This window comes from Triturus cristatus, chromosome 7 (assembly GCF_964204655.1).
Source record: "Triturus cristatus chromosome 7, aTriCri1.1, whole genome shotgun sequence".
Taxonomy (NCBI): Eukaryota; Metazoa; Chordata; class Amphibia; order Caudata; family Salamandridae; genus Triturus; species Triturus cristatus.
The window spans coordinates 286,493,116-286,637,294 of NC_140590.1; the positions used below are offsets into that span (position 1 = coordinate 286,493,116).

At 47.1% G+C, this 144,179-nt stretch overlaps 2 protein-coding genes across 2 annotated transcripts; both read left to right on the forward strand.

Moving 5' to 3' along the window:
- Positions 1 to 1,333: 1,333 nt before the first annotated feature.
- Positions 1,334 to 99,613, forward strand: DHDH (dihydrodiol dehydrogenase). Its single transcript, XM_085616304.1, has 7 exons — positions 1,334 to 1,833; positions 45,182 to 45,293; positions 58,192 to 58,355; positions 58,782 to 59,034; positions 59,314 to 59,438; positions 60,458 to 60,608; positions 99,289 to 99,613. The coding sequence occupies exons 1-7, from the start codon at positions 1,744 to 1,746 to the stop codon at positions 99,393 to 99,395; spliced, it is 1,002 nt and encodes a 333-aa protein (XP_085472430.1). The 5' UTR covers positions 1,334 to 1,743; the 3' UTR covers positions 99,396 to 99,613.
- LOC146809451 (uncharacterized) lies at positions 33,846 to 40,000 on the forward strand. Its single transcript, XM_085614343.1, has 2 exons — positions 33,846 to 34,716; positions 38,202 to 40,000. Exons 1-2 carry the CDS (start codon positions 33,888 to 33,890, stop codon positions 38,816 to 38,818), a joined length of 1,446 nt encoding a protein of 481 aa, XP_085470469.1. The 5' UTR covers positions 33,846 to 33,887; the 3' UTR covers positions 38,819 to 40,000.
- Positions 99,614 to 144,179: the final 44,566 nt, after the last annotated feature.

Sequence of the window (144,179 nt, forward strand, 5' to 3'; positions counted from 1 at the left end):
CTGCCACCATCTCCAGACTGATGTGGCGGACACCATTTCCTCCATGTCATCCAGCTCTTGGTGTGGCGCTGGACTCCCACCTCCAGTGTGCATTGCTGCCTTCTTGTTGTTGGCGTGTTTCTGCTTGTTTGTGCCTTTCGCATTTTTGCTGGGGTTCTGGTTTTCTGCCATTGTCCTCCTCTGCTCTCAGGCTGCATTCATCTTGTCCAAGATGGCCTGCCATGTACAATGTTTTGTTGCCAATGTGTTTAGTGGGGTTGTCTGCTGGCTCGGGTTGCCTCCATTGTGGTTGGCTGTTGTTTTCTGTTTGGTCTGTCTTACTTTTTCAGGCTTTTGTTGTGCTTATTCCCGCCTGCTGTGTGTTTTGCGGTCCTGGCGGTGCTTTTAGGCGGACTATCGCATGCTACCGCTGTGTTGTGAATTCCACTTTAACACAGGGTTTTTCCCGCGATGGGCTGCAATGTGTAAAGTTGCGATAGCACTTTTTGGTGATGTTTAGCACACGTTCTTGTGAATATACCCCTTGGTCTACTGAACTTATGTATTTGACAGGGCCTTTAAAAGCAATAGTAAAGAATAAAGAGCATCTGTTAAATAAACTATTTGCCTAAAATCACACAATCTGGCTAAGCAGGGAAGCCATGATTAATCCGGATTTTCTGGTTTCCTTTTGAACAAAATCAGCCACTACATGTATTTCTATTGGCATCCCCTTTGTACCTCGAATGTTAATGCTTTGTGTCTACCACAAGGTGATGAGGGCAGAGTGAGGATGCAGGCAGAGTCCACTTGAAAGATCAGCCAGTACTGGGCTCGAAATTCCAACGGGACCTCGAGCTGAGCCAGAGCCAAGCTTCAGGCTCGAGCCTGGCTCAGGCGTTCAGTGACTCGCCCACCTCTAGACGTCCCTCACTGATAATTTTTGGTGTACCTTGGAAACGACCAGTCCCAATTGGGAATTTCCAGTAGCAGGAGCACGCCTAAGGCAGGGAGCATACACTACTAGCTATGCCAGCAGGAATCCTTTCTTAGATTTCCCACAGTTACAATATGCCTATTAGCAGGCCCTGCTGCCACACCTACAGTGCTATTGATGCCAGGGAGCCTGGGTGTCAAGTATCACAGTGTGACTCAGGCCCCTCCCAAACTTCCTGCCAGTTCTAAATAGATGCATAGGGGCCGCCCACAGTTGGCACACTGAGGGCAGATTAGCACTCGATTATTAGAGTGCTTCACGAAAACGGCTCAGGTCTGTCACGCCTCTTTTTGTACATGCCAAATTTCACTGAGCTTGGCATGCCACCCCATAAGTACCAGTACTCTCTTTGGACACGGAGAAGTTCTGGTACTCAAGAGCAGAAAATGTAGAAGTGCAGATACTTAGTACCGGTGAGGACAAGCCAATTTAAAGCACTGCCCTTAGGCATCAAAGTGCCTAGAGCCCCATCGTAGAATATCAAGCTGTGCCTGGCGAACATGTGACCTGTAAGACTCCACGTGCTCTGCGCCCCCTGGTGGCAGCCGTGGGCGGAGCTACAGTTCTTGGCCCAGATTGGTGCCTGCCGTCCGTGATGTTTACTAGTGGACCTTTGCCCTCAGAATCCTCCACCAGGGGTGTATAAAAGCAGCCGGCAGGCCAGCGGGGCACAGGGGCCACTACCGCAGCGCAGGCGCTACCTCATCTAACCTTCAAGCCCCTGCTCCTTCCGCGCTCCTCCCTCCTCGCCGCCAGCCCTCCCAGCCATGGCTACCAGGTGGGGCATCTGTTCCGCAGGGAAGATCAGCCATGACTTCTTGGTGGCTCTGGAGACTCTGCCTGCCAAGGACCACCAGGTGCGTGGAGGGTACAAGTGGGCGCTCGGGAGTGGCGTGGCAGGGCACGGGGGAAGTCAGTAGCACAAGCGGTGCACCCAGGAGAGGCGGGGGAGGGAGTGAGGGCCAAAGCATGGGGTGCTAGGAGGGCTGCACAGGCACCCGGGGATGGGTGATATAAGGAGGAGAGATGGCGTTCTGTGCGCCTCTGAAGCGCTTTCTGCCCCTCGGAACCAGAAGGACAGAAAGTTCCTGCTCACTGCTCCAAATGGGAATATGAACATGCCGGTACTCACTCGTTAGAATACTCGTGTGCTCCTGAGAAGTGCCGGTACTCTCTCCTAGTAAATGTATCGCAGCAGTGCTGAGAAGTGCCGGTATTTTCCTATTAAATGTATCGCAGCAGCGCTGAGAATTGTCAGTACTCTCCCTTTCAAATGAAAGAAGTGCAGGCACTCACTGTGAAGAGCACCAGTTTGCTCATGAGAAGTGCCGGTACTCTCCCATTGAATGTGTTGAGGCGGTGCTGGGAAATGCAGGTACTCTCCCTTTCAAATTATAAACACTGTACCCACCCAGTCGAACACGAGCAGTGGCGGAGCGGCACTGGCCTCCCGTGAGGTGTCAGAATAGATTGTCTCCAGGTAAGGGGTGTTGGGGGTCAGAGGGCAGAAAGTAATGTGTGGAGGAAAAACGAGGGGTCTAAAAAGGAGCAGAAGCTGTGTTAGGTGGTCTCTGGAGATGAAAGGAGGGAGGAGAAGTGTGTCAAGAGATTGTGTATCGAGGGTGAAAGGAGAATGGGGCTCACGTTTCTGCACAGAGGACATGCCGGGGGTGTGCACAACGGTAAGTGCTTAGGGGTTCTCCAGAGACAGCGTGTCAGGAGTCTCACAGAGGATGTGTCAGGGCTTCTGCAAATAGGGCGAGGTCAGGGCAGGAGTGCTCGTGATCTAGAGAGCGAGCTTTCAAGGTGGTGGCAAACAAGGTTTGACAGGAGTCTTGGCACAGTGGGCAGGTAAGCGTTTCTGCATAGAGGACATACATGCCAGGTCTCGGCGCACACTGCTTGTGGGGCGTCCTTGTCCAGGGTGGCAGTAAGAGGCCTTGCACAGGGTGCTTAATGGGTTTCTGCAGAGAGGACATAGAAGGCAACCAGCATAGAGGGCAGAGCAGGGATGGCTGCTCCGGCTAGTTCAGGGGTCCCTCCTGAGACAGCTGGTCAGCAGTCTGCACACAGGGCATACCTGAACATTGTGCTTCAATGGTCTCTGTATAGAAGGCAGGTCTGGTGCCTCTGCCCAGGGGTAGGCCCAACATTTCCATTACGTAATTTTGCATTATGCTTGTTACACAAAGTTCCTGAAATTACTTTCCTACACCATATCGCGTAAGTACGAGCCAACCGTGGCAAGAATTTAGCACGAGCGCCCAAGAACAATGCTAACGACTAGAATGCGAGAAGCGGCTGTTTGTGGCCATTGGGTCTTTTTGTGCTAATTATTTTATTGCAAAATGCATCTGATGTAAAGATACATTTTGTGTTAAAATATAGCACCAAATGCCTTTTGTGTAATTACACTTAATTTAAATTCATTTTCTAAAAGTACTCAGAAGGCATGACAGGGCTCTGTGCATTGAGTGTGTCTTGCTCTGAGAGTGTGTCAACATTAGGGTTTGTCTGGTATTCTCAGCACAAGGAAGTGTTATGTCAGTTGTCAAAAACTGCTAGTGGAAGAATCACAAAACAAGCCTGATTCACAACCTGCTCAAACGAGTCTAAACGAGTGTTGGCAGTAGGTGTGCATCAGGCGCACAACACCCATTGGACTCACAGGGCTTCAGCCCCCCCCCCCCCCCCCCCCCCGTCGTGTGTGGCAGCCCGGGATGAGACACCTTCCCGGGCAAAAAAAGCAGCCGCACCCGAGCACTTCACAGGTCTTTAAAAGACCATTTGCATGTTAATGAGGCCTTGCTGTTGTTTCACCCCCTCTAAGAGCCCCTGCAGCTCCACTCTGCCTATTGCTTAAAGTTCAGCCCCCCCGAAATTTTTGCTCAGCCCCCCCCCGAAATTTTTGCTCACCCCCCCCCCCCCCCCCGACCCCCCGGAATGTGGCTCTAGTTGCGCCTCTGGTGTGCATGTATGTATGCTGTTTTGTGTAACGTGAATTTAGCCAACAGGCAGCGGTGCACTAAAGAGGGTGAATGATTGAAGTCAACATCACCAGCCAATGAGCGATTGAGGAGGTAGCTGGGTTCTGGTAGTAAAAGTGGACTGTTACTGCATTGTGATGTAATGTTCTTCAAAGAGGCACGTCTTTTGCTCTTTCATAAATCGGAGCAGGGTTGGTGTGGTCCTGGTGGATGCAGGGATGTTATTACAGATTACGGAGATTATGGGTTCATCGATGGAGTAGGCCTATTGCCTTTTTTCCACTTTCTTGCCTCCTGTCTGATGGTGCCCTGACTGGAGGTGTGCCAACAGCAACCAGAGATGATGGGCTTGTAGACAAATATACAGGGTAGGCGGTTGTAATGACTTTGTAATTGATGGAGCTAATTGTTAATATGGTACAGGCCAGTAAGGAGAGCCAGTTGAGTTCAATCAGTATAGGGGTTAATGTGGTCATATTTCTTTAGACCCTAAATGAGACATGCTATGGCATGTTGGATACCCCTCAAGGGGAGACAGTGTGGAGTCTGGAGAGCCATTCAGCAGGGTGTTTGCAGCATCCAGATGCATCAGTATAACGTCTTGAACCGCAGTGCTGGTCTCTTACTGGGAAGAACGGTTTCACTTTCTTTAGTATTATAGTATTTGTTAGTGCTTGCTACCCCTATGTGGGGCTCTCAAATGCTTATCCATTTGGGTAGCACGCTACACCATGTGGGTGTGTGATTTAACTATGTTGTCTTTGCTTTGAGCCTAGGTAAGAAGTGTTTCCATGGCATGTGTGGTAACTACTGAGGTACAGTTATCATCACTGGCGGCCCTTCCATTAGGGCAGAGGAGCGCCGCCCCCCACCACCACCAGCAAATAAAAAGAGAATAAAACAGGTTTTAAACCTGTTTAATATAGTTGTATTTTAATCCCCTGGACCCGCCCCCAGGACTATGGCGAGTCTTGGGGGCGGGTCCAGGGGATGGCACTGCTGGTGGGGGAGTGGTGGGCACTCCCTTCACTGCGCTTGAGAGTTTGGCCGGCCGACTCAGGCCGGCCAAATCCTCATGCGCAGTGAAGCTCTCTCGCAGCCCCAGCTGCGTTGCTGAAGAGAGAGCAGGCACAAGCTCTCAGTCTGACTGGGAGCACAAGTTGCCAGCGCTCAGGCCAATCCTGAAGCTGCTGTCATGCGAGAGCAGCTTCAGGATTGGCCACAGGGCAGGCTGGGAGCCTGTGCCCAGGGCCAGAAGCAGGAAGAGTGCGATGCGGCGGCGGCGGCGTTAAGGTAAGTTTATAATTGTTTTTATTTTTCATTTTTTGTCCTTGAACCTTCCTCACCTCCCTCCTTCCCACCTCCCTCCTTCGGCACGCCGCATCCCCCACTTTGGCAGGGGACGGGTTGCGCCTGGTTATTATGTAATATATTCCACAAAATGGAGTTTGCCCTGATAATCCAATTGCATCCGGGCAAGAAATACACTCTGGGGATGAACAGCGATGCAGAGGAACAGATACACCAATAGTTATATATAAGGGAAACATTATATTAGTCCCTATCTATGAGCCCTAAATCTCTAAAAATTGTATTTCTTTTATTGTCAAACCAATACCGACTCCAAAAATGGTTGTAAAAAAACATATATTTTATCTATTTTTTACCACAAAACACATTAGAATAAATATATAAAATTACATACATATATATATATCCATAACCAATCTTTCCTGACCGTTATATTTACATACAGATGCAACAGAAACGTGATTCAAAAGACAATCCATAACAGAAAGAGGTAGTCAGATACGCATTCGAGGGGCTACATCAACCCTCCACTTGCTTTAAGGAACGTGTACACAATAATCTTTTAAACATTTAATCAAAACATGACAGACTCCTCTGTGTTGTGGGCTCGACACGTTTCAGCCCATTCATTCGGGCCTTATCAGGACCAGGGAGGCAAGAAATGGTGATGCCTACAAACAATTGTTGTAACAAATCAATACTGGTTGTATATAAACAGTATGCACAAGACTAAAGTAAGCATGACAGCGGCATAACTGGCCTATGTATTATTATTACGTAATGGCAGGCACCACTTAGCTGTGAGATGGATGAGGAAGTATGAGAGATAGACACACATTTGTATGATTGGCGTTATGCTCATACTATTATTAACTCTGCAGGTACCTTAATTGTGTAGGTAGTTTATCTTTTATGTTCTCAATCCAATTTCCTATGCTGGCTGTACCAAAAGGTTGTCCACTGTGTGTCTTATGGCTCTGGAAAAATTAGCAGGTATAGATAAAAGTGAGGGGTATCAGAGCTCTGCCTGGATTAAATATGTTGCAGCACTCATTTATATTACTGCCATTATGAGATGTGAAGTGAAGAGATTTTCCAAGGTGGCACTGTGTTATCCTCAGCCTTTTGTCATTATAAGATGTCAATGCTCAGGTTATGTGACTATTTGGGACCTACAGGTTGAATTATTTTAGAGGCCTCTGGTGACTAGCAATTTGTGGCAGATCTCTTTAGTCTTAGCAGGCCTGTTTGGTTAGTTATTGTGTTGTTTTTAATCAGGCTGGTATAGCCTGTATCTGTGCCACCCAGTTACCAACAAGGTTGCTCAGGTCCTTTCGTATTCCTGTGTTCTTAATGATGTGAATAAAGCTAATGAATTGGATCATGTTATCATATCAAATTTATACTGAGAAGCCTGTCCTAAAGACTAGCGTAATTGTCCTCCATGTTGTGGTTAGAGGTAGGAAGTAGGATAGTCCCTGTGATGTTTGAGAAGGTCTATGGTTAGTGTCTTAAATGTCATTAGAGCAAAAACCAAAGGAAATGATGGACGGAGTGTTTAACATTGCAAGCACTCACCCCCAGTCAACTGATCTGGGTTTAATCCATCACCATTCTTTAGCCCACTCTGCCACCTCAGTTCAGACATGGCCATTTGCAAATCAGTCTGACCCTGTGCTTCATGGGAACAGTCCAGCCCGAACTGCCAAGCCATGTCTTCCCTGGACCGGAAACAAGCTTCCTAGGATCGGTTTCTGGCATTTCAGCCGTCTTCAGCCAGGCTTGCTTGAATCCAGTGGCAAAGTGAGCAAGGGACTCACGTCTGAGCATACCCTGCCAACTTATGGCGAACAAAGCAAAAACCAAAGGAAATGATGGACGGAGTGTTTAACATTGCAAGCACTCACCCCCAGTCAACTGATCTGGGTTTAATCCATCACCGTTCATTAGCCCACTCTGCCACCCCAGTTCAGACATGGCCATATGCAAATCAGTCTGACCCTGTGCTTCATGGGAACAGTCCAGCCCGAACTGCCAAGCCATGTCTTCCCTGGACCGGAAACAAGCTTCCTAGGACCGGTTTCTGGCATTTCAGCCATCTTCAGCCAGGCTTGCTTGAATCCAGTGGCAAAGTGAGCAAGGGACTCACGTCTGAGCATACCCTGCCAACTTATGGCGAACAAAGCAAAAACCAAAGGAAATGATGGACGGAGTGTTTAACATTGCAAGCACTCACCCCCAGTCAACTGATCTGGGTTTAATCCATCACCGTTCTTTAGCCCACTCTGCCACCCCAGTTCAGACATGGCCATATGAAAATCAGTCGGACCCTGTGCTTCATGGGAACAGTCCAGCCCGAACGTGAGTCCCTTGCTCACTTTGCCACTGGATTCAAGCAAGCCTGGCTGAAGACGGCTGAAATGCCAGAAACCGGTCCTAGGAAGCTTGTTTCCGGTCCAGGGAAGGCATGGCTTGGCAGTTCGGGCTGGACTGTTCCCATGAGGCACAGGGTCAGACTGATTTGCATATGGCCATGTCTGAACTGGGGTGGCAGAGTGGGCTAAAGAACGGTGATGGATCAAACCCGGATCTGTTGACTGGGTGTGAGTGTTTGATTGGTTCTGATGCTCCGTCCATCACCACCCCCTTTTGTACCGCTTTAAATGTCATTAGGCAGGTTGTGGGTCTTCCCGTGCAGAGTGGCCGTGGGTACTACTGGTATTAACTGTAGAGGCATATATTATGGTTGGGATGTCATAGTTATTATAGTCCATCTCTATACCAAGGTCATTGAAGGGTACTGTTGGGTGGAGGTCTCCAGTTTGGGTTGGGTACCTGTGTCTGCCCTTTAGGCATGGTGTGCTGGTTGGGACTGTTCGATAGCTCTGGGCCATGCTTATACTGGTAGAACGGGCAACAATCTGGGTTCTATCCCAGGGTCAATGGTTGATGTTATTATCATGAGAACAAACATGTTTTCACCTCTTTTCTGTGCTTTAAAATGCTCTTGAATGTTTTGAATCTTAGCTGGCAATAAGTACCAGTATTTGATGTCTTGTACCAAGAAAGCAGAGCCTCCTATGGATTTTTATTGCAAGGCGGTATGATGAACCTTGGGGCTAGGCAGGAGTGCAGTGTCCTGTTTTGTTTGAGAGAGAGTTGGATCCAGGCCATGTATGTTTTCTTGGCAGTATGCTCTTTAGTATCCATGTTGAATCCAAGTGACTTAGCGTTGGGTGAAAGATGGGATTTCAGTCAGTCCAGATACTTGGTATTGAGCCAGGTTTTGACTGGCTGTTGTCTTTTGTTCTTCACAAACAGCCGTAGTTCAGTCCTTTTGGGTTTGAGCTTCAGCTGGTGCTCTACATACAGGTGTGGATGAGGTGTAGGCAATGTTAAGGTATAGGCCACCTGGAGTGGAAAAAACTTTCAAATAGAGTTGTGTATCTTTAGTATATTGGTGAATTGTGATGCTGTTATTGGTGAGCAGAGAACCAGGGGCTCCATGTAGAAGTTGACAAGGAGCAAGATGGAAAAGTGAGGGACTCCACAGGTGATAGAGATATTTTGGAATTTGAAGTTGTTAATTTTAATGTTATGTTATGTTAAGCAATTTGTATAGCACTCGAAAACCCCGAGGTGGCAAAAGTGGAATTATTATTAAAAACCCAAGTTTTCAGCTTCTTACATAAGTCAGCAGGGAGAGTGAGGCCATGATATTTGATGGAAGAAGATTCCAAATCTTAGTAGCACCAGTAATGAAACTTCTTCCTCCCCAGTTCATCCTCTTGAATCTAGGCACCACTGTTTTCTTGACCCCTGAGGATCGTAGATTTCTGCTGGGTTCGTACCAGACGAAAGTATGTCCCAGAAACTCAGGGCCAGTATCATGCAAAGCCTTGTAGGCTATTCAGAGAGCTTTACATTTGATGCGATTCCTGACTGATAGCCAAGGTAGCCCACTGAAAGCCCCGGGGGACTGATTGAAATTTGGGAATATCCAAGAGCAATCTTACTGCCACCTTTTGCAAGGTTTGAATGAACTGATGTTGGATGGATAAGTAGGACAAAAACCATTGATGGACATTGCCAGTGAATCCCATTGTCATAAGCCACCTATCTGGATCCCAGATGATTGCAATGGGACAGCGAAACTGGTTCCCGAACCTTCCTGAGTATTGCCCTCAGTTGACAGGAGGAAACACTGCTCTGGTAGCGAATCCCAAGGGGAAGGGGGTGGGATTGAGAGAGCGTGTAGAGTCAAAGATGATGTGGCTCGTCTACTCAACAGCAACACTGCAACAGGCATTTACACCAGTCTGATGAATGGTACCGGCAGACATGGTACCCTTAAACAAACAATTAATAAGGCTTTAGTCTAGTATTAACTCGATCTCTTAAGGTATCATCTCACAAAAGCTTTTCAAATCTCAGCCAACCTTTAGTTTTGTTGTTTTATTTTCATTGAGATTGTCTGTAGAGGCTCCTCTATCAAACTTTTCAAAACTGTAGTGAGTATGATCTCAGCATGAAACCCACAGGCAAATTTGGATGGTATTAGCTTCACCCAAGTCCTCTCTGGCTGAGCCCTGCCAACAGTATGTACAAGTTGAACAAAAACACTGGTTACTTTTGTTTGCAGCACGCTGTTGCGACTGAGCTCAGTGTGTAGTAAAATCAAGTCTGTTAATGCATCTCTCCTTTTCTTCTTGTTCTTATTTCCGTCCAGGTATGAGAATAATGCAGGATTTTCTTTGTGGTGAGGTCGAAGCGGGTGGATCAAGGTAGCTGACAAGACAGAGTCCAGGAAGCCGGGAAACAGGTAAGTGACAGACAAGGAGGCAAAGCGAAGGGGAGGAGTGTGGACAGTTTTTAAATAAGACTGATTTAGAAAGTTCATAAAGGTCACATTCTAATTGTTTTAAAAAAGGAAGAGGTGCAGATAATTAACTTGATGAGGCTGCCACCTAGAAGATGCTTTAGAATGTTCACAAAGGTCGTGTTCTGATTGCTTAAAGCAAGGAACAGATGATTAGTTTGCTGAGGCTGTCTTCTAGAAGGTGTATTAAAATGTTCACAAAGGTTGCATTCTAATTGTTTATAGCAAGGAACAGGTGCAGGGGATTAATTTGATGAGGGCTGTCTTCTGGAAGGTTCATGTTGAGGTCATCTATATCGGTTGCTTGATGCTTATTCTGGTGGATTTTCTGGATGTTTTCATGGTGCCTGAAACCTGACCGTGCATATGCATGGTAAAACATTTGTATGCTAATAAGCCTTTTCAAACAAACCGGGAAACACCAGCTGCAGCTAGCTATTACCAGCAGCATGTAATATGGTTAAAAGTCAGGGTATAAGACGTTTGTTCATTCATAAGTGTTGGGAGGAATGATATGAGTGATGCCGGTATATTGTTGGGTGCCCGTGGTCCACGAAGGAGACCCTCATAAGAGGGCGGCCGCCTTAGTGCCACATGAGGGCACACAAGTCAGTCCAGTGTTGGGGGACCCCCTAGGGTTCCACGTGCCGCGTCATTTATGAGGTATTAGTGCCTCTCCCCGCCCACCTGGCGGCCTCTTTTCGCTGTTCACAATTTATCTATCGCGCATTTCACAGCCAGCCATGTGGTTATCGCATCTCACACTAGGGTGCACCTTTTACTGGGTGTGACCAGTGCGATGGCAATTTCTAATGGGCCTGCGTTGCCAGAGCTGGTTTAGAGGCTAGGAGGGAGATGCCTCCACAGGTTGCAGCGAGTGAGCCTGAAGCGAGGTGGCAGGCAGCTCTGCAGATGTCTTGGGAATTTCCTTGTAGGGTTTGGTCATTGCAGGCCAGTGACAGAGAGTCTTACATCGTTTGGGGCCAAAATCTCAGCAAACTAATTTAAATGGAATCTCAACTGCAGTGCCTGCTGGTTGGGCGCAATCTCAGTCTGTGGCGGAGCGGTTCTTGACACGTTTAGCCACTTTCAGATGTCCCAGTTCAGTCAAGGTGGAAGCAGGTTTTGGGATCAGCGTGGTTTACCTTAAAGGGCTGTTTTCGGATCTGATGGTCCTTCCCAACCTCAAGAGCTGCTTATGGCATAAATTCTTTTGCATATTGCCTGTCTTATGTTCGCCAATGTCATCCCCTTAGAGACATTTAAAGTATGTCTATGGTTCAGGGCGACACCCCCTTTAAGAAAAGGCTGGGCATACTGGAATTACATAGGGGCACTCTTTTACTAAGGCCATCCCATCAGATAGTGTGCTGCCCCCTCAGCCTTTCACCCTTCTGAGGCCGATAAATTGAGGACCACCAAGTGGGGTAGCCATAAACACCTGTAAATAAGTGGCAGGATATCCCTTGTGGTGAAGGTGCGCAGGCACACGCCTGTTAAGTTTGGCATAGACCTTGTCAACCCTAGCGGCAAGCTTTCCTGACTATGCTGTCTGGGCAGGAAATAAACACATGGAAAGCCATTGGGTTTGGATCTTGTACAATAGTATAAGTGGATCAACTTTTACTTTCGACAGGCCCGAGCGCAAGCAATTGTAAGGTATGTTAGCCGTGCCCCGGCAGACGCTTGCAATACGCTAGTGAACAGTAATGGACAGTGGTACCATTAACAAGCTCCAGGTACCTCGCCTTACAGGATTACCAGCTGACTGGGGAAAGTGTTATGGATGCGGGGTGAGAGGATATCGCCACTTCTGGGGTATGCTTCTACTCTATTTGATTTATTCATGGTGCATGCCAGGGGGTACGTCAGAAGCACCTGCTAGATCATCGGTAGTGGGTTGTATGTGTCAGGCAATAGTTGGTGCCTACCAGTAAAAGGAAGGACCACAGGGGGCTCCAAAGTAGTCCACACTTCCAGACGGCAGCAATTTTTTGACCTGTCATGTATCTGTCCCCTATTAACCGACATGAGGTAAGGAATTATCAAGGGGGGCAGGCTCAGTAGGAGCAAGGTGGCACTCAGCGGTAGACTCGGCCTGCAGCAGTACGGCCAGTTGGGGCTGGTGTATTGACCCACAGGCAGGCTGCCAAGCGAGCTGGACTAGGTACCTATGTCATGCACTTTTGGTAGAGGTGTCCAGTGGAATCACAGAAATGGGACGGCACCAGGACATTTACTACAAATGTTAGATTTGGATGTAATGTTCCTGTACCACTTATATTGTAACAAGGACAGGCACTCCCTAAGACCTCTTTTTTAGACGCACCAGTAGCTGGGCAGGGGCGTACTTTGGGAGAAGGGACAAAGGAATTTTAGCCTGTGGAGGCCAAGCTAGCAAGCCATTATCACCCCCTCCACTAACTGAAGCCCCTATGGGGAATCAGGGGGTGGTGCTTGCTATTCGGGTAGGGGACAGGAGGCAAGGAGCTTTCCTGGGTTCCCATGGCCTAGTCAAATGATCAATGCACAGGAGGATGGAGGGTGATTATAATGGGCATTGACTATGCCTCACTGTCAGCTCGCTGAACAGAAAGTTTCGTATAAACAAGCAGTAGGGCGTCAGGAGGCATGCCGGTAAACAGGCAGGCCTTTGTTCCTGGGGGAGGGAAATTCATTACGAGGACAAACCTTCCAAGTTCTGGTTTAGGCATCCATGGCTACAGCCTGGGATAGGCTTCACTGTAGTCCCCAGGGATTAACTACAAGGTACTACAGAGAAGGAGCATATCAGCTACCAAGCGGATATGTATCACTAGAGGAGCTGATTCATGTGATAGTGGCATTAATGTAGCTTGTCATGGCAGCCAAGGGCACTACACAGAGGGGGAAGAATAGGTCAAGTCCCTTTTCATTTTATGCTTCCTTTTATTCGCTCTGGTTGGGTGCTTGCATTGTGATTCAAATCTAGCAGCTAGAAACAGAAAAGGCAAAGAAATATCTGTGAACGTGCGAGGGGCACTTAGCGGTGTGGTAAGCTAAGTTTCAGCATAATGCTGGGACACCTTCGGGAAAACTCAGGGTTATAGGCCACACACGATTAGGCACCTTTCAATCAGCGGGGGCGTGAGTTTTTCAGTCCTAAAGGGTGCTGTTATCTCAATAGGGCCGAAATAGCGGGTTGGATCACAAACAGGACAACTAACAGAGCACATTTTGCATTCATAGTTAAGAGGGTGCAGGTACATTGCTCATAGGTTTACTCCATGTCCTCAGATCCAAAGCATTGCATGTTACAGTTTGCTTCAGCTAAACAATATATCTGGGGGATTTTTCTGCTATCTAGGGGACTACTGTCCCATTTCTGGCCCAGGATTTCTGGACGATTGGCACGCCCAGAGGGTATTCTGGTTGCACCAAACTGGAGGATATGTGGTATGGCCAGTGGGCCTAGTCGCCTCCAAGCTGGCCCTTCTCCCTTCTGGAGAGCGTTCCTTTTTAGGTCTTGCCTGACCCAGCACATGCGCTGGTCTGGCGAGACTTATTGAGAGGGCTCCAAAAAGTGCTACCAGGCTAGCCTAGAGCTACAGTGCATGAGCGCGGGCGCGCGCGCCGCGCTTGACCGCAATTACTTTCGGTTTCACGGCCGCTTTGATGTTTGATCGCGATCACTTTCACTTTCGCGGCCGCACGGCCACTTTGCATAGCCAATAGGTCTCGCTTTTGGGACCTTATAAGTATTTAGTTATGCAACTGGTGCATGGCTAAACACGTATAAGGTCCTAAAGGCGAGACCTATTGGCTATGCCAATGCTTGTTGGTTCATGCTGACAGCACACCCCTTACCATGTTCGGGTTGAACAGGTAATGCAGATGGGAATCACAAGGTTCTAAAAGGTACAGCCGTCCGTAGCCACCCAGGGGAGTGGCCGGAAGACCGGTTAAGTGTATGATGTACTGGCGAACTTTGAGTATACCAAAGGCACCCTGTGAGGCTCTAGAGGCTTGATGAGGGGCAGTGTTATTGTGCAATTATGTGCAAACTGGTGTAGTTGTATAAAAGTGTATGCAGTGCTCAATAATAGGTGTTAGCAACCTAGCATTTCTTTCTTTTGCCAGGATCAATGGCCTGGGTGAAGGGCCTTCCGTGCGTCTTGAGTTGTGCGATGAGCGGAATTCAAGAAATGGAGGCATGGGTTTTCCATCACTGAGTTAATTTGGTTGGGGGGACCTGGCATGCACTGAAACAGCTGTGGCACGGACTAGGGGGGGGAGTGTCTCCCCTCCCAACACTTTGGTCATACACCTGGGAGGCAATGATTTGACTTTCCCAGGGTAGGAGGGCACTGCTGCCAGAAATGAAATCCTCCTGGAGTAAGTTAAGCAACCATTGGTGGGCATGTGTGTTATGATGATCAGAGATAACCCCACGGTTAGTGTGGCGAGGGGCCCAGCCAGTGGTTGCCGTGGAAACCTCATGCAGGAGAGTTAATAGTGCCATGCACAGATTCCCTGAACAATAATAATGATAAGACCAGCAAGATCAAGACATCAATCTAGAGTGAAAGAGGCATGGCTGGCTGCATACTAAAGTCCACAGGGAATTTTAAAAGGGATGGGGGGCTCCTGTCCAGAGGGGGCATGGACTGATCCACCTGTCCAGAGTGGGCTTGAACTTGTTCTGCGAGACCTGGGAGAGGCCCTGAAATCAGCAGAATGTAGGTAAGAATGCCTACCTTGGTGAGAACCCTGATTATGATGGTGGCCATGTCCAGAGCTGTGGCGGGGTTACAGGGCGATCCAGAGGCGGAAAACTACTCAGGGGTGCCCTCTTCAGGAGCACAAAGGGTGCAAATGCCAAATATCCCCAGCAAGTCCTCGCGCTGGACCCTGGAGGAGCGACGGCGCCCGTTAGTCCTACGGGCGGTTGTAAGCCTGAGCAATCAGGGGTTGCCTGGAACGCTCCGCCCCTTTGGGGGCATGAGTAAGGGGTTGGACTGGCAGTCCACCGGTGGGAGGGGTTACCCCCTCCCCTAAAATTGTGAAGCACCGATTGGCGACGGCCACGGTGTTATTTGGCTCATTGGGCGGGCAGGCGGCGGAGGGGCTGCCTGTCCTTGGATCGCCCGTAAGCTAACCCACCATGTTGGCATATTTGGTATAAAAATAAACCTGCAGCAATTTTCTCCACAAACAAGGTGTCGTGTGGTTTATTTCCTAATGATATTGCTGTATGTGAGATGGGAAGTGTTGCTGATATTGGCACTATGTGATAGTCAAGAAAGGTGAGCTGTGGCAGGAATCCAGACACCCTTTCAAGACTTCGGTGTGTGGATTAAGATGATATGGTTGGCATAGTTGAAGGTGGCTGAGAGGTTTAGCAATTTCGGGAGGTAGGGATCATCTTTATCTATGGTCAGGTGAAAGTCATTTATAAGGTAGGATTTGTAAGGTAACTGTCTCCATGCCACAGCATGATCTGAAACCAAATTAGTAGTCTCGCAGAAGATGGTTGGCATTGATGCAATCTTGTAGTTGAGCATAGATTATTTTTTTGATGATCTTGCTGATGAAGGGTAGGTGAGCAATGGGCCATAATTGGTGAGAAGGAAGAAGGGTACGAAGTTCCTTGGTGCCTTAAAAGTCTTGGTCAGAGACATAGTTATAGTCACTTGAGGCAGGTTGACCTGTCAGTTGAGTAGTGGGAGGAGAGGAATTCCTCCTTTCGGATCTAGTGCTCTCACACACCCAGCAAGCTAGGTGTCATGCTTCATCATATGGGCCTGCTCCTCGTCGGGTCAGCGCTGCAGTACCTGACGGGCACCCATAACAGGGCTCTTTATCGGATATCTTTTGCTCCTTGCCGTTTGGTGCTGTGGGTGTGAGGGCCCTAGTGTGTTTGGATGTAGTAGTGAGTAGGATGATTAAAACAGGTCAGGGGTCCTATGGAACCAATTTTATTCTAGCAGGGTCCCTGCCTGATTAAAAAAGGGGGGGCGACTATCTGAATATAATGGGTCATGATAAGGGCGCTCTACTCCTGGTGGGTCAACATGTTTCTCGCCTCTTTGTCTGGGGGATCAGTGGTGATTCTTCAGGACCTTAATGTGAAACTTATCTACACCCAGTGGTACGGTGAGAACCAACCTACCACTTAGTGGATCAGCGGGAAATGTGCCCGCGAGTTCAATGGGCAACCTGCAGGGGCGATACAAAATTTCAAAAACAAGATAGGTCTTAAATACAATTGTGAACATATACTTGTATTCTGCTGTCATACTTAGGTGAAGATCACTGGTGACTGCTCTGGTGAGCAGAAGTGCCTGTTTGGTGAGGTCATCAGGGTCTGGTGTGGGGTTCTCTAGCAGTGGCAGAATTTACTCAATCTTTGGAGCTTCCAGGAAGATGCCATGAGTGAGATAGGCATTGGCAATATTTAATAGGGGTGGAAGAACTTCTCCAGATAGAGCTTTCTCAAAGGGCAAAGGTAAGACATCCTCTTCATATGAGGCCGCTTGAGGGAGTTCAGTGTGTCAGTGAGATCTGGGAGGGATAGGGTTTTAAAGGTTGATCTTTTTATGTGTGCAGTCAGCATAATGGATGCTGTAGTCTGTGGAAACAAGAACATTTATGATGTTCAAAGATTTTTTATGATAAAGAGTGTATCAATGTTGTGATAGGTGATGAGGTTGGTAATGTCTGAAGCGTGAAGAACTGCGGAACGTACATTACTGAGCATAGGTTGGATGCATGTTTGTTCATTTGAAGGTGTGTGGTTGATAGTAGGGTATTTAAGAAGTTGCTTCTGTATGTTGTGGGGGTGCTACATAAGTGAGCTTGGCCTTGGTCTGGGTATTATTGTAGTGATGGATAGTGAGGGGTGCTGAGCTAAGCACATGAAATCTTACCTTCTAGGCACTCACTGTGGTGGCATTAGAGTACAGGTCTGTCCCAGGGCCCTTCCTGTTACAGATAGGCTCAAACAGGTAATACCCTATTTGTGCATTTGCCCTTAACTAGAGACACCCAGCCAGTTGGCCTGACATTTCTTAATGCAGCTTTCACGTCAATGCCAGGACATGGTGCCAAAACCAGGGTTTTCACTTTCTCTAGAGCAGTGGTTCTAAATCTGTGAACTAGCGATCCACGAAGCCTGCTCAGAGGGTCAGCGGCTGCTTAGAAAATGACATTTTAACATAATAAATAAAGTGTATATAAATAAAGAAGCTAAATGTATAGTTGAACATTTGAGAATGTTCTATAAATGTGAAGAAATTTGAAATTGGAGGCTAAAAATGAAGTTAGTATCCTTGATTTATGTGGTAGTGCAAGTGCATCAAACAAAATTTTAAATTACAGTTTTGATTTTTGCTATATTTGTTTTGAGTTAAATCAATTATTGCATAATTTGTGTATTTGTTGGATGAATGCTTGTTGCTGTTTTTTTTGTGCACTGCTTTGCAGTTCAAATCATCTAGGTTCCCCGGCTTCCAGCAATAACTCAGTGGGGACCTCCTATTCCAATAATACTTCAGTGGGGTCCCTGGGTTCCAGTAATGATTAACTGGGGGTCCTTAGAAGTAAAAAGGTTAAGAACCACTGGTCTAATGTGCTTCTTTCTAATTGCAAGTTGCTTCTTGGTTCAGAAACATATGAGAGGCCCCACAAACGTTTTGCCCTCTGTCCCAACAAAACTGCTGATGTGCCTCTGAGGGACGCTGTTAGAAGGTGATTTTTGCACCACAGGAACTGACACTGAATGTGTTTTCTGAAATAACAAAACACACTTTTTGAGAAGGAGTCGAGTCTTGAGTGGCACTGTTTATTTAAACAAGTAAATAATTAGTGTCAAAGACACATCATTAATCAAAAACAACACCATACAATCTAGCAAGTAACAAGTGTCAAAGACACATCACTGCTCAAGAGTAAAAACATGCCTTCTGACAAGTTTAAAATCACAAAAATTCAATGAGAGAGTGAGAGAGAAATTGAACATCAAAATACAATGAGGCCTTATCTAATGTTAAATAAATCAAACAGCTAGCTGGGAGCACCTCGATGTGATTACACTATATGAGGTGGTCAACGAGTTGGTCAGTGGACAGTCCTTTTATACAGTTGAAATGAGGAACTGGTGACCACATAATTACAACATTAGCAGGTGTTTGACTGCAGAACATTACAAAAAGCTGGAAACAATTTGAGTCACTTCTCTGAAAATTAAAAAAGCAGAACTTACAGAAGGGTACAAAGTTGATCAAAAAGTTACAGTTTATTTTTTAGCAATGTCGCTGTCATAGTTTCCAAAGCTAGCACAACATCAGGTGAGAATGTAGCAGTTGGCCCCCACCTCTACCCTTAGCCCATCTTGTTCTTCTAGATGACAAATGTTTCCTGTTCAACTTCTCATGATCTCGATGTACAGTAAGATGTGCATGCAGAGGACAGGGGCTCGGTGGTTTGTTCATCAGAAAGACAGTGACCTGAGGTTATTAGCCTTCATAGGAGAGATAAATCTGAGGTTACAGGAGGGCATAAGGCCTACTGCCTCTGAAGACGCTCAAGGCAGTGTGGACAGTTGTAGCACAACCCTGTCTATGGGCTGGCAAGGACATTCAAGACTCTCATGCTTCAGGTGTGGACAGAATGGGCCTGGGGCACTATATGTTAAAACTAGACCCTGCTTCAATGCCCTGAGGAATTAACTGAAGTAAGGAGGAGGCACGATACTTCAGTATGGAAGTGCAGTGATGTCACTTTCTGTAAAGGTAGATGCTAGAAAAATAATTTTTGAAGCCAATTGTTTTGGCTTTTGTGTTTAGATTTTCACAGGTTTTGCCGGTTCTGTGCATGGGAGGACGCACACACAGTTTCACTGTCATGCAACTGCTGTTTGGATTGCACTGCTGCTGCATTTTCTGTACCTATGTTTTTTTAAACTAGCTTAATTAACAACTTTCACTATACAAAAGAAAAAATGATTGGCTTTATCAAGGGGGAACAAATGGCATAAGGGTTTGTGAAGAGAACAGGTTTTAAGTGGGAGGAAAGTGTAGGGCACAAAGGAGAGCCCAAGGTGCAAGGAATGGGGGAGACCAGGGCCAAGGGGACGAGGAACAAAGGTTTCCTGGGGGGTCAATCAATCACTCAAAACATTTGTAAAGCACGCTACTCACCCTCTAGGCGCTAGAGGGGGGTGGAGAAGCAGCTACTGATCGAACAGCCAGGTCTTGAGAAGTTTCCTTAAGGTCAGCAGGTACTGGGTATGTCGCAGGTGGGTGGGGAGGGGGTTCCATGTCTTGGCGGCAAGGTGGGAGAATGATCTGCCGCCGGTGGTCGTTCGGCGCATGCGTGGGACGGTGGCGAGGGCGAGGTCCGCGGAGCGAAGCTGGTGGTTCGGGGTGTAGAAGGTGAGTCGTTCGTTGAGGTATGCCTGTCCGGCAAAGTGGAGTGCTTTGTGAGCGTGCCTCTTGTTGACTGGGAGCCAGTGCAGGTCTCTCAGGTGGGCAGTGATGTGGCTGTGGTGAGGGATTCAGAGTATGAGGCATGCGTAGGCGTTTTGTATGTGTTGAAGTATTTTCTGGAGTTTGGCCGTGGTTACCGCGTAGAGGGTGTTGCCGTAGTCCAGCCTGCTGCTGACGAGGGCTTGGGTGATTGAAGCAGGAGGAGGAGACCTCGTTGACCTGCTGGGTCATAGAGAGCGTTGAGTCCAGGATGAACCCGAGGTTGTGAGCGTGGTTGGTGGGTGCCGGCCACCAGGAGATATCCCATGCGGAGGGGGTGGAGCTGAGGATGAGGACCTCTGTCTTGTCCGAGTTCAGTTTCAGGCGGCTGGTCTTCGTCCAATCTGCGATGGCCTTCATTCCCTCGTGGAGGTTGGATTTGGAGGTGGCCGGGTCCTTGGTGAGGGAGAGTATCAGCTGGGTGTCGTCAGTGTATAGGATGATGTTGAGGTGGTGCGCTCGGACGATGTTGGCGAGAGGTGCCATGTAGATGTTGAAAAGGGTCAGGCTGAGGGATGATCCTTGGGGTACGCCGCAGGTGATGGTGGTGACTTCGGATCGGAACGGGGAGGCGGACTCTCTGGGTTCTACCGGTGAGGAAGGAGGTGATCCGGCTCAGGGTTTTGTCGCGGATCCCTGCGTCGTGGAGGCGTGTGCGCTGGGTGTGGTGGCAGACGGTGTCGAAGGCAGCCGAGAGGTCCAGGAGGATGAGGGCCGCGGTCTTGCCGTTGTCCAGCAGGGCCCTTATGTCATCGGTGGCGGCGATGAGGGTGGTTTCAGTGCTGTGATTGCTTCGGAAGCTGGATTGGGAGGAGTCCAGGATGTTGTTCTCCTCAAGGAAGTGGGTCAGTTGGCTGTTGGCGGTCTTCTCAATGACTTTCGCGGGGAACGGGAGCAGGGAGATGGGTCGAAAGTTCTTGAGGTCCTTTGGGTCCGCCTTGGGTTTCTTGAGTAGGGCGTTGATCTCTGCGTGTTTCCAGCTCTCCGGGAAGGTAGCGTTCTCGAAGGAGCTGTTGATGATCTTCCGGAGTTGGGGTGCGATGATGGAGCTTGCTTTGTTGAAGATGTGGTGGGGGCAGGGGTCTGAAGGTGAGCCGGAGTGGATGGTGTTCATGATTTTGATGGTGTCTTCGTTGTTGACGTTGTTCCAGGAGAGCAGGAGGGTAGTGTGTTTGGTGGGTGTTGAGTCGGGGATGTCGGCGTCTATCGTCGGTGTGTGGGTGTCGAAGCTGTCGTGGATGTCTGCGATCTTGCGGTGGAAGAAGTTGGCCAGGGAGTCACAGAGTTCTTGCGATGGTGGGATGCCATTGGAGCTGGAGCTGGGGGTGTCGAGTTCTTTCACGATGTTGAAGAGCTCTTTGCTGTTGTGTGCGTTATCGATGCGCTCCTTGAAGGAGGTCCTTTTGGAGGATCGGATGAGTTGGTGTTGCTTGCGTCTGGCGTTCTTGAGGGCTGCATGGTTGTCTGGTCGTGGTGCCATTGCTTCTCGAGTCTTCGGCAAGTTTGCCTGGAGGTCTGGAGGTCGGCGTTGAACCAGATGGCTCTTGTGTCGGTGCGCCTGTTTGAGGGTTTCCTGATCGGGGCAAGGGTGTCAGCGCAGTCATCGATCCATTGTCTGAAGTTGTGGGCCGCTGCGTTGGTGTCTGAGGGCTCGGATGGAGGGCCTCGGGTGAGGGTGGTGATGAGCTGGTCTTTGTGGTGACTTTGTTCCAGCTGTGGTGTGGGATTCATTGCGGTTGGTTGTGCGCGGTGTGTTTCTCGAAGGAGAAGTGGATGCAGTGGTGGTCGGTCCAATGGAGTTTGGTGGTGTGGCTGAAGGCGACGTAGTTGCTGGCGGAGAAGATGGGGTCGAGGGTGTGTCCGGCAGAGTGGGTGGGTGTCGAGACGAGCTGCTTGAGTCCGAGGTTGGCATGGTTGACGATCAAGCTTGTGGAGTTGATGTCGTTTGCGTTTTCTAGGTGGAAGTTCAGGTCTCCGAGGAGAATGTAGTCTGTGGAGGCGAGGGCGTGCGTGCTGATGAGGTTGGTGATGGAGTCGCTGAACTGCGGTCAGGGTCCCCGGGGTCTGTAGATGAGGGTTCCTCTGAGGGTGGTGTTGTGATTGACGTGGATCTGGAAGTGTAGGTGTTCGGCCATGCTGATGGAGTCTTCGGTGTTGGTGCTCAGGATGCATGTGGATGGGCTATGAGTGAAAAGCAGTGGAGAGTGCAAAATGAAATGGAGATTGCTGGTTGCAAAAGGAAATGCAACAGCCAGGGTAACGGAAAAACACAGGGTACATGTGGGACTATAGGAGCAAGGTTCGATCATATGGGAAAATAGGGGTGCAAGGTAGGATAGGTAAGTGTAAGACACAATAGGAAAGCTAGTTTCTATTACACTTAAAATCCTTGCGGCCTAGACAACTGCAGTGTATGCTTTCCTAAGATAAGGCACAGGTAGAACGTTGACACAAAGAGGTCCTGCAGATGCAGACTATGAGCCGTGGCTTATGCACAGCATAATATGAGAGGGCAGGGGTAAGGTCCGGTTCACTTCAGGGAGCATATCAGCTTCATATTGTGAAGTCTAGGACAGAGCCTCATAGCCACGTGTGAACAAACGAGAGGCAGAAGGGATTTTGAGGTCAGTGTCAAGTGGGTTCTACTTTGGCAGCCATATGGGTCCAGCAGCGGAATGAGGCGGAAGTTGCAGCTTCAGGAAGAGTGCATCAGGTTTTGGACATAAGTATAAGTAAAAAGAAGCTTAGTAAGCGCTCGAATGCCATACGGCGTCTTGGCGCTGCAGTGTGTGCGGTCAGTGGAAAGAGGGGCAAGTCGCTAATGAATGTTAAACAACTGAAACTTCAGGGCCTTCCTAAAAGAGAAAATATTCTGTTGAAGTCGCATAGCCAGTTAACTTATTCCATAGTTTAATTGCACAGCTGGCAAATGAGCGACCGCCCCATCTTGCCAGTCTGTATCTGGGGGTGCACATGAGGCCAAGACTGGCCGAACTCAGGTCACGAGAGGGAATGTAGGGCCTGAACCTATCCCTCCCGTCTGTTGCACCCCCACCAAATTGTGCACCAGACAGAGCGCCTTAAACTCAATTCTCTGCTGGACCGGAAGCCAGTGTAGTGACCTTCTTCCCTTGGAAGTGGGATGGCCCCTAGCTAGATTTAAAATAACACGAACAGCAGCGTTTTGCAGTGACTGGATCTTACCGACCTGGTGCTTATCAATACCCAGAAACATAGCATTACAATAGTCCAATCTGGACATAAAGAGAGCACCCATTACCGTCTTCTGCAACGCCTGAGGAATGAAAGGAAAGATTTTTCACAGCGTTTTAAGCAGAAGAAAACGGGAAGAGGTTAAACTGTTGACCTGGGCTGACATGTTCAGCTTATCGTCAAAAATCACCCCCAAGTTCCTCACCTTAGTAACCGGTAGAGGACACTGCCCAGCCTCAGGTGGCCACCACAGAATACTCCACAGAGGAGAGCCCCTACCAAATTCCATGACTTCTGTCTTCTCAGTGTTTATCTTTAGGAAGCTCTGGCGCATCCATTCCATAACATCCTTTAGACAGGCATGAAATCTAGCCGCTGCTAACTCTGGTCTGTCAGATACTGATATCACCAGTTGCGAATCATCAGCCTAGGACACAAGAGTAAAGCCATGTTTCCTGAGTACTCTGGCCAATGGCCTGACATACACATTGAAAAGGGTAGGGGAGAGGGCTGAGCCTTGTGGGACGCCACAAGGCAGGGTACAGTTACCTGATTGTAAGCCCGCCCAATTCAGGCTCTGCTTTCTGTCGTCCAGAAACGAGGAAAGGAGGGCCAGGGCCAGGGCCCGCTCAATAATCCCTACCTCTTTTAGTCGCTGTACCAATACCGCATGGTTCACGGTATCGAAAGCAGCAGACAAGTCAAGGAGGACAAGAATTGCCCTCCCTCCTCCATCAACTGCTGCCCGAATTCCCTCAGCTGCCGTAATAAGGGCCGACTCAGTAGAGTGTTTTGGCCGGAAACCATGCTGGGACCGGTCAAGCAGGTCATGTATGTCTAGGTAGTCAGTTAGACTTATACTTATAGCTCTTTTCATTACATTAGCTACCAGTGGTAGGCCCGAAATAGGTCGGTAGTTTTTAAAATCTGCCGGCTCCAATGAGGCTTTCTTTTAAAGAGGCCTGATACTGGCCATCTTCCAGGCAGCCGGATAGGTTCCAGCAGCCAGAACTTGATTGATCAAGGACGTGAGGGTGGAACCGATCCTTTCAGCCCCCAGATTCATGGTTAGCAGGGGACAGGGATCGGTAGCTGAGCCTGATTTAATAGATCTTAAAATATCTATTACCACCTCCTTAGACAGGGGACCAAAGGAAGTGAGACTACACAGCAGGTTCTACTCCTCACACGGTGTCTGCTGCTTACCTAAAGCAGATATTAGATTTGATGAGATGGCCAAGTCGTCATATATTGTCTGCAGCTTGTTTTGAAAGAAGACTGCCAACTGATCACAAAAAGCCTGATCGGGACTGAACAAATTGGCCTGCTGGGGTTTGGCCAAAAAAGACAGATTTAAAAAGTTCTTTGGCAGAGTTGCCGGCGTCCAAAATTTTCCGGGTGAAATAAGCTTTTTTTGTAATCAGAATGGCCTGTTTATAGTTATTCAGGGCACCATTATAGGCTGCCTTGCTGACCCTACTCTCCATTGTCGCTCGAGCCTTTTACACTCTACTTTTAACTTTTTAAGCTCTGGTCCATACCAAGAGGCACCCGGTGGATGTCTATTAAGTGTAGCAACCTGTAGGGGGACAACACGATTAATTGCTCCCAGGATCCTGTCGTTAAACTGAGTTGCTGCCACCTCGTTGTTGCTATCTAATATTGGAGGGGAATGGTCCAGGGCGGCCGTTAGGTCAGCACAGGTTATCTTATTCCATCGCCTAAACGAGATCTTAGTGGGTTTGTGGGGAGCACCCCCTGCCATTGACTTAACCTTAACCTAAAAAAACACTGCTCTATGGTCAGTCCAGGGGAGAGGTTCTGCCCTACAAAAGAAGAGGTCGGGATGGCTAGAAAACAAGCCATCTAAGGTATGGCCTCCAGTATGTGTAGGGTCCGAAACCAGTTGATGCAGGCCGAAAGCTGCCAGACAGTCTAGGAGTCTGGTAGTATCAGTATTGTTATCAAGCTCCAAATGGTAATTGAAATCGCCAATAATAGAATAAAATTCAGCGTCAGTACAGGACTCCAGATGAGACTGGAGAGCCAGTGGAAAGGCAGCTCTAGGGCCTGGCGGCCGATAGACCAGCAGACCTTGAAAAACAATCACATCCTTTAATCTAATACAGAATTGCATTGCTTCCGCATGTAAGTTGGCTACTGTCCTAGCCTGAACCTTCAGTGTTTCCCTGTAAATTATAGCTATACCGCCGCCTCTACTATCTGTTCTATCCTGGCTGAATAACGCATATCCTGAGGGCAGGGCTGTATTCCAGTCAGGACTAGATGCTGCACCCATCCAGGTCTCGGTAAGAAAGACCATATCAGGGCTATAAGTACTTAAAAACAATTCTAGTTCGTGTTTATGTTTAACCACTGAGCGGGCATTTAGGAGGATGCCCATAAAACTATTCACTGAAATTGCCTCAGGCTCGAGAGCCGATGCTTGTTCCTCCCTAGAACAGTGGGCAGCATGAGACTGAGAGCCATCTCCATTCCCAAAGCCAGCAGAGGGAACTATAGAGGCCTTCATCCCGCCACTTATGCCAACATACCTACACGTGGAAAAGTGGCAGTAAGTACAAATGTGCATTCTTGCCTCACCGTCAAAGAAGAATCGGGTGCATTCTCTGGACTGCTCTGGCCGAAAGCCCAGCAACGCCACCTGCGAATAACATATAAGCCCCATGCTACCAGGGGTCGTGGCCCTTGGCGCGTTCCTGGCGCTGACGGGCGCAGACGGGCTTGCCTTAGGCATGCCTTTGGCGCGCCATCGGCACACCCGCTGTGCGCGCTCGCACCAGCGTGGAATTCAAATCAATTTGCAGCAGCCCGTGAGTTGCCACTGATCACCGCACTCTGCACACAAATCATCAATGTAATACACGCTGCGCGCTCGCGCCAGCGTGGAATTTAAATCAATTTGCAGAGGAGAGCTAGAGCGCTGACCCAAAAGGAGGCGGGCCCGCTCGCACGGACGGGCGCCGCAACTCCAATATAGTTATGAACGGGAGAAAGTGTTGAGCAGCAAACAGTATATAAAAAGGTTAAAAATCACTTAAAATAACTCAATAACACTCTCGCAGCCGTGAGTTGCCACCGATCACCGCACTCTGCACACAAATCATCAATGTAATACACGCTGCGCGCTCGCGCCAGCGTGGAATTTAAATCAATTTGCAGGGGAGAGCTAGAGCGCTGACCCAAAAGGAGGCGGGCCCGCTCGCACGGACGGGCGTCGCAACTCCAATATAGTTATGAACGGGAGAAAGTGTTGAGCAGCAAACAGTATATAACAAGCATTTACAATGCAATGGTCTCGGCAATATTATAGGTAGAGCTATTGGTATTGCTCATTATTTTTTTATCATTATTGTATCCCTAAATAAATGGCATTGTCATTTCTATTGGCATTAGCTTTTTTTTTTGCATATGTAATACCTATTGCATTAGCAGAGAGAGAGTGAGGTAGTGAGAGAGAGAGAGAGAGAGTGAGGTATTGAAATAGAGAGTGAGGTAGTGAGAGAGAGTGAGGTAGTGAGATAGAGAGTGAGGTAGATAGAGAGTGAGGTAGTGAGATAGAGAGAGTGAGGTAGTGAAAGAGTGAGGTAGTGAGGGAGAGGGATGTTGTGAGGTAGTGTTATATAAGCATAGAGTGATGTTGTGACTGGCCTTTCTTGTGATTGGACTCAATCCTATTTCACGTTGGATATTACATTTTACAACTAACCTATTATTCACTATGAATATATGCCAGCTACTAATTGCTCATCTTATCTTTCAGAATGGCTTGAGTGTAGTATGAAGCCCACAGATTTTAATATCAGTTCATGAGTACATCTGGAGCGATGAGGCTCAGCAGACAGGGTGCACTGGCTGCCCGTGCAAGATATGCGTACACCTGGATGCTGTGCTTTGTAGCCATTGCTGCAACCCCAGTACGCATACTTTTGAAATGTATTACGTGTACCTTTTCATACAGTACAGTGCGGTCATATCGCTATTTAATAAAAGTGTTCTAGTGAAATAAGGCAACTGTGGTCATATGTAAAACAGAACGATAGATAACACGGGGTTTTGGAAATACACAAACCTCTCCCATTAGTTGTGCTGCCTCTTTTTCAGTGCATTGAAAAATAAAACCAATACAAAGAGAATAGCTGTGGGAAACAAAAAGCAGCGTGCCAACAGTATAATTTGCCACCCTTCCAAATAATCAGTTCTCACCCCCTCCCACTAACCTTTCCCTGTCAGATTGCGTTGTGACGTCCTTTGTTATTGTAGCTCCACCTCACTCCCATTCGCCCAGCATATCCCACGCCGCACCCAAGCACCGACATGCTTATCTGAGTGTTCTGGTGAGACAGGAGCGCAGCAGCAGGCTGCACTTACTCCTGTCTGGGGGAATGAGACTAACATGCACTTACTCCTCTTCGAGGGGGTGAGGCAGACGTGCAGTTACTCTTTGCTGAGGGGTTCAAATGTACCAGGAGTGTACTTACTCCTATCTGAGGGGGTAAAACGGGCGTACACTTACCCTTACTTAGGCCGACGTGCACTTACTCCTCTCTGAGGGGGTGAGACGGGCGCGCACTTACTCCTCCTCTGAGGGGATGAGACGGGCGTGCACTTGATTTACTCCTGCCTTCCAGATTTAGCAGGGCATGCGCAGGTTAGGGGCGTATTGGATCTTGGGCATCTTCCCCTCATTTGAATGAATGAATGATTAAACACCAGAGGGAAGCTGTGCTGACTGCCGATGTTGTGTCTGCAGGGTGATAGTTTAAAAGCTTTTTTTCCCCAAAGGATAAACTGGTACGTGAAATCCTATCCTGGCGAATCCGGTGCCAATGCTGGGTGCCTGCAAGATCGGCCCGCTATACAAACACACTTCACAAACTGAATGCCACGGACGTGGAGTCATCCACACTGCTGGGGTGGGCACAGTTGGCACGGCGTGGCATCCATCTATTTGTTTATGTGAACATTCCACCGTTATAATGGATTTCCGCAACAGCCAATTGAGTCCAAAGGGTGGGCTCGTCAGCGTCCCTTGATGGTCACCTGTAAAAGGGCAGTCACCCCTGGAGTACAGCCCCAGCCCACTGGCACCCAGAACGGTGTTTCATGTGAAGATGAAACGCACATTCCCGAATTTCTTTCTAGAATGACTATATAACACAGGCTCTGGAAACCTAGCACTAACGTATAATACACAATCTATATTGAACTCCTGCATATTACATTATCCAGAAACTATACAGTGGATCGTGCCTGCGCTTGACACCCTGGGTTGTGCATCCTATATTCCAATAGGATCAAAAGAGCTTCCACCGCATGTGTGATCCGCTGCATGTGTGTGTGGCAAATATTGCAGATCACACACTGCGATACAATGCTCACGGTCTGCAGTACGGCTGTGTAGGAGTCTAGAAGCCACGCGCCTCCTATATATGGAACACTCACAAACTGAAGGACTCATATGCTCTCAATGGTTTCACCGCGCGCCAGTGCCACACCAACTGTCAAAGTTTTTGTTTTTTTTAACTCAAATACACAAATAGCACAATATCTCGTGACAAATCTGGACCATCATAACATCACCACAATACACAACATCTTTGCAAAAAGCCTGCAGGAAGGCTCGGTGAGCTGAGCGCTCCCTGCTGACAAATGCGGTGTTCTGAAGATCAAGAGTTCGAATCCGGGAAGGCAGACTCAGCCTTTCAACTTTAAATGTATTGCAATACAGAATAGTGACATCTTTCATTTACAGTGCTTAGAAATGGCACTAGTGCTGCTTGTAGCGCCCTATAAAGCGTTGGCTAGGGCGTCCGACCTCGAATCTGGGGAACTGGGTTCGAGTCTTGGCAATGACGCAGAACATCCTGTGATTCTGGGCAAATCACTTAATCTCCCAGAGACAAAAATGAATGTGTCCTCATGTAATGCAACTGGTGCTATGTAAAGCGCTCTGAAACCCGATTCGGGTCAAGTTGCGCTATATAAAACTATGTACAAAAAATATATCTGAACGTAACACAATAACAGGTAACACATCCAACCAAAAGGTAGCAGCACAAACAGGCAAGAGATGCAGTGTGTGTGTGGACATGTATACGGGAGATCAGGTTGTGTGATCTTGGGCCTTTAACGATTGTGAGCGCTTAGAATTAGACTAAATGCTTGGTTGCCGTTTGTCCAAAACTGGATATTTACAATTACAATATATAATGGGTACCTTCATGCCCACTGACAGTTTTGTGACTGAGAACCCTGGTGTCAGGCCCTGTGTTTTTGAAACAGTAATGGTCTGTGTTTGAAATGGACAGCATTTGAATAGGTGCGCCAATTTAAAGCACTACTGTGGGTACATCCAATAATGCCCAGGTCTAACAAATGAACACAAAAAGAAAAGAAATGTGAGGGAAGGAGATACAGAGAGTTCTTCTCAATTCACCACCAGCACTGCCGTAGTGACCAAAGCAGAGAAGATGGAGGCGTAAGCCGCGGGCAGCTGCAAAAACATAAAAACACGCTACTATTGCGTGTCGGATCACAAGGTTATTTTTTTTTATACGTGAAAAATGCATTTTCATTTACTTGAAGTGCCAGCTAAGAAGTATGGATTACATGAAATGGAGAGTCATGGTTGATCAATTAAACACACATTTGTCAACGTTACTCATTTAAAAAAGCGCCCCTTTGGAATGAGGTTTGAGGTATTTAATCCTTACGAAAACATTTTACTGTCAGTTTCCAAAAGTAAAGAATAAAATCCTCCCCTTTCAGAACCTTATCTGCAGCCTCGCACAGAGGCCTTTAATTCTAGTTTTTAGCTTGGCACAGCATGCGGCGGGAAGGGTGCTTGAAAGCAAGGACTGGAGGCGCTGGACACGGGCCTGCGCACCCCCTCCCCGTGAGTGCATTCTTCTGGGGTTGACGTGGGGTCTCACAGAGTGTTTTTCTAACGTGCGCCCGAGGGTTTCTTGACACAGTATAACAGATGTTTATTACACCTCAAACGTATTCATTTGATCAGCCTCAGGAGGACAATGGGGTCACACACAGTCCCAGTGTCCGCTGAGCCGATCAACCAGTTCGGCTGGGGAGGCTTCTCCGGATACATGCAAACAATATATATATATATATATTTTCTACTTTATCTCGCTTTGCTCAAGTTGTGGTGAAATAAATGGGGTGCCGAGTAGAAAGCTGCGGCGCTTGGCTATACGACCCATCCTTGGGAGGGCCTTGGGGGTGAAGAGAGCCTTTTGCATTACCTTTCCCTGGAACGGGGGGGGGGGGGGGCATGCCTCGGCCTGGTGGGCACACACCTCCCCCATCTGTCATCCTGCCTCCCAGGGCCTCAGCAGCCAGGCCTCTTCACGGGACTTCAAGCTAATCCTGCGGCTCCTGCTTGTGACAGGTCATTGTTAAACACCCCTTCCCATTTCCACCCACTCCCCATTTACATGAAGGTGTGACTGCAAGGAAGCCCTCCCCCTCTCAACGCTGCCAGCAGCAGCTCTTGCGAGCCATGTATGCTGTTTTCTGAGGTTTGGAAGAGTTGCCAACTTGACACCATGCCTTGAGACATCGGCTTTCATGTCATAAATCAGTGCATTCTGGGACTTGTAGTATTCCGTTACTTCACTAAAAGCAGCTGGTCAAAGTGATCTGTTAACAGTGATTTGTGAAATGAGAGTACACGACTGACTTTGGTTGCACATCCTGCGTGGGCCTTTGCTAAGTTTCTGGGGCTTGCAAGTGTGTTATGCGGGTACTCAAACACACATGGAAAGTACGGATCGCTTGTGACCTTCCGTGTCTAGTGTGTGTAATGGCGGGGGTGTCCCTGGCGCTCATAAGAGCTCACTTTATCAGATCGCAGACTCGACAGGTGAACACCGCTGAGAAGGGCACAGGCTAGGGCGAACCACACAAACACGAGACCTGGACCCAAATCTCTACTTCCCCATCATACTGACCAAACTGTGTGCTCTTGGGCACCTCATCCCCGTTTCTCGTGTCAATTATCTGCCAAAGTCAGCAGCTCTTAGAAACAGAACAGAACACACACACACACCGAGCAAAGAAGTGTCACATTTCCATTTATTAAGTGAAGGGGCAATAACTCCCGCCCTCACATCCTTGCATCTAGCGAGTGAGGAAACTCAGCGACGCGTTTATTCACTCTAGAGACTGGGTGTCGCTGATTTCAATTCTGGCAAAGCAAACTCCGGGTTTCAGTCTCCTGGGACCGCTTTCATTTAGTTGCGATTTTCCTGTGAACGCGCCTGCGGATTAAACGAACTGCAGATTACTCCCCCAAAAAGCTTTTAATAGCTCTAAAATTATTGTTTTACGTCATTTGGTAATGCCGGTGTTATAAACTTAAAGAAGACACGGAAAACAGCACTAAATACATAGTATGACAGACAACTACCTCTGCCCTCCCCCCGCGCATCCCAAGCGGTAAACATAGCATTTCAAGCGACTTTTACACTCCATTCCGCTCCCTATATCGATTGCTTCCAGTCTACGGTTTTACGTAGCATTCGCTGCTGTGGTTTCTGTTCATGCAGACCAATGTTCATATCGCACTGACGGAGGCTGCTACCCCAACTCGCTCTTTAGTGTCCCTGGTTCCTTTCAGTAATGTCCACTCCTTCCTTGTCTTCCCCCTAAGCCATTAGCAGCCAATTGATGTTTACTAAGGGGCTTAGTGTGCCGCGGCGCGGACGGCACTGGAAGATAGCGGGGCTGAGGGTGGAGCGCAGCCACCGGGATCCTCGGGAGGAGACGGCTGTTGGTCTGTGATGCGCACAGGGCAGCCGAGCATGGAGCAGGCTGCACCTGGGAGCTGTGCACAGGATTCCCGAGCCCGGCGCCGCCGCAATGCACTCGGAGCTTCGCGTGATTGCTCAAAAATGGCGGATGGAAGCTTCGAAACTTTTTCGGATCCGGGGGCGTGTTCCTGCTGTTCTAAAAGGGCGTGGCTAAAAAGTGGAAAGAACACCACGGAAAACGCCCCGAATCTGAAAAAGACGGAGCCTATTTGGAGGGACGGCTCTCTCGTCCAATGGCTGGCCTCCGTTTAGGAAGCCAGCCAATGGAGGAGAGGCAAAAAGAGAGGCGGGCTAAATAGCCACTCTAGAAAACATTAAATCTTCCGACTTCCGGTTCTGCCTCCGGCAGACCGGTAGTCCTCGACCTAAAAAGGTTAAAAATCACTCAATAACACTCTTGCAGCCCGTGAGTTGCCACCGATCACCGCACTCTGCACACAAATCATCAACGTAATACACGCTGCGCGCTCGCGCCAGCGTGGAATTTAAATCAATTTGCAGAGGAGAGCTAGAGCGCTGACCCAAAAGGAGGCGGGCCCGCTCGCACGGACGGGCGCCGCAACTCCAATATAGTTATGAACGGGAGAAAGTGTTGAGCAGCAAACAGTATATAAAAAGGTTAAAAATCACTTAAAATAACTCAATAACACTCTCGCAGCCGTGAGTTGCCACCGATCACCGCACTCTGCACACAAGGGGGGCTTGGGGGGGGAAGGCGACCGCAGGGAGTCCCCACCCCCGGGCAGTTTGGGAGGGGGCGTGTGGAGGGAGGGGTTTGCGGGCCCTGCGCGGTTTTTGAACTTGGGCTTGCTAGTAGGGAAAAGATAGCCCAAATGCAGCCCAATTAGAGCCCAAAAGTAGCGGAATGTTTACCAGGTATAAATACCTTGGGAGCCCGCCCCCGGCCACCATTTTAGGTTTGGTGACCTGGTGGCCGGGAGCGAGGATAGTGTCGTGTTTTTTGTTTGATTGCTAGAGGATTGTCAGTTAGGGTGTATTGTCTGCCGTTATTGCCAGTTGTCAATTTTGATGGCGTCGCAAGATTACCGGGTTCTTGAGGCCCTCCGGTTGCTGTCCGAAGCAGGCCGCATGGATTTGGTCGTGGGTGAGGTGGCGGGGCCGTCGCGCCCTACGCGTCAGGCCTCGGCCGGAGTGGCGGCTGCGGTGGCGGCGTGCTCGTCTCCGAAGCGAGTGAAGCAATTGACGGTGAGTGAGCGGGGCCGCCCGCGTCTGCGGAAGGCGGCCCCCGCTCGTGTCGCTTCGCCATGTGGGCTGGGTGCGGTGGGGGGTGTGTCGGCGGGTGGGGCGGGCCTATCTGTGGTGCCGGCGAGCGTTTCTCTCTCCCCCGTGGTGGGAGCTAAGCGCGGGGGTGGGCGAGGGCTGAAACGACGCGCGTCGTCTGCGCCGAAGGGCGAGGTGTTGAGCGCGAGGGAGGGGGGACGCGCGCGGAGTGCTGAGGGGGCGGAGGTTTTGTTCCCTGTCCCGTTTGAGGAGCGTGGGGGTGTACCTGAGGCGGAGTTAGCGGGGGGGGAAGGGGGACAGGGCTGGGAGGTTGGTAGAAGGACGAGGTGCTATGAGGCAGGGGTGAGGTTGTCAAGGGAGCCAGCGTCGGGAGGGCTGGGGTTGGTGCAGTCGCATGAGTTGTGCGGGTCGGGGAGGGTGCAACAGGCGAGTGGGGTGGCAGGGCCTGAGAGCCCCTTGTTGTTTTCTCCGGCTTCTTCGGCGGGGGGCGCGGGTTTCTCGGTGGGGGCGAGCTCGCTGGGGGAGGGGGAATGGGCACAGGTGGAGGGGTGGTGTTCGGCGCAGGACTTGAGGTGGCAGGGGGAGCAAGGGATTTTGGAGCGGGGGAGTTTAGAGCAGCTGGAGGTCCAGGGAGGGGCGGGCTGGCAGGCCGTGGGTGAGGAGTTTGTTGGGGGGGCTGGGGGCGGGGAATGTGGGGAAGAAGGTTGGTTTGTTGGGGTCGGGGAGACAATTGGGGGGGGTGTGGCGAGCGAGGGCCTGGATATTTTTCCCTCCTGGGCAGAAGGCGTACGGGGTCTGGGTGGGGAGGGAGCGGGGGGGTGGTCAAGTGCCCGGGGGTCGGTCGCGGGAGGTGGCAGCGGGTCGAGGGCGGTGTATGGGGCGAGCGGTCGTGCCCGTTCTAGGCCGGTTAGGTCGCTGTCTATGGGGAGAGGTGATGGCGAGGTTGCGGCGTCGGCGCTGGGGCACGCGGGACTGGAATGGAGTGAGGATGAAGAGGAGAGGGTGGCGCCGCAGAGTGTGGGAGTGGGGCGAGTGAGTGCGTCGGTTAGGGGGGTGTCGAGTGCGGGTTTTTTGGGTGGTTTTGGATCACGGGCAGCTAGTGTTTTTATTGCTCCTGGCACACCAGTCCAAACTTTTTCTTTCCAGGATAGGTCAAGTAGCAGAGCAGCAGACTCGGTAGGGCGAGGTACGGCCCATTATCGCCGAGGAGAAGGGAGGATGAGGCCTTGCGCGGCACATTCCATACCGGCGGGGGATCCCGTCGCGGCCAGCTCACGAAGGTCCGGCGCGGCCTCGCTGGCCCCAGCGTCACGCCGGTCAAGGTGGTCGGAATTTTCTGAGAGGATGGACGGTTGTGTTAGGCGGTGTGGAGGGGAGGACCGGCGTGTACAGTCGGCTCCCCCGCAGGATGGTTTTAAGGCCGTGGAGGCCGGCAGTGCTCATTCAGGGTCCGGTAAGGCCCGTGTAGTGGATTTTGCTCCTGAGGAGTTGTTGGTGGATGAGCCCATACTCCTGGATTATGAGGAGGACAGCCCCGAGGAAGGGGAGATTCGGGGCTCCGAGGGGGGGGGAATTTCTCATGTTTCTCATAGTCTGTTGCAGGTTCCGGGTGTGGCACCCATCGCACAGTCTTTGGTGGTGAAACCTACAGGAGAGCACGGCCCGTCAGCGAGGGCGCATCCTCCCAGAGATTCTTCGGCGAGGGGTATGAGGCGGTCGGAGTCGGTCCGCACACCCTCGTTAGAGCCAGGTGAGAGCGCAAAACCACAGGCCAAACCTATTATGGTGTCTGTGGGGTCTGGGGAGGACGGGGGTGGGGGTCTGTCCGAGGGGAGATTATATAGAGGCAAGTATGTGAAGGACACGGGGGTTGGTACGGGGACGGAGGGAGCATTGTCGGGGGCCAAGGTGGAGAGTGGGTCTAAGGCGGAGGCAGGCGATGGTAAGGAAAAGCCGCAGAGCAAGGAACTAAAGATTAAGAAGCTCCCCTATATGGGGGTGACTAAGCCCCTGGGTGCGCATTTAATGCTGGCGACCAAAGAGCGTATTTGGAAGGGTGAATATGTTGAGATTCTGAAACTGTTACACAGGGAGGTGAGGTCTAAGGAGGGTTCTAAAGAGGAAGAGTACGAGTTGGCCAAGCGCCCTAAGGTGCCGCTGACGATCGAGAACTGGACGGCGGCCTTCTTAATTTATGCTAGTGTTTACTGCGAAAAGTTTCCTGAGCGCTGCGTTGCCATATTTAAGTATATGGACGTTATTCGGAAGGCTCAACTCACTGGTACGGGTTATGCTTGGGCCCAGTATGACGAGGAATTTCGAGCACGTATGGCTTGGGATGATGAAGCGAAATGGGGCGAGTTGGATAATGACCTGTGGCAACATACTATGGGGGCCGCGCCAGGGGGTAAGACGATTTTTACGGCTAGTGGACTGCCGTTAGTGTACCGGCCCTTTCAGGGAAAGCCCACCCGGGGTGGGGTGGGAGGCTCAGCCGCATCACAGTCTGGGGTCGGGGCTTGTTGGGATTTCAACAAGGGCCTGTGCACGCGAGAGTATTGTAAATACAAACACGAGTGTTCTAAGTGCGGCAAGCGGCACTCCCTCGTCAACTGCTGGGGAGTTAGGCCATCAGGAGGGCAGCAGGCAGGTGCAGGGTTGCCGGGCAGCGCGCAGCAGTCACAGGGTGGGCGAGGGGGTAGGGGCACACAAGGTCCTGGGCCAAAGGGCTCCTACACCAATTAAATTGGCTCGACTACAGGCTGCCCTGGATGGCTATGGGGATTTGGTGGCAAAGCGAACTCTTTTGGATGGTTTCAGGTGGGGTTTTCATTTGGGGTACCACGGGCCCCGGCAGAGAAGGTGGGCGGATAATTTGAAATCCGCAGCACAGCACAAGCTGGTGGTGAGAGAAAAATTGCGTAAGGAAGTGCATGAAGGGAGGATGGCAGGCCCGTTTGGAGAATGGCCAGTTCCTAATTTGATCATTTCCCCTATTGGTGTGGTGCCCAAGAAGGAGGAGGGGCAGTTTCGGCTGATTCAGCATTTGTCATGGCCTGAAGGGTCGTCAGTCAATGATTTTATCGACGAAGACGCTGCTTCGGTGTCATACTCCTCAGTTGACGTCGCTATGTCACTGGTGGTGGCCGCGGGCGCAGCTGCAGGGATGGCAAAGTGCGATATTAAGTCGGCTTTCCGGCTGCTCCCGGTTCATCCGGATGACTGGCCTTTGTTGGGCATACAATTTGAGGGTGAATGGTATGTGGATAAGGCGCTACCCATGGGTTGCTCGGTGTCATGTGCTCTTTTCGAGCTCTTCAGCACTTTTTTGCAGTGGTTTTTCACGCACCGCACTGGTCACAGCTGGGTCACACATTATCTGGATGATTTCTTTTTTGTGGGCTCTCCGGGCTCTTCGGAGTGCCGGCGTGCGCTGGAGTCGTTTCAGGAGCTTATGGAGGAGTTGGGGGTGCCTTTAGCTCCGGAGAAAACAATGGGGCCGGATACTGTCATTTCCTGGGCATTGAACTTGACTCAGTTGCCATGCAGGCTCGGCTGCCCGCGGATAAGAAATCTAAAATGTTGGTTTTGCTGGACGAGATGTTGGCTCGACCGAAGGTGACGGTGAAGGAAATACAGGTGTTGCTAGGCCATCTGAATTTTGCTTGTAGGGTGGTTCGGACGGGGCGGACTTTCTGTCGGCGCCTGGGCCGGGCCTTAGCAGGCCGGCATTTGCCTCATCATCATGTGCGCCTGTCGGCTGGGGTGAAGGAGGATTTGCGGATGTGGTCCTTTTTCTTGCACTCATTTAACGGGGTGCCTTTGGCCAGGGACGAGGATGTACAGTGGGATGTGCAGCTGTTTTCAGATGCAGCAGGCAGTGAAGGTTTTGGCATCTACTGGCAGGGGCATTGGTGTGCAGAGCAGTGGCCTCAGGAGTGGAAGAATGGTGGGCGGAGCATTGCCTTTTTGGAACTCTTCCCACTTTTGGTGGCGTTGACCATTTGGGGCAAAGAGCTGGAACACAAGAGGGTGCTTTTCCGTGTGGACAACATGGCGGTGGTGCAAATAGTCAATAGACAATCGGCCAGGGATGAGCAGATTCTGAAATTACTGAGGGTGTTTGTGTTGGGCTGTTTGCGCTATGACATTTCATTCAGGGCTTTGCACGTGCCGGGCGTGGACAATGACATCGCGGATGCTTTGTCTCGTTCACAGTGGGAGAGATTCCATGGGCTGGCCAAAGAGGCGGACAGGACACCGACCCCGATGCCGGAGCACCTCTGGTCGGTCGGCAACGCAGGGTGTTTCAACTGGTGGTAGGTTCTTTGTCAGTTTCCACGCGTACGGCGTACACATTGGCATGGAAGGAATTTTTGGCGTCAGGTGCTAGTAGGAGGGTAGAGCCGGGGCGCAGTTCGGAGGATGTGGTTCATTTTATCCTTGACCTCATTGAGAAGGGTCTGTCGCGGGTCACTATAGCAGGGAAGTTGGCTGGGGTTGCTTTCATGGGGAAGCTTTTTTGGGGTTATGCCCCGTCTGCTGGGGAAATAGGTCGCAGGATGCTTGAAGGGTGGGCGAGAGAACGGGGCGGTACTGGGGTGTCCCGTTTGCCGATTTCTTGGCAGACGCTGGCTCGTTTGCTGGCTGTGTTGCCTGCAGTTTGCATTGACGATTTTGAAGTTGCATTGTTTTCTACCCTTATGGTTTTCATGTTTTTCGGAGCTTTCAGGGTTTCGGAGCTCCTGGGGACCAAGTTGAAGCGGGGTCTTTGTTGGCAGGATGTTTTCATATCGGACACTGGCGTACATGTTTGGTTGGCCAGTTCCAAAACGGATCAGAAGGGGGTTGGAAAAGGGGTCTGGTTGGAGGCAGGATCTCCCAGTTGCACGTGTCCGCTGCGCTGGGCCAGGCAGTGGAGGTCGCTCTCGGGGGGGGACGGGGGCCATTTAGTTTTTCAACACATAGACGGGGCGCGCGTCTCTGACTATCAGCTGCGCATGGTACTGCGTAAGGGGTTGCAGCGGTTGGGGTTGGATGGCGCTCAGTTTGGGACACATTCTTTCAGGATTGGGGCAGCGACTGAGGCGCATAACCGGGGTTGGTCGCAGGGCGATATAATGCGCTTGGGGCGTTGGTCCTCTTCCTGCTTTCACAAATATGTACGAGAGGATCCTCCTTCGGCGCCTGCGTCTACTGCTTTGGTGTGAGTCTCATATTTGTTTTTCATTTCAGGTTCGGTGGCAGGGCCACACACGAGGGAGTTGACGGTGTGGATTGTGGGGCATTCCTTCGTCAAGTGGGCGCACGTTCAGGCGTGCAAAAGTTATTTTGGGGAAAGTTTGGGTTTCAATGGCAGCCTTTTTCGAGTGGTATGGAAGGGTAAGGGGGGGATGCTTTGGAGGGAGCTGATCCCCTGTCTGAATAAAGCCATGGTGCAGGGTCAATGCCCGGATATTCTCTTAATTCACTTGGGGGAGAATGATCTTTGTAGTGTGAAAGGGGTGGTATTGTTGCGAGCCATGAAAAGAGACCTGGCGTTGTTGAAAGAGCAGTGGTCGGGTTGTCATGTTCTCTGGACGGAATTGGTCCCGCGGAGGGTATGGAGGGGGGCTTTGAAGCCCAGGGCGGTTGATAGGTCTCGGAGGAAAGTGAATTTGGAGATTTCCCGGTTCTGTCGAGATTTGGGCTTTGGGAGAGTCACCCATAAGGATATCCGCTTTGAGGCAGTAGAGTTTTTTCGGGGGGATGGGGTCCATCTGTCGAGGTTGGGCATGGATCTTTATTTGTTGGAGCTCAGGGAGGTCTTGTCTCGGTGCTTGAGGGGGCAGAATCAGGCTCGGGGTGTTTAAAGCCTTTTTTGTTGGGGGGCAGAAAGGAGGAGGGTAGTTGCACCGCCCCCCTCTTTCTGGGTGGCGGGGGTTATGGTGAATTCTGGTCAGTTTTACCGGAAGTTGGTGGAGTTATTGGGGTTGAGTTGGGGTTATCGACAGGAAAAGGTTAGTTTGGTAAATTTAGTTCGGTTACACAGTTTGGGGGCCGATAGCTGAAAAGGGGCAGGCAGGGGAGTTTTGGTTAACAGAAGGTTTGGATTTAGAGATTGTTGGGGGGTTATACAGGAGTGTAATGCTTTATAATGTTTTATAATGTTTTTATATTGTTGTAATGTTGTAATGTACGGGCGGGGGCGGGCTCGAAGGTATTTAGGGGAGGGGGCGGGGGGCGGGGCTAGGCATGTTATATTTAGTGAGGCCTAGTTTTGGAAGGCGTTTCGGCCAAGGATTTTAATTTGTAATGTGCACCTGTTTCCAATAAAGCGGCCTTTTACACACAATAACCTTGTCAGTGGCCTGCTTCCCCCCTCCACCCCTCCCTCCCAAGGGGGGCTTGGGGGGGGAAGGCGACCGCAGGGAGTCCCCACCCCCGGGCAGTTTGGGAGGGGGCGTGTGGAGGGAGGGGTTTGCGGGCCCTGCGCGGTTTTTGAACTTGGGCTTGCTAGTAGGGAAAAGATAGCCCAAATGCAGCCCAATTAGAGCCCAAAAGTAGCGGAATGTTTACCAGGTATAAATACCTTGGGAGCCCGCCCCCGGCCACCATTTTAGGTTTGGTGACCTGGTGGCCGGGAGCGAGGATAGTGTCGTGTTTTTTGTTCCCTCCCTCCCCCCCTTCAAAAAACACGTTTTGGGGTTTTTTCTCCACTTTTTTCGTTTCGGGGTTTTGGGTTTTTTAGGTACGTTTTTCCTGTTTTTCCCCCTTTTTTGCGAAATTTTTCAGGCGTTTTGTGGGAACAGATGTGCAAGGGTTTCTGCTATGTTTGTACTTTGTCGCTTGGAGCAGGTGCTGTGCGGGGGTTATGGTGAATTCTGGTCAGTTTTACCGGAAGTTGGTGGAGTTATTGGGGTTGAGTTGGGGTTATCGACAGGAAAAGGTTAGTTTGGTAAATTTAGTTCGGTTACACAGTTTGGGGGCCGATAGCTGAAAAGGGGCAGGCAGGGGAGTTTTGGTTAACAGAAGGTTTGGATTTAGAGATTGTTGGGGGGTTATACAGGAGTGTAATGCTTTATAATGTTTTATAATGTTTTTATATTGTTGTAATGTTGTAATGTACGGGCGGGGGCGGGCTCGAAGGTATTTAGGGGAGGGGGCGGGGGGCGGGGCTAGGCATGTTATATTTAGTGAGGCCTAGTTTTGGAAGGCGTTTCGGCCAAGGATTTTAATTTGTAATGTGCACCTGTTTCCAATAAAGCGGCCTTTTACACACAATAACCTTGTCAGTGGCCTGCTTCCCCCCTCCACCCCTCCCTCCCAAATCATCAATGTAATACACGCTGCGCGCTCGCGCCAGCGTGGAATTTAAATCAATTTGCAGAGGAGAGCTAGAGCGCTGACCCAAAAGGAGGCGGGCCCGCTCGCACGGACGGGCGTCGCAACTCCAATATAGTTATGAACGGGAGAAAGTGTTGAGCAGCAAACAGTATATAAAAAGGTTAAAAATCACTCAATAACACTCTCGCAGCCGTGAGTTGCCACCGATCACCGCACTCTGCACACAAATCATCAATGTAACACATGGGTCTCAGGAGAGACTCCTGCATCCACCTATGAACTGCGGCTGGGGGCGCATGATAGTGTTAGGTCGGTGTCAGGTTTAGGAAATGGGGCACAGCAGAGTCCTCTGCTGCCACATGTGTGCTGGAATAAGGCTCCACAGTGATGAGTACAAGTCAATATCAGCTGTCACATGTCACACACCCTGGGTCAGTCTCAGCACATGGGGCCCAGCAGAAGCCTGATGCTTTTCAAGCAGTAGCACAATGAATGTTAGTTCAGTGAGAGGAAGGCACCAGGATTGCCAGGCGTGGGCCTGAGGCGTCTGCAGTAGCCTGTAAACCGCCATTGATGTACGTCTTATTTCTGCCTCTGAGCCCCCTTATATTCAATGCTTGCCTCTGTGTTCTTCGCAAATTATGCCGTCACATATTTTTAATATTGCATACTTTCTCCTTATTTCATTTGTAGAAATTTGCGCCATAACAATGTTTGATAAGTTGATAGTGTGTTTCTAGTTCAAGTGTTATATCCATGAAGTTAAATATTTTGAGAAAAGCACAGCAGTTTTAGGGGTACATGCAAGTGAATTGACAAGTTTTTATTCACACAATATATCATAGCTCAGAACCTTATTTTTTTCAAAATGGTAAAAATATTATATAAAACTTGTTTGAAACCTTCTCAAGAAGGGAGGAGCTTCAGAATTTCGCAAGGGGCATTTCTGACAAACAGTCTGCCATGGTCTAACTCCTTCCCTTGCTGTCTGCTTCTCTTGGGAACACCAGCAACACAGAGACAAAAGCTGTGTTTGCCTACAGGCAGGCAAGGGACTGGAAAAAACCTGAATATGATGAGCAGGTATGTGTCCCTGCCATTTAGAAGCCTCCTATTTTAGCAGGATTTTGATGCCCATTCTGGCAGTCACTGGCAGGCTCCGATAGTTTACCAACATGCATTATCTTAAGGTAAGTTGTGGGAGATGTGTCGGTAACTGCCTGTCTGTTTCTCTCTCTCAAGCTGGTAAGTTGGTACAAACCCGAGCTTGCCTGAGAGCTAAAGACTATCTACTGGGCAGAGGTTACGAGGTAACTTATAAAACGTATTACCAGGAGATGGCACAGTGATATTGTTAGAAGGTGTCCTGCTGCGTGAGGCTTAGGGCAGAACAGGTGAAAGGCCATAATGTGTACTCCCTCAGCATCTGTGTATTGCAGCAAGCTCTCAAAGCACCTTGTTGGAACATTAGGGCAAGCTGTGATGCTGGGTCGGGGAAGGCGGTCACATTGGGTTGTGGGGTTCGTATTACAATGCATTGTGTGGCAGGCACACTCTGGGGTATGACAGGAAGAGAGAAGTTCAAGAACACTCACAATCTGCCTGTTCTTTAATCTGTGCATGCATTCATTGACCCATCCACACATCTCTGCACTCACTCATCCACCCATTCAATATCCATGCACTAACCCGGTCACACATTTATCTGTACATATACTCACTCATCCTTTTCTTCCATTCTATTACTAATCAACTCACTCACCCATTAATCCATCCCTCCACTCATTCTTCCAGATGTCCATAGTCTCACTCATTGATATCACACACACACTTAAGAACTGTCTATTAAACAAGCCGCAGCTGTTGTCTTTAACAGTACTTCGATAATAACAAAATGCTTCCAGAGACTTACTGCCAGCATAGGCGTCAACCTTCAAATCAGAATTCTAGCCTTGCCTTAACCCTACGACAAATAAAAATCTTTACCCAAAGGCTCCAAATAGAATTTTTTTTAGGGACCCGCACTCAACCTGCACACAAAATATGACATGCCGCAAATGAACTCAGAAATTCCTGCTTTAATTTTGAGCTCAAGGTGGCATGCAGGTGGGAAAAAGAAGACTTTCCTTCCCTTCTGCAGTGCAGCCCCTAATCAGGACCACTAGGGACACCGCCTCCAAAAGTCTCGACACTCCCCACCAACTACAGCAGATGGAGCATAAGATGGGGGTCACCATAATATACCCAGCAGTCGCCTGCCATCCCTTGATCAGTTGCCCACGCACTGACATATTCCATTCCTAGGGTCCTCTAACAACTAAGTGCACACAGTCACAAGTCACAATTCTTTTTCTTGCTCGAATAGAGCAGGGGCTTAAAGACACGTAGCATTTCTTAAGCTGTGGTGTGGCTACACAGAAGTCCTTGCCCTCTGTAAAGATAAAAACGAATGTTTAGCAGCTTGAGCCCGCATCTAGGGGCCCTTCCTACATATGAACTTAGGGCTTCTTGAGCTCCAACTGGGGTCTTTACAGAGTTTGATGCCCAGGAGGAGAATAGGTTGGGCCTGCCTTTGCTCCGATAGTGCCATGGGCAGAGCCAGATGTCGCGCCTCTTTTTTGATTGTGTGTAAAATAAGGCCGTAGGGAGTACATTTGGTGTTCATAATCAAGTCGTTGGATGATGATATCAGAGCAGTGAGTGACCTCTCCACCCCACCCCAGCGCTCCTGAAACACACACAGCTCAGCCGCTTCACACTGATGCCAAGTTGTTGGTGAGGGGCAGGTTGGAAGTTTGTGGGGAAGCGGGTGCAAGGTAGATGGGAAGAGAAGGACAAGGATTAAATTCAGCTGCCAATGGAACATTGAAAAAAAACAACTGACTGAAAGAAGATTACATTGAATCCCTGTCTGCAGGCCCTTAATGGAGCGAGCTTGTGGCTCCCCTCTGAAGGTAAGGTGCCCTGGGCACGCGCCTTGCTCGACCATGCCAAAGACAGGCCCTGAGAATAGGCATCCTCCCAGAAATGAAGTGCTTGGTAAAAAGGATCACCTATGGTAGATGACCAGAGAACAGATTTAGCCTGTGAAGGCGTTTGAGTCTCCTGGACCACGGACTGGTGTCTTAGTCCAGGTCGCCGCTGTAGAGCATTGGAGTCCTTGCGGGGCTTCTGGAACTCTCCCCTGAGTATAGAGGCTATTGGTGGCTGCAGCACAGGCCTAGGGACAATGTTGCAGTTGTGCATGTACGCCTCGTGGAATTGCTAATGGACTTGTGTCTGTGCTTGAAACACTGAAGAGACACAGGAACCCTCTCTGAACTTAAAACTCTATTGTGGGTCAGTGGATCACCTCGGATTGGTGTCTGGCAATTTGGCCCAGAGGTCGTTCCCCAAGAAAACTCAAGACCTTTGCCTGGGCTCTGAGACAATGAGGGGTCTTCTCGAGACACGGGGCATGGAGAGGCACCTAGGCTCGATGACTGGTACCCAGGTCCAGGAACCATGCACCAGACACGCATGTGTCTCTTTAGAGCTCTAGCTACAGTATTCACAGGATTTTTACCCCAGAGAAGCATGGAAGTCCATATGGAACTTGGAAATGTATGACTCTGGTATGGATGGATACCGGCTTCAGTTTGCCATCTGGATCCCAGCAGCATGGGCACCATTCCATGGATCTCATGGAACTTGGTTGTTCCTTGGAATGCTCATCAGTCCAGGAATCACCTGGGCACCCTGTACCCACTCTTGTTGAAGCTCCTTTCCGCTGGGGACATACACTATAGTGTGAGAATGTTTGACCCCAAACCATGGTAATCATCCTTAAGGTGCCTGCTGTCTAAATGGAACTCCCACAGTCATGCCTGGCAGAAAGATCTGGGTCTTGCAGCTGGCGTACATGAGTGGGCTTTCTTGCAAGTGGCTGTGGTGGCAGAGGATTGCCACATCACTAAAAGTACTGAACTGTTTTATAGACCCAGCTGGCAGAAATTACTAATGAGCCCTCATTATACTTGCACATCAAACACACCATCTGGTCTTAACATACATTGCAAAGGAATCTCTGGTCAGTGGCCAAGTAGGGGCCGGCAAATTGTGAGTCTTGCCTTCACATAATTTTTCTTGCAAAAAGTAGGTTTTGCTGGAACTAATGTTTCTGCAAGAAAACCTTTATGTATGATTTTGATTTTGTATTTGTAAAAAATGCAAACGATATTTTATTGTTGTTAAAACGTTGCCATCTTTGGCGAAGATGGGGAAGTTTACTGTACACGCCCCTAATACATACATGAGACAGGGCAGGTGGGTGGCGTCAAGTGCTACATTACCGAGAAGGAACACCTTTGAAAGGGGAGGGGAAGCTTGAACATCTGAGTACATTCCTGCAGAGAAGGTTGCGTCAATGCTATCCTCCTGTATGATTGCTGTAACAACGGTCTGTCACCTACTATATTAAAAGCAGGATTCAGAACTGCCAGCTTCAGATAGGAAGAGGTCTGGTCAACATCAAGGGGGGGCTATCATTTCTTATTATTTGCATTAAATGAATGATCACTGCAGAGAAACTTAAAGAGCAAGGGCTAAATATCCCTTATTTAGTCCTTGGGAACATTCAGGCATGCTGGCGGAGTCAGTGAAGCCTGTACTGCTGCACATTGGTGCTACCGCAGGTTTTGTGGTTTTACTGACACCTGGAGGGCTTAGGTCTCCAGGGAGCTCAATAGGGCACCTTTATTGAGCGAAAAATAAAAACATGCACTAGAGGGGGTCTTTTTAGTTGAATTTCATCATGTGTGCGCGGTAAGTGGGTGATCCTGAACAGCAGTGACCCAGGCCCAGTCAATGTGCACCACACTCACGAATGCCTCCTGTTCTTCTTCTTCCAGGCTGTTGCTGTTGCAGCGAGAGATCTTGGCCGCGCCCAGGAATTTGCCAAAAGCCACAACATTCCCAAAGCCTACGGTTCCTATCAAGAGTTGGCCAAAGACCCGAATATTGGTGAGAACCACAGTGCCCTGGGGGGAAAGAGCAGCATCCAGGAGTGTGAGTGGGCGAGGTGCCTGGAGGAAGAGAGGCCTGGAACAGCAGGCAGAGAACATATGTGAACGGCCCACCGTGAAACAACAGCAGCACTATAGACCTAGCACAATACGGCAATCGCAAACCTGCGGGAGCATAGTGGGGCACAATGTGCTGTAGCCTAGAAAGGGCAGAAGAAGTAAATAGAGCTGGAGGATGGAAGGGCAGCTTCATTCTCAAAGCAAGAGTCCCACCTCCGCACACCTTAACCGGGGGTGGTAACTACCACTCCAGTCGACAAATGTAAACACCTTCGATTTCAATCTCCTAACATTCCCCCTTTGAAACAAGAAGAGACTATGGGGCTCTGGATTCTCTATTCTTGCCCCTTGTATTTGGAATTCTCTTCTCCCAGAGATCAGATTAACTTCCAACTACATGAGATTTCAGACAAGCCTATAATCAAGCTGATGTAAGATCATGTGCTGGCTTCTGTTACTTAGCGCCAAGAAGCCTTCCCGGCGAACCAGCGCTCTACAAAACCCCAATAACATAACATAACATTTGCCACATTACACCCATTAATGTAACACAAGCAGCCCATCTAGATTCACCCACTCAAACACACAAGTACACAACTCAGAGATGCACAAACAATCTGGACTTGACACATACCTCTTAGGACAGTCTAAATAGTTCAGACGTTATAAACCATGACAGACAAGCTCGGAAACCATTAAAGAATGCGCTTCCAGTATGGGCCGGCTGCCAGAGGACATCTCGGATCTGGAAAGCCACTTGTGTTTGAAATCACATGCTGGGCACAATCAGATCACAGAAACAAATGTACTATGGTGTGTCCTTAGTGTTAAAATCTTTCAACCTTGCTACAGTCTTTGGCAATTGAAGTATACCAAAAAATGGAGGACGATTGTCATGCACTTCTTGTCCTGCAGGTCTTTGTCCAGTGATGTGTTTCTTTATCTTTTTCGTGGAATCTCAAATTTTGAAGTTTTAATTTTCTTTAGATCTGTGGAAGTCAACCTTGAATGGGGGCTACTTTCCGCTGTTCTTCCAGATGCTCCATGCTGCAGACCTGCGAGTGTTTTTGCCATGGATTGCAATTGATAAATTGCAAATCACTTTATGTCTGCAATAAATGGAATTGTTTCTGAAATGAATAATTTTCTTCCAGCATTAAATCAAGTCATTTCTTTAAGAAATCGATTTGAGAAAGAACCAAACAGATGTGTTCATTGTTTAGTGTTGTGCGAGTGTTTCATGGAACGCCAGCTAAGGATTTTGGCCAAAAATGTGACTTTTTGGCACACATTTGTTTGCCCACTGTGAGGTTTGCAGTTTTTTTTTGTGTTCAAAATATTTTATTGAAATTTTATAATGAACATCAACAACATAGACATACAAAAATTATCAAATTCATTCCAATAGAAAAGAAATTGGTCATATTCTTATAAACTTAAAAGGAAGGGGGGGAGGGAAACATCTAATAACAAATTATTGAGTAAGCAATAAATAGAGCTACTATGACATATTAATTAGTATAAAAATCGTAAAAAGCAATACAATACATAAAAATACCCTTAAGATGCAAAATAGAGATCAACAGGACTCCAAAAAGAGTGATAGGAAATAGGATTATGATTAACCCCAGACAAAGATAATTGAGCACCTCGTCTTGTAAAGATAACCCAAGACCACCAAGCATGAACTGATAACTTAGAAACATCTTTCCAACAAAAGGTAATAGATTTTAACGCAGCAGAAATCAAAAAATCAAAAAGCTTACATTCCAAAGAACTTAGAGATTGGGATAATGTAACTGATTTGCAAATTAACATTTTATATGATAAGTCTTCATGTATATGCAACAAGTTCTTAATAAAATCCCAAACTTCTGTCCAGAATTTTGCAATTAAAGGGCAATCAAAAAGCATATGTCGTAACGAACCAGGATGCAATTTACAATGCCAACAAGTGTCAGATTGAAGGAGTTTAGCTTGGAATAAACGTTGTGGAGTCCATAAAGAATTAAATAATATATAGGAATTGGTTTGATAAAGTGAAACAGGTAACCAACCAGAAATACTTCTAATCCATATAATTTCCCATGAATCATTAGACAATGTAAGTGAAAGTTCATTATTCCAGAAGGATGCAATCATTGTTATGTTACTTCCTAACGTATTAGATAATTTTTTATATAAAATGGAAACACCATTAGCTTTCAGCGATATAGTTTGGATATACACGGATAGATCAGCTGTAACACTAGTCGGAATAGCTTGTGGAAAGGAATCTAAAATTGAGTTAATTAAATATTCATATTTAATACGATCAGATTGGGTTAAACCAAACCTTGTTTGTAGATCCTCAAACGATATAAAGGTATTGTTGGAATAAATGTCTTTAAGATAAAAAATACCCGCTTTGATCCATGAAGACCAAAATCTAATGTTCCTATTTAGTTTAATGATATTGCTATACCATAATGACATTTCAACAGTGTTATACATGGGGTATAGAAAAATAGAATCTAAATCATTAAAAACCAATTTAGTGGATTTGAGAACGATAGATTTATGAAAAACTGAGGAGGTGTTGGACATAGTTAACAGCGTTGGTAATGGGAACGGCCTCACCATAGATTTTTCAATTAGGAGCCAAGAGGGTGGATTATGTAAAGGGAAATGACTAAACCATATGGCACTTTGTTTTAAAATAAAAGCTTTATGATACAGAAAAAAATCTGGGATACCAAATCCAGCATTACATTTAGACATTTTTAATTTTTTATAACTAATGCGAGGTGATTTGTTATTCCAAAGAAATTTGGAGAGAAGTTTATCAATATCTTTATAAAATTTTAATGGGAACTGAGAGGGAATCATGGAAAGAGTATAAAATATTTTTGGAGCAATATTCATTTTAATAGATTCTAGTCTACCCCACCATGAAAGATGTAGCAAAGCCCATTTAGAAGTTTTATCTTTAATATAATCTAAGACAAACTTACAGTTTAAAGTCATTGTAGATTTTATAGATGAGGAAAATAAAATACCAAGATATTTTAATTTAGTCTTTTGCCAAACAATTTCATTCATAGGTATCATATCAGGAGTACAATAAATGTTTAAAGGGAAAAATTCAGTTTTATTAGTGTTTAATTTATAGCCAGACACCATAGAATATTTTGTTATAATCTCTAATAAAGAAGGAAATGAGGATAAAGGGTCACTAATACATAAAAGTACATCATCAGCATACGCTAAAGTTTTAATAACAATCTCATTAATAATAATTCCTTTAATGTTATCACATTTTCTTATAGATGTAAGAAAAGGTTCAATGCCAATTAAAAATAGTAGCGGGGAAAGGGGACATCCTTGTCTAGTACCTCTAAAAAGGGAAAATTGATTTGAAATTTGGCCATTAATAAATAGACGAGCAGTAGGAGCACAATATAGAGCTGAAATCATACGAATAAAATTATCTCCAAAGTTAAAAGATGATAAAGCATGGAATAAAAATTGCCAATGCAATTTATCAAAGGCTTTTTCAGCATCCAAAGCCATAATTCCTGAAGGAGTAGTTAACGTAAGACCTTGTTCAATAACATGTAATAACGTTCTTGTATTATTTGCAGAGTGTCTATTCTTCATAAAACCAGATTGATCCGAATGTATAATAGAATCTAGTACAGGGGATAATCGTGTGGCTAATATTTTGGCATATAATTTACAGTCTTGATTAATTAAAGAAATAGGGCGATAATTAGATACAAGGGTGGGGTCTTTATCAGGTTTGGGAAGAACGATAATTAAAGCTTCAGTAAAGGATCCTGAAGTAATTCCCGTAGAGCCAAACATTGTGAATAGTTGAAATAATAAGGGTAAAAGAAGGGATTGAAACTCTTTATAAAACTCCGCTGGGATACCATCAGGACCCGGAGATTTATTCTTTTTAAGAGATTTTATAGCGGTCAAAATTTCCTCCTTAGTAATTGGAGAGTCAAGCCCCATTTTATCTGATGGAGAAATTTTAGGTAAACCACATGAGGATAAAAAAGAATCAACTAAGGATTCATTATGAAATTCAGGTTTATCATATAACTTAGAGTAAAAATCCAAAAATTCATTCACAATATCTTTATGAGATAAAGCAATTTTACCATTGGATCCATGAATAGAAGTAATTTGAGTTTTATCCTTTTTGATACGTAAGTAATTCGCTAACAATCTTCCAGATCTGTTTGCATTAAAGCTAAATTTAGATTTGGCCTTAGAAATCTGAACACCAGCTCTATTACTAAGAATTGTATTGAATTCATATCGAAGCTTTTGCAACTTACTTCTATATTGAGGGTCATTAGACGAAATAAAAAGTCGTTCATATTCCGCTATTTGCTTTTCTAGTTTTTTAATATTTGCATTAAAGGTCTTATTTTCGTGAGCCATAATAGAAATAGTTACCCCTCTAATATAAGCTTTAAAAGCATCCCATCTATTAACCAAAGAAGTAGTACCTTCAGGGTTAAATTGAAAAAAATCATGAATGGCAGAGAGGAGCTTTGGTTTATTAAGTTCATTGAGAGCTATACCAGAATTCATTCTCCATCTAGGCTGGTTAGTAAAGGTTGGATTTAAATTTAGAATACAAGAAACCATTGCGTGGTCAGAGACATCAATGTTGCCAATCTTGGGGTTACTAACACAGTTGATCAGCTGTTTCGAAACTAATATATAATCGATCCTAGAATGAGAGTTATGTGGGTTAGAAAAAAAAGTAAAACATTTTTCTGTAGGAAAGTGTAACCGCCAAATATCAACTAACTTAGTGGTTTGAAGAAATAATTTAAAAGCAAAATAAACTCTAGGGGGGTGGAATTTAGTGCGAGATATTCTATCTAATAACGGATCAGATATGACATTAAAGTCACCTGCAACAATTAAAGGTACATTACCAATTTTAACCACCTCCGTTGAAAGAGTAGCCCAAAAAACAGGGTCATCTGCAGTAGGGCCATAAACATTTAATAAAAATAAGATAGAATCATGAACTTTAACCTTAACAATTAAATATCTCCCATCCGTATCTGTAATTTTGCTCAAAACTTGGCAATGAGCTTTTTTCGCACAAAATATAGCTACACCATTTTTCTTGCCAATAGCAGGAGAAGAAACAATATTATCAACCCATTTTTTCTTCATATAGTTTAAAATTTTATCATCTATATGAGTTTCTTGCAAAAAACAAAAATCAGCTTTGCAACTACCTAAATAATCCAAAATTTTTGTACGTTTCACAGGATGGCGTAAACCTTTAACATTCAGTGACACTACTTTAATATTAGCCATGACAAAATAAAAGGAGAAAAGGATTAGAAAGAGGAAGGTCAGAAAAAGACACAAATGTTAAGAAGAAAGTAGCTCCAAAACACACAAAAGGGAATGGAAGAAATAAAACATAGCAAAAAAGACAAACAAAACACATAAATATGAAGATTGGGACGCACACACGCTCTACAAGCATGGCCAGAAACCGCTGGAGCCCAAACTATTAGGAGTTATATAAATCTGTCAAAGAAGATCATACATGAAAGAATCAAGTGATAGGACCCTGAGTGTCCATAGTTTGCTGTACTTGTTGATCCAGAAATTGTCGTAGATCTTCAGGACGCTGAAAGGATTTTGAAAAATTATCTTTCCAAATGCGCATAGTTGAAGGGTCAAAAAGGCCATATTGGTATCCAAGGCTTCTCAATCTTGGGCGAAGATCAGTAAAACCCTTACGTATTGCAACAGTTTCCTTGGCAAAATCTTGATGAATAAAGATTTTATGACCATTGACCAACAATGAAGGAATTTCTCTAGCTGCTTTTCTGATCAGAACCAAATGATGGTGACGGAGAACTTTAAATATCATTTGTCTAGGCTTGCTATGTTGAGGATTGCGACGTGAAGGAATTCTATGAGCCTTATCGATTTCAAATTTTTCTGGAAATTTGACATTTAAAAGACCAGGAAGTAAGTTCTCTAAGTATAGTCGACAGTTAGATCCCTCAACTTCTTCTGGCAAATTAAATATGCGAAGATTGTATTGTCTATTGCGATTTTCCAAGTCTAGAAGTTGTGAGCACAGAGGTGATATTTTCGCCACAAGTGGAGTAAAAGCATCGACTTTAACTTTATTATCTTGTATTTTAATTGAGTTGTCTGAGATTTTCATCGACAAACTCGCCATTTCCTTTCGTACATTTTTTATTTCAGTCGCAATAGTTTCTGTACTAGCACGAAGAGCCTGAATTTCCTCCAAAATTAAAGAAAGCGAGGGTTCAGATGACTCCACCACCTTTGATTTTATTGGGGGCGGTGAACTCTGCTGTTTTCTTTTATTTTTGTTATCCATTTTTGAGAAAAGGTAATATAATTTGATTAAAAATGAGTAGATTATGAGTAAAAAACGAAAAGGAACAAAGCAATCCTTCAAAATACTGGTGCAGCAGCTAAACTGGACTAGGGGTGTGGCTAGGCCCAAGCCAGGCCCTTTCCTGAAGTATGCTCCGCCCCCCTGACAGACTAACCAGGCAGTCCTTCAAAGCAGAGCTCGGAGCAGGAACCAGGGAGCCAGAAACACGACTTCCCACGATGAAAACGAGCTGAAACCCCTTCACAATGCTGGTAAGCCTGTAATTAGCGCAGCGACCTCCTTTAGAGCGAAATTTTGACAGACTTTCGGCGTTTTATGTAAAAAAAACGGGCGAAAACGCGGAGGAGCTCACCGAGTGGCGGCCATCTTGATTCGCGCGCTCGCGCGTCTCCAGGTTTGCAGTTTTATATCCTCTGTGATCTCTCCTCATCTGCTCTTTTGTAGGATATGCAAAGTTTGTCACATCTCTAAAACCCTTGTGTATCATTACGTTTTCCTGGGATATGTGAATGGTCGCACAGTCTCCTCTTCTCAGCATCATGTATGTTTACTTCTCGGAAATGTGACGCTTGTTGTGGTCCCCTTTCAGGGCATTGTGTACATCTGCCTTTCCCTGAGATATTGATCTTTTGCTGCATCCTTTCTTCTGCAATCATGTCTAATTGCACCTCCTTGGTATATGCGACGTGTGCATTGTCTGCTGTCCTCAGCCTCCTTTTTACGTTTGCTCTTTCCTGGGATGTTTGATATCTGCATTGCCTTCTATCCTCCGACATGTTCTATTGTTTACTTTTCTTTGGGCCATCTGATGCTTGTTTTGTATCCTCCTCCAACATTGAGTATGTTGGCCTGTCCATGTTGTTTGTGATATTTCCTGTGTGTCTTCTCATCAGTTGTCCTGGATATTTATTAGGTTTGCTGTTTCTTGGACATGGCATGCTCTTTATGCATGCTATGTTGCGCAACTAAGCTGCCGCCATTTTTGTTCAGGAATGTTCTGCCTGTAAGATATAATACCACCTCCGTGTCTCCTCTTTTCAGGCATTGGCCATTTAGGTGTACTTTCCTTCTTGGCCATTCAGTTCGTTGCCATGGAACACAAGATGGTTTTAGTCCTCTTCTTACACTTTGTATATTGGGTACTAGATCGTTTTCTTACATCCTCTTCAGCTAATGCGTAGTTAGCCCTTCCCAGAGGAATTCATGATACTTGTGCCATCTCCTCTCATTGGCTGCTGCATAACTGCTTTTAGCATGGGTAGGTCCCCTGCTTGATCTTGCAAGTATGCACTCCTGCCCTCTTTTACCCAAGATTGAGTCTGTGGCAGGTTTTTATATGTGTTTGGCCTCAGCGGTCACTATCACCATGGTTGTACGCGGAGAACTGCTTTAGCCATGACGCTGAGACCCAGAGTAAGGCTCTGTGTTCCGGAGGGGCACTTATGTGCCCTCCCTAGTGAGTTTAAACTATCATCATCTCGCCACATTACACAAAACTGTCAGTGGTGGCAGTGTGTTAATTGATAATGGTGGCACAGGCCTTTTTAGGTCCTGCCTGAGCCAGCTTATGCGCTGCTCTGGCGAGACATTAAGAAGTGGAGTTTTCAAAGTCCGACCACAGCTTTGTGTGGCATACAGTGTGCGGTTACGCGCACAGGCACAAGCAGAGGCGCCATCTGGCTTTCCTCTCGATCGGCCAAGTGCGCTCGCCTCTCTTCAATGCCCCTCCCCCACCACAGAGCGCGTCTCACAGCTTGTTTGTAATTGTAACTTTCAGCGCGTTTTCACACGCGCATTCCTTGTTTTCTTTTGTTGTCAATGGGAAGTTTTACAAAGCTACTGATGTTCGCTTTTCACGGACTCTACGGACCTCAGCATACCAATTTTCCTGCACTGATAAAAACCTTTCACACCTTGGGCAAAATTGTTCATCATGTTCAAGGAATGGAGCATTCTGTGGAAGTTTAGCAGGGGGAGATTCGAAACACTCATACCAAAGAATTGCCCATTCCTTACAGCTTTAATTCTAATACCGAGTCCGTTTGGTTCAAAGACGGATAAAAATGGAAAAGCGAAGCATTCAAATTCACTGTTAATTAAATTACTTTAATGCCACCTGCTGGACAAAAGTAAAATTATACAAACTCATTTCAATTCACGGCGCATGTATTCATTGCATCTTATTTATTATTTTAACTTGACAATGATACGTTGGTAAAAAAAAAATAGGAAACCTAAGAATTAAATAACTTGAAAAAAATGACTCCTGTTAATCTACACACTTTCATGCAAATTGGGCACAAGCTGTCATTATCCAAAGCTGACCACTTAAATATGAAAGAGGCAGTTGTTAAGGACCCCAATCTAAACTTTATGTAAAGCGATTTGGCTGTGGGAGGTTGTATCAGGGCCATATAGTCTTCAAAATTATAGTCCAATTCAACAGACCCAAAGTGCATGCCAAATCTCTCTGGTCGTTAAGGCAATACCAAAACCTTTCCTTAACGAAACCGTGTGCTCCCGCCGAAAAAATGTCCATATCGGAGCAATAGTTTGACAGGCCAAGGTCTACAAGTGACTGCCATAGCTCAACCACAGTATTTTACTCGCATTTCGCCTCCCTATCACACCAAGCAGACTCTCCATGTAAGACACCAAGTCTTTACTAGTTCACACCCAAACCCAGTACAGGATTGGCCTCAACCTCACGTGGTCAGCAATAGATTTCATGGACAAATCAAATCTCAAAGGGAGCAGAGGAGTATTGTGGTATTTACATGGTCTTTATACTGGATTCTTCATAACAAGTAATCAAAGCAGAGCAAACACTGTCCTTCTAAAAGCGTTTTCAGCTTTCTCAAAGCTAGATACTTCACAATGCCCCCATATATCTAATCCAAAAATGGCTCCGCTTACTTCTTCAGCTCTATACATCGAGAACAGGTGATAAAGCCTGGTATAATGTTTGCCTAAGGGATTTAGAGACAGGCCATGATCTGTTTTTTAGTAAAACTGTACTTTTCAGCATTTGCTGAGAACACGAGTGAGTCAGATATCGTGACCCCAGGATTGTCAAGCTCCCTCACTGTTTAAGTTACTCCCACCTATCATTTTTTTTACCTTTAGATTTTTTTTGTGGGTTTAATGCCATAAGCTTAATCTTTTGGACATTAACCACTAACTCATAGGTGGAACATAAGGCAAATCTCTCAAGTAGAATCTCAAACCCTTCTCAGTCTTTGATATTAGCAGGGTGTCATCCACCAAAAAGAGGGGGATTACATTTTTTTTTTATCAGCCAGTAAAGAAGCATCATTGGCACAGTTTAAACAAGCATTGGTATAGCCAAAGGGTCTCGCCTTTGGGACCTTATTAAGTGTTTAGTTATCCGGCACAATATCCTTGGTGCAACAACATCAAGTGTTGCATGGCTAAACACTTATAAGGTCCCAAAGGCGAGACCTATTGGCTATGCCAATGCTTGTTATAATCTGTTGCCTGTTGCAGGGCGAGTGGCGCATTGGTTTCGCCAGTGCCCTAGCTTAGGTAACTGGGTCCTTTGCTACATTCCTAATGCTTGGATGGGGCACGTGTTTGTGGTACTGTTGTGCATGGTAGGATGAACCAGGAGTGTGAGGGTTAATTATGCTGGACAAAATGTAGGTTGGAGTAATACTCCATCGTGTGTGAGGGATGTAGATAGCGGTCTCATTAGAAGTTCAGAGGCAGCATTTTGCTGTGTCTAACAATGTTATACATCCCAGTGTTACCCTCATTAGATTAGTGGGAGGTGTGTGTAGTTTGAAGTCAGCGGTCTCCTTAGAAGTGTAAGGTTAGTCTTTTGACAGGGCCTGCCCATTCGTTCTCTTGAAGTTGCTTTTCATCATCATCAAAATAATTTATTTCGGCCTATAAGGCCATAAAAGTAAAGGAACAATAAAATGCAATACATACAGAAGTTGCTTTTCACAAAAGGTTGATGTGTGTGAGGGCTTCCTTCCTTCATTGTGCCCTTGTTTTTCGTTTCTTCCAGTGGAGATTCTAAGCCTTGCCTCCTCATGATCATCATCACCGGAAGACAATGTGTGGCTGATCTGTCAGGGAATGGATATGCAAAGTTGCAGAACCTCCTTGGTTGAGTCCCAGGGCTACACCAATAGAATACCCAAGCTCAATGTGGACGGCTATTGTAAGAGAAGGTCTGAAACTCCAGTGCAGTGTTGCAGAACTTCTCACTGACCAGTCTAGGTGAAACCTTGCAAGGCATTGGAGAATCATCACCTGAAGAACTCTTCTATGATCTGCTTGAAGTGCGGTGAGTCTGCCATGGACAGACATCTGCTTTTCTTGCTGAGAGAGGGGTGATAAAGATATCCCTTCAGGGGGAGTTTGGCCAGAGAAGCAGCCCAGCCATAGCTGCCTGGTGGATATGCGGACTGGATAAGTGGATTGACACTAGGAATTGAAGCAAGTATGGCACCATGAGCGAAGTAGGGGTACCGTGCTGCAAAGAGACTGCGGTGAGATCCCACTGCTTGTTGCATGTCCACAGTCTCCCCCAACAGAGCCTTGAGGTTTCCTCCCCTCTACTCGCTTGCTTGGGAGAGTTTGGTGCACTTTTCGGTTTGGTCTAAGGGGAGCCCCAATTGTACAGACCCACTTGTGATCTGTCCAGGTCCTGGTGTGCCTCCCAAGGAGTGAAACGCCCCAAAAAACCTAAACACAAATCTGCGGTTGTTGCTGTGGACTGAACTGTACCACTGGTACTATCCATTGCACTCCCATGATCTTTCACCCTCTATTGATGTAGCACTGGGAGTTCTATAGTGCAAACTTCAGAGACTTCTGTAGTCCCTGTACCACCTACAGCCTAGTGGCATAGCTAGGGGGGCGGTCCACCGCCGGTGGCACTTTCCATTGTCGTCAGTCGACTTACGCCCCCCCCCAAACCCACCCCCGCTCTTACTTGCACCGGCCGTCACTAGGCAGCAAGCTTAGGGACCGCCCTGGGCATCAAAAGCTCTAGCTACGCCACTGCTACAGCCTCAACATTCTCTAGGGACTTGTGGGATGGTCAAGCTCCTTGTTTGTTTGGACCTGGAACGCCGACTCCAAGAACTGTGACTGCTTGCCATCCTGACTCCAGCTCGTCTGCTCCTGCCAGAAGCTGCCAGAAGAAGGCAGGTTGGACGACTCAGAGCTGTGACCACATTCGTTGGTGGCAGCTCCAAATCTAAAGGACTGCTGCATTTTGCCCTTGTAAATCTGCTCCCGCCAAGCTTGAGCGCCAGGTTGGGGAACTGGTGAACTTGAACTACAATATTTAAGGGGCCAGTACATCCACAGAAGCACAGTGGGCCCGATTCACAGAACTAATCTGAGACAAAATCCTAAACGTACTACTTTTGGTATTCACAGAAGGCATTTAGTAGTAGTAAAGTTAGGATTTTGTCTTAAGTCTGTCTTAAGTCTGTCTTAAGTTTGTCTTAAGTCGATCTTAAGTTTGTCTTAAGTCTGTCTTAAGTTTGTCTTAAGTCAAACTTAAGACAAAATCCTAACTTTACTACTACTAAATGTCTTCTGTGATTACCAAAAGTAGTAAGTGTCGGATTTTGTCTCAGATTAGTTATGTGAATCAGGCCCAGAGAGCCTGACCTCTGGTCACTGAACATTAAGAAAGATACTCAGGAAGCCTCATTGAGCATTTACCCGTTGATATAGCCCATGCTCCTTAGATTAATCCCATACTCTTTAGAATTACCATAGCTGTTGAACTCTTGTATCCCACACGGTCTATTTGTGTAGTATTTCCTAGTGGCAGAATAAAGCACTTTTTCTTGTTGAAGTAAAATCACTAGCTGTAGTATTTGCTATGGGGTGATATTATATGACTTGTTGAGTTCTGAGTTTCTAAACCCACTCTACCTCCTTGAGTAAGCCTGTAACTACTTGCTTCAGTACTCAGAACCTCAAGCGCTAAAGAGGTTAATTTAGTGCTCAGTTATCAGTGTCCTCAGTGGGACGGCCCCGGGACATCATTGGTAAACTGATTTGGTGACCACAGTTGATGCCCTGTAGCCACTGTGTGCTTCTTGACCCCCAAAGCATTTAAGACACCTTGGATATCTGCTGGACATGGAGTCCCTTCTCATGAGTCATTTGGATTGGGTCTCCTTCCTTGATAGTGTCTGCCTGTGTTATATTCTCTCGTTAGTCATTTTATACATCCCCCTTCCCCTGGTATGGGTGATGTCTGTGGTGTACTGTTGTCTTAGTCAATTCACATGTCCAACTCTCCTCTTGCATAGTGGATGCTTACTGTTAACTTACTCCTCAGTCATATTGTATATTTGTTCCTCTTCCAGGCATAGAAGGTGCTTGTGGTATTATCTCTCTTCAGCAATTTTATACGTTTATGGTGTCTCCCCAGACATTGTGTACGTTGGAGCTCTGCACACCGAGCACAGGGCTGTGGTGCTCCTCTTCCTGAAGGCCCAGAAGAATGTCCTCTGCGAGAAGCCCTTGGCCTTGAACTCCAAGGAAGTGAAGGAGCTAACCTCAGCTGCCCGCAAACAGAATGTCTTTTTCATGGAGGTAGGTGCCACCCCTCAGAGCCTGCAAACAAGTGTCCACAGATAGATCCGTTGTTATAGCGTCTCCCCGGTGGGCTATTGTGTCCAGTCCCCGAGGGGCGATTCCTGTCGACAGAACAATCTTCAGACCCGAACAGCTCTCCACAGCCTCAGTGTTCCCCTCCTTCTGGAAGTAGTTTTGGTTATGGAAAGAATCCCCAGACTACATAATGTCTCCACAGTACCAGTGTGCCCCTTTGTGTTAGAATAGCTCCTGTAATAAAGTCAATCACTGATTAGAACCTGTTCTCAGCCACAAGCATCATCTTCTTAATGATGCCAATGTCCTTTCCATGAACTTTTCCTGATAAGAATGTCCTCCCTTCACTCTTCAGTTTTAGGCTTATTTGGCCTTAGCCACATTGACCTCTTCTGCTGTGTCTTGTAGGCCATGTGGAGTCGGTTTTTCCCAGTCTCGGAGCAGATCCGCACCCTGCTATCTCAGAAGGCCCTGGGGGAGGTGAAGGTGGTCCGGGCTGAGTTTGGAGCCAGCATCCACCATGTCTCTCGGCTGGTGGAGAAGGAGCTCGGGGGAGGATCCATCTTGGATATTGGCTGCTACTGCATCCAGTTTGCCATGATGGTCTTTGGAGGCGAGAAGCCAGAGTCAATTACAGCCAAAGGGTTCCTGTACGAGACGGGTAAGCAACTTCTTGGAGAACGTGCAGGAGCAATTATGTAGGATTCATTTCACATGAATTTGGGAACACTGTTGATTGCCTTTTGCTCTAAATCAGACCCAACAGGATTGAACATTGTGAATAAGTGATTTTGAATTGCACGGGCAGAATTTCTAATGCCTGCGGCATGCTAGGGTATTTGAGGGACTATTTACTCATGGGAAGTGGGTTGCTGGAAGTAAAATTAAAACAGCACAACAGAAAAAAGGTTTCTTTGTTATCTTTATGACTCGTTTTCAGGAGTGGAGGAGACGGTAACAATCATCCTGCAGTACTCTGGCAAGCGTCAGGCCATCCTCACCTGCACCATCATGGCTGCCATGCCCAACCAAGCAGCAATCTGTGGCACAAAGGGAATCATACAGGTACTGGGGAGGGAGAGGGACACAGGGTGATCAGGAGGCAAATGCCATGAATTCTGAATGAATGTATGCAGGTCTGACTAAATGTACATCTGAGCGTCTGCAGAATGCAGTGCTGCGTGTGTATGTGTACGAGAGCATGGATGACCGATAAAGCAGCACTGGTCTTGGGCCAGCGACAAATAAAATAGGGGGATCTAGAGATCTGACACATTCAGACTATCTCACTTGAACAGACTTGTAAAAAGGCCTCTGCTGGTTCATAGTGTGTGTGTTTAGAGCTGAGGGTGAACGGGCTATCTGGGATCTCTTTTTGCATTATGCCATTGGCAGCTATTGGCCAGACTACCCAGAATCGTAGATCAATTATGTGTTTTTTACTGGATAAATTGTCTTGGAAAATGTCCGAATGATATCACTGCTGATCTAATGGTAGCTATGAGGCAGCCCCGAATAGGATTAACCCTGCCCCAGCAACATGTTAAAAAAGAGTCTGAATTATGGTGGAAGTGCCCGGGGATAGCTTTAAACTATGGTACGAGTGAGCCCCCAAGACCTGCTTATGCTTGGAGACTTGTTGAATGTTACTGTATAGTGTAGCCCTTTGGGCATGATTGAATGGGTTTACCAGTGCCCAGGTGATGTCCTTAAGTCACGTCCAAATGATGGCACGTTTTTGGCAACAATGGCTTTCAAGCAAGACTGAATGTTTTGGGTACCTTAGGGCCATGTAATGTTCACTCTTTCTCTGCTCTCCTGTCCCTTTTATACAGACTTAAGGCAGGACTGAATGATGGCACAAGGGCCACTGTGCATGGATGAATGGTATGACACCTTCCCCCAAAGACTTCTTGGCTCATGGCGTAGCAGGGTCACACATTCTCTAAGGTGGCCAATGTACCATGACGGCATACGTCTAACTTTAAATAGTGCCCTCTGCCAGAGATGACTTTGAATCATAAAGTCATCTCTTCCCTCACTCATTGCCTCCTTCTTTACAACATCTTTCTCTCTTCCCTTAGATTCCAGGCTTCATGTGGTGTCCAACGTCTCTCATAGTGAATGGAAAGGAGACAAAGTTCCCTCTTCCACCCACCTCCAAGACCATGAACTTTGACCACAGCACGGGGTTGAGCTACGAGGCTGAACATGTGCGGCAGTGCCTGCTGAAAGGTGAGATTCTGGAGCAAGGAGCCTTTTATCATTCCAAAAATAACTATAATTAATTAATTAAGATTTGAGGTAATGTGAGAATATAAACAATATATAAGACTAAAGGCCTAGTGCCATGTGGCATCTGAAATTATAAACAGGAACTCAGCAGTCTTGCCATGCAGATATAGGTGCACGATTAACTCATCCAGCGTGTTGATTATAAACTATATTCAACTATGTCAAATAAACCCTTCAACTCCCCACTATCTGATCCAAGGTGCTAGAGTCTTTGCTGTACTAACCATTCATCATTCCACCCTTGGAGTTTGCTTTCTTTTATTCATCAAGTTGGACAGTGTTGTCCAGGCATGTCCACTTGAGGTCATTATGTGATACCTGGTCTGTCTCAATAGAGCCCTATTCTCTGAATACAGTGCCCTCCCTTCTAAAGAGGACCCCAGGCCTTCTGTGCCATCAGGAAAGAGCTTCTGAAGTGAAACCAGGCCTTTCTGAAGAGCTCCCTATTCTTCCAAAGAGACCTAGACATGTCTGAAGAGATTTCTGTCTAAAACGAGGCCTGACCCTTCTGAAGAGTGAGCTGGCCTTATAAAGTGAACCCTGGCCATTTGAGTAAAGTCCTGACCCCTCTGAAGAGAGCCCTGACTTTTCAAAAGAGGCATAATTGCTATCAACTGACCTTACTTCTTCTGAAATGGTAGATATATTGCTCATAAAAGTGAAAAAACTGCAACCTGTTACAAAATGGAGCAGATTACTGTATTTTGTAACATCCTCTCTTATCAGGTGTCTTGAGGTTTTTCACACTTTTCAAAGGGTGCAGTGACTCTTGAACTGAAGATCAGCACAATGAAGCCATCAAAAGTAGTTTATTCAGGCCACACTCTGTGCCACAACAACAACTATCTATGCTTTGAGTACAAATCTTTCATAAAGCACCTGAACATTCCAAATGAGTTAACATAGGAAAAGACCAAACAAATTAACTATAGTGGAAGAACATACTGCATCTTCTCTGTTCACCCAAAGCAACCAAAGACAATACAAACTCACACACCAAAAACAACACTGTCGTGTAGTTTCTACAAATACATAGGATCTGCGCGTTTAGACGGCGTAAACAAAGGGATTGGTATCCAGACTGATTCCAGGTGTCCCCAAAGGATAGGTCAGCCTTTAGACCAGCTAGCTCACAGTGCCACCATAAGCCCCCTAACGTTACCAAGAAGCGAATAGTTTCTAGCAACTATCGAACATGACAACACTTGATCCTTCAGGATTGTGGGAACAGTACAGTACTTTTCACTCAGTCGTGCTCACTTAGTCTCATGGAAATACACAGAATAATAGATGGGGAGTTTTCAATGAGCATTTATTGAACTAGCAGCATTCTAGTATAAAACGTGTGCTGCGGCAACCATGAGACAGAAACAGATGTATAAGATTACGAGCACCAACAGAGTAAATAAAAAGTGGAATTCTACCATGGTGCTAAAACAGTGAAAATTATGCAGGCAAATAAATACATGACAGTAATCAAGCGTACTCCCAAGATGCAAACCCTACCTAAGTGTATCTAGCATATATGTGGATGTAAAGCTAAGAATCCCCTAGGAAAGAGCCAACTGCATTACCTGATTGGAGAGAACGAAGAACCCCGTCTTGGTCTCAAATTGGACTACCCACAAGGGATGTCAGACCGCTGTGTGTTGTAGCTTCTGCAGGCCAGGACCTCAGCTTCTAGTGTCAGCGTGAAGCTTCTCCTCCACCTATCTAGTGTTGGTATGGTTCTTTTATACCATAAAGATAGCCTCGGAGTTCATCACATAATTGATGTGTTGTAAGTACGATTATGCAAATGAGCCTAGAACAATACCTGCGATTTTGCAAAGTAGTTCTTTCGCCTTAGGATGAAGATGACCATGATATTTCACATAGAATATGTTCATGCTGTTACGTACATCATGCGCAGGGACATTTTAAAGAATCCACATTCATAATAAATGAGGCTAGTTTCCAAGAAACTGTTCGGCATTTATTCAGCACATAACTGGGTAAAAGGTCAGTGCTAGAACCGTTATGCAGAGCAAGGTAGGACAAATGTAGGTATAAGCTCGTGTAGCTACCTAGGCCTAGATTGGGGTACATTGGGGGTACATAACACCCACTCCTCATCCAAAGAATGACAAGGTCAACTAATGCTAAAATTCGCCGGTCTAAAAAGCATAAAAACATTCTTATAAAAACTAGCGTAAAAACATCTAAAACATGGTATATGTAAAAATAATGTAAATAAGTTTAAAAAGCTCTATATGTCCTCCTTTAAATAGTAATTATACTGTTATGCCCACTGAGCACATCAAAAGCCATGGTGCTCAGTGACAGAAGGAGAAAAATAAAACAACACCATTTTTGAGAATACCAATTTGACCTGTTTTGAAAAAAAGCAAATTTTTCCCATCATACAGAGAGCTAAATGTTTATGTACCCTGTATGGGAGCTGCAACATCACTGTCACTTGCATTCGCAGACGACAGTCCCTGTAACACCTCTTGTGTCTGGTCAATGGAGCAAAGCTGATCATCTTCAGTTCCAGCAGCAGCCGATGAGGAATCACTCGAAACTTGTGTGCTGGTTATAGAGCTGGTATCAGTTCCGACAGAAGCTAAAGCATCCCAAGGAGGCTCTAAGAATGCCATCATCAACATGGGCTACGCGCTGAGGACACTGTAGTATGTGGGCCTTTAAGGGATCCAGTAGTACGTCTACGTCCGGTCGTGCAACTGATGGAAGTGTTAGACATATGTCCAACAGGCATTCATATCCGTGGAATAGACAGCGGAGCAGAAGGCAAGATGCAGTCTACCCAGACTGGTCTGAATGATAGGAACCAATGCTCGCTTAGCTCCCGAAGCAGAGGTGTGCCCAGATGGAGTATGATGTGTTCAATAGTTCAGAACCTATGCTTTTAAATAGGTGCACAATACCCTTCGTATCAGACATGTTAAAGATACGAGGAACTATTTCCCCAAAATGCAGCGGGAAGTTTGTAAGGACTAGCGCCTGTATCTCAGATGAAGACCTTGCAACCTGGAGATCAAAAGTCTCTTGGGCTGAGGTTAAGGTCACATCCTTCTGCAAAAGCATGGCTTTCAGTCTGCTCAGTGAATCAAACCATATGAAGGAAACATTCAATGAAGGCCATAGCGTTGCCTCCCTAACTGTGTGGGTCGGTGGAAACAATACCTGCATACAACAAGTAACCCTAGAACTTACTGTGACAAGATATGCGATGCCTAGTACCATCCCACAGCAACCTTGATCACTCAGCATCAAATAGCTTCCGTTTGAAAGCAGCTTGAACACCGGATGAATCACGGCAGCTGGGGAACCCTTCAAGTAACATGATAAGTTGCCAACCAAAGCATTGCAGGTTCCGTGAAGCGAACCATCATTGCAAACTAGACACCCACTTATAGCAGTTTCACAGTCCGAACCACTAAGAAAAACTTCAGTGTCCCCATTCCTGCATCTAAACCTGAACGGTAATTCCAGTACTCATGTATAAATCCCTCTCCAGATGCTTCACACCTGCCTACTTGCTGGTACTGTAGACAGTATTGTAATTGGAATGTCATGACTGGCAGTGTAATATAGCCATGGATTAACCATTCTGTAGAAGGTGACTCAGCCACGGTGAAAGGCAATTGGTCCAATTTTTCAATGTGTAGCATTGTATATTTTGCATCTATTTGTGCCATTGCCATCTGTCTTTCCAATGAATTGTATGCCGAAAACAGAGTCGTGCTGTTGATGTATCGCCAGGGCACGTGGCCAGAACGCAATGATTGAAGCGTCCAGCTTAATAATAGAATGGATCGCAATTGATTGCATGTTCTATTATATCTGTAGCAGAAGACACAATGTTACCAGTGAATAAATTCTAGATGATAGTGTGGTCATGCCATTGTTGACCACTGCCAGAGCCTTTTTTAGGTTAACCCAATCAATCTCACGCAATCTCTCAGCAGGCTCCTGCTGGGAGATTTTCCAAACCTCATTGTAAATAAATGGCTTCTGGGGACCTAACAAAAAAATCCCTAAGATCCATGTCATCTGAAAGTAAGGACAAGTATTCTTTCACCTGGGATGGTGTTGAGGTTTTTAGCCATTCTTGGCATAACCTCCCAACACTGTAAGATGTCATCACCCCGTGTGTTCTGTGTGTACATAACGCTGGTCATGCCTATGGATACTGAACCCTTTGGTGGTACCCCTGAATCGTGACTGACACCTATTAGTGTTAATAGGCCAAACCAACCATCCCTTCCAATTGGCGTCAGATGAATTGTACGAACCATCATGTAGAATGGCATCTAATGTATCCTCACTGAGTTGTGTGTAATGTTGCCATCCCTCAAAGTGTGTAAGTGAGGGAATCCGAGGTAAGTTAAAATACTTAATCTTGGCTAGCCCAAGACAATACGTTTCTTGCACTGTGTCATTCAGGAAGATCATCTGATGTGGTATGAGGCAGGCTCTAAATAAGGCCTTAGTTCCCAGAACTTGCCAATCAGACAGATTTTGTGTTTATAGTGTCCTTCCAAAAGTTGAAGCCCTGTAAAGACAGTTGGAAAATAAAGGAAGCAGAGTATATCTGTTTCGTGTTAGTGAGCATATTTTTCTTTGCAGGTGTTGATGCGAGCTTATAATAATAAGAGGTCAGGTCTGAAGTGTTAAATCCAGACAATTAAGCAAACTTGTGTGCAAATGTGTTTGAACTAGCTTTTGGCGGTGTTGGGAAATGTTCTCATTGATGTTAAGTGAAAACATTATGTGGGATACTTGCTTTGTACAAGAAATGATGACAATAGTGTTGATAACAAAACATGGTGTCAAAATTAGATGTTTCATCATACAATTCATTGTTAAAAAATGCAGCAGATTGTTCTAAATCAGACAGCATAGTATTTACGGATTTCAAAGTCCCAATCATCAGAAAAAGTACTGGAGGTGATGATGTCACTTAAATACATTTTAAATAAGTTTGGTATTTTTTAAAGTTCAGTAGGACCATATACAACATAGCAAACTCTGTCCCATACTATTCTTTTGGGAACTGGAACTGCGGTTTGTGGACCATGTTCATATTTTGTGCTGCAGAGTGTTTTGGGATTTCTGGTTCACTTAGATCCAATGAGAAAGTATCAAAATCAATGAAGTAGCCAGACGCAGTTTGATCTATCTTTGGTAGCTCAGCAGGTTTTTTGGAATTGGCAGATGTCTCTGCTTGAGACATATTCACATAGATGTCGGTGTTAGGCCGAATTGAGATCTGAATGTCATTTTTAGATTGAAGTCATTCAATTTCAACAGGTACAAGCTCCATTTCGTGGTTCATAACTGCTTCACTTCGTGGAGTAGAATCTTCAAATGTAATTAATCTTTCTGTGTGAACTTCCTGTATGGTAGAGAGAGGAAATCTGGTGCTACCCAGGGGCCGACGCGGCCTACTATTCAGTATCGGCCACATAGTGTGGTTTGATCAGATCAGTTGAGACAAATCTCTTTTCTTTCTTGCTGGCAAGGGGCGGTAGAAGTACTGTTCTTGCTCCTTGAAAAGCCAGGAAAGGTACAGGCCCAAATTATTTTTTTGTCCACAATCTTTTTTCTGACCAGGTCCCCAATCTTCGGGACCCATGCAGGTCTTGCCGGAACAACTTTCACGTCTCCAGTGGTGGTGTGTTTTACTGGGACGTTGCTTTTGAATGCCCAGAATTAATTGAGTTCCTGTAAAACAGCCAAACGATCATTGATGTCAAATGGTTTTTCATCCGCCACTGTACTGCCACAGTCGAGGTCAGGTACACACATTCTAATTCCAAACAAGACTTGGTATGATGTACAGCCCCTCCAGAGAACTTCTTAGCATGTTGTTAAGTGCCCTCTAGACCCCACATAGGTGATTGACCCAACTGCCATTCGAGCCTAATACCCTTGCAGTTAAGGATTGCTTCAAGTCCTGTTTTCTTCTCCCCACAATCGAATTTCCCTCGTGATGATATGGAGAGGAGTACTGCAATGCAACACCCAAACCTCCCATTACTTCTTTGTAAGCCCGTCAGCTAAATGCAGGGCCACAATCAGAATGTAATATGCCTGTGCGTATGTCCCTATAAAGACTTGCAAATCCTTTATAACAGTTCGGTCATCAGCTGAGCGCTGAGGGCAAACCCACAGGAATCTAAAGCATGATTCCACTGCCACCGCAGTAGTCAAAATAGACACAAGCGAGCGGTCTGTCTGATATCAGTAATGGTGTTTGTGGTGGACGTGCTACGGTGGAACCGTTCATCTGCTGACAGATGTCACACTTAAGGACATAACCCTTTGTCTGTCTAGTAAGACACGGCCACCAATAACGCTGCTTTAGTAATGAAATAGTTGCAGCGACACCTGCGTGTGCTGAACCCAGACCCTCGTGTGCAGCTAAAATTAATCCTAATCCACAATCCATATTTGGTATTACTCTATCCCCCACTCCTGGAATTTGAGCATATGGAATGTTTTGTGCATCTAACTTGTAGTAGTACTTGAGTCGAAAACCTTTTGGCAAGTCTGAGCTGTTGTTGCGCGTAGCGTTCACAGCTATCATTATCTGTCCGTCTATTCTCGTACTAGAACGAGTGATTGCAGAAATGGCAGCATTTCGCACTGTCACCTTGGCAGCTTCATCAGCCAGTGAATTCCCTTCAACGTGCACGCCAACATGCTGTTGACTCAATTTGTGGATTACATGAGCCTGTGGCAAGCCTTTTTTCAGCTCTGCCACCTGGTCCAAAAGCAATACGTGCTTTATTGTGCAGCCTTTGGAATCTCGAAACCCATTCTGGCCCCAATAGTGAAGATATTAGTTGTATGACTGGACACAATAAAATTAATTGCACACAATAAGTGTGGGGGATTCTTGATCCGTATTATTTAGTGCCAGTATCTGGGCTTTTAGTTCTGCAAGCTGTGCCGTGCTATCTCCTAGAGACTGCGTCTGTGTATTGCTAGGACGGAACTTGCTGCCCTGCATACGTCACTTCACAATCGCACATGCTGCTCTGTATTGCTGTTTAACTTCCTACGACAGGCTGGGCATGTCTGTCAGTGTAAACTATATATTCGTACTGATCTAGAGGCATTATTTAATCCAGGAAAGGATATTCTTGTTCATACTGCAAGAATGCTTGTGTTTTAAATGTAGAATCAAATTTGTAGTCTACATATGTTGCAGTGAAAGAATTAGCCCAAAGTATCCATCGCGGATGCAGTGCTTTTGCGTTTGAAATGCTTGCTTTGGTAACAGCCCCTAAGGTTGATACTGGAGTCACGTCAATTATGCATTTCCCCATAGCTAGTGCTCTTTCTCTCACTACAGCCGTCTGTACTGCGGTCAGTATCTTTTGTGTGGATGCAAAACGCATTTCAGCGTTTGTGTACAAATGAGATTTGTGTGCAATGGGTACAGTATCGTCTTCATTGAAGGTGAGGTGAGTGTACCCAGATTGACCCGCGACTACACGGATCACCAAATTCATAGTGTTTACACATAAGTAAGTGTTTGGAAGCTATCTTATCAACTTGAACGGAGCAAAGAATTTCTGTGTGTTCCTGAGTCCAATGTTGAACTGAAAAATCAGGTCTGATTAGGCCGTAGAAAGGTTTTAGCTTTTGTGCATAATCCAGAATGTATGTTCTGCCAAAATTTAAGAATCCTAAAATGGATTGTAAACCTTTCAGAGTTTTCAGAGTTTGGAGCAGCACACATTTTTCGAAAACATTAGCTGCCAGGCTTTTTCCTTTACTCAATAACTCATATCCTAAAAAAATAGGACAGTGAGGTGGGTAATTTAAGATTTTTTAAAGTTATATTTATAGCCCACAGTGGCGAACCCCAAAATTATGTTGTTCACCCTGTGTAAGTGATCCAATAATTCATCATCCGAGAGATAAATATCTACATAGGACAATGCCTCCTCATCACAATTTTGAAGTAACTCTGTTACTCTTGCTGAGAACAACCCAGGGCTTTTCTTTTTTCTTGTTTAATTCTTTTTGATTGAAAACCAGTTAGAAACAAAATAAAGGCTTTACATACCATATAGTCAGCACATAGTAAGTTGCATACCAGTACGTAGTAAGTCTCAGTTATTTCAAACGATCCTCCCCATTAATTTACGACATCCGGATTTGGCTCTTTTAGGGCCTATCAACAGTATGTACCTTCCTACTCTGCTTCCACTCAACCTCCTGCAGCCCCCGTCAATCCCCTGGTCCTGTCCCCTGTATGCCATACATGCTCCCCAGACCCTTTCCCACTTCACAGGGCAGTCTCTCGCTGTATACACCACATATTCTGCTCGTTGGCACCAGTCCAAGTCTGCTTTCCAGTCAGTGTCTGCCTGCACCGTAGTAGCTCCCCATGCCCGGGCAAAGTTTCTTTTAGCCACTCCGGCTGCTAGCTTTAGCCATATCTCTTTATACCTGGGCCAGTCGTGTTCCCATGTAATCCCTAGGAGCAACCATTTGGCCTCGAGGGGGACCTCCATCTCCACTATCCGTGATATTATTGTTGCTACCCGTGTGTCAGAGTACCGGGCCCTCCACGGAATCAGAATGGATGCTATTTCCCAATGCCCTCCTACCTGTGCACCATGCCAATAGTTTCTAGCAAGGTTCACCAGCAAGGGGGAAAGGGGATTGGGATCAAGTAGAGACAACTCCAGTTTGTAGGTGGCACTCTCTCTAGCCTGGACCCTCGCTTGGGTAATTCTTCTTTACGGATATACTTACCGTTCCCTTGAAGAGGAGAGAACCTAATGCACAGAAAAAGGAGACAACACATACATCAAAACTACTCTCAGTATTCCTAAATTTCTTATCTATTGCTATGTCTAGAACTCCTACCAGTGTCTTTTGGAGTTTTACCTTCTCTTCTGTATATTAATGAACTCTATTATGAAGATAGCAGCACTGTTCAGATTGAGGACAGTTCCACACATAACATTAATACTATTGGAATGCCTGCAAAGAGCGTCAATGTCCTTTCTTTAAATAAGGAAGACGTTCTCCAATCTCTTGATTCAGCGGATATAGCGTCTCAAACAAAGACAAAACATTCAAGAGGAGGCGCGCAAAAAGGAACAGGGGAAGGATAAACAGGGAGGAAAGGAAAAGGAAAGAACGCAAAAGGGAGGCGAGGCGAGTTGCAAATTGAGAGTTTTAGTTCTTTGGGAAATGTTCAAAGGATCTTGCTGACTTCTCAGGATAGATGACCATTTGAGGACTCCTTCCAAAATCACTGGTGTTCCTGACAGAACGTCTTCTACGCAGCTGCGCCACGACCGGTAAGATCCTCCCACCAACTTAGGGACGTTTCTTCTGAGGATACGCTGAACAGAAACTGCTGCTCACTAGAGAGACACTGCTCTCTTTCTTCTGAGGATGCGCTGAATACAAACTGGTGCTCACAAGGGAGATACTACTCTCTTTCTTCTGAGGATGTACTGAATACAAACTGCTGCTCACAAGAGAGATACTGATCTCTAGCCGGGAAACTGGATTGGCTATGGAACTCAAAGGATAGACACTCTCTTTCAAGAAGCAGTTCGGCAGTCCAAAATATGCCCACCCCTCACTCGGTAATAACTGAGGAGGAACGGACAACGAAACACTGTCTAGTCTGGGATTTCAAATTGGAATGCGCAGAGAAGCGTGTGCTCATGTCTCGAATCACAAGTTCTTGCTAGTCCCTCCAAAATCAATGAGCTGCACAGGCTCAGAAAATGCAGAAGCCATCTTGTAATGTCTGGGTCTAATCTAACTCCGCAGATTCTTCCAATGATTTATCACTGGAGGCTTCACTATGACCTTACCACTTCTTTTCTGACCCTCCCTCAACTTGCCCTAAGTAAGGGAAATGACATTAATCTGATTCCTGACACCGTGTCCAGAAGCTCCGTACCAACAGGCAATCCCATAGGCTATGGAAAAAGGATCCTTCGCTCTCACAGCCCCTCCTGCACAGGGGGGACTCTACCTTACCTATTCTATGCAGGAGGGTCTGTACATAATACACCCTATGGAGTACCTTAAACTGGACCAGTGTAAAACACACTTATAGCTAGTTCCCGGGGGGCCTGGAGGGACTCAGCCCAGTCATCATCTTCAAGCGTCCCCAGGTCCCCTTCTCATGCCGTCTTCAGGGGACCTAACAAGTATGGAGAGTTATTCATTATTTTCTTATAAATCATTGACATCCCTTTGGTTGACAAAGCTTCTGTCAGTATTCGGTCTTCTAGTGGTGATGAGTCGGCCAGGTGCTCACCTTCCTGCAGGTAACACCTTAGTGCGTGTCCTAATTGCATATAGCTAAAGTGTTCCGACTCCACTAAGTTGAATTCTCCCTGCAGGTCCGCAAATGTTATGTAAGCCTGATTCCTCCAAACATCTCCTAAGTGTTCTATCCCAATGAGTTTCCATCTACGGAATCCTTTGAAACCTCCGATCTCTGGCAGGTCTGTGCTGCACCAGAGTGGAGTCAGACCAGTGAGTTTCCCTTTTCAGTCCAGAAACTTGGTGGCTTCCCTCCATACTTCAATACCCACCTGTGTGTGTCGCGGCCTGGGGCCACTTCGATCCCCCCATAGAGGAGCTTCTCATATCCTCCCGTATCCATAGATGCTCTCTCTACTCTATATGCTGGGTCAAGATGATCGTTAAATGCCCAGTCATTCACAACCAATAGATGTGAGGCCCAATATTATTTCTGAATATCTGGTACTGCAAGACCTCCATCATACACCCCTTGCTACAATTTGGCAAGTGCTATTCTTGGTGTTTCCCCGTTTCACAATAACCTATGGACTTCCTGATTAATCTCTTTAAACACTGTCAGTTGAATTTTACATTGTGTATTCTGAAATATATATATAGCAGCCTCAGTAGACTCAAAATTTTGTAAAGAGCTGCTCAACGGTAGAGATCCCCAGTGCGTCACATCTCCTCTAAGTCTTCCCAGCTGTGGGTCGACGTTTTTCGTAATGAACTCCCGGTGGTCTTGCGGGATATGGATTCCTAGGTACTTAAGCCCTTCCGGTACCTAAGCTCTTCCGGTCTCACCGGGGCCAGTCTCGAGGCAAACCGGGGAGTCTCACCTGACAGAGGATATATTATTAATTTTGAGCAGTTAATCATATATCCAGAGTGCTCCCCAAAAATGCGGAACACTTGCATAATCCTGACTATTGAGCTCTGAGGGAGTATGCTGTACAACAGGATATCAGCTGCATACAGTGAGATTATTTCTTCCCAGCCCCCTGCACCTATATTCTCCATATCTGGGAATCTTGCCTAATCCATGAGGCCATGGGCTCGAGCGCCAGGGCAAATAGCATGGGGACAATGGGCAGCCTTGCCAGTGTCCCCTTCGGAGTTCAAAACTGCGTGATATTGTCCTGTTGACCCTAACTCTAGACAGTGGGGCCTGGTAAAGCAATCTGACCCATGTCCTGAACTTTAGCCCAAAGCCAAGCTTGTTTAGCACCACAAACAACCCGTGGATATTCTTATACCCTTGGGGCAGTCTACAGAATTGGCATTTAGAGCTGAGCACTGAAAATGCTGTCAAATGTCTGCTTTCAGGTGCTATATTTTGGCAGAAGAATCCATTTGAGATGTCTAATGTTGTTTTGTATTTCTTCCACACAATGTTATTCATTAATGCCGCACTGTGTGCATTTTGTACTGCAAATGTTTTCGTGCATGTGTTCTAATGCCTGTAGTCTAAAACTAGAAGGTATGAATTGTCTGATTTCATTATGGGAAACAAAGGATTATTCATGCAAGAGGTTCAATTCTCAATCATACCCTGGTATTCAAGTTGATCTAAGATCTCCCTGACCTGTTTCTCTGCGTCCTGCTTTATTGAGTACTGCCTCTGTGGAGTAGGAGTAATTTTTTATGGGATTTCATGGTGCGATGAATCAGCATTCCACTCTACATGATTGCGGTAAAGTGCAGGAGCTAGCGCTAATGCCCACTCCTGCGCATATGTATGTTTGAGTGACTGGAACGGGGTCGAAGAAAGCTGGTAATATTACATTTTCCTCCTTTGGGCAATCCATGATGACCTCAGGCGGCCAATCTTTTTCAGCCAAAAGGATATTGTATACATAAGTCAGGTTCTCTCAAAATAGACCTTTCACTTTTCTGGGTATGTCTCCCTCCATTTGGAGGGTAATTTCATACAACTGATGTGGGACACTTTCCCTTGTATCAGGTGTTTCCATGGTGATATGTTCATTCAATGCTGCTATCACCATTCCATCAGGCTCTAGAGAGCTATTGCTACTTCTGCAGCACTGTCTAGCATCGTCAGAGCCCATTCCCCGTTCAGTAGTAGAGTCCTCAGTAGGCTGGAAATTTCGTATTTTAAGGCCAGCTACCTTCTTCTTTTTAAATTGAGGTTTACTTTGGGGTTTATCCTCTTGTTTGATAATGTAGTCTGAAGTGCTCGCTCTTCTGATCTGCATTTTGACCATCCTTCCCTCTGTTAGGTTTTTAATATTGTCACGGTTTCTAAGATTCGATTTTCTGTCAGAGGGCTCCTGTTGAGGAGACCCACCCCGTGATTGTGATGCATTCCGCTTATAATTCTTTGATTGTTTGTTATCCCATTTCTTTCTAGAAGAATCAGGCGCTTGCTTTGAGTGGTCTTTTTCAGGATTACCCATTAATTGTGGTTACACAGGTCTAGCTCCCTAGCTTTCTCTACCCAGCGAAGCATAGGTATCTTCGATTGGTAGTTCTCACTCCTGTTGTGCAGGAGTGCATTCCGATAGGTACTGGCGTATAGCCACCACTGCTGCCTCTCCTTTTATGTTAGCTACTATAATTGTGGATACCTGGGCAAAATTTCCTATCAATTTCATCCCCAAGTCCAGGGCATGTTCTGCCCCATATTTATTCTGTATTTGTTTCAATCATTCTGGTATGACTGCTATTGAGAGGGTTCCATGAGTTCTGGTATAAATGGCAGTGAAAACTGTACCCCAAGTGGTACAATCCTCTATCGGGAGAGCTATTCCCATTGGCAAGCAAACTGTCAGAATTCTGTGTTTTTCTGGTGAGCCCGTGTGGGGAAACTCTGCCTCAAGCGGTGCTATTTTCTGTGCAATCCAGAATGACATCTGCTCATATTTACTGGGCATTCTTCCCATAACCGCGTTCAGCATTTTTGGGGTGATTTTTGTCGCTGTTCCTTGAGGTTGACCAGCTTGAGTGACTCTTGTAGGTTAAATTGTAAGTGTTTGCATTACAAACTGTGTAAGGTTTCTGTGCAGTTTCACTATCTCTTTATAAAGTGTATGTACGTCTGCTGCTGGCAATGTATCAATCTCAGGCCGCGGTGTGAAAGCAGCTAGGACCGGCCAAATGGCTCCCTCTCTGCTGAGCGGACCGAGTCTCACATTTGTTGTGGTGTGGGGGAGGGCGCCTTTAAACCAATCAATGTGTTCTAGGATAGTTAACTGGACTTCTGTGTCCCCAAATGGAAAGTATTCTTCAGGAGTCTCATCTGGAATGTAAGTATGAAACACCTTAGTGTGTGCATCTGTAGGTGGAAATTTGATCTCTGAATAGAATACCTCTGTCCTGAATGCCCTGTGTGCCTCAATAACGAAGGTAACATGTCCACCCATTGCTGGGACGCCATAATCTATTAATTTCATAGTGATTGGATGTCTGTAGTTTTCTGAAATGTTAAGAGCACCTTCCTGCTCAGCTTCCTCCCAACTAGCACCACTTGTACCAGCGTCTCCAGTCTGAGACATTGTGGTAGGATGTATTTAAGAAAAAGAGAAAGTTTTGCACAATGTGGGGAACTATAATCTTTCAAGTTTGAACAAACCTACAGCCAGTACATAGTATATACCTACTCAGCTGCAGAGGATTTTCCCTTCCCACTCCAGACATCTCTGGTTAAATGTGAGTAGGGGTCTCTGAGAAAGCACAACTGAACTATTCAGATTTGACTGTTAAATAAGAACTAAACCAACGTTGGCACCACCATGTCGTGTAGTTCCTACAAATACATAGGATGTGTGTGTGTAGACGTAAAAAAAGGAAAAAGGATTGGTGTCCAGTTTGATTCCAGATGCCCCCAAAGGATATGTCAGCCTTTAGACCAGCTTGCTCACAGTATGACCATAAGCCCCCCTAACCTTACCAAGGAGCGAATAGTTTCTGAAAGCTACTGAACATGACAACCCTTGATCCTTCAGGGATCGTGGAAACAGTGCAGCACTTTTTGCTCAGTTAGTCGTGCTCGCTTAGTCTCAGAGAAATACACAGAATAAACGATGGGGACATTTTCAAAAAGCATTTATTAAACCAACGTCATTCTACTATAATACATGTGTGCTGCGACAACCATGAGACAGAAACAGATGTATAAGATTACGAGCACCAACAGAGTAAATAAAAGATAGAATTTTATCATGGTGCTACAACTGTGAATATATGCTGGCATATAGATACATGACAGTAATCAAGCGAATTCCTAAGATGCAAAGCCTACCTAAGTGTACTTAGCATGTATGTGGATGTAAAGTCGAGATTTCCCCAGGAAAGTGCCAAACCCATTACCTGATGGGAGAGAACGAAGTACCCTGTCTTGGTCTCGAGTTGGACACCCCGCAAGGGATGTCAGACCCCTGCGTGTTGTAGCTTCTGCAGGCCGGGATTTCAGGGTCTAGTGTCAGCGTGAAGCTTCTCCTCCGCCTATCTAGTGTTGGTATGGGTCTTTAATACCATAACGGTCGCCTCTGGTTCCTTACATAATTGATGTGTTGTAAGTACGATTATGCAAATGAGCCTAGAACAGTACCTGCGATTATGCAAAGTAGTTCTTTTGCTCTAGGATGAAGATGATCATGACATTTTACACAGAATTTGTTCATGATGTTGCATACGTTATGTGCAGGGACTTTTCTAAGAATCCTCATTCATAATTTGAGGCTAGTTTCCACAAAACTGATCGACATTTATTCATAACATAACTGGGTAAAAGGTAAGTGCTAAAACCGTCATGCAGAGCAAGGTAGGACAAATGTAGGTAAAAGGTTGTGTAGCTACCTAGGCCTAGATCGGGGTACATTGGGGTATATGACACCACAACATTTCAATCTACCTCAACACACCTCAATGAAAAACACCCATAAATAAGATATGAAGACAAACACCCAAAAATAATAGACCACATCGAGAAAGAACAAATCAGAAACATCTTGCAGGTAATTGAGTAGCATGCTTTATAACGAGCATTAAACTTGCCATTCTGTTTAATCACTGCGATACCCTCCATATTTGTGTTCCTGGATTCAGAATTACTCCCATCTTTGATAACTCTATCACTGTTCCAACATTTTCTATCTTTTGATTGGACAGCATTTCCCTTTAGTTCATCAATCTTTGAACCCTCTCCAAAGCTGAACTATGCCTTCCTTGCTCCCAACACGAAAACTTTTGCCTTGCGTAGGATAAAGATCATGCCACCTTTGACTTGATCCAGAGATCAACTAAAAACACATGTATCTCTCTGGATGTAAACTGTGCACTGCTATCTGAGACTAACTCACACAGAAAACCCTCTTTTGAAAACACCTCAGTAAGAAACGAGATAAAATCTGGATATGCAGTTCTTCCACAGTATCTTTACACATCTGTGACACATAATCCACTAAAACAATGGCAGACCTTTGTGCCATCAGCAACAACTGGAAACAAGCATTGGCATAGCCAATAGGTCTCACTTTTGGGACCTTATAAGTATTTAGTTATGCAGCACAATATCCTTGGTGCAACAACATCAACTGTTGCTTGGGTAAACACTTATAAGGTCCCAAAGGCAAGACCTATTGGCTATGCCAATGCTTGTTTATTTACTGTAGCCGCCACTGAGTATTAAACGACAGAGTGCGATAAGGTCATAGCATATCATCAAAAGTATCATGTAATGCAAAGCTTAAATATATTCAGTTTATCATATTGCATAGAACCTACCTCACACCCGGTAAAATTAACAAAATATTCCCTTATTCATACACTGGCTGTCCTTCACCTTAAGTGGGATTAAAACACATGCTGTAGCATTGGCCCGTCGTAACAAATTATTGGACAGACATTCTTTTTTTTTTTTTTTTTTTTTTTTTTTTTTTGAAACCGTTTATTGCAATCTCAAATATATACAGGTATGGGCCTACAACCTTCCGGCCGGCCGCTAAAGTGACGATAACAAATGACATACATACAATGAGGCACTTAGCTTTACAGAGACACTAAGGCAGGAGGTATCCACAACGCGGGCCATATGGCTCTGAGCCCACAATACGGTTTCATTTTATACAACACAACAACATAAATAAACACACACCCGCAAGGCAACCCACGATCAAAAGTGGCAGCACGTGCTCCTCAAATGGGGGACCCCAAACCATCCACTGAAAACCCCCGAGAGGGGAAGGGAAACAGGTCCGGGACTGGGAGAATACTGTGCTCGGAACTGAGGGAGGGAGTAAACTAGGGGGATGGAACTGGGGAAGCGGGAGGCAGCAACGGCGGCTCGCAGATATCCCCTCGGTAGGCGTTCCAGGGGCCCCATATCTTCACCCATGCCCCAGGCTTACCCCGCGCCACATACACCACCTTTTCTCGGAACATGCACCAATCCATGTGTTCTTTCCAGGCCGACACCGCCGGGGACCTCTGGGATCCCCACAGCTGTGCAACGTCCCGTTTAGCCACCATATAGCCCAGAGTCACCCATCGCGTCTGCGGAACCGAGTAATCGGTCGGTTCCCACACATTCAGCAAACATCTCCTCGCTTCAGGCAATAGCGCGACATGCGTAACCGCTCGCAGGACCTCATGCACACCACGCCAGAATCGCTCCACCCTCGGGCATTCCCACAAAATGTGCAAAAAAGGTCGCTGAAGCACCACACCCACGCTTACACAATCCGTCCTCAGCATAGCCCATACGCAGAAGCCTTGGCCCCGTCATGTACACCCGGTGGAGTATCTTAAGCTGGACGAAGCGAAGGCGAGCCGGGATGGCCACCTCCTTCGGAGAGGCCACCGCGGAAATCCAGTCCTCGTCGTCCAACTCCAGCCCATCGGCAACCCAGGCCTCGCGGAGGCCAGTCAGTAAGCCCGAGCGATCATTTATCAATTTCTTGTAAATGAGGGAGATCGTGCTGTCCGGAACATGGCCGTCTAGCACTCGATCCTCCAGGGGGGAGGACTCCGGGATGGAGGCCACGTCTGGGAAGACGGAGCCCAGCGCGTGACGGACCTGCAGGTACCGAAAGTATTCACTGCCCCGCAGCTGAAACTCCGCCTGCAACGTCTCGAATGTTTTAAATCCTCCCCTCGTCCAGAGATCCCCCACTGTACTGATGCCTATAGTGTCCCACTGCTCAAAGCCCTTCGAGGTCCACAGAGAGCCCAACCTCTCAGATGCATACAGCGGTGACGCCCGGGTCAAACGGTCCTTCCAGCCCATAGCTGCATTAGCCGCGTGCCATACTCGCACCATGACACGCGTGGGTCCCGTCAAGCGGGAATCGGGCACACTAGCGTAGAGCGCTCGATTGTAGTCGCCACCGGGCAGGAGCATCTTGTCCATTTCAAATGCCGGGTTTAGGGCGGGCCCATAGAGGCCCTGATTAATTGCAGCTAACTGGGAGGCCCAGTAATACCGTTTAATATCCGGGAGGGCAATCCCTCCGTCGTACCACGGGAGCGTCAACTTCGCCAAGGCTATACGCGGCCTCCCATCCCAGAACAGGCGGCGCTGTAGACCTTCCACTTCACGGAAGTAGCGCGCTGGGACCAGGTCCATAGTGTTCTGGAGAGCGTACAGGAAGCGCGGCAGTGACATCATCTTGAACAACGCCGCCCGGCCGAGCGGCGAAAGTGGCAAGCGCCGCCAGCGCGCGACGTCCTCCTTCAAGCGCTGGAGGGGGGGAAGCAAATTTCGCTCGTAGCGGGCCACCGGGTCCAGCGTAATGTAGACACCCAAGTATCGAAATCCCTCCGAGGCAATCTGGATCGGACAGCCCCGCGGGAGGACAGGAGCCTCCCCGGAAAGCACATAGACACAGGATTTGGCCCAGTTGATGACAAGGCCTGAATTGCGGCCAAAAGAGCGCAGAACATCGACCAGGACAATCAGTGATTTGCGCGGGGAGGCTAAGTACAAAAGGATGTCGTCTGCATAGAGAGACACGCGGTCCTCATACTCAGGGGTCCAACGGAGACCTCGGATAGAAGGGTGCCACCGCAGCCACTCTGCCAGGGGTTCCAAGGCCAGTGCGAACAGGAGCGGCGACAGGGGGCAACCCTGGTGCGTGCCCCGTCCCAGCACGAATGGGGCCGAGACTCGACCATTCACCACCACCTGCGCAAGTGGGTCCGAGTACAACAATTTGACCCAGCTGATAAAACCCGGCCCGAAGCCAAACTTCGCCAGCATCGCCCAGATGTACGGCCACTCGAGTGTGTCAAACGCCATAGTGGCGTCCAAAGACGCCAGGATGGCCGGCTCCCGCACGAACGGAACACGCGCCAGCACGCCGTGCAGGCGCCGCAGATTAAGAGCCGTATTGCGATGGGGGATAAAGCCGGACTGGTCTTGGTGGACCAGGTCGCCCACCACGCCGACCAGCCGGTTGGCGAGCACCTTGGCGAGGATTTTAGGTTCCGCATTCAAGAGCGAGATAGGCCGATAGGATGTGACCCGATCTCGAGGTCTCCCCTCCTTGTGGATGACCACGATGGTAGCCAGACGCTGGTCCGGCGGGAGGGAGCCCCGCGAGTGGGCCGCAAGGAACATTGCGCGGAGGTGGGGTGCCAGTACATCCGGTCGCAGCTTGTATAACTCAATAGGAATGCCGTTTGGGCCCATGGCCTTACCAGAAGCGACCGAGCGGATGGCGAGGGCGATTTCGTCCGAGGTGGGGGCGGCATCCAGCGACTCCCTGTCCTCCACAGAAAGGGAGGGGAGCGCGATGTCACGCAGCAGGGCATGGGAATCCTCCTCCGAGCAGGGAGAAACCGGGGAATATACCTCGCGGAAATAGTCCGCGAAGCAAGAAACGATGCCTTCCGGCTCAATGACACGCACGCCATCCGTCCTCTCAATCAGCGGGACCACACGACTCGCTCTCTCCTTCTTATCCAGCCACGCAATCAACTTGCCCGCCTTATCACCCACATCATACAATCGCCCCTGTTGCTCTCTGCTGAGGCCCCTGGCCGCCTCCGTGACGAGGGCCCTATAGGCCGCCTGCTTAAGGTGCAAAACGTGGAGCGCAGCGTCAGTCACCCCACTCCCCAAATCACCCTCCAATTCAGTAATTTCGGCCTCCACCCGGGTCACCTCCTCCTGTGCGCGCCTCCGGGCATGGGAAATAAAGGAGAGGGCCTCCCCTCTCAGCACTGTCTTGAAAGCCTCCCACAGGGAGATAGCCGACAGAACTGACCCCACATTCTCCTCGAAATACCGTTGCAAGGATTTAATCAAGTCAGCGCGAATAGTGGGGTCGCGCAGGTACCAAGCGTTGATTGGAGCTACCCTGCCCTCCCCCCTCGGGAAGACATCCAAGTGCAACAGGAGCGGGGAGTGATCTGAAATGCCCCTCGCCAGATGGCGCACCTCCCCCACCCTCCCGGCATAGGCCGCAGGGACAAGGATATGATCAAGCCGCGAAAGGCTACCATGGGCACCCGAATGGAAGGTGTACTGCAGCTGAGTGGGATGCTTTAAACGCCAGCAGTCTACCAATCCCAGTGTGTCCAAAAGGCCCGACAGCCACGCCTGTGCCCGGGGGAGGTCCCTAGGGGGATAACGATCCATAGTCCCAGAAACCACCGCGTTGAAGTCCCCCCCAACCACCAGAAGCCCCCCCGGAAGGTCAAGAAGGAGGCGCCCCAGGTCCGCAAAGGTGGTGGACTGTAACCCCGGTGGGACGTACACTGAGACAAAGACGACTACTTTGCCCTCCATTCTCCCCACCAAAACAGTGTAGCGTCCCCTCTCATCATGGCGCACCTCGTCTATTTCTAGCGGGAGCGAGGTCTTGATCATAATGCCCACCCCTCGTGAGCCTGACGTAAAGCCCGAGTGGGCCACCAAACGATAACCACGTCGATTCATGGCACAAAAGGAGTTACCAATAAGGTGTGTCTCCTGCAGAAAGACCACATCAGGCGAAATCCGTTTCAGATACTGCAGGACCACACCCCGCTTAATCCTATCCCCCAGCCCGTTAACGTTCCAGGACAACAAAGTCAGGTCCCTACCCCCCATCACATACAGAAGCCATCATTTGTCCCCCCGAGAGCAACTCAAAAACACCAGTACAATAAAGGGTTTGCCTTGCGGTAGAAACGAACCACACCCCACCCCAACCCACCCATCCCAACAGAACTCCCCCCACCCTGCACCCCTGCATGAGCCCAAACAGCCCCCCCAAAGTGCAGTGTGCCTGTCGCCCCATAGAAGAAAACTAACTAGTCCCCCAGAGGAGGAGGGAGATCCCCCAAGAGACCCCGCACGACCTCCACAGGAGGGGAACTTACCCTAACAGTCAATGGTGACAATAACACAGCCCGGAGCAAGGCCTACCATTAGTCCCTTAGTCCTGATCCGGCGGGCCCTCCCCACCAACCGCTCCCCCCCCGCCCCCGATCTCCGGGCAAAGTGTCCAGCCAGTCCCCGGCCGCCTCGGGACGATCAAAAAAGTGCGTGCGGCCATCTACCTCCACCCTCAGCTTAGCTGGAAAAAGCATAGAATATTTGAGATTCAGGTCTCGTAGGCGACGTTTGACACCCAGAAAGCTTAGTCTCTGTTTTTGGACCGCCGGGGTAAAGTCAGGATAGAAATTAATATCCATGTTATCAAGTCTGACTGGCCCTTGGAGCCTAGAAGTCTGCAGGATAGCGTCTCTGTCCCTAAAATTGAAGATCCGGGCGATGAGAGGCCTCGGAGGGGCACCGATCTTAGGCCTACCCCCGGGGACCCTATGGGCCCGCTCCACTGCAAAGAATTTGCTCAGCCCCCGAGGCTGTAGGTGGGTGAGGACCAGGTCCTCCACGAACAGATCCGCTGCCTCCGCCTCTCGTCCCTCCGGCACCCCGATAATGCGGACGTTGTTTCTCCGGGCCCGACCCTCGGAATCCTCCAGTCGACGATTCATCAGGGCGCTCGCCTGGCCAAGCCTGCGCACCTCCTGTTGGAGGGCCGCCACGTCAGTTGTGAGGCCCGAGGTAGAGTGGGCCAAAGAATCGACCCGGTCATTTGTTTTAGACAAATCGGCTCTCACGAGGCCCACGTCCACGAGGACCGAGTCGATCTTCTGCGCCAGAGTGTCAAAGCGCTGGTCCACCGAGGCCTTCATCTCGGCGATGGCGCCCATGACGTCCCGGAGGGTCAGGTCCGTGGGCGGAACAGGAGCATCAGTCGGGCCCGTGGGGGACCTACGCAGCACCTCTGGAGATCCCTTCTGGAGGGTGTAGCGGTCCATGTTATTGGATTGTTGGGCCGTGCCACGACGGGTCGACTTCACCTTGGCCCGGTCGCCATCTTGTTTTGTGGCCATGGTCGCAATCCCCAAATCGAGCCAATCTCCTCAGAAAGGGGGCAGACAATCCCGTTCAAAGGCTCCGGGGGGGGGCGACCACCGCTCCTCAGGGCGGATCGCAGCCGGCGGGCCGGCAGGGCAGCCCAACGAGGCCACAGCACCGCACACCGCCCCGCAACCCAACCTCGCCTGGCAGCAAGGAGGGCGCAAAAGCGAAAGTGAAAGTGCGGGGTACGCGAGCCACCCAGCCTTGCCCGCCGCTGTTGTTCACTTTGTGTCCGGATCGCCCCACAACTCTAGTACGGGGGGCCGGCGTGGAGAAGGCCGCAAACCTCAATCGATGCTCCTGCCGGTGTCCGAGGTCCGATTTAAAAACGGAAAACGGGCGTCACCTCTGCACGGGCTCACAAATACAGTCCCCTCATCTGGGACAGGATTCTGTCAGGATTTATGCAGGAGGTCGCGGAGGTCCTCGGGAGCCTCGCACCTACGCGGCCATCTTGGTTGCGCGCTAGGCTCCTCCCCTGGACAGACATTCTTGATGAGCTTACAGAAGTGATGCGTCTGATTGAATGTTGTATGCTCCGTCTATACAGATGAAAAATGGACCACTCCCCCTCAAAACCATGAGGAGCTGAGCTCGCGCTCACGTCCAACAACTCACCCTCTGCATATGTATCAACGCTGGAAATGCTAGGCGCTCTAAAATGACTCAATAACAACTTTAAATATTTGTAGATAATCTAATTGGTTCGTCATTGCTGCAGATGCCGTATTCTCTGCCTGTAGAATAGCGCGCGTACTCAGCAAGCGTAGCCTCGTAGCACATGTGGGCAGTGGGTGAAATACACATACGCGCGCCTAACAATATTATGAAAACACTCTATGTTTATCTATCAATGTACAGCTCACTAAGATATATTGCCATGGAGCCAGCCGGCCATATGTTTTCTCGTAGCTCCACCGCCTGCATGTTAATTTAAACAATCTGCAGGAAGTGTTTGTGGACGAGAATAAACATCTGAAGTACACATCACTCGATCACACTGCAGGGACCGGCACAACGTGTGTGTACAGCGGTCTTTATGCATCAGTTCGCTGGCACAGGAGTGCAACAGTGCACAGGAGTGCAGTGCGCACGCTCCCTGTGTGCAGATACATACAGTAGTGCAGCTGCGATAGCCCCACTCGAGCTCTTTAAGTGTGGCCCGTAATATGCCTCACTGGCACCAGAGCTGTCAGTGTGTGCAGTAACCCCCACTGAGCCGATGTTTGTCACTACATTGCACTGTCAGTCTGACTCTCAGTGCAACTGCTGCATGTCGCTGCACGCATGGACTGACAGCGGTACACACACTGGCTTGACTCAGCGCACTGATGTGCATTACATATTTCTGAGCAATTAGCTCTTCTGCGTTCTGACTGCTATGTGCACTGCTCTGTATCAGTGCTGGCTTCACTGGCAGGGGCATGACTCAGTTGCATGCACTTTGAGAAGGTTTGCTTGCAGTGATATGAACCCCTGGGGCATACATCAGTACAGAAAGCCCTCCTTGGGGTGTTTGATGGAAAAACAAAAGTCCAGTACAAGTTGACACTGAAATGTAATGTGACACTGGAAAGTAATACAGTTTTGCAGTGTAAATCAGTAGTGCAGTGTCAGTAATAACACTGTAACATGGTACATCTGCAGACAAACTAATGCTCGCATTGGTTTGCTAAACAAAAAAACGAGCAAAAAAAAAAAAAAATAACACCCACAAAGCGTTTCCCTTGCGGGAGCGAGCAGGGGCACCATCTGTTTACAAGTTAATTACAAACAGATGTTGCCAAAGCTCGTTCCCGCAAGGGAACCGTCATACGTGCATGTGTTGCCATTGAAAGCAATGCAAAGAGTGCACGTTTTTGGCCGAAACAGCGAATTGATTCCAAAAGGTCCCCTCCTAAGCAGCACATGCGTGCTGCGTAGGCGAGACCTAAAAAGGGCAAAAAGGAATTTTGCAAGGTTTGCCCAAACCTTACATGAAAGTCCTGTTTCAATCATACCCGAACCATACACACACTAACCCCTTATCACTCTGCCTACTAACAAAACCCCTCTCTACATCGATCTCTACATGCTTGTTTACCAGTTATGTTGCAACCGCTTTTGGTTAAGTCATTCCCAAATGACGATTTAGAATAATGATCAATATTTTTCCCTCGTGTTCACATGTAGATAGTGTCAAATAGGGTTCTCACACACCGATAAACATGAAAGGCTTTATTAACAAAAGAAAAATTAATAGTCTGTGAATCACAGTCAATTGGCTCGAATTTTGCCCTGCAGAACTGGATGGAGCAAACTCATAGAGAGAGAACAAAGCACAAATTTATGCGCTGGTACTTATGCGTTTCGGATAAAGTCATATGATTAAAATACATGCAGGTGTCTGGGCTGAAACTTGAGAACAAGTGAAACAACCTTCAGAGAGTAACAATAATATGAAACCTTTTGGCTGGGCATGCTAGTCTTTTTTTTTTTACCTTAGTAATCAAGAAGGAGGAACAGTTCAATGTCAGACACCAGCAGGGTATTTGGGCAAAGTTAATGTGAGCAAGAAAACATGACTGATGCAAGTTGTGGTTATGCTAATACAATATACTCAATATATTCATAATAGTTTACCTTCTTCAATAGACAATTAATTCTCAAACTTATATTGAGGTAACAGACATAAAAGTGAACTTCCGCCAACCCATCATTTATTAATTTAATAGTGCTCTTCAATTCCTGGCCCCTCCTCAGTGCATTCCTTCAAAATTCCCCTATAATTCAACAGTTCCCTGACCCTCTTGCTCCCCAAAACTCCACATCATCCTGTACATCCATATGTTCCTCCAAACTCACCACATGAGGACAAGCAATCTGACTTATTATTCTTGATTCCAGGAGTCAAACGGATGTTCATGCAACATGAAACACAGTCTTGTCAAACGTGCAGTCGCTCAACTTGAATGTACATTCGTTTCTTTCACTATTGGGACCAAATGTTCATGTTCTGTACACAACACAAACCTAGTTCCCCATTCATACGGTTTGAGTTTCCCAATTGCCCAGAAACAGGTTAATAATTATTTTCCAATTACACAGTATTAGCATTGCAGAGCCCTCACAGTGTGTAGTACAATGATGTCATACACTCCTTACCACTCCATTGTTAAGACAATACTAACTGCCCCCAATCCACAACCCCTTGCATCAACAGTAACCTACAGTGTTCTGCTGAGAGCAAATGAACTGAGCAGTGAAGCTTGATACTACTTCATCATCGGCTTGAAATATTCTTTTTAAATTAATCTGTTTAGCGGTTTTGTGATTAAAAGTTAAGTCGCTCACAAATTTAGCAAATATTTCACAGATGCCCATGAATGACCTAAGTTGATCTTTACTCTCAGGTGCCATGCATCTTCGGTGGCTTTCAACAATCCAGTTAATGTTGCAGTGCCCTGCCAGAAACAACTGACCCAAGCACTCAATTTCTTGTACGCCAAAAACATACTTTTTCCAAAGTAACTTTAACAGTCTCTCTCTAAAGCAGTGATACTCAAAGTACGGCCCGAGGGTCACTTGCGGCCCTCTTGACCTTTCCATGCAGCTCCTTGGTGAACAGCAGCACTGGTCTGCTGTTTACTTGACTCAACACTAACGTTCACAATGGAACTAACTAAGGCATCCTGCACCACTTAACTTTAGAAACACCTTTGTTTTTAAAAGACATCTTACAACAAATGTGTCAAAATATGATAAAGTCTCTTCAAAATTCAAAAGCTTGTATTTCATTAACATACAGAACCTTTCCACCTTAGTACACCCGATAATATTACTGCATTGAGAGGTATTTCTTTTTTTATTGCTAGTTTTCAAAGATGAATTCAAAATCATTCATACTTCCAACAACCCTGACAAAAATGGCAATAGTGAACTTAGAGGCAAGTCAGTTTTCATGTGAACCCTCTGGGTGGCCTGGCTTGCTATTATAATTGGACAACATCATAGTTTATTAAATCAAACACAAGAGAAGGAAAAGGGGGAAAAGTGAAAAAAGTGCATTGGGTTACACAATTTGGTCAAGTGGGCAAGCCAGGATTGATCCCAGGTTTTCTGGTTTTGCATTGTGCACTTCAGCCAATACATGTACATGTACATGCTTCAGTTCCCCTATTCCCATCTTACAAATCCCATATCGCCCGACCACCACTCTGCTTGCGTGAGTGTGGTAGTCGATCACACCACAGACCATACTTTGTGGCCTGAGGGAAAATGTTTGTGAGTACCTATGCTCTAAAGAGTCTGAAAACCTCCTTTAATATATGTAGATTTTGTACCTGATCCTCACCAGAAACAAATAGGAAAATTTGAAAGGCCAACTAACCCACCCTGAAAGGCCCAAGATATCACCCATGAATGTTGAAACCTGGTTGCAGCAGAAGCCAGCCAAAATTATAATTGTCCAAAGTGGAAAACTTCATCAGACGTGACAAAAGCAATACAATGTCTTGATTTCTGTGCCAAAGTAACCTGATTATATGCAGAATGCAAATCAAGTTTCAATAATACCCTGCTTCCATTGAGTGTTCAACCATTTTGCCAGTTTTTAGTTGGAGGTTCCCATCCACCTTAACCACTCTGTTAACAATTTTCAAATCAATATACATCCTTACCTCATTACGTGCACACACCCAAAATCAAGGATAACCACAATGAAGATTCAACATTCACACATTTCTTTGAGCAAATCACTCCATTCTCCCTGCACACATTCTAAGACAACACCTGATCTTGTGGTTAATTTGCAAATTTTCACCTTACTTGTATAACATGCTCCAGTTCAACCAGCTCACCCAATTTACCCCCAAACCCAATGAAAGCTCCAGCAAATACTGCTTCTTGCAAGGCTAAAACTTAAAACTGTCAATTTCTCCAAAGTAAATCTTGAAAGCTTTGAGACACTCCTTTCACCTAAAAGGTGGCTCCCTCGGTAGCTGCAAAATGACAGAAAATGGCTAACAGAATAGATGACCAACAGATATGCAATAACAGAAAAACACCACCTGGAACTAGGATAAATAAATGAATCATCCCGCAGTAATCCGTCTGATGTGAAGTGCAAGGAGTAAATGTGTTTGGAAAGCAACCATATTTGCAATTGGTCAAGGTTCTATTCATAGCCGAAATTCCAGCAACACAACTGCAAACAGTAAAGCATTTTGGGCCATATTTATGAGCCCAGTTGCGTTACAATTGCACCATGCAACGTGGTGCATGCGCAATGCAACTCAAAAATGAGATTAATGAATCCACTTTACGTGTCCTTGAGTGGCTTCATAAATCTGGAGTAACGCAAAGCAGCACCAATCGCTGCATTGTGTTACTCTGCCCTGGGAAGGCATTCCATGAGTATTGCGTGCGTGTCCCCATGCAACTCCCATGGTTGTTGACGCATTTACAGCTTTACAAACAGTGGTAGATCTGGGAATATGCCAAAATGAAACACCTTCCCAGTGTAGGCGTGACTAGGAGAAATATCATTATTTTTCCTTGTAACTTCCTCCTTCTATGTATGCTGCATTCTGCAGCATATATAGAGGAATACGCCCCTCAGTATTGTTTTTATGCAGCAGTGCCCCTTCCTGCACAAAAACAATCCTGCATGCAACACAGTCACCCTTGCACCATGGTGCATGGGTGCCCACGTTGGGCGTTAGGCAGTAAATGAGGCATCAGCGTAGGTACAAAAGCAGGAATGCGCTGCATTCTTTTAAATATGGTGCATTCTTGCCCTGACCCTGTCACGCAGCGCAGGAAGGTGACTTGCTGCAATGCATCATAATCCCATAAATATGCCCCTTAGTATGTGCAATTAGTCAATGCCCTAAACGTGGCGCCCAAAACATGCCTCTACAACTCTGGATTCTGGCCACAATTGCAAAAGGATACTTTCCTTTAAATTAGATATTATTAGTTAGCAAAACAGAAAACAATATTCACATCGTCGCCTGGAGATGTAGCCACCCCTGCCCGCTATGTTTTTTATATATTTTTTAATTAAATTTTCACAATTTGGCAATAAAACATAACATAGTGCAAGAAACCATGTGAGGGCAGGTCTACTTGGTAATCATGACTATAAGACATCCATTAGCACGCGGCATCTTATTAAAAAGTGACATAGAGTCAGCGCATATCTTCAGTGTGTGACAGTCTTTACCAGTGTTTTCCAATCACCAGGGCTTCAGGCATGTGCGAATCATCGCTATCATTAACCAGGGAGTCCTTGATGTCACTTTCCCAACAAGTCCAAAATCTGTTACGTTTCTGGGGGCAACTCTTGGCCTCATTTACAGGCACCTGAAGTAGTCAGCACCCCTCCAAGCCACATCTTTACTTCACCAGACGGATGGCGGTGCAGGGGGAGGGAGGGAGGTCTCGTCACTCCAGTTCTGTGCTATATCTTGTTTCCCAACTTCAATCAATCAATCAATCAATCAATCAGGGGCTTATAAAGTGCGCTACTCACCTGTGAGAGTCTCAAGGTGCTGGGAGGGGGGCAGCTCCGGATCAGTCGAAGAGTCAGGTCTTGAGGTCCTTCCTGAACGTGTGCAGGGTGGGGAGCATCTGATGTTCACCGGGAGCTCATTCCAGGTCTTGGCTGCGATGTAGGAGAAAGCTCTCCCGCCTGCTCTGTGTCTGCGGATGGGAGGGACCTCTGCTAGGGCAAGGTTGGCGAAGCGGAGGTTCCTCTTGGGTACGTGGAAGGAGACTCTCTCGTTGAGGTATTTGGGTCCGATGTTGTTGAGGGATTTGTAGGTGTGGATGAAGAGCTTGAAGGTGACCCTCTTCTCAACGGGGAGCCAGACGAGGTCTCGTAGGTGTTGTGTCATGTGCTTGTGACGGTATGTTCCGAGGACGAGTCTGGCTGCGGAGTTCTGGATGGTCTGGAGTCTGTGTAGAAGAGTTCTGTTGATTCCGGCGTATAGGGCGTTGCTGTAGTCCAGTCTGCTGATGATGAGTGCGTGGGTGACGGTCCTTCTGCAGTTGGGGGGGATCCATTTGAAGGTCTTGCAGAGGATGCGCAAGCAGTTGAAACTGGTGGAGGCGACGGCGTTGATCTGGAGGTTCATGGAGAGGGAGGAGTCAAGGATGATGCCGAGTTTTCGTGTGTGGTCTGTAGGGGTGGGCGGATTCCCGAGGGCAGAGGGCCACCAGGTGTTGTCCCAGGCGGAGGTGGAGGGGTCGGTTTCGGAGTTGAGCTTCAAGCAACTGTCTTTCATCCAAGCTGCGACGTCCTTCATTCCTTAGTGGAAGCAGAGTCTGGTGTCTTCGGGTTCTTCGTGAGCGAGAGGATAAGCTGGGTGTCGTCGGCGTAGGATACTATGCTGAGCCCATACTGTCTGACGATGGCAGGGAGGGGGGCCATGTAGATGTTAAAAAGCGTTGGGCTGAGCAACGATCCTTGGGTACTCCGCAGTTGATGTCAGTGGGTTCGGAGCAAACGGAAGGGAGTCTGATCCTATGGGTTCTGCCGGAGAGGAAGGATTGGATCCAGTCGAGGGCGGCTCCTTGTATTCCCGCGTCGTGAAGTCTGTTGGGTCAGCCGTTGGCTTCTTGAGGAGGGGTTTAACCTCCGCCCGCTTCCAGTCGTCTGGGAAGATGCCTGAGGAATATGTGTGCTGGGCAGTGATCCGTAGGGGCCCCTGAGTGGGTTTTCTTCATGGTCGTGGTGATGTGTTCGATGGTTGCGGTAATCCAGGTCATGACGATTGGCTTGTCTGCAGTGGCGGCGGGGGGTGGTGTCCGGTGTCTGCTCGCTGAAGATGTCCTAGAGGGCCTGGATGTTAAGATAAAAGTAGGAGCTGAGCTTGTCACAGAGTTCCTGGGAGGGAGTGACATTCATTGGTTTGCTGGGGGGTTTGGTGAGCTGCTGTATGACGTTGAACAGTTCCTTGGCGTTGGCCTGGACTTTGTCTCTTACAAAGGTCTTTTTGGTGTCTCTTATGAGCTGGTGGTATTCCTCCAGGACGCTCCTGTGGTTGTTCTGTGCTTCCGTAGTTTTCTGGTTTCGCCAGGTTTTCTCTAGGCGTCTGCAGGAGCGCCTGGCTTCTTGGAGTTCTGTGGTGAACCAGGCGGCCTTCAGAGGGTGTTGTTTGGTGGGGTGGCGGAAGGGTGCAAGCTTGTCGGCGCAGCAGGCGATCCAGCGGTGAAGTTCTTTGGCTGTGGAGTTGGTGTCGGTCGTGGCGCTGGGGGGGTCTTGGAGGAGGGTGCTGTTGAGGTGTTCCTCTGTGACCTTGCTCCAGTTCCTTCGTGGCTGGTGCGAGGCGGGCTTGGGTGCGGTGGTGGTGTTGAAGGTGAAGTGGACGCAGTGGTGGTCTGGCCAGTGGGGCTGGGAGGTGTGGCTGAATCAGATGTTGGTTCCTCCTGCGAAGATGGGTTTGAGGGAGTGTCCAGCTCTGTAAGTGGGCATGTTGACCAGCTGTTTCAGTCCGAGGTTGGTGAGGTTATCGAGGAGGGTGGTGGAGTCGGGGTCGTTGCTGTTGTTGAGGTGGAAGTTGAGGTCTCCGAGTAGAATGTAATCTGTGGAGGTGATGGCGTGGGGTGCGGCTAGCTCGGCGATGGTGGTCGTGAGATGAGGGTGTCGCGTAGAGTGGTCCTGGGGCTGGTCTGGATCTGGATCTGGAAGTGGAGGTGTTCTGTGTTGGAATGGGGTCACTTGTGCTGGAGGTGGAGAGTTGGAGGTGGGTCTTGTGTGCGATGGTGAGTCCTCCTCCTGGGTGGTGGCAGCGATCCTTTCTCTGGATCTTGTAGCCATCGGGGATGGCGGTGGCGATGTCGGGGCCGGAGGTGCTGTTGGTCCAAGTTTCCGTGAAGAAGGTGACGTCAGGCAGGAGGGAGTCGATCAGGCCCCAGATCTCGATGGCGTGTTGGTGCAAGGAGCATACGTTGAGGAGGATGCATATCAGGGTTTCGGCGGTGTGTGCATCGGGTGGCCCTTTGGCGGTGGTGGGGGCTTTGTTGATGGTGAAGGATCTACGGCAGGATCTGCACGAGAACTGACCGTGGGTGGTGTTCGGCGAGGATCTTTTGCAGTTGGTACATCTTCCGGGATTAGGTGCGTGGAGAGTGGCAGAGTCGTAGCGGCAGGGCCTGGGGGGGCCAGGGTTCCTGGCACTGGCCATGGTCGGGTCGCGCACAGACGGTCTTGCCTTTGGTCCGCCAGCGGCGCGTGTCAGCTGCGTGACCACGCCGCGGTCTGCATTATGTAGGGGAGGGAAGGGACGCTCAGCTGGGAAGCAGGAAACGGGCGAGGGCAGGGGGGAGGGGCCACAGGTCAGCACGGCGGGAATCAGGGAGAAGGGAACGGTGAGGGGAGGGAGAGGGGTACAGTGAAAGCACAAAGTGAGTGAGGAGCAAAAACTCAGCAATGCACAAGAAGAGAAATAAGGAAGCACAGCAATGGGCACAGGTGAAAAAAGAAAACAGTACAATCAAGGGTCAATTACCAAACAAATACCGCGATGCGGCAGTTGTACAGAGGAGCGGGTAGAGACCACAACAATGCACAAGGAGGGAAAAAAGATGCACAACAATGGGCACAAGTGAAAAAAAGAAAACCGTACAATCAGGGGTCAATTACCAAACAAATACCGCGATGCAGCAGGCAGACAGAGGAGCGGACAGAGAGCAGCCTCGAACACCCAGACTGGGGGCTCAGCGGCGGCGACGGAGCAAGTGGAGCTGCCGGGGAGAGTGCAGGCCTTTGACTGAGGTCAAGTACTTACACGCGCTCCCTGCAGTGGTCTGCTTTATGTAGTGGAGGGGAAGGACGCTCAGCTGGGAGGCAGGAAATGGGCGACGGCAGGGGGGAGGGGCCACGGGTCAGTACGGCGGGAATCAGGGAGAAGGGACGGTGATGGGAGGAGAGGGGTACAATGAAAGCACAAAGTGAGTGAGGAGCAAAAACACAACAATGCACAAGAAGAGAAATAAGGAAGCACAGCAATGGGCACAGGTGAAAAAAGAAAACAGTACAATCGGGGGTCAATTACCAAACAAATACCGCGATGCAGCAGGCGGACAGAGGAACGGGCAGAGAGCACAACAATGTACAAGGAGGGAAAAAAGATGCACAGCAATGGGCACAAGTGAAAAAAAGAAAACAGTACAATAAGGGGTCGATTAGCAAACAAATACCGCGATGCGGCAGGCGAACAGAGGAGCGGGCAGAGAGTAGCTTCGAACACCCAGGCTGGGGGCTCAGCGGTGGCGACGGAGTGAGTGGAGCTGCTGGGGAGAGTGCAGGCCTGTGACTGAGGTCACGGTCTTACACACGCACCCCCGCAGCGGTCTGAATTATGTAGGGGAGGGGAGGGACGCTCAGCTGGGAGGCGGGAAACGGGAAAAGGGCAGGGGGAGGGGCCGCAGGTCAGCGAGGCCTGGTGGTCAGCGAGGCCTGGTGGCATTCGTACAACCAGTATATTTGTATATGTTGAGCAGTTTTTGGAAGAAAACTCTAACGGCCTCTGAAATATAGCAGTGAATATTTGGAAAATTCCCTCCGAGAAGTGCCTCAATCGGGGGCACAAACAAACAGTGTAAATAAAGTCACCCAATCCCGCCCCACATCTCAAATACCCCTGCTGAAAACCCTGCTTGAAGCGCCAAAGTAACGCTGCTGTCAGGAAGATTCTGTGTAAATATTTAAATTAAATTAGACGTGATCTATTTTTGATTGCTGACTCCTTTGGAGCCACGAGGGTAAACGACCATTCCTCATCCTCCAATAAGGCCACACCCGCCTCCCATTGCTGCTGTATTTTACGATCTGTGTCTAGAGAGTTAATGATTTGTGTTTTATATAGACATGATACTTTCCTGGTCAAGGGTGTGGGGACAAGGTTAACTTAGCCTGTAGGGGACTATATGTGGGGATATATCATGATCGCGAGAGTATGTTGTAACTGAAGGTATCTATAAATTGTGTGTTTTATAGACCAAATTCTTCCTTAATTTCAGAGAATTCTTCCATGTGTGTCTCCCTCACCACGTCACCCAATGTCGAGATTCCTAGAGAGTCCCATCCCCAGTAGCGGCCGATTTAAATACCATTTTATTTTCTGCTTCTTGCGCTGCGAGAAAGCTGAAGGCAGGAGTATGCCTGGTTGGGGGCAGGCAGGAGGTTATGCCTGGTTCGGGGCAGGCAGGTGGGCGGGTCGGGAGGAGTGGCTTGTACCACTCTGAGTGCCCTGACTATTTGGTCGGCCCTGGGGACGACCAAAGCAGTCATGCGCACTCTACATTTTCTCTATGTAGGCCCACTCTTGTTTTATTCATATTTTATTTTTGCCATGAATTTGTGACAACGTTTTTAAAAAAAAATGCTTTCTTACCCTGCCGTTGTCCCTCTGGGGTCCCAGGACCAACGCATGGGAGTCAGGGTATTCTTACGATCAGAATATTCCTACCCTGCACCCTTTTTTTTGCTCTCTATTTTTTCCTGTTTGAAGTGTCGGCAGGCAATCAGAGCTCTGCATTTCCCTGCACAAGTTCATTAATATTCGCGAATTAGCCTCGATCATCAGATATACAAATTGGGATTTCCTTAAATTTCTCAACAACTACTGAACGGGTGTACACCAAATAATTGAAGGCGTGATCTGCATAACCAAATCTACCTTTCTGCCAAATTTGGTGTCATTCCGTTCAGTGGTTCAGTCTATAGTCGTGTCTAAAGGTCCAATGGGAATTAACATGAAAAACATCAGCCTCCACTTGATGGTCTGCCTAAAACTTTCCTTGTGCAACAAGAATCACAGCACACGTTTGGGGGGAAAATTTCATGAAGATTCGTCAACTGGTGCCAAAGATATAGGAAGTCAAAAAGTGCTTTTCCTATGGAAACATGGTCCTAACTATAACTACCTACTGGCGTAGGTATTACATATGGTTGTCTATCAGGTTTTCTTTACCCATCAGACATTAACATAGTTTAAAGGCTTTTCTCATGACTATGGATGAAGAGAAGATGCACATAGAAGTTAGGGATTATTGTGCTCCTAGTTCGTTTTCAAATCTTCTATGCTGCACAAAAATATGCTGGTCACTTGTTCTGCAGGCAGGATACCTAAAAAGTTTGTAGGAAGGTGTAAGACATGGACTGTATATGTATGTTCTGTTCCTGCACTGTTGTTAGAGCATCTGCTGTATTCGTTCTTTAAGTTTTTAGAATGTTCATGAGTTGTATGGACGGTTTGCATGCAAAGATTGGGCCCTTGAAGGAGAGGCATTATAGCGGAGGCACTATCATTGTGGCTTGAATAAAAGAGCTTTACTTATTTCAATGAGCAGGTCTTCAGGTCAACAATGGCAATGAGTTGCAGGACACAATGTCTCACTGGGATTCAGATGCCCATACTGGAGGGTTTACATTACAGGCCAGCAGAAGGAGCAGATTTGAGGGTTTAGTACTGTTTAAGAAACATAGCAAGGCAGCCACATGTGTGGAAGTTCATACTGCACTGAATGATTCTTTGAGATCAATGGGAGTGGAGTAGATTCTCCTCAGATGCTATGGGGAGCATAAAAAGCAGTTATACGCGGGCAAGTCATTAGCTTAACATCATATCAAAAGAAGAGATTTTAGAATATACATCAGTTAGAGATTGTCATGACAGCTGAGTCAGAATACCACTGTGCTCCATCGGATGCTGAGCTCCACAGACTTACCCAAGCAAAAACGCAACTCACACAAACAGGTGAAGACACGGTTGTATAAGACATGGATGGCTGCACAGAGAACGCTATACGACCGGCAAGAGGGCTCGCCAACTTGATCATCCACTTTAGAACCGCCTCCTAGAGAGTAATATCTACTGAATGCATTAAGAAAAGGCTCAGAGGTTGCGTTACCGATGACATTAAGAAAAGATGTAGTTTGAAAGCTCCTGATGTGACCTTGGCAGTGACGGCATGTACACATATGACTTCAGGAGAAATAATTTTACTTATTGCATGGCATACCATAATATTTGTCTGTCGCAGAGAACAACAGAATTTGAATTTTTGGGACCTTGGAAACACGTATCTAAATTCCTAAAAGTTACATCAAAATATACTTGTATGTAGAGTCATCCTGGCTTCTGGGTTGGGATTTGGAAAAAACAGAAGAGAAAAATCGTATACTTTATATGGAAACCAGTAAAGATATTAGATGTGTTCAGTGTAAGTAAGGCTCGTTGGAGGGTCACTACTGTAAGGCTTATCATAGAAAAAGCAATTGAAACTCTTATCTTCGCAGTAGACTTACTACAAATTGGGAAAATAGTCTCAGGGTCATTATTTTAATATCAATAGTGTTGTGAAAGACATTAGCACGCATGGCTGCAAGACGGGATCTGACTGACATTCCGTGCCTGGGTACCAGACCTGCATGAGTGAGGCATGAAAGACTGGGGCGGATGGTGAACTTTGAAAGTGGTGAGACATATTACAAATCTATTCCTCTCCCTGAGCGAGCATGATTGACCGGAGGGCAGGTGTCATGCAAATGGGGGGTGGTTAGAAGGGTTGTCTCCCGAGAGATTTTTTTTATTGGGGTAATATCCTGGTGTGTTTCCAGCACAATGCCTTCAATACATTGACCCAAAAGTAATATATTTCTAAATCAGCACGTTTTTTCCTCAATATTTTTATTTGAGAATGCCTGCAAAGGATTTGAAAATATTTTATATGGCTGGGTCCAAACCGAGGTAGCATAGTGTACAAAATAATGATGGATTAGGATGCTTCCTGAGTAATTACCAATGGCTGAGAATAATTCAAGCATTCCATCTATTGCTTTTTTAGGTCTCGGGACCATCCGGTCTGCCGAAGGCAGAACCGGAAGTCGAGAGATTTAATGTTTTGGAGAAGAGGGGCTTGAACCCGCCCCTCTTCTCGCCTCTTCTCCATTGGCTGGCCTCTTGAATGCTGGCCAGCCATTGGAGAAGAGGTTTGTCTCTCCGATCAGGCCCCGTCCTTTTCGGATCGGGGGCGTGTTTTTTGCAGAAAGTCTAATTATCTCCTCCAGCCAACGGCTGGAGGAGATAACAGCAAAACACGCCCCCGAATCCGAAAAGGACGCAGCGTTTCTCCGAGGCATTTCTGCTCTGCCTCGGACTAAGGCGTTGGTGTCTTCCGGTGCCCTCGGCTAACCTTACTTTCAAATTAGATCACACTGTGGGTGGCAGACAATTTCTTTCAAATCTGTGTTCTGTCTCGTCTGTTTTTTAATGCATAAATCTGTCGCATAAGATACATTTTTGTAACTAGGCCCTCAATGTGCATTGAACAGATGTGTCCACATAGCAGGTTCTCTGTTCAGAAAAACCCTGCCTACAACCTACACTGAAATATGCACCCTTCGGTGCCCTAAATGAACGACTGATGTCACCAGGATGCCTCTAGGAGCTCCCAGGGCAGGGAGGATTACACACGCTTATATTTCTGCTTTTCTCATGCCATTCTCCTTCGATGGACCGGAAGTACTGCCGCACGGTTGAAAACACAAGCACGCTCCACCACTTCGCCCTTTCTTTGTTTCATTTTGCATAACAGACTTTCAGTGAAAGATCTTCAACCAAATCACCCAGCAGGGCCCGGTATCTCGTAGTTTCTGAGTAAATATTTATTCAGATCTGATAGCTTTTGGATCGCGTCATTACGACACTGACCGCTCGCTGCCAGGCAGACGCAACCTCGCCGAGGAGCACTTCCTGGTGTGAGGGGAGGCCCGAGAGCCGCGCGCAGCAGAGGATGGCAGGCGTGGCACGCACTTACCAGGCGAATGGCGAGGCGTCTTGAAGCTCAGCACCAGGGGCGCGTCACAGAAATGTTACGTAAGAAAACCAAGGCTCACGCTTTAAACAAAGACATCCTAATTCCTGAATCGCTCTTTTTTAACCAACAAACAAAACTGATTCTTTACTACTCTTGCTGCCTCCCTAATGAAAAAGAACAAACTGACTACCCTTATTTCATATTTCAAACGTGGTGGAAATACATTTTCACTATTTCTGCTATGTAAACAGCAAAACGACGGCCTCGCTTTACCCGTGCTTTGCGCAGATGCAGTTGTTTGCTCCTTTTCAATATTACATGAGCAGCAAAAATGGTGCCAAAGGGATTTGCACTTTTTTTGCACCGGTGCAGAGTTTCTGTATAATGGCTCAATGGGTTTCAGGCTACTGCTCGGGGCATGTTGTGGGTATGGGGTCTGGTGGTGTTGTGGTGTGCCACAAGGCTAGTCTAAAGAAGCATAGGGCCAGATGTATCAAAGGTGTGTGGATGATGGGGGACCAGGGCATCTGTGTGTGGATGATGGGGGACCAGGGCATCTGTGTGTGGCTATTGCAGCAGACTGTTGAAACCTCCTGCTTTTAAAGCCAGACAAGAGATAAACACTGCTTAGTTCGTGTGGTCTCTCTTCAGTGTTTAGTAGCCTGTGCAGGCCCCCATTGCCTACCTGTTGTGATGCTTACATTTTAATATCCTTGGCAGAAAGGGCATGATGCTGAGGGTGTCTGGGACCTTTGGAGCTTTCACTGTATGTATGTGGCTCTGTGTATGTGTGTGTGGCTCTGTGTGTGTGTGTGCCTCTGTGTGTGTGTGTGTGTGGCTCTGTGTGTGTGTGGATGGCTCTGTGTGTGTGTGGGTGGCTCTGTGTGTGTGTGGGTGGCTCTATTTGTGTGTGGGTTGCTCTATGTGAGTGGCTCTGTATGTGTGGGTGGCTGTGTGTGGGTGGCTTTGTGTGGGTGGCTCTGTGTGTGGGTGCAAATGCAATAGGTCTCGCATTGGAGAGGGATTACGCTATTGACATTGTAAATAACAATGCAGTTTCTTATAATGTTTTAAAAAAAAACATAAACAAGAATAATGTCATGAACAATGCCAACAGCTCTAACTTTAACAATGCCGAGACCATTGCATTGTAAATGCTCGTTGTATACTTTAGTGTGTCGCCCAAGTGGGACAGGTATGCCCAGAGGACAGCAGATTAACCTTATGCAGCATGGGGGAGAAGCCTTATTTTTATGCCAGGTGCTGCTGCTGACCCGCCATCCCAATTACTTGCTGCTGGTCATTTTGTCTTGCGCTCTCTGCTCCCCTCAATCATTGTTGCTGTTCGACATGTGTACAGCAAAGTTATTAAGGGCGTGATTGTTGTTGATTTGGTACTCAGAGTAACTGTAACAGCGATCACAAATAGAACAATGTATGAATGCACACTATTCAAATGAAAAACCATTAAACAAATGTAAAAAAACAGTGAAGTCACTTCCTGTGCAGATAGCAATTGATGGGAAAACTTTAGTGTAGATTACTTGCTATCACATTTTGTCATTTCCTGCTGTTGTGAATAAAAGGTATAACAATAAATAACCAAAGATATTTATCCTGAAAGGATGAATGGTTATAGATAACTTACTGTTCTCAGCAAATCACTGAACTACTCTACTGGCTTGGCACATCATCAGTCCCCCTCACTCCTCTACTGATGAATGAAGACAAATGTCAGTGTCTGAAAAACGCATCATTGTATCCACTTTATAACATAAACACTCATCTTCACTTCTTTTTTAATCCGCTAATGAGTGTGGTGGGAGAATAAAGATATCCTAAAAGACATGCTTTATTTTACATTGTATGGCATTCTCATTTTTCTACTTTACTCGACGAGTAATAAGAACTGGTGACAGAAAAAGTTACTTACCTGTGAAAATCGGAGTACACCTCGTAGGATGTCCTAAAATAAATGCTATTAAAGTATGGTCACCAGTAAGCAGATCCAAACCACACACAGTCATGGTCTTTAATGGGATTTTGTCAAGCCGCACCACAAAGGCTGCTGTCAGATTATGAAACACGAGCACTTGTAGACTACAAGTGACATGACCATGTTTGTGATTATAGGTTTAAAAGAAAGCCCTGTGATGAGCTTGGAAGACAGCGAGCTCTTGGCCAGCATCATGACGGAGGTGCGCCGACAGGTCGGGGTTTCTCTTCCTGAAGACAAATAGTGAAGATGCAACAAGGACTATTCCTACACAGCTGCAAACCAGTGATACAATCTTAAAAGAACCTGTCAATGTAAAACAACTCGAGTTAAAAATGTGTGACGAAAATAAAAAACTGTAACCTTACTTTGTTTTTAGGTCTCGCCTAAATCAGCGCTGCGCTTACGACACATTTTGTTAAATTAAAGGGGGCTTTGAGCCCGCCCATTGCTTAACATTCATTGGCTTCATTGTCAGTCTTATTTGCTGACGGCTGTTTGATCACCCTAGGCTTAATTTTTCCTGTTTTATCACCACAGGCTTCATTTTGGCTCTATTTGTGCGTTTCCCCCATCCCTGGAGCATGGAACAAGTACTACTTCCTTTTTTGGTAATATCTTTCTTCTGCTTCTGCGTTCTGTTTTGGCCTTTTATTTTCCTTCAACTTGCACCACTTCATAAGACTGTATGTGCTTTCAGGTTGTCATGCTATTGCATTAACTTGCTCCTTTCCTGTTTTAGTTTCCTTTTACTTTTCATCCTCTCCATTTCTACTTCTTGGTGCCGCACAGCATCAGCAGCCCACACACTGTTAGCATCCCTTTTAACAGTAATTTCAAAATACATGAATGCCTTTGTGCTATCAAATCAAATCAAATACAACTTTATTCGAGCTTGATTACACAATTCATAAAAGTACAAATTCATTTATAATATTACAACACAGAATATGGCCAAATATACAAAGTTACAAATGTGGAATTCAATCAAGCAGGATTTGACAAACTTGTGATTCATAATAGCCCATTTTATAAAACCCAATTCAAAATATTAAAATACTATAAATGGTTAAAGTAATATGAATCTCTTACTAGAAATTAAAACCTGTGTTATAAACATGAACCACTTCTATCTTCATTTCTATTTGTTAGTCTACTACCCCCGGTCTTCCTTCTTCTAATACATGACCATAAAAATAATGCTAGGGAAAAACATACAAACGGATCACTCAGGGTCTTTAAAAAAGTACATGGCCACCCTGGATTGCTTAAATTTGTGGTACCTCACAATAGGATAAATAAATGTTTTCCTTTCTGCTAAATAAAACTTGCAGAATAATATTAAAAGAAGGTCTGACTGAGAGGAATAATTATTACATGGACAAGGTGGCAAGTCTGAAAATGTGTATATTTTTTTTCCGGGTACCCTAACATTAAAGGGATCAAGTTCATTCGAAACCGTAAAAGAATAAATCTGTGCTGGAAATTATTAATAGACGTGAGGTAATAAAAACCTTCCTCCACTCCGGGTGGAACTAAATCATAGGCAATAGAAGGACTTTGAGTACAATTTTTTTCCCTACGGGCACCCTTTGCTCTCTTCAAAAATAGCTCAGTTAGCCTTGTCTTTGTAATCTTTTTACAGTTTTCAGGGTCCTGAAATTATTCACCTAACCCTAATACAGTCAATTGTGTCACCACGTAATTTAACCAGCCAATCTTCTTATAATGTTCCAATTTACAGCAGTCCTTAAAAATACACTGAGTCAGATCTACAGTTGACCTCCGCCAGATCGAAAGCCACAATAAAAGTGGTGCCAGTCTAATACAGTCACTCAGGTATGGTAAACCCAGTTCCAAATGTAAAATATAATTGGAAGAAGATTGGGGTAAAGATACCCAGTTTTAAAAAAAAGGTGTCTTCCAGTTGCTGAAGATATTCAACATTTACCATCCCCCAGACTCCCGCCTCGTAAGTTGTAGCAGCCTTGGTTTTTGCAGAGTAGATCTTTTTGACGGAATCCAGTGGGCTCGCCCCTAGCTTCTTCGCAAAGCTTTTAATGCCTTGGAGACTCCTTTCCATACTCTGGGCTCTTGCTGCCACCAAGTTAGACCAAGAGTGATTTTTATCGAAAAGTACTCCTAGGTATGAAAAGCAATTGACCACCTCAATCTTTTTTGATGCCAAATTAAAAGTGGGGTGTTTTTCCCCTCTAGCTGCCCCTGCTACTATTATAAAAGACTTAGTTTCATTTACGTTTAAATCTAGGGAAGCCATGAATGATGCATAAGCTGTAATTAGAGATTGCAATGCTATTCCCGTTCTGGCCATTAGTACCGCATCATTGGCGTACGCCGATATCAGGAGGGGACTATGAATTTAGGCACGTCCCGTGGTGTAGCAGGGAGGGCGGCCTCTACCCCATTTGTGTTGATAGAGAAAAGAAACAGGGCGAGTACACATCCTTGTCTCACCCCCTTTTCCATCTTGAAGGAGCGCGTGCACTCCCCATTCCTGCCGTATCATACGCAAGTGGAGGCATTGGCATACAGCTGTCGAATAAATCTTATTTTCAGTGGATCAATGCCCATCCCGTCCATCATAGACCACAGCCTCTGATGCAAAATGCAATCAACGGCTGCGGTCAAATCCATAAAGGCCATATAGATTTTCCCAGTTTTTGCCTTAGTGTATTTACCTAAGGATAGAGAGAGGTTTAGGCATTGATCCGCCGTCCCCATGCCCTTCCGGAAACCATATTGGGTCTTCATAAAAATGCAGTTATTTTCTGCCCATTCCTCTAATCTAGCTGACAGGAGCCGGACCATGACGAAGGAGGGAAATTGGGCTGTAATTCATTGGGGACCCCCTATCGCCCTATTACGCTCTGTTTCCAGGATGGAGGTGGTCCCTATAACTGAATGGAATTAAAAACATTAGTTAATAAAGGGACCCACATATCCTACTTCTCCTGGAAAAGATCGATTGGTATGCCATCGGGCTGTGGAGCTTTTACCAAGGCACATTATTCAAGCCCCTTTCTAACCTCTTCTATAGAGAAAATAAACCCACCCTGGGCTACAATCATTGAGCCGGGAGGTGAAGAGATTAAAGTGGGCCTGGAACAAAAAATGTTTTCGAAGTGTCCCACCCAAGCATCTTCATATACATGTGAGTCCAGGATGGGATCATTGGAATCTTTAAAATTGGGGGTATTCACTATTTTCCAAAAATCCCTGCTACTGCCTGAAATGCCTGCAGTTTCAAGGTCATCCCACGCCTTGATGAATACAGGCCCCAGCTAGGCCCGCAGGACACAAGGGTTCGCTCTCCTGTAATGGAATCTACAAGGAAGTTGGCACGGAAACTGCAAAGTACAAAGACAAAGTTTATTAACCCTTAAGGGTGGTCCTACAATCCATACAACACCCTTCAGTATTGCATAGAGTAGCACACAGAACTTGCGAACACAGTCCCCTTTTATACACAACAGAGGGGCTCATAAGTGGGTGGATACAACATGAGACGAAGAACATTACCTTTTATGGACATTTTCGATACAGAATCAATATGTGGGCGGAGTTAACACATCTCTAAGCCCGCGAAAACATGGTCAAGCGAGGATTAACTGATAACAGATGTGGTCAAGCCTGGGCATGCGCCAGACGGACAAAGGAGCTATTTATAGACTGTTACTAGGAAGATTACAAGAGCAACTAACACGAAGATAGGACTCTTCTCGTGCTGAGCACGTGGAGACATGACAATACAAAATGGAGTCCAGACTTTAGTCAACATAACGGAAGGAACTCGGTCCTAAAGGGGAATTCATGTCTTTAGTGAATGCTTAATCACATCGTTGTTTCAATTTTCAACAGACGGCCCTTTCAGCATTTACTGAAGACATCCGGTTTATTAGAATAATCATCGTATATGTCAATTTTCATCATTTCTTCTATTTCTTTAGTTAAATGTTTCTGGTAAGTGACATTGGCAATAGCTTTCTCATCAGGAATACAGAGTGACACACATAGGGAACAGAGTAAAGGACCACATTGGATACAAATGCAACAGGAAAACAGAATTGCTACGATAATACAGAGACCAGTTAAAACCTTCCACCCCCATGTGGTGATCAATGCCCAAAACCATCCAGAAAAGGTCCAAGTGCCATTTTCTGTATGGATTTCAGCTGCAATTTTATGTAACTTGTTGATAGCATTATAGACTGATGGCGTGTGGTCAGGAATAAACACACAACAACTACTTCCGATAATTTTACATGCTCCACCTCGGTCAGCTAACATAACATCTAACACCATACGATTCTGCAATGCAACAATTCTAGTAATTTTTAATTCTTCCGTAAGATTCCCAAGAGCAGCAGCGGTTTGATTTGTCACAGCCTCTACAACTCTTGTTAACCTTCGAACTTTCCTACTATTTAGGGCAGCTCCAACAAAGAAGAACAATCCTAAATTAAAATCAATATACTGCTGCAGGCTAGTATCGGTTTGGTCAACATCATCAATAGATAGAGTACGTTTATACCTATTTACAGTCACATTATTCAACAACTTCAAATCTTTATGATAATATGCAGGTGCCAAGAATACAGGAGGTAATAGGAATGCTACGTAACATACTCCAGACCAACCGGCTGGCAAACGATAATAACCTTTATTTCCACATACGAAGTATGTATTATGGGATGCTAAGAAGGTACTGTTATTCAACCAGTCGATGTTCAAGATAGTGATACAGTCACTAACACCAACAGGAATATAACCCACACTCTGGACACATAGGTCCGCTTGAGCTTGTGCCACTTGAATCACGAATCGGTCTTTCCCCACAGTGTCCCTAGTGTTCGTGAAAATATAGGGAATCGATTCATTGTCTGGTCGATACTCTTCCCATTCCCAAATTGTCCCATTCGCTTGTGGATAACCATCTTTATCTTGATGACATTCCCTATTAAGTCTGAAGAGTAACCGTCCCACTGTAGGTTTCCGAGTATGCGGTCGGCGAGGCAGGTTACCAGTAGGTGTTTCCGGCGGGTGGCTTGAAGAGTACAAGTGTACGAGTGTCCAACCCCCCCTCAGTCGACCATGAGGCACAGTTTTGCCTTTTAAAATATTCTCATTAGACGTACATTACGTATGTATTTTGATTAACGCATGCAAATTTTGCGCAGCGTTTTGTGTGTTTTTTCACTTATTATTGCACCAAATCAGGTCTTCTAGGAGTGGTACTTACACTGGGCTGGTCCCAGTGTAGTCCTGATGAAGAGCTTGGGAAGCTTGAAACTAGTCGACCGTATGCTAGGTACACTTACCCATTATAGTAGTTTTCTCTAGCATATCACCCACTTTTTAACCAATTAGCTAGGAGCATTAATAAAATTTATTTTGGCCCACTAGTTGATTATTTTAACTCACTTTAAACCACTCCACACCACAACACTTGCACAACACATAGTCTTGTTCAGTGCTCCTACGTAAATCCGCAAGTCGCAGCACGCCTCAGCCCGTAGAGGACTGAGAGGACCCCAATGATGAAGCATGTCACCGTGGGGAAACCCTGGTGAGTGAGGGGACTAAAGAAAGGAATTGCCCTTTCTTTCTTTTGCTTGGGTGTTCTTTCGGGAAACAAGTGCTTTCCTCACACCCTTTGGTTAGGTTCTCATAATCTGAAGACTCGGATTATTTATTTAGTCAAAAAGCAAAGTGTACCATGCTCTACAAGAGCCATTATGAGAAAAAGGAAGAGGTATGAACGGAGTTCCTCCTTTCTTCTGGTGCGCTGGCATCATGCCACATATCCAACAGTTCGTAGCATTAGTGGCAACATGGGTATGATGCAACATCTGGATGAAAGTGTTATTCAAATAAGACTGGCGATGCTTCAACTCTTGATACGGAAGGGTATAAAAGTAGTGCTCCTCAGGCACTGGAGTAGTCAAAACAAGCAACTCTCGAGCAGGAGTCACATCCTCAACAAACCATGTGGTTATCCCAACAATAGCTACTGTAAGAATAAAACCTGTTGCACAAAGGATTTTCTTTTTCTCCATTTTAGAATGAAAAATCAATATCTTCCTGAAACTAAAAGGTTGTCAGAACTCTTCCCCTTAGGCAGCGGTTGATTTCTTCACCAGCGGGCCAAGACGGGTGTCGCTACACTAATGCAGGGCTGATCCCCCCCCTTGCCACATTGGCTCTCCGTTTCACTAACCTAAGGGCCGTTCTGACAACTTGTCCTGATACTGAAGAATTCACTTCCTTGGTCTGAGATGATATCGTCTTCCTCCAGGAATCACGTGGTCCGGAAAGAGCTCCTCAGTGTCGTTCGGTTCCACAGCACGGCCTTTCTCTGCAGTCAGAATTTCTCGATGGTCGGTCAATACAGCAGGCTCCACCAATCCAGGCGGCACTTTGCGACAGTGCAGGGAATGGATCCAGTTCTTTCGGTTGGAAACCCGCACAGCCGTCCTCGTTGCAAGTAAGACTTGCTCAGGACCAACCCATCTCGGCTCCAAGCTGTTCGTCCTTTCAAAAATCTTCAGCATAACATAGTCTCCAGGTCGGAGACTATGACCTTCGCCTGTGGACCGATCAGGGAGCGCCTCTCGGACCTGTTGATGAATAGAAACCAAGTTATCCGTTAACTGTGCCAGATAATCATTCATCATTACACAAGATACATCATACACAGCCTTAGGCCTTGGTGGACCCCAAATATTCATTGGGCGTCCAAAAACGATCTCATAAGGCGTGAGACCGGTTCGAGAATGTGGTATCTATCTAATTGACAATAATGCCAGCGGTAAAGCATCTGGCCAAGTCAAAGAAGTCGAAGCTTGGATCTTAGCGATCTTGAGCTGCAGCGTACCATTATACTTCTCAACCAGTCCTGCAGACTGAGGGTGAAACACTGCATGAAACTTCTCGGTAATGCCTAGACCCTTCAGGACATACTTTATAACATCCGCTATGAAGTGAGGTCCGTTATCACTCCACAGCAGTCTACAAACGCCATATCGAGGGAAGAACTCCTTCAATAGCATCTTGGCTGTAGTCATTGCAGTATTATCTTTCGTAGGGTATGCCTCAACCCATTTACTGAAGGCACAAACCACTACTAGAACATACTTCAAATTGTTACAGCGTTCAAGCTGGATGTAATCCATCTGCAAAACCTCAAAGGGTGCAGTAGGTGTCACAAATCCTCCTGCTGGAGTTCGAGTACCCTTTCCTGGGTTATACCTCAGACAAATCATACAGGTCTGCACTACCCTCTTTGCCGTGCTAGCAATCTCTGGATGCTCCCAGACTTGAGTAAGCAATTTTACAATTGCGGAAGCTCCAACATGTGCTAGCCCATGTGCCATCTGAACCATAGGTTGTACAAAAGCTGTGGGTAACTTCCATCTATCCATCTGCTTATTTCTCCAACAACCCTCATCATCCAATTCTCCATCATTGGACCATTGCTCCCGTTCTTTGTCAGAAGCGGTCCTCTGTATTTCCAGCACTTCTCTCTTTGCATCGTGCCATCTTTCTACCTGCGACTTCACTACGTACATGGCAGTAGCACTAGGCTGCATTGCAGTCTCCCGTGCCACCCGGTCTGCCAAAGCATTCCCTTCTCCAACTTTATCAACCACTTTCTTATGGGCACTACATTTAATTATAGCAATCTTCTTCGGATATGTCAATGCGGTCAAAAGGTTGTGAACTAACTCTCCATGCATTATCTGTACTCCATGCGACGTTAGAAACCCTCTCTCCTTCCAGAGTAGGCCGAAATCATGCGCTACTCCGAAGGCATAGCGACTATCTGTATAAACATTCACACACAATCCTGTACTGAGCTCACATGCTCGTGTTAATGCTATAAGTTCCGCTGCTTGAGCTGATTTCTGTGGTATGCGTGCTGTCTCCACTATTGTTTGCAGTGTGGTAATTGCATACGCTGCTGAAGTCGTACCATCTGGTAGCTTCAGGCATGATCCGTCCACCCACAATTCTCCATCAACATCTGGAAAGGGCGTATCTTGGAGATCAATACGACCCTTTGTCTGTTCCTCAGTCACAAGAATACAATCATGTGCTTTTCGTGCTTCAGACTGAGTTTCCGGAAACGGCAACAATGTAGCCGGATTTAACGCTACACACCTCTTTAACGTAATATGAGGAGCCAAAAGCGTCAACTCATATCCCGTTAAACGGGCACTGGTCAAATGCTGCGTTTTTGTCTGATTAAGCAGGGCATCAACAGCATGGGGGACTAATACCAACAGTTTGTGAGATAACACAATTCCCTCGCTTTGGCGGATTGACACAGCTGTCGCCGCAACCGAGCAAAAACAACCAGGCAATGCTCGGGCAACAGGATCAAGTACAGCCGAAAAATATGCACAAGGGCGCTGCTTGCCGCCGTGCATCTGCACTAAAACTGATAATGCACATCCATCTTTCTCATGCACATACAGCGAAAAGGGTTTTGTATAATCAGGGGTCCCTAACACTGGTGCTGAACAAAGGGCCTGTCGCAATTGCTGGAAGGCAATGTCACACTCATTTGACCAGGGAAGCGGAATAGGTGTGTCTTTTGTCAAAAGGGCTAATAATGGCTTGGCTATGTGTGAAAACCCTAATATCCATTGCCTACAAAAAGAAACAAGACCCAAAAATGCACTCACGTCCTTCTGTGTGGAAGGCACTGGCGTGTCCAAAATTGCTTGAATACGATCTGGTGTGAGTGCACGCCCCTCCTTAGACAAAAGGTGACCCAAATAAGTCACCTTTGGTCTACAGAATTGCAATTTCTTCCTCGATACTTTGTGATTGTGAAATGCCAAAAAGGAAAGCAAGGATAACGTACTCTTCTCACACAGCTCAGGAGTGTCAGCCGCCAACAAGATGTCATCGACATATTGTATAAGGGCGACATCCTCAGGCAGAACAAAAGAATCCAATTGCCTTTTCAATGCTTGACTGTAAATACTAGGGCTTTCTGTGTAGCCCTGAGGAACTCTACAAAATCGATAAGACCTATTATTCAGAGTGAAACCAAAAAGGTATTGGCTATCAGGATGAATAGGGATCGAAAAGAAGGCATTTTTCAAATCAATAACCGAAAACGTGGTCGCCGTTGGCGGGACCAAAGTGAGCAACGTCGTGATATCAGAAACCACTGGATACTGAGGTATCACGATCTTGTTCACCTCCCTCAAATCAATGATAAACCGATAAACTTTGGCCTCCGTATCTTTCTTCAAGATGGGTAAAATCGGACTGTTACAGACGTTGTAGGGAACTTCCTCCACTACTCCCACCTTAATCAAATCCTGCACAATCTGTATAAGGGCCTCCTCCCCCTCCTGGGAAATACGATACTGAGGGAGGCGTGGTAACACCGCCCCCTCCTGGACACTAATATGGACAGGCGGAATCACCATCTGTCCCACATCGGTATCCGAAATGGCCCACAAAGTACGAGGGAGAGAAGCTAACACAGTATCCTCTGCAACCACACACATCCGTTCTGTCAGAGGGTGATTATCGTTTAATATCACACGTACTCCAGCGGGGGAGCAGCGGATCGTAGCTCTGAAGTGCTTGAGCATATCAAGACCCATAATGTTGTCAGGCGTGTTCGGAGCAAGCAAAAACGGACAGGGTGCAGAAAAGGGATCAACCTGGAATGCAAGGGGTCGAGAAAGAGGGCTTCGAGAGAGTGTACCATCAAACCCTACCGATGTAACCATTAAGCCAGATGGGGGAGCCCTCGGAACCAATTGTTTAGACAGCGCGCTACGAGTCGCTCCTGTATCTACTAGGAACCGATCAGTAGAACCCAAAACCTTCGCTGAGACATAAGGACCCTTCTGATCAACCGGCACTTCAACTGATTCTAACCCCCATCCAACGCATTCCTATGCATGCTGCGAATCATGGTACCCAGAGCGGTCCGTCCCTGACACTTGATACTGGTGCTGTCGATCAAAGACATTAGGTCTATCTCGCTGCTGCACGGTAGGTTCAAAACGAGCACGATCATTAGAATTCCCTCTGAGATTCGGGAAACCCCCTCTACCTCTCGGTGGACCTTGATTATGCCCCTGGCGAGATGCATACAACGCCGGACAATCTCTGGCCCAATGACCCGACTGTTTACAATACGCACATTGATTCCTATTTAAATCTGATCGACCCGAAGGGGGACCATAGAATCCTCCCCTACCTCTATTGACACCCCGACGAGGCGGACCATACACTTGCGCTAACATCACCTTCGTTTTTAAATCTTTCGATTTCTTCTCCTCCTGCCCCTTCGCTTCTTGTTCCTGACACTCATAATACTGAGCTATAGTCAGGAGGGATGTCGGAGACGCGGTGGACCAAGAACTTTCACTCGCTTTTAAACGAGCTGCTATTTCCGGTAATAAATTCGCCACATATTTATCAGCAAAAAGGTGTCGACCCGTATCATCCGTAAGTGACTGACCACTAAAATCATGAAATGTCTCCTCAAAGCGCGTAAAGAAATCTGCAACTGATTCATCAACTTTCTGTTTACACGAGGCTAACATGTTCCAGTCAATCTTTTTAGGGGGAATAATTGTTTTCAACTTGGTCAAAATAGCAGCGGGGAGATCTAAGATAATCTGAGGCGGTTTCTGCGCGGGCTTCCTCTCCCTATCCTCATCCTCAATCTCAGACCACCTAGCCTTAAAAGCGGCTTGATCATCCACCTTCCGTCCAGATCGCCACATATCCGGTGGTAAGATAAGCCCAAAGAACAGATCTATATCTGCTAAGGTCATAGTACAAGAATTCACGGCCCCTTCGACTTCTTCGTAAAAGGCCGCTGGATTCTTGCGGGGGTCAGGCAATGCATTCTTTAATGCCATAACATCAGCCCTATGCCAGGGAGTATAAACCCAATTGTACACAAAATATCCCTTAGCATCGGCAGAAGTAATATCCGCACTAGTTCCCGCTCCTTTAGGAGGAACATACAAAGGTGCCGCCTCTCGCATGGGTTTAGCATGCACTAGTTCGCCCTTATCTGACTGGGAGGAAGACGGCTGCTGGTCGTCCGCCTGCAAGGTCAAGCTCTCCTCCTCCTTGTTCCGGCGCGCTTTGTCCCGCAGTCGAAGCATATCATCCCGTAGCGCAAACAGACGTCGGACCGCATCAGGCACCTGAGAGGGAGAGAAAGTACCATTACGTAGTGCTCTAGAATCCGACACTATCTCCTGTGGCTCAAAAACATCAGAATATTTTCGAAAGGCAGCAACCACTTCATCAGAGAAAACGGCAGCAAAATACAATTTCTCCCTATCCTGCCATCCTTCCAGAACCGGTAATAACTCTGCAGAAGACATCTTATTTGAAACTGCACGATAAGAAAGTTTCCGAAGCTCACCCGAGCACTCAAGAGATAACATGGATCGCGTGTCTATCTTATCTTTACCCGATCCAGAATCCTGAACTGTCGGAGCAGACGCACCCACATAAGGTGGCGGGGAACGATCTAATAGGAAAAAATCATCATCAAGATTAGTAAGGACAGGATAAAGAGGCTGCCGAACAGCATATTGACCCGACACTTGCAGCCTACGCTCTTTCTCTTGTCTCTCCGTCTGTTCTCTTTCCTCCCGACGCTTCGCTTCCTGCGCTCGCACATGATCATTCTTCCGTTGCTCTTTATCAAACAGCGCTTTCTCACGTTTTTCTCGCTCATGCACTTCCTTCACCCATAATCGCACACACTCAAACATATCTTGACGAGCACGCCGTTTACACATACACTGTTCCACATACTCAATCTTACGCATATCAAATGATCCATACAAAGGCCAGCGCAACTCAGGATCCTTTTTGGTGTATTTCCACCATACTGTGCTGTACATTATGGAAGAAAGACCATGCTTCACATACATATCCCTATTAGGAGTCCCCTCTGGGGGGGCTGGAGCAGATTCCTCGAGGTTTAACCGGTTTCCAAAGCAGCAGCACCACTTACGGAGTGCGCTAAAAGCGGGCATGCTAAAAAATAATGCAAAATATGCAGTATTATCAAAAAAAATGGCACTTAAACTTTGCGCCGTTCAAATTTACACAGCTCCGGAGAAATATCTCCACATTACCTGCCTTGCCTATATGTGTTGCAACGCATATATTCTCACAGTAATCAATACAAGATATGACGGGTCATCACAAATCAAACTCAAATAGCCAACCCAGGCTTCAAAAACTCAGAGCAAGTACCGTACAACGGTTCTTACCAATCAAGAGTGTCCAGATTCCAACTGCCAAGCTCCAAAATTCGCCCAAACGGCTGTCACGGCAGAACCGACAGAAGAGGTCTCAGTCGAGGACCGGCGCCACCCAGATGGTCAGTTCGGAAGGGAAGGAAGAAAACCTCGAGATGCCAGGACTAAAATGCCTCTGGCAGTGATCACATCCCCGGCCAAATTCCTCACCTTTGTCACGACCAGTCCTTCGAGCATCCGAGTCACCGATGACCCCCACGTGACGGGCGCCAATTGATGAATACAGGCCCCAGCTAGGCCCGCAGGACACAAGGGTTCGCTCTCCTGTAATGGAATCTACAAGGAAGTTGGCACGGAAACTGCAAAGTACAAAGACAAAGTTTATTAACCCTTAAGGGTGGTCCTACAATCCATACAACACCCTTCAGAATTGCATAGAGTAGCACACAGAACTTGCGAACACAGTCCCCTTTTATACACAACAGAGGGGCTCATAAGTGGGTGGATACAACATGAGACGAAGAACATTACCTTTTATGGACATTTTCGATACAGAATCAATATGTGGGCGGAGTTAACACATCTCTAAGCCCGCGAAAACATGGTCAAGCGAGGATTAACTGATAACAGATGTGGTCAAGCCTGGGCATGCGCCAGACGGACAAAGGAGCTATTTATAGACTGTTACTAGGAAGATTACAAGAGCAACTAACACGAAGATAGGTCTCTTCTCGTGCTGAGCATGTGGAGACATGACAATACAAAATGGAGTCCAGACTTTAGTCAACATAACGGAAGGAACTCGGTCCTAAAGGGGAATTCATGTCTTTAGTGAATGCTTAATCACATCGTTGTTTCAATTTTCAACAGCCTGTTCCCCTAATTCTTTCTCTCTTTTCACTCTTGCTTTCTTATAGTCAATACGCAGTGCTCGTATGTTTATAGAATCTCTAGGGGATATATTTAAAGCATTTACAAGAGTTTTATTTGCTTGCGAGCAAGCAGGATCAAACCAACGAATGGTTGGGATGTTAGACGGTGCCTTTGTGCGAGTGAGTGCTTCTTTTAATTTCATCAGAAGGGCCTTAAACTGGGTTTTCAACAGTGTGGGCTGGGGGTTCTCTTCCAGACATGATATAATTTCCGTTTTGGTGCGGGCTAAAATTTCAGGGACTAGGTTTAGCTTTTGGGCCTGTGACCATTTCAATTGGTATCCATTTTTCCTGGACAGGGAGACGTCCTCCATTTTCTGATGTTGGACTTTTAATTTAGACAGAATACTTAATTGAATATATAGGATGGCGTGATAACTGTAACAGAAAAACTGAGTACCCCTATGTGCCACTGGTCCTTTTAACGAAGCCGGTGCTAGATCAAAATCTATCACAGACTCTTGGTTTCCCCTTCTAAAGGTGCTCCCTTGTCTCTCCTACTTTTATTTCATTCATTATTTCCAAGTCCCACTTACATATTAATCTATTTAGGGATTTGCCATACTCATTGTGTTGAAAATGACGTAAAGGGTTACCATAAGGATCTTCCAAACCACATACCATAGTCCCATTATATATACATAGATGGATATTAAAATCCCCCGCCCATATAATGTTTACACTGACCCTAATTTTAGCCAAATGGAGATACTCTAACTCCATTACTAGTATGTTTAAGACTACCTTAATATTACTCCCAAACTCATTATTATAATAGTGAATGAATAACCAAGTATCCCTGTTTTTATTAGTCATTTGAAAAAGTTGAAGTGGCTGTTGGTAAGGCCAACTGGTCTAAGTTCATAGAGTGTAGTATTTGCAATAATAGTTATTAGCCCCCCCTTTGCGCTCCCGGATGTCGATGGAATTGCTGGGGTATGAAAACTCCGAAACCCGGGGAAGAAGACTGGGTCCGTAACCCAAGTCTCCTGAAAAAATGTAATCTCCAATGATTGCCACAGGGTATGCCAAACAAGATGTCCTAACTTGGAGGCTATTCCTGCTATATTCCAGGATCCCATAGTGTACCCACTTTCCTCTACACTAGTCAGCGAAGGTACAATACTCATATCTCTCTCCTGACTACTTAGATTGGTAATTGCTACAAAACTAGACCTCTCTATAACTGGTGAGTTTGGAGGTTTCGCCTGTGGTTTTAGCACCAGAAGAACCAAAGTATATTCACTCCCTGATGGTACTAGTGGGGGAATTAGTTAATCACACGTCTCCAAATCTGAGAGAGGTGTAAATCTGTTCTGCAACCTTATCCCTAAACTAGCATTGAAGCCTTCATTAACTCTCTGGTCTATATCTGCTGGAATTCTACTATTACCGTAATCCCTATGTGGCTTAATACTTTGATTATAAAAATGATCCAATGATAAGGGGATGATCTGCGAAGTCCTTGGGGAAAATCTGTGAAGGTTATCTAAGAGAGAAGGTCCCATATACGGATCATTAAAATTAATAACCACATAGTCACCAGTAAAAGATTTTCTTGTACCACCCACCCAGTCCACTCTCCTTGCCATTATGATTTTAGTGAACAGTTGATAACTCCTCATTTGTGAACCCTTGAGATTGGCTGTTAGCCAATGACAACATTTGTCCATCCGCTGTCTTGTGGATTCACTCTGATTTTCTCGAAGTGGGGGTACGTTTGCCAAAACCAATACCAGTGGAGCTGCTGCTGGTGGAAGATCAAGAGACTGGTGTAGTTGGTTACCTGGTGCTCCTATATAAATCTCAGAAGATACTCTTACTCGCTTAAGCCATCTTGAATCCTCTTGGGATGATGGTACCTGTCACAATGAATCCCTTTCACTCTTCTCTTGAGTGTTTTGAGTATCCCCATTTATGTTTGGATTAGAGATTTCTGTTCGCGGCAATGAGAGGGGCAAAATATTATCAGCAGGTAGAATTGGCGTTGATTTACTTATGGATGGTACCAAACCTTTATTGAGTTGAATTGGATTGTTCGCTCCAGGAAATTCCTGGATAGAGTCTCTTATAGGAGGGGCTCTAGATAATAATAGGCAATTCTGTGACTCAAGATCCGCCTGTCTACTTTCAATTTCAGACAATTTTGTTAAAATAGGATCCAGTATAGCTGCCAGCCTTTTGGTTACTTCAGTCCAAAAGGACTCCTCTGGGGGAACTTGGGGTAATGAAGGACTATTCAATTCAATTCAAATAGTCTTTATTTCGATAAAATTTCATCATGAAAGACATTTTGCAAACATAAAATTTAAAATACAATATCATTAAAAACAGATAAAAAAGAACGTAAACCATGTGACACTGTAAGAAGGCAGGAAAATCACAGCATCATACCAGGCAACTATTGGGACTTATTACGAATAATCCAGACCCAGGCAAGGAATTTAGCCACAGCAATTACAACGCACTCACTAGTATCGATTCTCAAAGTGTTGAGTGCTACAAAGCCTTGCCGGGTGCCCATATTCTGGCAGAGTGGTTTTAGCCATTTAGCCCGGGGTGCTACATAGGCCGGGCAGGCAAAGAATATGTGGCCAACGGATTCGACACAATCCGAGCACCACCTACAGGTATCTCGAGAGCCACCCTTCCATTTTTTAGTAAATGAGTTGGTGGGTAGGGAGCCTACCCTGAATTGATGGTATAGTTTCCTGTCGCTAGGCCTGGTGATGATATCCCAATACACTTCGGAAACCGGGGTTTGTTTAAATCCATAAAAGTTGCCGGTCAGGGACTCAGGGGAAACAGATAACATGTGTTTTTGAGAAATCATGGACCAATAGAGGGTCTTAAAACTTTGTTTCGGGGGAAAAGAACTATTAGCTGGGTCATTCCAGAGGGTATCTAAGCCCATAGAGGACAATAGGAGACTGACATGTTTACACCAAGGGAGGTCACCCGCCCCCAAAATACAACGAACATCCATAAAGGCTTTGGCAAAGGGAGCCAATTCGGGGACTGTCCATAACCTCTTCCAGTAAGCCAGAGGTTTGAACCTAGCGATGTCATCAAATGAACAACAACCAAGGTCCAGAAGAAGTGGTTTCACTGGCGTTGAGCTGGGGAGTCCAGTTAACTTTCTGAAAAATTTGTTTTGGGCTATAACCAGGGAGGAAAGATCTACATGACCCCATAGTTCGGCACCATATAAAATTGCCGAATTGATTCTGGCTTCAAAAATTTTGATAGGCGGACCTATCATTTTTGCTTGGGATCGTTTTTGCTCCTTGATCAGACAGCCCGATAATTGAGCAAATTTGAGAGAAAGAGCGTCAATTTGAGGTCCCCAGTTCAACTTATTTTCAAACAAAACACCTAGGTAGGTCATAACATTTGTACGTTCCAGAACACCACTATCCATGGTCACCTGGCCCCTCACAGATTTCCCTTTATTAAAAACCATATATTTGGTTTTTGAAACGTTAACTGACAGGTCGCAATCGGAACAAAAGGAAGAAAATAAATTCAAAGCCGACTGCAACCCTGACAGGGTTTGTGAGAGGAGTAGCGTGTCGTCCGCAAACATAAGCAACGGAACCTTAGACCCTCCTAGTGTGGGGGCATCTGTGGATTTGTCGGAGAAGTATTGAACAACTCTATTGATGAATAGTAGGAACAAGGTAGGTGCAAGTACACACCCTTGTCTGACGCCTCTGTTGACATTAAACTTATCAGTGACCTGCCCTTGGTTACCCCAGCGGACTTGGGCGAAGTTATTGTCATGTAACCTAATTATGATGTTTAAGAGGTCAGGAGATAGCCCAAGCTCCGCTAATTCACCCCAAAGTTTGGTCCTATTGACCAAATCAAAAGCAGACCGAAGATCTACGAAAGCTGCATAGATTGTACCACTGCAAAGATAAACCGTTTTCCAGACAATTAGTTGGAATTTAAAAGCCTGGTCAATGGTACTAATGCATGAGCGGAAACCTGCCTGAAGGGGCGAAATAATATCAAACTGCTCAGCCCAGAGCTGAACCCTTACCAAAATCATCCTTGCTATAATCTTTTGAACAGAGTCAATAAGACTAATGGGGCGATAATTGCCCGGGCACGAGCGGTCGCCTTTTTTAAAGATGGGCAGGATTTCGGCGCCCTTCCATGAGTCAGGGATAGGGGCCCCTTTAACTAGTGCATTGGCCAGGAGGGCGATGTAAGGGGCCCAAATTCCAGGGTCGGATTTAAAGAGGTCCGCGGGGACACAGTCGATACCTGGGGCCTTACCGTTAGGAACCCTTAATATTGCCATCTTGACTTCATCAACATCAAACTCAAAGTTAGAAGGTATAAACGGGTCCCGGCAAAATGATTCTGGAGATGTAACGGCCATGTCAACGTCGGAAAACTGGGATTCATAATGGGATACCCAGTTGTCCGGAGAAACATTATTGGTGGGAGCCTGAGAGTTAGAGGTATTACCCCACTTCAAGGTGTGCCAGAACAATGTTAGGTTCCTTGATTTGCTGGCTGCCAGTAGGGCACTCCAGTGGTCATTATCCCAGTCACGCTTCGCCTGGGCTTTGGCCCTGGTGTAGAGTTTTCTCATAGATCTTATGGTGGCCTGATCCTTAGAAGCGATAGCAGCTTTCAAAGCATTATATGAATCTCGGCAGTTTTTATTATACCAAGAGCTTTGCTTGGGAATCTTGGGGGGCATAGCCTTGCAGGGTTTTGAAAAGATGGATTTTAGGTCCAAAAACAGATTGGTATGTATATTAGTGGCATTTGCAAAGTCGCCATTGTCAAGCCTAAGTGACTGTAAGGCTACTGTTGCTGTAAAGACTTTGTCACCAATCTCAGAAAGTATGGCACTGTCAAGGGCAACCCTATCCCATCGCACTCTGCGATGATTATTGGTTAAAAGGGCATTTGCAGTCAGTATCTCGGTTTGAGTGTTTCTAAACTGAGGACTGAGCAGGAGTGTCAGAACCAAGGGGTTGTGGTCGCTCTCAATTCGCTCACATATCATCATATCACCCAGAGTATGCCAGTACTCCACTTTTATAAGAGCATAATCAATTCGACTACTACGACCTCGGCCATCGGAAAAGGTCACTTTGCCAGACGGGTCCGAGGGGGTTCGTCCGTTGGCTGCTCTAAAACCGCGTTCAAGGCATAAACTCGTCCATTGAACAGCAGATTCACTCCAGCGTTTAATAGGAGTGAGGGTGAGAAAAGGTATGTTCCAAATAACATCGATTTCCGAGGTCAGAGAATCACATTCTGGATATAGTGGCTCGAAACAACAGTTGAAGTCACCTGTAATGAGTACGTTGGAACTGGGATCAACTGACTCTAGGAACTCATCCAGTTGGAGGAATGTGTTGGTTCCACGCCCTCCTGGAAGACCCCGGTTGTAAATATTAATTAATAATATTGGGGGTTCATCGTTACTCTGCAAGGAGATAATCAGAAGGTCAGGATTTTCTGTAGACACTTCGGTTAGGCTATACTTCAAGGTTTGCCTAACCCAAAAACAGAGACCACCAGAGGGACGACCCCTGGGGTTACTTATTGCCCCCTTGAAAAAGTTGACGTATCCAGGATAACACACAGGGTCGACAGCCCATGTCTCCTGGAAAGCCAGGATATCGTGGGTAGAGACCCAAGCGGACCAATCCTCGTTGGTTAATTTACTACGGAGACCCGCAATATTCCAGGAAGCCAGGGTAAGAGCGGGGGGGCCAGGGGAGGCCAAGGGAACTGGGGGGCAAGGTAAAGTTAGGCAACTGGAGGACTCCAAAGGAATCAAGGGACATAGTGGAGTTGAAAACACGGGAGGGAGTTCGTCACCATCCAAACCCGTAAACTTAATTCCAGGGTTACAGGAAGCGATTAATGCAGGGGATGGAGGTACTAGGAGCAACCCACCAATATCAGATACCACATCAGAACATGCGCTACTGGTGATAATGGGGGCACATGGCAGGGATAAATCTAAGCTCTCCAGAACTGCGGGTGATGCAGCGGACTTATGGGGGTGTGTGTGTGAACGGTCACATGAGAGACCGGAGGATGAGATCCCCTTGACCGAGCTAAGTCTACCGTGCATGCCCCGGCCACTGGTCCTATAAGGCGCGGGGCTATGGTTGCAAAGAGGTCAATCAACCCCGTTCAAGTCGCTCAGCGGGGCGTATGGGTTAAATAGTGGTAGATGGAAATCCAGGCCCTGTACTCTTCGAGGACCCCTAGAGACCATCTCCCAACCAAGTAACCCGGAGTTAAACTGTTGGAGAGGTGCAGGGGGATAAAAGTAAGATAGATCTGTAACAAAAATTCCCGAGGCACCCGGGATGTTGGGGTGGGAACATAGGTAACGCACCACCCGGGGATCACGGAAATTTACAAGCACACAGTCCCCCTCCACTCCCTTAACCCCACTACCCAGCCAACATACCCTACGAACAAGCAATATTTCTGCACAAGAAGAAACGGGCAGGGGCCTGTTACGATTTAACCAATGAGTAACCTTGTTTTTTAACTCACTGTGAGTCTCGGCCTTACCCTGCATAAGACTGGGAACACCCACCAGAATAGCAGTATAAGGACGGGACTCAGGCGGAAGGTTAATACGAGGGAGTTCAGAAGATGGAGAGGAGCCCTGGACGGGGGAACGGTTAACAATAGGTTGGTTTCTATTGTTATTTGCATTACTATCTGGAATGTGGTGGGAAATGATACAAGGTGGCTGGTGTAGAGTGGTTGTAAGAGGGACAGTGGGAACAGAGGGATCAGGGAGAGCTCCAAACATGGGGGTGATGTCATTAGAAACGACCTCAACCGCAGTGGATACATCAGGAGGAGTAGTGGACCCAGAAGGCACTGAGGGAGCTGAAAGCTTCTCTGTTATTGCCAAATTGGCGTGCATCGTAACCTCTAGTTTTTCAACCACATGGGAAAGACGATTAACCTTCTCATATAGTGGAGTAAAGAAAGCCTTGAACAGCTGCTCTAAGACCTCAATATGGGCGGCAGAAAAAGGGAATGTAGTGGTTGGGGGCACAGGGCGAGAAATGGGCGCGGAACTCTCGTCAGTGGCAAAGTTAACCTGTGGCGCTGGGAGGATGGGATCGAGACAGGGAGCAGAAATGGAGGACATTTTGATACTATTAGCTGTATTGCCCTTGGAATACGCTTCCCTACACGAATTTGTCCGCTGGGTTGACGGTGACAAGACACCCAGTGACGAGATAGCGGGACCAGGCAAATCAGGAGGGGGCTGTAAAGGATTGTCTGAAGTGGTAGAGGGCAAACCGAGGGGAGGAGAACCAGATGTAGAAAGTGGAGTGTTAACCAGTGGGCCTGTTACTAAGCCAATATCCAGGCCAGGCCCAACGCGCTCTATAAGATCCGAAATAGGTTGTGGGGGCCTGGGAATGGGAGAGGAGACTGTCATAAGGCTGCCCAAAGAGGATCTTTTGAAGGACAGCTCAAGAGACAGTCTTTTTTCTGTTAAATCTATTTCTCGTTCAAGAATCCGGGCAGCTCTGGTGATAAAGTTATCTAATGTCCCCGAAACACAACCCCCGGTACTACTCTGTGCTAGTTTCCTACCTGACCTCAGTGACGACATCGCTGTATACGGCAATTTGGAAGTGGGACTTGGGTCTGGGACAGGTAGGCTAGGGTTATACACTGCCTAAGTACAGAGTAATGGCCCGACCCGTCCACTTCCGTCCACGAACGGCCACAAACGGCCCGCTCTTTGCCCGGTCTTCGCCCCGGGCCTCGTCCCGCACGCGTACCGCTAGCGCGCTAGGGCGAAGGCTGAGATAAGCCCGGGGGAGGAGTCAGGGGCGTGAACGGGAAGAGGAACCAGGTGAGCAGAGTTGGAGGAGCGCTATGCTCCGTGGTCCTCGCAGTCCTGTGAGTGAATCAACCAGCGTCCAGCCCCCAGCAAGCAGCGTAGCGTCCAAAGCGTGTGGTTCAGCAGAGTCCCACCGTAGAAGTGCCCCAGCCAAGGTTTTATACACCTGGGGTCAACGAGCGGCTCCCGCGCAGCGGGGGCCGCGAGGCGTGGCGGTTAAGGGAGGAACCAGGCGGGAAGAGGAACCAGGTGAGCAGAGTTGGAGGAGCGCTATGCTCCGTGGTCCTCGCAGTCCCGTGAGTGAATCAACCAGCGTCCAGCCCCCAGCAAGCAGCATAGCGTCCAGAGCGTGTGGTACCCAGTCTTGACGTTTCTAACAACCAACTAACTCACTAGAGGGACTACTGTTATAATGTTCGGTTTTGTCACCCTAGTTTCTGGTTCTTTTAGTTTAGTAACCTAAGTGTTTTTAGATTGTTTTTGCTTCGTGTTTATAGTACCCCCTGTTCTAGTGTGCCTGACCGGTGGTTTAGGAGTAAGCTCCTTTTTGGCGTACTTACGGGGAATTTTTCTATCTCCTTCCTTAGTGTGGCCTGTGAAGGTGAAAAGGAAGGCCTAGACTCCTGTTGGCCTGGTGGAAGATCCGATGATATTAGCAATATTGGAGATGATTGCGTGGCCTGTAAAACTTCGTTGGATCTATCAGGAGTTACCCCCAGAGGGAAAAGATGTGGCTCCATTGAAAGGCGCCTTTCAGTTAGCTCTATTTTGTGTATAAGAGCACTTGCTGCTCTAATCAGAAAAGAGTCCAGGGTCGCAGGTACCCCTCCTATATTCTTATCCCCCAAGGCCCTTCTTTTCGGCATAATTTTGCCAAGATAAAATAGTACCTGACTGTTATGTTGATGTTAGAGGTGGGGCCCAGCCCAGCCTCTTCCAGGCTCCGACAGGCGTGGACGGGCCTGCCCTTGGCCCGGGCTTCACCTGGGCACGTCCCCGTGCACGTACCGTGCCGTGGGCCAGCGTCTTGCCTTTATAACACATCCGCGCGCTAGTCCTGCTGGATGTTGTGGTCCCCCGTGAGTCCCGGAGCAGCCAGGGAACAGTTTGCGCGGCTACAAGGCACCGCGGGCCGGCGTCTTGCCTTTATAGCGCGTCCTCGCACTAGTCCTGCTGGATGTTGTGGTCCCCTGTGAGTCCCATAGCAGTCCGTGTGTCAGGCAAACAGCGGGGAGCCAGGGAACAGTTTGTGCGGCTACAGGGCGCCGCGTGCCAGCGTCTTGCCTTTATAGCGCGTCCGCTGGTTTAGTCAGTCCTAGCCACTTGGAGATTCATAACTGCATGGTGTCACCCGAGGTCACTATCTAAGCTGGATAGACTATATTTACACCTCTGAGCCCATAGCTTCTTAATACACACAGGCGTGTTGGCATATATGTTGCCAGAGGAGAAAGAACTTTGTCTATATACCTATTCCCAGCAGAATATTCTATAAAAGTGGCACTTATTCATATCTAGAAGAGATAATATCATGACCACTAGTAGTAGTCTGGAAGTTTACTAACCAGTCTGGAAGTTTACTAACCAGAAAACAAATGCCATTGCTATATAGGAAGTCTTCAGAGACAACTTTTGCCTCCACCCCCATCCCTCAGTGCAAAGCATTTTTTGGGATAGTTCGCATTCAGACCTCCGCAACTTTTCTGCCACATAAGGTATCTATGCCAAATGTGTGTTCTTTTTTTCTAACATCCTGGGAATTCCAAAGGTACCCAGGGTTTGTGGTTTCCCATGGAGGGGGAGTATGAAAATAGCCAAAATATTGCTCATTCGTTTAGTTTTTTTAGGAAAAATAGGAAAAAAGTGCTCCGGATAAAAGCCCCTGGTTTTATCATAACAATATCATCAAGGAACGGTTTGATGTGCTAAAGTCACCATATTCCCAGCTTTCAGGAACATGCGGAGCTGAATAATTTTTTTTTTTTTAAAACACAGTTTTGGCATTTTTCAATGAGGTAGCCCATTTTTTCCATTTTAGTGCTTTCAACCGACTTCGTTTGTGGTGCAATTCAGTATGAAACCCCTGGGTGTGCTGGAAAAGCAATATATTTCTGTAAATAAGACACAATTCTGAATTCAGCAAGGTGTCTCTAACTCAAGGATCTCCAAAGAAACTAACTGTTGAAAGAAATATTGAAAACAAGTAGGAAAAAAGTCATTTGTGACAATGTTTACATCTGTAACTCTTTGCCACAATGGCCGATTTACAAAAACAATGTACCATTACATTTGCTAGAACCTTTTGGTTGTAGGGATATATAAGGTTTGTGGGCTTTCCGAGAACCTGAGCTACCCAGAGGCAACAACTGACCTGAACCATACATTAGTTTTTGTGTACTGAGTATAGACCAATTAATATGGTGAAATATGTAAAGTGAACAATAGGTATCAAGGTAACCTATGCATTTATGAAATGGGCACAGGGTAAGGAGTTTAAAAGCAGTGGTTATTTGTACATCTATGAATTTGCGGGTACCCGTACGAGCATATAATTTAAAGGGTATTTTTGAAAATGTCTTCATTCTTACACACTGACTTATATTTGGAAGGCACAAATGCAGCGAAATGGAAAATATCCTACTATTATTTGCTCCCACATGTCTTCTGATGAAGATGGTACCTCACTTATGTGGGTAGGGCTAGTGCCTCAGACAGGAAACGGCCCAAAACACAACATGGATACATCACATGTTTCCACTCAAAATGGACCAGTTTTTTGCAAAATGGGCAGCTGTGGATTTCGGTCCCTAGCACAGCCGGCACCTAGGGAAACCTGTCAAACCTGTACATTTTTCAAAACTAGACACCTAGAAGAATCCAGGATGGGGTGGCTTGCATGGCTGGCACTAGGTTGTTTTCCCTGAATCCCTGGAAAATCTCAAACTTTGACTAAATAAACCCATTTTTCTCACATGTCTGTGATGAAAAGTTCTGGAATCTGCGGGGAGCCATAAACTTCAGTCCACCCAGTATTCCCCTAATTCTTCTGATGAAACTAGTACTTCACTTTTGTGTATAGTCCTAGTGTCCGCAACAGGAAACAGCCCAAAACGCAACATGGATACATCACATTTTTCCACTCAAATCAGACCATTTTTTTTTGCAAAGTGGGTAACTGTGGGTTTTGGGATGTAGCTCAGCCGGCAGCTAGGGAAATCTAGAAAACCTGTAATCTTTGAGAACTAGACACCTAGGGGAATCCAGGATGGGGTCACTTGCATGGCTCTGCCAGTGTTGCTTTACCCAGAGTCCCTTGCGAACCTCGTACTTTGAGCAAAAAAACACATTTTCCTCATATTTCTGTGTGGAAAGTTCTGGAATCTGCGGGGAGGCACAAACTTCCTTTCACACAGCATACCTAAGGCTTCTGATAAAAATGGTATCTCACTGGTGTGGGTAGGCCTAGTGCCCGCAACAGGAAAGGACCCAAAATACATTGTGGAGACATCAACATTTCATGTCACAAAAATAAACCGATTTGGCAATGGGGGTAGCTGCTTTTTTTTGGCCGGGGATCGAGTGCCACCCAGGGGAACCTCCCAAACCCAGACATTTCTGAAAACTAGACATCCAGGGGAGTCAAGGGTGGTGTGCCTCGCCTGGATTCCACAAAGTTTTCTTACCCACAATGCTCTGCAAACCTCAATCTTTGCCTAAAATTGCACATTTAAATTTCTATGATGTAAACTTCCAGAATCAGCAGGAATCCACAAAATTCCTACCACCCAGCGGTCTTCCACTTGTTCCAATAAACATGCTACCTCACTTGTGTGGTTGGGTCTAGTGCATGCGACAGGCAAGCATCAAACTAAGGTCAATGGGAGTCACATGGAGCAACTATCATTGACCCTGGTTTGATTTGTGCCTGTCAAGCCCTAGGCCAAGTCACACAAGTGGGCTAGCAGTTTTATCGGGACAAGTGGGGGAACGCTGGGTGGTAGGAAGTTTTTGGATTCCTGCGGATTCAGGATGTTTACATCACAGAAATGCAAAGAAAATGTGCAATTTTAGACAATTTATAGACAAAATTAGAGGTTTGCAGGGCACTGTGGGTAAGAAAATATTTATGTGATCCACACAAGGCATACATCCCTGGATACCCCCGGATGTCTTTTAAAAATATCTGGGTTTGGTAGGTTTAACCAGGTGGCAGCTGGCCTGAGCCTGAAAAGTGCAACTAATCAGCATACAAGTAGGACGATATTGGGACTTATCCCAACTCTACTACCCATATGTATTTAAAAAAAAACATCCAAAATCCTTCTTGTCAAAAAGATGAGGATGCTTTAGTTCCTAGGGAGGCACAAAGACTGTTGCAATCATATTGGAGGTGGAGGCAAAGCCTGATGTGTGGACGTGCCATTCCCACACCTTGTAGCAATAAAAAAAAAGCCTCCCTGGAGTCTAGTGGGCTTTCTGCAACTCTCATTGGAGTTAAAGGCATATTATCTGGCCCCTGAGGAAAAAAGAAAGACTGTTGCAGGTCATTTGAGAAGTGAGGTTAGGCCCTAAGTCTAGGAAGGCTGCCCCCGCCCTTTCTCCTAAAAAATCATCTCTGGCGTCTAGTGGGCTTTCTGCCCCTGGAGGCAGATTGAACGTAACAATCTCCAATATGCCCTCAGGGCAGAAAGACATGTGGGCCTAGGGTTACGGGGACCACTAGCCCATTGCGAGGGGACCTCGCCCACCTACAATTCCACTCCCTGGTGGTCTAATGGGCTTTCTGCCCCCAGAGATAGATTGGAGGTAACAATCTCCAATATGCTCCCGGGAGGCAGAAAGGCATTTGGGCCTGGGGTCAGGGAGGAACACTAGCCCATTGCAAGGGGACCTCTCCCCCCCCAAAAACAATCTACTCCCTGGTGGTCTAATGAGTTTTCAACCCCCTGCCGGGGCACATTGGCAGCAAACACCTCCAATTTGCCCTCGCCTGTGGCAGAAAGACTGCTGGGGGTTAATTGGGAGGGAGAGGGGCTAAGCCCGATGCCTGGGGGTGGGCCGCCCCCACCCATGTATTCCTCTATTAAAAAAAACTGGTGTCTAGTGGGTTTTCTGCCCCCCCCCACCCCAGCTGGGGGCAGATTAGAGGAAAACACCTCCAATCTGCCCCTGACAGGGGCCGAAAGACTGCAGGTTTTTTTTGGGGGGGTGGGGGGCTAGTTTTGATGCCTTGGAGGGCCGCCCCCTCCCATTTAGCAACAAAAAAAACCCCTGGTGTTTAGTGGAGTTTCTGACTCCCTCCCCCGGGAGCAGATTGGACGCAACAAGCTCCTATCTGCCCCCGGGGGAGCAGAAAGACTTTTGGGCATGGGGGGAGGAGGGGAGCACTAGCCCATTACAAGGGGACTGATTTCCCCTAAAAAAATACTTCAATCTGCCCGCGACGGGTGGCAGAGAGACTGCTTTTTTCTTTTTTTGGAGGAGTTGGAGTGCCGGCCCCACCTGTTTAGCAAAACAAAATCATGGTGTATAGTGGGCTTTCTGACTCTCCTCCCCCCCCCCACCCTTGCTGGGCAGATTGGAGGTAACATACTCCAATCTGCCCCGGTGGCAGTGGGTAGAGGACATTAAAACTTTTTGGACCTGGGAAGGGGGGAGCACCAGCCCATTGCAAGGGGGCAGCTACCCCCCACAAAAAATAGTCCCTGGTGATCTAGTGGGTGGATCTCTGCTTGGGGATCACCCTCCTGCTGTGATCACCAAGCAGGGATACACTAGGCAAAAGTATAATTGGAACGGGAGATTCACCCCTTTCCAATGATCCCTCTCCCATCTGAATTGGTGCTCAGGAGGCTTAGGCATCACCCGACCACCGATGCACTGAAAGTGAAATGAGCCGTTCTGCTCATTTCACTTTCGTTTTCTCTGAAATTATGTCAGCGCGCCTTGCGACTGATAGTATTTTTTGGGGGGAAAAAAACAGCCTTGGGTCCTGGGGATGCTCTTCCCCTTTTTCAGAGGTGGAATTCAGTAACAAGAAATCTCTCTGGTGCTTGCACCAGAGAGATTTTGTCCGAGCCGTCCCTCAGAAAATTTCTTGTACCTAGAAGTAAACTCACTGCTTTTTAATTTTAGTGGAGAATTCCATGAGAGTGCGTGTATTTTCAGCCGTCATCTTCATCGTGTGCTTATTTCTGTTGTGTCCTGAGGGGGCGAGCACTTGCCGCGGTGATCACGGTACACAGGGCCTTAGCCTGGAATAATGACGCGGGGACACAGTGGTTGTGGTTATGGTCCGCCGCCGCAGCCGTTCTGGCGTACGTGCGTGCGCGACCCGCTTTTTTTACAACACCCCACGTGACCTGATGCGTACGCCTCAGCGTATCACGTCAGTGTCACGACATCACATTCCTCCCCAACACACAAAAGAATCAAAAATTTTAAACATATCAAGGCACCCCGGACTTAGAATAACTCTCTACCCCAAAGTCTACCCTTTATTAGCATACGCCAATTCACTGTAACCAAATCAAAACAGTCTTACGTGACGTAGTCCTTAAGGCGACGGGAGGGCTCCGGATCCTGCCGCAAATTGTACCTGGACCCTCCTCTGTTCGGCAATTCACCTAGACCGCTACCCGAACGGTCACTGTTGGCACTTCCATCACCGTCTACCGGGCCATCAAGTCCACCTCGAAGTGGCGCCTCTGGCTGTTGGATGGGCCACAGGGGATCAGTGTCACCAGACTGGGCGGCGGCTCCTCCCACTGCATTGTCCATAGACACAGCTTGCTCTGGCGAATTCTCCACACCCCCGGGGCTATCGCAGGGCACCCCCTGATGCGAGCTTCCAGTTCCTTGGGATGGCTGAATTCTTTTGAAATACGAGACGTTCCGAGTTACTCTTTCCCCTCTCCGCCTCGCTGTGACGCAAGTACCCTTGACATCTTGCACGGTCCATGGTTCCTTTTCGAACCTCAGCCGGAACTTGCTTCCGGGTGTTCTGTTGTTGATGAGTACCACGTCACCTGGTATGGTGACGTGGTACTCAGTTAAAGGCATATTATCTGGCCCCTGGGGAAAAAAGAAAGACTGTTGCAGGTCATTTGAGAAGTGAGGTTAGGCCCTAAGTCTAGGAAGGCTGCCCCCGCCCTTTCTCCTAAAAAATCATCTCTGGCGTCTAGTGGGCTTTCTGCCCCTGGAGGCAGATTGAACGTAACAATCTCCAATATGCCCTCGGGGCAGAAAGACATGTGGGCCTAGTGTTACGGGGACCACTAGCCCATTGCGAGGGGACCTCGCCCACCTACAATTCCACTCCCTGGTGGTCTAATGGGCTTTCTGCCCCCAGAGATAGATTGGAGGTAACAATCTCCAATATGCTCCCGGGAGGCAGAAAGGCATTTGGGCCTGGGGTCAGGGAGGAACACTAGCCCATTGCAAGGGGACCTCTCCCCCCCCCAAAAACAATCTACTCCCTGGTGGTCTAATGAGTTTTCAACCCCCTGCCGGGGCACATTGGCAGCAAACACCTCCAATTTGCCCTCGCCTGTGGCAGAAAGACTGCTGGGGGTTAATTGGGAGGGAGAGGGGCTAAGCCCGATGCCTGTGGGTGGGCCGCCCCCACCCATGTATTCCTCTATTAAAAAAAACTGGTGTCTAGTGGGTTTTCTGCCCCCCCCCACCCCAGCTGGGGGCAGATTAGAGGAAAACACCTCCAATCTGCCCCTGACAGGGGCCGAAAGACTGCAGGTTTTTTTTGGGGGGGTGGGGGGCTAGTTTTGATGCCTTGGAGGGCCGCCCCCTCCCATTTAGCAACAAAAAAAACCCCTGGTGTTTAGTGGAGTTTCTGACTCCCTCCCCCGGGAGCAGATTGGACGCAACAAGCTCCTATCTGCCCCCGGGGGAGCAGAAAGACTTTTGGGCATGGGGGGAGGAGGGGAGCACTAGCCCATTACAAGGGGACTGATTTCCCCTAAAAAAATACTTCAATCTGCCCGCGACGGGTGGCAGAGAGACTGCTTTTTTCTTTTTTTGGAGGAGTTGGAGTGCCGGCCCCACCTGTTTAGCAAAACAAAATCATGGTGTATAGTGGGCTTTCTGACTCTCCTCCCCCCCCCACCCTTGCTGGGCAGATTGGAGGTAACATACTCCAATCTGCCCCGGTGGCAGTGGGTAGAGGACATTAAAACTTTTTGGACCTGGGAAGGGGGGAGCACCAGCCCATTGCAAGGGGGCAGCTACCCCCCACAAAAAATAGTCCCTGGTGATCTAGTGGGTGGATCTCTGCTTGGGGATCACCCTCCTGCTGTGATCACCAAGCAGGGATACACTAGGCAAAAGTATAATTGGAACGGGAGATTCACCCCTTTCCAATGATCCCTCTCCCATCTGAATTGGTGCTCAGGAGGCTTAGGCATCACCCGACCACCGATGCACTGAAAGTGAAATGAGCCGTTCAGCTCATTTCACTTTCGTTTTCTCTGAAATTATGTCAGCGCGCCTTGCGACTGATAGTATTTTTGGGGGGGGGAAAAAAACAGCCTTGGGTCCTGGGGATGCTCTTCCCCTTTTTCAGAGGTGGAATTCAGTAACAAGAAATCTCTCTGGTGCTTGCACCAGAGAGATTTTGTCCGAGCCGTCCCTCAGAAAATTTCTTGTACCTAGAAGTAAACTCACTGCTTTTTAATTTTAGTGGAGAATTCCATGAGAGTGCGTGTGTTTTCAGCCGTCATCTTCATCGTGTGCTTATTTCTGTTGTGTCCTGAGGGGGCGAGCACTTGCCGCGGTGATCACGGGACACAGGGCCTTAGCCTGGAATAATGACGCGGGGACACAGTGGTTGTGGTTATGGTCCGCCGCCGCAGCCGTTCTGGCGTACGTGCGTGCGCGACCCGCTTTTTTTACAACACCCCACGTGACCTGATGTGTACGCCTCAGCGTATCGCGTCAGTGTCACGACATCACATTCCTCCCCAACACACAAAAGAATCAAAAATTTTAAACATATCAAGGCACCCCGGACTTAGAATAACTCTCTACCCCAAAGTCTACCCTTTATTAGCATACGCCAATTCACTGTAACCAAATCAAAACAGTCTTACGTGACGTAGTCCTTAAGGCGACGGGAGGGCTCCGGATCCTGCCGCAAATTGTACCTGGACCCTCCTCTGTTCGGCAATTCACCTAGACCGCTACCCGAACGGTCACTGTTGGCACTTCCATCACCGTCTACCGGGCCATCAAGTCCACCTTGAAGTGGCGCCTCTGGCTGTTGGATGGGCCACAGGGGATCAGTGTCACCAGACTGGGCGGCGGCTCCTCCCACTGCATTGTCCATAGACACAGCTTGCTCTGGCGAATTCTCCACACCCCCGGGGCTATCGCAGGGCACCCCCTGATGCGAGCTTCCAGTTCCTTGGGATGGCTGAATTCTTTTGAAATACGAGACGTTCCGAGTTACTCTTTCCCCTCTCCGCCTCGCTGTGACGCAAGTATCCTTGACATCTTGCACGGTCCATGGTTCCTTTTCGAACCTCAGCCGGAACTTGCTTCCGGGTGTTCTGTTGTTGATGAGTACCACGTCACCTGGTATAATGTCCGGCACCACCGCTCTCCGTCGGGTGTCAGCATGCGCATACGCCCCTCTGCGCCGGGTGTCAATGGCACTGTCATCCGGGGCCTCGGGTCGCCATTCCGGATGATGTGGTATAGTGTCCGTGACCACCCTTCCCATCAGCAGGTGGGCGGGAGCAGCTCCTGTGGTGGAGTGTGGCATCTGGCGGTAGCTTAGAAGGAAGATAAAGATGGCTAGCTCTACGGACTGGCTTTTGTCATGAGCAATGCGTATTACCTTGTTGAGGGTTCTCATGAAGCGTTCGGCCTCCCCATGCGCTTGAGGCCATCGGGGCGTGATTCGCCGATGACGGATACCCAAGGTCTGCAGGTACGTGGCGAACTCCTGGCTCTGGAATGGGGACCCATTGTCCATCCGGATCTCTTTTATTAGTCCATGGGTGACCATTATTTTTTCTAGCTTTGGAATCACTTCGCTGGCGCTGAGGGCCGACAGAATCTCTACTTCGGGATACTTCGAGTGATCATCAATGGCGACTAGAGTGTGTCGTCCGTCCGGCAAGCTGCCAAAATCCACGCTTATTTGGGACCATGGTATTCTCGGCCGAGGTTCCATGACAATGGGGGCAGGCCTGGGTGATTCCCCTGTGACCTGGCAGGCGTGACAGGCCCGAACAGTTGTTTCTACCAGGTCATCCATGAGGGGGAACCAGACTTTTGTGCGCAGTCTCGACTTAGTTTTCACCATGCCTTGATGGCCTACATGGGCTAAGTCTACCATCCTCTGAGTTAGCGACGTCGGGATGACCAGTCTGTGCCCCCTCAGCAGGCATCCAGTGTCGTCCTCGGTCAATTCCTCCCTCACGTGGTATAGGCTGTCCATTATCCGTTGCGCCATGGGTGTCAGGCTCTTCCATTCTTCTTTTGCTCTGTTCCAGCTATTGTTCTGGACGGCTTGCTTGGCCCTCTGCAGACACTCATCCTGGCTGGTGGCGTGTAGGAGGCTGGCCATGGACACAGGTATGGGACATGAACGAGCGGTGACACATCGTACATACTCCTCAGTTTCCGCTGCTTCTTCCATTTCTTGTGGGGTGGCCTTCCAAGGGTGGCGAGAAAGGTAATCAGCCGGGTTCCGTGCCCCAGGCTGGTATTCTATTTTGCAGTTGTAGTTTTGCAACTGGAGCATCCACTTCTCAATTCTCGGTGGTGGTTTCGTAGAGGTGCCCGAGAAGAGCGCTACCAGGGGCTTGTGGTCGGTTGTCACCACGAATGGTTTCCCATACACATACAAATGGAAATAGTGACAGCCCCAGTGAATTGCAATTGCCTCTTTCTCTATCTGGGAGTACCTTTGCTCCGTCTCGGTAAGTGACCTGCTGGCGAATGCCACCGGAGCCCATTCATCTTGAGACGTCTTCCGCTGTAGGAGAACAGCACCCAGTCTGACTGGACCAGCATCCACGGCAATCAACGTGAGCTTGGCGGGGTCAAAGAAAGCGAGTGTTGCTTCAGAGAGTGCCTCCTTGATTTTTTCGAACGCCCGAGCTTGCTCGCTGCCCCACGTCCACGGGGTGGACTCTTTTGTCAGTTCTCTCAGGGGGGCTGTTAGCGTGGCCAAGTCTTTGATGAATCTACCGCAGTAGTTGACCATCCCTACAAAGCTTCGAACTTCGGTGATGTTCGTAGGGGCAGCCGCTTCTTTAATGTCCTTAACTTTATCAGGATCGGGGTTTACTCCCTCCGCCGAGAAAGTGTACCCAAAGAACTGTACTTTGTTGCACAGGAACTCACACTTTTCTCGATGCAGCGTGAGGCCGGCCTCTCTAATCCGACGTAGCACTTGCAGCAGTCGCTCATTATGTTCTGTGACGGTCTTGGCGTGAACCATAATGTCATCGCTGACATTGATTGCCCCCGGGATCCCGGCGATGAGCTCCTGGATTACGTTTTGAAACACCTCGGCGGCACTCGATACTCCGAAACTCAAACGGGTGTACCGCCTGAGCCCTACGTGTGTCGAAAACGTGGTAATGTTTCGGGAGGCTTCATCCAGTACCAGCTGGTGGTACCCTGACCGGAGATCCAACTTCGAGAACCACCTGGCACCCGCCATTTCCCTGATGAGGTCGTCAATGGTGGGAGTGATGTGGCGCTCCCTCTTGATGGCGACGTTGGGAAGTCGCATGTCAACACATATCCTGACTGCGCCTGGCTGCTTAGGCTTCCTCGCCACCACTATGGGAGACACCCACGGGGTAGGTCCAGATACCTTTTCAATTATCCCGGCCGCCTCAAGCTTCTTCAGCTCTTCCTCCACCAATGGTCTGAGGTGGAATGCTATCTGCCGGTGTCGCAGGGCTACTGGCTGAACGGTGAAGTCTATGTGCAGGTGGATCTCTTTGCCACGGAACTTGCCTATTCCTTGGAACACCTCTTCAAATTCCTCCAGGATGTTATGCATGGACTCTTGGTGCACTCCGAATGCAAAAGTCACTACTCCTAGGTCTTCTGCTGCCCGGCAGCCCAGGAGCATGCCCTGGCCATCCTCCGTGACATAGATGTTAGAAGTGACCGACCGTGTTCCGTGAGATATTGTAGTCTTGAACTTTCCGCGCACCTTCAGCGGTGCCTCTTGTCCATACGCGAACACAGTTATCGTTGACGGGTGTAGAACGGGCTTCGGGTGCATGGTGCTGTACAGTGTGGCGGCCATGATGTTGATACTGGCCCCGGTATCCACAACTGCGGTAATCTCTTGCGACCCTACCCGGACGTTGCACTGCGGGAGTCGTCGTGTCTTGTGCATCGCGGTGCCTATCATGTGGATCCTGTGCACCACTCTCTCTTCTTCGACATCGTCATCCATATCGCTGGCCGCCGGCTCTCTCTCATCAACGGTTTTCACTGCTTGGCGGGGTTTGCGGTATCTTTTCAACCGACACACCTTCTCGAAGTGGTTGAAACGACCGCACCCCGAGCACCTCTTCCCTCGTGCTGGACATTCCGCCGCGGCATGTGGCAGACCCCGACAGTACCCGCATGACTTCGGTTGTTCCGGAGCGGTGGCTTCCGCCCCTTTCTTGGCCCATCTCTGTTTAGGCCTGGCCGACACCACGTTGACTGGCTCCACCTTCACTGGTGCCTGCAGAGCGGCTTTCATGTGCGCGGCGCGCGCTTTCGACAGCTCCTTCGTCCGACCCATCGTTAGTATTTCCGCCAACGGTTTGCCAGACTCCTCCAATATCCGCTCTCTCAACTTGGCTGACGCGCACCCCTGAATTATTTGTCCTCTTATTTCTTCCGTCTCGTCTCGGAAACCACAGGTGGCTGCTAAGTTCTTGAGGCAGGCATGGAACTTGTCCAGCGATTCCTCGGGGAGTTGGCGCGCCTGTCGGAATATGAATCGCTCATAATCGCGGTTCGCCATCGGTTCGAAGTGTTCATTTAGCGCGGCTATCAGTGTCGTGTGAGTTTTAGGGGTAGCTTCAATGAGCGTCTTGACAATATTATGAATGTCCTTACCCCCGAGGTGAATGATCATCGCGCGTTTTTGATCCCTATGGACTTTGGTGGCTTCAAATAAGATACGTAGTCTGTCTTCCCAATCCTTCCATTGGGCCGCCACTGCTGATGGTGACCCCTCTACTGTGAACGGCTCAATCGGGGGAATGTTCGTCATGGTGCGCGTGTGCTGCCTCCGCTAGACGAGACCTGTGGATGATGTGGGTGTGTTTCCCTTGTAGCACTCCTCGCCCACGTGGCAGGCCAACAAACTCTGGCTTATTGGTAATGTAAGCCCCTTCCAGGCTCTATAGGCCGTGCAGCCGATGAGGGGACATGAACTGGCTGACACGCAGCACTCCTCTATGCAACCCAGACCGTGTAAACCCCTCCCAGGGCCTCAGGCACTTCAGGCCAATTACTCACGGGCCCAGCAGCTGGGCGGGTGCACAGTCCTCCTCGCGCGCGTATCAGCGCTCAGGGCCGTCTCCACGATATGCGGGACACATGGCAGGCAGCTTCAGGCAGACACCACGTGGAAGCTCCCTCCGGCGCTCTGATCCGCCACTGGGCCAAAACCCACATGGGGCGCAGCAACAGCCTCAGTTCGGCGCCTGGGTGCGCACTCAGGGCACGATGTGCCGGCACTCGCTAGCGCCACACCGGGGACAACAATGGGGTTTCGCGACTTCACGCGGGGGCACGAGCACCGCGAGCGACACGCAACTCACGGCCGCCACACCCGCTCGTAGCACGATGTCGAGGGCACGCCCACCCTCGTCGCCACTTTTGTTGTGTCCTGAGGGGGCGAGCGCTTGCCGCGGTGATCACGGCACTCAGGGCCTTAGCCTGGAATAATGACGCGGAGACACAGTAGTTGTGGTTATGGTCCGCCGCCGCAGCCGTTCTGGCGTACGTGCGTGCGCGACCCGCTTTTTTTACAACACCCCACGTGACCTGATGCGTACGCCTCAGCGTATCGCGTCAGTGTCACGACATCACAATTTCCACCTCTGCTTTCCACTTGTAGGTGTTTTTGTTTTCCAACTGTACTTCTCTGCCGGCCTCCCTCCCTGCTCTTTCTCCTACCCTGTTTTTCCCCCTTCCGCTCTCCCACCCTGCTTACAATATGCCTCCAACTCAACCCCGTGCCCCGTGTTGTGGCTTGCTCTCGCTTGCCTCACTATTGAGGTTAGTCTCGATCCAGTCATGTGCACGCTAAGTATTTAGGTTTGTCTGGAGTTTGACATTCAAGGTGGTTGGGAGGACGGATCAGAGTTGGCTGCGCTGCAAGGACTCCTGTTCTGTTACTGCACTCGAGAATAAAGCTTTTACCTCAAACTTCTGTTTCCGTCATCACTTCAATTTGGCAACGAGGATGGAATACGAACCCATGCGTGCAGTTTGTGACGCCATTAAGGAGCCACGACCGTTGCTAAGCTACGGCATCACTTAAGGAGCCGTGCCCATTGCTAAGCTGCAGCATCACTGCATTCCGACCTACGGAGAGTGGTCATCCAGCAGTTCGTGAAGTTACTCTGACGTCCTCCCCTAGCAACACATGCGCAGCTGCCACTCCTGGTTGCTAAGCGCAACAGTCCGTGACGTTACCTCAACGGCTTCACTTAGTAACGCATGCGCAGGAGCTGCATTCTGGTTGTCAAGCTACAGCGTCATTTCATTCCTACAAACGCAGGGTTCCACGTTCCCTTGGAAACGCATGCGCAGTAGCTACCTTTTGTCTCTAAGCTATGGCGTCATTGTATTTCTACTGAGGTTGTGTACACGTTGCGCGGAGATCATACAATTGGTGAAGTGCTAGAGCGGAAGCAGTACTACTTAAGTAGCTCCATATTATTTGTGAAGTTACTCGCTGCATCTTCAGATATATTTATTTGCAGTAATCTTCGCTTTACTATTACTTCACCTGAGGGAAGATGCTTTTACCGTTGTTTAGCCTTCCAGTGCATCCAAGTAAGTCTTTCATTTCATCCCAACGTTAAATGGTGAATAAAGGACAGTATATATTTTCTGAAGTTTATCACTGAACATGAGTGTTGCAAACTTCACCATTAGCCCTCCACAGCGTTTCTGGGTTTCAGGAAATGAACCTCAACTCAAGTGGATTGAATGGAAAGAGTATTTCATAAACTATATTGATGCAATTAATATAGATGTAGAGATGTCAAAAGAACAATAGAAAGGAATCTTATTACACTCTTTATGTCCAGTTGGATTAAGAATGTTCTCTCACGTCTCAAAGACTCCTGTTGTAGGGGACAGTAATGTGTTTATTGATGCTCTTAACGATCTTGATAAGCATTGTTCTCCAAAAGTATGCATTGGTATCAGTAGATAAAAAAATCTAAGGTTGAAACAGTTGATGAATATGTAGCAGATTTACAAAAATTAGAAGCTGGCTGCAAGTTCGGGGTTTTACTAAATGATCTTATTACAGACCAGGTGGTAATGCATAGTAGAAATTCAGCGATCCATGAAAGTCTATGGATCAATGGTGATTCGCCTAAACACTGTTTTAACATTGGTAAGGAAAGCAGAGTTGTCTGAAAAAAGCGCAGTAGCTTTACAAGTTAATGATAAAGAGTCCTGCTCTATTAATAGGGTGTTTAAAAGTTAAATCATTAAAGGAAGCGGTTTACCAACCAAAGATGTGGGTAAGTTCACAAGCAACCAAGAAGGTAATAGGTGTTATAGATGTGATAATAAAGAGCATTTGGCTCACAGCAAGAGTTGCCCTGCTATCAATGTGAAGTGCGGAAATTGTGGCATAATAGGACATTGTGCTAAAGTATGTAAAAAAACGTGTCAAGTATGTACATGAAGATCAGATTAGTGTTGAAGGATTGGAGGAAGAGAATGACCTGTCGAACTTTGTGATGCATGTCAGAGAAAAATGTATTCTGAATGTGAATGAAGCTTGTTGCAAAAGCAAACCTGAATGTTGGATGTTAATCGGTGCCGTTGGTTTGAACATGTATGCAGATTCAGGGTCCCCCTACACTATTATAAGTGAAGATATTTAGAAGGAAAAATGTGTAGAGAAGGCTGGTGAATATTTGTTAGAAGCTGACATCAACCGTGAAGATTTTGGGGGAGAGAAAATTAAAATGTTGGGTTTTCGCTGGTTTACCTTTATGTTCAAGCACAGAAGTTCAGGGGGAAAATTGTATGTGGCAAAAAAAAGGACCATCTGTTTTAGGTTGGCGATACCTAAACTATCTACATATAATTTCATATCCCAACAGCAAGGAACAAGTCCTCATTCTGGATGAGGGAACATCTCTCGCAGATGAAGTACGTAAAAAAATTCCCAAATTCTTTAGTAAAACACTTGGGAATTTAGTGGACTTTGGTCATAGAATTTGCTTAAAAGAAGATGCCTTGTTAGTGCGATGGGGTTTTAAGATTTTTTTTTCTCTGTATTTTTGCTCTTTCTTTTTTTTTCACCTGCATTGCTCTTCACTCTCCTTCTTCTCATATGAAAATGTCAAAGTCATAATGTATTCCATTTATTATACAGAAGTCTCTGGATTACAGAGCTCTGACACAAATGTGCTCTTTGACAGATAAAATTTGTTTATAAAAAAAGAAGATGCCTGTCCAAAGATGCATAAAGTGAGGAGTGTACATATAGCTACAACAAGAAATTTGTAAGAGCTAGAGAGATTAGTAGATGCAGGAATAAATGAACCTGTAGAAGTCTCAGAGTGGATTTCTCCAGTTGTGATCGCAAGTCGCAATGATGGAAAAATCAGGTTATGTGTGGACTTGCGCTATTTGAATAATAAAATCATGATTGACAAATTTCCACTCCTCAAGATTAATAAAATGGTTGCCTTGCTGAAGGGTGCTCGGTGGTTCTCCACCATCGACCTATCTTCAGCATAACATCAAGTGTCCTTGACTCCTGACTCCAGGAGTTACACTGCATTTATTACCCCTAATGGATATTTTCAATGCAAGCGAATGCCATTTGGACTCGCTTCGGCTGCTGCCGTTTACAAAGACTACTATTCAACTTGTTTTCTAAAGAAAATAATTTATTATTCTTCCAAGATGATATATTAGTCTTTAGAAAAGACAAGGAGGAAAATGATGCAAAATTGATGAAAGCATTCTCTATTCTTGAAAGTGAAGGGCTAACTGTCGAGTATGATAACTGCAAATTCGCTGAAAAAAGTGTTACTTATTTGGATCATATTATTGGTGAGGCAGGAGTCAAACCAAAACCTTCTTTAGTAGAAGCCAAATATTGATGCTACTGCTCCTAAGTCCAAGGACAATGTGAGATCCTTCCTGGGTTTAGCAGAATATTGTGCTAAATTCCTACCTAGGTTTTCAGAGAAATGCTATCACATTCGACAATTACTAAAACAAGGGTGTAAGTTTGAATGGTCATCACAGTGTGAGAATGATTTCAAAACCATCAAAGAGTCTATTTCCAATGTTACCAAGCTTCACAGTTTTGATCCTAGTTTGGATTGTGTCATTTCCACAGACACAAGTGACAAAGGGTTGGGAGCTATGCTTTCTCAGGGCGATTGTTCTGCTCGATTTTCCCGGCCTTCTTGTGAGGAAAGGTGATTGAATGTGACTTCAGTCTCTTACCGTTCAAGTCTAAGGGTTAGAGTAGTGAATGGAGCCTATTTACTAGGCACTTCGACATGATCCTGTGCTCTTCCCCATAGATCAGGGCTTGCACACATAGCCTAGGGGATAGATTCGTTAGTATTAGGGATAACCTGTCCTGTAGTGAGGGTATTTCATGGAGCCGTGCTGAATTCAGGCCTGGTAGGCCTCAAACGGGAGAGACTCCATCTTTCTTTCTGCTCCGGCAGCTTGGGATGCTTCTAGGTCGAATGTAATGTTTTAGTTATGAGGTGTTATTCGCTTGGAGAGAACCGGTTCAGGCCGGCCCTTATCGAAGGATTGTATTTTTCTTCATGCCGAAGACACTACATCAGGCCGGCCGGCTGGGAACGTGTCCTTGGTACGGGGAGGTACAAGAATTTGGTGGGCGGCAGGTTACGGGCCGGAATTTTCCATGAGGAAACGCACCTCTATATTAGTGAAAGTCTGAGGCAGTTACATGTTCAGTCTGTAGGCGGCATCTAGCCGTTACCAGTAAAGCTACTACTTATTCCAGGGAAGACAGACGCCATCTTGGAGGCGGAGAAAAACCGAGAGACAGATACTCTCCTAGCAGAATAGCCAGAGAGGAGAGAGTAGCCGATAAGGAAGAGGTCCCAGTGACTCGGAGAAGGGTGAAGGGAACAGCGCATAGTGGTGCAGACGTGTATCCGTGACTGCGGAGGTGTGACTTCCAGGCGAGCCGAGGCACAGACGAGAAGAGAACCTAGATGACCACTGAGTGCAGGCTACACACTACTAAGGTGATGTCGACCCTTTCTTATTAGAGTGCACAACTTAATCTTTCACTTTTCTTTGCAGGTTATGTGTTATATTGTAATGTTATGTGATTGCGTATGTAATGAGTAATAAAGTACCCAGTTTGTAGTGAACCAACATGTGCTGCGTGTTCTTGTATGAGAGGGTAGCCTATTCTTCTAGTCAGCTGCGGCTACATGAACAGATGTTAACCCTGATCAGGTAAGTGGTAACTGAATAAGGGAGAGAGGAGCCCCTCGAACCGGAGAACAGGCTATGCTCGAACTGGCAGTCCTTGTGTGATCTGATGAATAGTGAGACTGATTCCCTTTTTGTATGTTATGGTGATCATAGGATGAACTGTCGTATGAGACTGCCGTCTGGGTAGAGAGGTCTGGATTCGTATGGGATCGCGAGGCCGCCACTTGTGATACTGTCGTATGGGCAGAGAGGTCTGGATTCGTATGGGATCGCGAGGCCGCCGATTGTGCTGAGACTGCCGTCTGGGTAGAGAGGTCTGGATTCGTATGGGATCGCGAGGCCGCCACTTGTGATACTGTCGTATGGGCAGAGAGGTCTGGATTCGTATGGGATCGCGAGGCCGCCGATTGTGCTGAGACTGCCGTCTGGGTAGAGAGGTCTGGATTCGTATGGGATCGCGAGGCCGCCACTTGTGATACTGTCGTATGGGCAGAGAGGTCTGGATTCGTATGGGATCGCGAGGCCGCCACTTGTGATACTGTCGTATGGGCAGAGAGGTCTGGATTCGTATGGGATCGCGAGGCCGCCGATTGTGCTGAGACTGCCGTCTGGGTAGAGAGGTCTGGATTCGTATGGGATCGCGAGGCCGCCACTTGTGATACTGTCGTATGGGCAGAGAGGTCTGGATTCATATGGGATCGCGAGGCCGCCGATTGTGCTGAGACTGCCGTCTGGGTAGAGAGGTCTGGATTCGTATGGGATCGCGAGGCCGCCACTTGTGATACTGTCGTATGGGCAGAGAGGTCTGGATTCGTATGGGATCGCGAGGCCGCCGATTGTGCTGAGACTGCCGTCTGGGTAGAGAGGTCTGGATTCGTATGGGATCGCGAGGCCGCCACTTGTGATACTGTCGTATGGGCAGAGAGGTCTGGATTCGTATGGGATCGCGAGGCCGCCACTTGTGCTGAGACTGCCGTCTGGGTAGAGAGGTCTGGATTCGTATGGGATCGCGAGGCCGCCGATTATAAGAGGTCTTGGTATGTATGAGTAGGAATTCCCTGTCCTTAGGTGGTAGATATATGTGGTTACCTATTGTAAATAGGCCCTAGGGAGGGGGAGGGGGTAACGTTCTGGCTGGGTTAGTGAGGCTCTGATGAGCGGGTTCTATCTGATCTGGAAACCCAAGCAGAACATTTGGCGTCACGAACCGTTTACGAAACCTGTGTGCGTTGTGGTTGTATCTTGTTTGCTTTCGGCGCGTGCGTGGTTTCGTTTGTATATTATTTGTATATAATTGTGTGTGTAGTTTTTTTTTTCTCTTCCTTTTTTTTTCTTTCTCTTCCGAGATGTTTTCTAGAAAGTCGAAATCTACTTTTAAGTTGCCCGTTGATATTCCCGGCTGGGATTCAACGCCTTATGAAGCCTTAGCCCGTGAGTGGGCTGATTCTACTGGTTTGAGTGAGAATTGGAATTCTTTTTTGGAGCTAGCGGAGCCGGCTAATGTGATTACTTGTTTACAGAAGGCGCCGGTATCTAAGGGTGATGAGCTTCCCGTTTTGGGGCGCAGAGGTTGGATTGTTCTGTCTGCGTACAGGATTCTGCATGAGAGGTTGTTGAACTTACAGAAATTGCATAAGGATGTGGAAGCGAACTTTGTTGAGATTCAGAATGCTCATACTTTGTTGCGGTGTCAAAATAAGTTGCTTGCTGACAAACTTGAGACGTACCAAACTATTGCCGAGAGGGCGGCTGTGCGAATTGCTCGTTATAAATACAAGAATCGTCGTGGTCGGGTTTCGACGCGAAAGGTGCGTCTGGTCGTGGCGAAAGCCGGACTGGATTGGAATCCTGATGAATGGGATGGTAATATCTGGAACTCGAGTGATTCTCGTTCCTCGGGTGAGGAGTCTGCCAAGCGCGAGTCCTCTCGCTCCGGCCGTGATTGTAAGTCTGCTTCTTGCGCCTCTGATGGTGCACCCCGTGATTGCGCTCGTCCTTCGAGTGGGGTCGATGCTTCTTACACTGATTGTTCCTCTACGTGTACTGATCGAGCTCCTTGTGATGCTCGTCCCGCGGTCTCGGTGCATCCAGTTTTTCGGCGGAAGTTGCAGCAGGCTCCCGGTGCTCCGAATGGTATTGCTTTAGACTCTTTGGAGGATTTTACTCAACAAGAAATTAGTGATATTTTGCAGCGATTTCGGCAGCGAGCTGGTGAGACCTTACTCACATGGATGGTGCGCCTTTATGAACTGGGCGCTGCTGGCATTATGTTGGATGCTGGCGATTGTTTGAAGTTTTGTTCCTTGAGTTCGGATTCTACTGTACAGGATCATTTTCGTAACTTTAATGGTGGTGGTCAAATTACTTTGCTTCAATTGGCGACTGAGGGTTGTAGTCAAAAATATCCTACTGAGTCTGACTGGCCTGTGAATGACAAACCGTGGTATACTTTGCGCGATGCTGCACAACGTCTCAAAGAGGAGGTGATGAAAACGGCAATTTTTCTGAATACTGATGACAGGTTGCTTGATGGTTTGTTGACATCTTCTGTGCGGAATCGTATTATTCGTTCTTCCCCTGTTGCTTATAAGCAGGTCATGATGACTTTATTGATTAATCAGACTGGTAACATATTATCTATGGTGCTGGAATCGGTACGCCAACTCGGTGAGTTGGGTGAGTGGTTTAAACCTGAACGGCAGTCCCGGCCTGACACTCGTACTCCTGGTGACAATAAACTTACTAGACGTGATATGTTTTTTGGTCTTATGGCCGATGGTGTGCGGAAGGAGGACATTGACGGCGAGACTACTTCTCGTTTGTGGGAAATGTTTCGCAAACGTGGCTTGGATCGAAAGGAGGGTGCCCGGCGTGTTCGGACGACTGAGTGTGATCGTGGTTTTTCTGACGGTAGCGGTGATGACGACCGCCGTGGGCGCTCTGATCGTCGTGATGATCGACGTTATGTACGTGATTTGTCCCCCCGTCGTGAGAGAGACAGAGAGAGAGAGGGGGGAAGAGAAAGGGGGAGAGATGATTATGTTAACAGCAGACGTAGAGATGATAGGGATCAATCCCCTGAGTTGAGAAGGAGAGAGGATCGACACAGATTGGCCGATCGAAACCCGCAGTACAATGCAGAGGACAGGAATCCATTTCGTAATAGAGATGGATATGAACAGGAGGTATCGATACCTGAGAAACGTGAGAGTCTTTATCCTGATTTATCCTGGTACACAGAACGCAGTAAAAATGACTAGGAAATAGGTCAAGCTCCAGTACACAGATGGGCTCACAGAGATAATAGACCCTATGTAGATATTGATATTTATTGGAGACATCGTAATGTCCAAAGGGCCCGAGCATTGGTAGATACAGGAGCGGAGGCCACTCTTATTCATGGAAAATCAAAGAAGTTTAAAGGTCAGCCTTTTACAATTACCGGATTAGGTCGAAAGGAAACTCCCGCAGTTCAAACTTTACTTGAAATGAGAATAGGTAGAATTCCTAGAAAAGAATACTCTGTATTAGTGGTGCCACTCTTAGAATTCATAATTGGAATTGATATTTTGAAAGGAATGACTTTGCACTTAGATGATGGATGTTACCAATTTGGAACTAAACATTATATATCGTCCAGGCCTGTACGGGTTGGTCGATTAAGAATGCCCCCCCATAAAAGTTCCCCAGGCGACAAAAGTGGTTTGTCAGAAGCAGTATCGTATTCCAGGTGGTCATGAAGAGATTAGTACCACTATTCAGGAGTTGGTGGAGGCAGGAGTTATAACCCCAGTTACTTCTGCTTGGAATAATCCTGTCTGGCCTGTACGTAAGAGTGATAATTCTTGGCGCATGACTGTTGATTATCGAGAATTGAATAGACACACACCCTCTTTGACTGTTGCAGTAGCGGATGTTATTACCTTAATTGAAAGAATCCAAAAACATCCAGGTACATGGTATGCGTCCATTGATATTGCTAATGCTTTCTTTTCGATTCCGATTGCCCCTGAGTGTCAGGAACAATTCAGTTTTACGTGGAACGGGCGTCAGATGACGTTTAGAAGTCTTCCCCAGGGCTATGTGCATAGTCCTACGATATGTCACCGGCTGGTGGCAGAGCATTTGGCTGAGGTACCGGTTCATCCGCAAATTCAGATATGTCACTATATTGATGATATTTTGATCCAAGGCGAAACACAAGAGGAAGTTCAGACCCAATTGGACAGAGTCATTGAGTGCCTGCGTGAGAAAGGTTGGGAAATCAACCCGGATAAATTACAAGGTCCGTCCCAGGCTGTGAAATTTTTGGGTATTAATTGGCATGAGGGGCACCGAGAAGTGATCCCTCAGGTTAAACAGAAAATTCTTGATTTTGCAGTTCCGAGGAATAGGAAAGAAGCCCAAAGCTTCATTGGTTTGTTTGGTTTTTGGCGCCAGCATATTCCTCATTTGAGTCAAATATTGGCCCCTTTGTACCATGTCACTCGTAAAAAGAATGCATTTGAATGGGATAAACCACAGCAAGATGCGTTCAGTCTGGCAAAAGAAGCAATTCAGCATGCTCTGGATTTATGGCCTGTATGTGATGGTGATGTGGATTTGAATGTGTCTGTACAAGGCCTTTATGCGAATTAGAGTTTGTGGCAGAAACAAGGCAAGAGTAGAGTACCGTTAGGTTTCTGGACCAAAAAGTTACCTGATGCTTGTGAGCGTTATACACCTTTTGAGAAACAGTTACTTGCATGTTATTGGGCTCTGGTGGATACCGAGCAATTGACTTTGGGACATGATATAGTTTTGCGACCTGAAATTCCTATCATGCAGTGGGTTATGAGTTCGCCGAAAACTCACCGAATTGGACACGCTCAAGAGGCGAGTGTGATTAAATGGAAATGGTATATACAAGACAGGGCACGTGTGGGACAAAAAGGAGTTGCATCTTTGCATGAGCAGGTGGCGCGGGCGCCATCGACTGAGACTGAGAGTGAATGTTCCGTACCTTTAGTACAGGAGTCTCCTGTTAAGTGGGGTAGACCTTTTGATGATTTGTCCGCGGAGGACAGAAACCATGTCTGGTTTACGGATGGTTCAGCAAGGTTCATAGGGACGAAACGGCATTGGAAGGCGGTGTCCTATAATCCGATCACACAAAAATTGCTGAGTACAACTGGTGAGGGTAAGAGCAGTCAATTTGCTGAACTCTATGCTGTTTATCAAGTTCTGAAACAAGAGTTACCTGGCACATG

Excerpts from the sequence above, each read along its gene's own strand:
- DHDH (XM_085616304.1), top strand. The coding sequence starts at position 1,744 with ATGGCTACCAGGTGGGGCATCTGTTCCGCAGGGAAGATCAGCCATGAC. Across the intron at positions 45,294-58,191 it reads GGCCAAAGACCCGAATATTG|ACATTGTGTACGTTGGAGCT; the intron begins GTGAGAACCACA and ends GTGTCTCCCCAG. Across the intron at positions 59,035-59,313 it reads AGGGTTCCTGTACGAGACGG|GAGTGGAGGAGACGGTAACA; the intron begins GTAAGCAACTTC and ends ACTCGTTTTCAG.
- LOC146809451 (XM_085614343.1), top strand. The coding sequence starts at position 33,888 with ATGGGGAGAGGTGATGGCGAGGTTGCGGCGTCGGCGCTGGGGCACGCG. Across the intron at positions 34,717-38,201 it reads CACACCCTCGTTAGAGCCAG|GTTCGGTGGCAGGGCCACAC; the intron begins GTGAGAGCGCAA and ends TTTTCATTTCAG.